This window comes from Achroia grisella, unplaced genomic scaffold, assembly GCF_030625045.1.
Source record: "Achroia grisella isolate CSIRO2021 unplaced genomic scaffold, CSIRO_AGI_Agris_v1 utg770, whole genome shotgun sequence".
Taxonomy (NCBI): domain Eukaryota; kingdom Metazoa; phylum Arthropoda; class Insecta; order Lepidoptera; family Pyralidae; genus Achroia; species Achroia grisella.
The window spans coordinates 3,982,292-4,101,283 of record NW_026713016.1 but is presented as its reverse complement, the minus strand read 5'-3'; the positions used below and the strand labels follow the sequence as shown (position 1 = coordinate 4,101,283).

At 31.4% G+C, this 118,992-nt stretch overlaps 9 protein-coding genes across 11 annotated transcripts; 5 read left to right on the top strand and 4 right to left on the bottom strand.

The window, feature by feature from the left end:
- Nucleotides 1-8,743: 8,743 nt before the first annotated feature.
- Nucleotides 8,744-10,795, bottom strand: LOC131850532 (tRNA-specific adenosine deaminase 1). The gene is made up of 2 exons (XM_059200780.1): nt 9,735-10,795; nt 8,744-9,321 (listed from the first exon to the last, which is right to left on the bottom strand). The coding sequence occupies exons 1-2, from the start codon at nt 10,676-10,678 to the stop codon at nt 9,024-9,026; spliced, it is 1,242 nt and encodes a 413-aa protein (XP_059056763.1). The 5' UTR covers nt 10,679-10,795; the 3' UTR covers nt 8,744-9,023.
- Nucleotides 10,796-16,541: 5,746 nt separating this feature from the next.
- Nucleotides 16,542-22,493, top strand: LOC131850446 (complex III assembly factor LYRM7). 2 transcript variants are annotated; one of them, XM_059200664.1, is made up of 4 exons: nt 16,542-16,628; nt 20,367-20,510; nt 21,889-21,970; nt 22,353-22,493. In XM_059200664.1, exons 1-4 carry the CDS (start codon nt 16,578-16,580, stop codon nt 22,484-22,486), a joined length of 411 nt encoding a protein of 136 aa, XP_059056647.1. In that variant the 5' UTR covers nt 16,542-16,577; the 3' UTR covers nt 22,487-22,493. The 2 variants fall into 2 exon arrangements, with proteins under 2 accessions (XP_059056647.1, XP_059056648.1); XM_059200665.1 differs by lacking the exon at nt 16,542-16,628 and adding an exon at nt 20,159-20,284.
- Nucleotides 22,494-22,975: 482 nt separating this feature from the next.
- Nucleotides 22,976-25,265, bottom strand: LOC131850447 (NADH dehydrogenase [ubiquinone] 1 beta subcomplex subunit 2, mitochondrial-like). Its single transcript, XM_059200666.1, has 3 exons — nt 25,054-25,265; nt 24,007-24,133; nt 22,976-23,161 (listed from the first exon to the last, which is right to left on the bottom strand). Exons 1-3 carry the CDS (start codon nt 25,149-25,151, stop codon nt 23,075-23,077), a joined length of 312 nt encoding a protein of 103 aa, XP_059056649.1. The 5' UTR covers nt 25,152-25,265; the 3' UTR covers nt 22,976-23,074.
- A 987-nt stretch (nt 25,266-26,252) lies between these two features.
- Nucleotides 26,253-29,034, top strand: LOC131850476 (major facilitator superfamily domain-containing protein 9-like). 2 transcript variants are annotated; one of them, XM_059200705.1, is made up of 5 exons: nt 26,253-26,412; nt 27,021-27,152; nt 27,293-27,422; nt 27,717-27,935; nt 28,312-29,034. In XM_059200705.1, the coding sequence occupies exons 2-5, from the start codon at nt 27,075-27,077 to the stop codon at nt 29,013-29,015; spliced, it is 1,131 nt and encodes a 376-aa protein (XP_059056688.1). In that variant the 5' UTR covers nt 26,253-26,412; nt 27,021-27,074; the 3' UTR covers nt 29,016-29,034. The 2 variants fall into 2 exon arrangements, with proteins under 2 accessions (XP_059056688.1, XP_059056687.1); XM_059200704.1 differs by lacking the exon at nt 26,253-26,412 and adding an exon at nt 26,421-26,941.
- LOC131850477 (protein PET100 homolog, mitochondrial) lies at nt 29,008-29,732 on the bottom strand. The gene has a single exon (XM_059200706.1). It carries the CDS (start codon nt 29,621-29,623, stop codon nt 29,405-29,407), a length of 219 nt encoding a protein of 72 aa, XP_059056689.1. The 5' UTR covers nt 29,624-29,732; the 3' UTR covers nt 29,008-29,404.
- Nucleotides 29,733-30,212: 480 nt separating this feature from the next.
- LOC131850475 (CD2-associated protein-like) lies at nt 30,213-58,076 on the top strand. Its single transcript, XM_059200703.1, has 15 exons — nt 30,213-30,433; nt 31,899-32,082; nt 40,552-40,657; nt 41,287-41,416; nt 42,066-42,248; nt 47,310-47,442; nt 51,308-51,434; nt 52,069-52,163; nt 53,536-53,691; nt 54,211-54,296; nt 54,573-54,747; nt 55,301-55,412; nt 55,646-55,751; nt 56,007-56,374; nt 56,872-58,076. The coding sequence occupies exons 1-15, from the start codon at nt 30,409-30,411 to the stop codon at nt 57,022-57,024; spliced, it is 2,139 nt and encodes a 712-aa protein (XP_059056686.1). The 5' UTR covers nt 30,213-30,408; the 3' UTR covers nt 57,025-58,076.
- Nucleotides 58,077-62,268: 4,192 nt separating this feature from the next.
- Nucleotides 62,269-70,291, top strand: LOC131850432 (aldehyde dehydrogenase 1A1-like). The gene is made up of 11 exons (XM_059200646.1): nt 62,269-62,326; nt 62,427-62,531; nt 63,285-63,552; nt 63,960-64,076; nt 65,065-65,252; nt 65,925-66,027; nt 67,066-67,250; nt 68,044-68,208; nt 69,476-69,633; nt 69,743-69,817; nt 70,141-70,291. The coding sequence occupies exons 1-11, from the start codon at nt 62,300-62,302 to the stop codon at nt 70,208-70,210; spliced, it is 1,461 nt and encodes a 486-aa protein (XP_059056629.1). The 5' UTR covers nt 62,269-62,299; the 3' UTR covers nt 70,211-70,291.
- A 2,229-nt stretch (nt 70,292-72,520) lies between these two features.
- LOC131850465 (leucine-rich melanocyte differentiation-associated protein-like) lies at nt 72,521-96,624 on the bottom strand. Its single transcript, XM_059200687.1, has 6 exons — nt 96,485-96,624; nt 89,234-89,319; nt 80,064-80,205; nt 76,777-76,916; nt 74,120-74,331; nt 72,521-72,761 (listed from the first exon to the last, which is right to left on the bottom strand). The coding sequence occupies exons 1-6, from the start codon at nt 96,533-96,535 to the stop codon at nt 72,682-72,684; spliced, it is 711 nt and encodes a 236-aa protein (XP_059056670.1). The 5' UTR covers nt 96,536-96,624; the 3' UTR covers nt 72,521-72,681.
- Nucleotides 96,625-98,350: 1,726 nt separating this feature from the next.
- On the top strand, nt 98,351-105,309 carry LOC131850431 (aldehyde dehydrogenase 1A1-like). Its single transcript, XM_059200645.1, has 11 exons — nt 98,351-98,426; nt 99,396-99,500; nt 99,975-100,242; nt 100,879-100,995; nt 101,348-101,535; nt 101,944-102,046; nt 102,685-102,869; nt 103,161-103,325; nt 103,734-103,891; nt 104,528-104,602; nt 105,046-105,309. Exons 1-11 carry the CDS (start codon nt 98,400-98,402, stop codon nt 105,113-105,115), a joined length of 1,461 nt encoding a protein of 486 aa, XP_059056628.1. The 5' UTR covers nt 98,351-98,399; the 3' UTR covers nt 105,116-105,309.
- Nucleotides 105,310-118,992: the final 13,683 nt, after the last annotated feature.

Sequence of the window (118,992 nt, the reverse complement as noted above, 5' to 3'; positions counted from 1 at the left end):
GCCTGATTAGGTACGTTTTCTTAGTATTCGTACAATAAAAAATATAATTATGTCCAGTTTATAGAACCAACTGATTGCCTGAATCCAGTGTCAGCGTTTATTCAAGTTTTACCCAGGGTTGACAACCTTGCCTTGCACGAAGAAATAAGAAATGTGATCGTACATTAGCTCAATTTGGCTCTGTAACCTCGTATATTATAATATTTCAAAATATTTTCGTAGTTTGAAATTTCGTACTTGTACAAGGATAAAAATGTCCTCGTACCGAAGGTTATAATCTCATATTCGTATGAGGATCTTCGTACGGTTGGCATCCCTGGTTTTACTAAGTCTGGTATACGCAATACTAGCACGATACGCCATTGCGAATGTCAATGTTAGTTGCTGGCGCCAATTCAATCAATGTCATCGAATGTCACTGGGAAGCAATCTGTCCATATAAGTGCCACTCAGCATTAAACCATATTTGAAACTGTGCCATATTAATATTGAGCAGATTAAAGATTATCACATGGAAACAATGACGAAATAAATGCGAATTACTTAATATTTCGAAATTTTAATCCTATATATTACGTATATAGGTATACCTCCTTATATTTAATACAGATACCTAAGTATTCGTAAGGGTTAATATGGAATGGTGCACCCGGCTAAGCTAACGGTATACGCTGACGGACTACCAGTAAGCATGATAGGATAAGCTTAAGTTAGATCAGGTACCTACCGATCAGGAATTAACCACAATTGTTTCCAGGAAAGACGTCATGAAAGTCATTTTTGTTGACAATACTCTACCCTGTAGCCTAGTTATAAACAAGCCCATTTAGAAATAAAAACTTTGTTCACGAGTATCCATATTTCCAGTCATACCTAGGTCCTATAATAATCATACCTACGTATAATTTGTGTTTCGTGTAAATTTATATTAATTCATTATTTTTATTATACTAGAAGGTAATTGTTGTGGTTTGTTAGTTTATTTCAGTTATATAAAAATCTATTTCAAAGATGGAAATCTGCAATTATTTTACCCACACATAAACATAGTTAATATATAAATATGTATAAATAGATAGTCATTGCCTGATGAAATCTTGCTGTGTGGTAAGCATAATGTATATTGTGCAAAGAAAGCTCAAAAGACCACGAAACTCAATACAATAATGTCAATAATTCATAAAAACTGCGTCATTATTTTGAAACACCAGCAATAAAATAAACGAAGCATGCGCTTCAATGCCAGTTTTCTCCGCTTCACCTACAGACAACAGCCATGCCATCCATAAGGATAACGTATTGAAATGCGATTAACTGTTAACGCAACACCTTTTGAAGACATTAAAATGTACGAGGATTTTCAATAACGAAACTTTATTTACAACTTAATAAATCCAAAGATACTCAAAACATAGTGAACAAATGAAACGGTCTTCACATTAACTTGAAATTATATCCCATACGGGTGGGACATAATTGCGAAACATAAAAAAGTACGTCAGCTCTTTGTTAGCGAAATACTTTTGACCCAGAACCGGCAAGCTTGGTACAGTACGGTCCTACAAATAGCCAGGCATAATGTTCCCTCCAAATACCTAACTGAGCAATTTAACTAGTAAACGAACCGTTGAAATACTCCTAGTAGACCTCACAGTAAAATAACTGTACCTCTCTTTACCTGAGTAAACTTACGACTCCATATTTTTTTATTTATAGTACATATTAAACTAGGCGCTAGTTACATGTGCTATAAATTAATATTACGTGTAATGTGATATCACAATAAGTAATATCCGTAAAAATTATGGATTTCAACTAACTATTGGTCGTCCAGTGGTCGAAATTAGACCAGAATTAAATTTATCAGAAGTTAAGACAACAAGTCATTAAGACTATAGAAAAATAATATTAAAGACAATATTAATATACTCTCAATTTGACTACAAACTTTAACAATAAACAAAAGAAAATATATACGTGAGTGTTTCAAATACATGGTGGTAGTATGTGTAATATTTGCTTTATTAAGTTAATAAAAATGTATATTAATAAACAAATGTAAAAAATATTGGTATTCTTGACACCATCTCTATATGTATATAAACTATACCTAAATGTACGAAATTTCATACTCATCCGTCCGCGTAATTATCGTAAAAAGGGTTTCAAAGTTTTTGCTTCAGAGATCGAATAGTTTTTCAAATAATTATACCTATATATTTTTTATTTTTATCCATGACAAGTATAACTACGCTTAAAAAAAACTATAATAAATATATAGGTATTACGTAGGTTAATGTTTATTACAATTATTTATTTTATATTGGTTAGATATTATTTATTTTATATAGGTATTAACTGTTTCAGTAAAGCGAGTCTAACTTTTCATGTTCAAAGTAAGTTGAAACGGTATCCCAACTATCAAATGCACTTACGAGTACTTGTCTACTTTTATTTATCGGTAGGTGGTGTCAGCTTTCCGCGGAATTTGACCGTAGCATTTTGTTATGGATAAACAATGAGTCGTGCACAAGCCCACCCCCCGTCCGATAGCGGGATTCTCGAAGAGCATCCAATTTACGACCTAACTGTTATGTTTATACAACAATATTATTCATATTGCATCGCGGAACAAAACATTGAAATACTGCGTAAGCACAACATTAGTAGCCGCGCACGACGGTTCACGATTTATAGTGTATAGAGATTTAACGGACAACTATGACTGATAAAACACAAGTATCAAATTCTGACTAAAACAAACTCAAGCACCTGTAAGGCGTTCTCGACTGGACAATCTATGCACATGCTCACCTGTATAAATATGATTTATGTGTGCGAATCGCCATTGTGCTGTCATGGCGGTAAACCCGCGAAAACTTATGAACCAGGTATAAACGGAATCAAATGTCTTCTACTTACGCATTTTATGTCATTGACGTTTTGGACTATCCATTTTTATGTTATTTGTAACGATTTATACATATATATGTATAAATCTAAAAATGTAGGTAAATATAGTAAATAAAGGGACAAAGACAGAACAATAATATTAGGACTAATTTACTTAACGTAATATATAGTCTTCAACAGTTTCACGTTTGTTATATTTCAATAATAAATTAAGTACCTATTTAGTTTCGAGTGACTGGTAGAGATTAAAAACATGGGCTTCAATTTTATTTGCTAATAATAAAAGTAAAATCTGCAATTATTGCCTTGTGATCAGAATAGCAAACGTGATCTTATTTTCAATTATTATTGCAAAAATAATGCCACATGGAGAAATGTATATTAAGTGCTTGCTTATTTTTAATTACTTTCCGGTAGAAAGTGGGTGAACTTAACACGGAACGGGCCGGGCGAATCAGTTTTGATTCTTGTCGAAATAATGACAAGGCGACGATAATAACCGACGAAAGTGATATGGTCCTGTGATAAAAAAATAACATTGTCAGGAAACATGTTTTGAGGACATTTAAACCGCCGGCACACCATAAAGAGAGAAATTGCAGTATCTACCTAGGCTATCACATAATCTGGTATAAAATAGTCTTGTAGAGCGAATTTCAGAGTCGCCGTCGTCGGGAAGTGCGCCAGGTCCCTTTTCAGAGCAGATATATTAGTTATTAATCTTGGCCAAATGAATAATTATTTTGGCCGCTCTGAAAAAGGACCGTGTGTATAGTGTGATAAAAATTAAGATGTATAGTGGTCAAAATTAAGATCGCCATAATGATGGTCAACTTCCGGTATGATAGGACATCTACATAAAAGAAATCATTCGACCTTAGCAGGCTATTCACAGTAGGTACTATAAGACAAAACGTGTTTAAACTGATCTATTGGCACGGTTTCTATAAATTTTTTTATACTAGAAATAATATACCAAAATTTTAACAAAAATCGCACTTAACTAAGTCGTTAAGAAAAGAGACACAAAATAGGGTTAAAACATCGCATAACATTTTTACAACAAAGAATACATTCCAATTGTGAATGGTCACCTTATTAAAATTATTTGAAGGACCCAACACATAGAATAAAAATATGGCAATTACGTACCACACAAGGACCCGAACGGTACTATAATAATCTATAATCAATAATTAATAACCTTCCCCGTTGGGCCCGTGGGCGTGATTTGACATGCATCCATTTGTTTTACTTAACCCAATGCTCTTATCCACCGCATCCTTCTAAATCGGCTTATTGTTTAATAGTAATAAATACTTTTTGAAAAATTACCGTATTATGTTTATATAATTCCAAGCTATGTATTACCTAAAACTGAATTATTATTTTCGTATAGTCTTTTAGGGGCACATTATGCATAACATTCTCCCTGTCAATAAACAGGGAGTTAGTTGTCCAGGCAGAATATTTCTTCTGAAACATTAACATTTCTATACACGCATACGGTCTATCTGATAAGAAACGTCAAACCATGACCAACCCATGAAAGCTTGCCACATTAGAGGCAGTACCGGTTGCGTGTTGCCGAAATACCGACTCCAGTTGAAGATGTTGGGTCATAATAACCAGTTAATTCTAAACCACAAACAATATATTAAAACTAGTAAGTGCTAACTAAATTTCACCAATGTAACACCACTACTGGGCATGGATCTCATAGGAGGCACCTTTAGCCTACTTTTACCAAGTGACTTTGATAATATTTCACGTTTTTTTTCTCATACACGGATGATTGAGCTTTATTCTCGAAACCGATTCTTACAAATTCAGATATCAGAAGTGGAGTTCTTACTCTTAGAAAATTATCATCATCGCTAGTATTTACTCCAAATCAGTCAATGTTAACATTACGAATATATAGTATGTATTTTCAAAACAAAATTACAATAGACAGTACAAGTTGGCACCAATATAAGTAGGTTAGTATCCAGATTTCATCATGGTATAAATGCAAAGTGCGTGGTAATTAGTAAACGTCTACAATACAACGGAAATTAAACAGTGTAGTTAGTGCTCTGCGACGAGCGTTTTAAATAAAATATATATAAATATATTATAAAAAGTTTGTGCGTAATATAACGTACGTCATAAACGCTAGTTAAACAGTTCGAACTTCATTAATTACACTTAGACACAAACTATATTTCTAAAAACCAAAGGTTCTCTTATCAATATTTCAACAGTTCTACCTGCGTAACCTTTGTCCGTAAGTAATAAAATAACTATAAGTATGTTTCAATTTGAATCTTAAAGTAAATATTTTTTTCGTTGGGATATGTTCAAAACATAGACACACTTTATAAGGGTTTGTGAACGGATACTGTGGGACTTTTACACACTAAAACCCCTTCTAACAAACCGCGAAAAAGACTAGCCGCGTCAGGGCGCATGGCATTCATCCACACCGTTCCTATACCAATATAAAATAAGTACTTAGTTCAACGTAACTTAAAAATAATATATTTTAATATTGCAAGTATGTTATTACATCAAAAACATAAGATAACAAAAAATACAAATTCTAACATTGCAGTACTAAAACAAACGCTAAAGCTTTTGACTTACTTCATGAAACCATAAATAAAATTAGTATACCTACTTGCGAGAAAATGACGTCATAATCCTAATTGATCGATCTAATAATTTATCTGCCAAATCGCAACTTGTCTGTCTGAAAACAAGTGCATGGTGCTCTAGACAGTGTGTTATGGATCAAGTGACTAATTGGCCATTATTCACAATGTCCAAACAATATCAAACATGCTCAATACCTACGTATAGGTAATTTGAAAATAACAATTTGAAATAATGCCTGCGAGGAATTCAAAAAACAATCTCAGGACAATTTACACAGCGCCATCAAACCCAAGTAAGCAAGCTAAATCTTATGGGCCCTAGATAACTGATACAAATATATATATGTACTACCTGTCCCGGCAAACGTTGTTTTGCCTTAAAATAAAAATAAAAAATTAGGGGTGGACTACAGATATAGATGTTGGCCGATTCTCAGACCTACTCAATACGCTCACAAAATTTCATGAGAATCGGTCAATCCGTTTCGGAGGAGTATGGGAACGAAAACTGTGACACGAGAATTTTATATATACGATATATATTATATATATGTGTATATTATACATAGTATATACATATATATATATATATATATATACATATTATACATAGAAACCACCCAGACCGATACAAACAATGAAACTCATTAACACAAATTTTCGTGCCGTGCGAGGAATCGAACTCGCAACTATTGGAAAGCGGTGTACGTGTAGCACACCGCCTTCCAATAGTTGCGGCGCGCTAGACCACCGAGGCCATCAAAAAGTTATTTCTATAGTTAATTAATGAATACAAGTATATTATTGCCTGAACCAGAGAGAACTAAAATTAAGGTCGAAGTAAGAAATGTGTGGTACTCCCCAATTAATTAAATAAACACATGACAAACTTAGGGCCATGCTTTAAAACGATTTGAATTTTTTACTAAATTGAAGTATCTCTTCAATTTAGCAAAATTTTCACGCCAAATCGCCACGCCATTACATATCCTATGATGTGGCGGATACGCCACTACATATCCTATGACATAGGACTTATGCTAGGTTGTAGCCAACTCATGCATAAAGGAAATGCCTCCTTTCGAAAGTACACGTCTCCTCCTGAGGAGATTAAAACCATTGCTCCTAAGTATATCCGTCAATTTTTATCTCTGACGGGTCAGAGTAGCAATTATACTCTGAAAAAAAGCGCAAGCACAATAGATTTCCGCAAGTTGTAATGTTATAGGTCTAAAACAAATAGTGATAGCCACTGATAGCCCAAACCCCTTAATAAAAAAATACACTATGATAATAATATAAATTATGATCATAGTGTATTTTTCATTCATGACAAAAGTGCTTAAGGGGGTCTTCCTATGTGACGGCCTGTTTTTTAGGGATATTTTAGGATTTTTTTTCTACGACCAGTAAATATTTAGAGCTTCAAGTTTTTTATCATTTATTAACACATATTTGGACAGTATAAATATAAAATTTCAGCTAAAAATATTCAGTCAAACTAGAGTTACAGCGCTCTGAACACCCCCGCCTCGAAAAAAAGAGCTCCCACTTCCTCCACGATTCCGGCTGATCGGCTTATCTGAAAAAAAAAAAAAAAACGGCGTTTTAATTTGTAGGCTTAAAAGCACGGAATGACCTATAATCAAATGAATATAAAAAAAAATTGGATTTTTGATAGACATTTGAAATAAAAGTTGCAAATTAGGCGTTTTTTTTTTTTGTTTTTTGCTATAAAAAAATCGAAGTTTTGAAAATTTTCGATTGATAATAGTTCATTCCATGCGTTTACATATATTGAGTGTGCCCTGTAAATTTCAAGTAATTCGGTCCAGCCGTTTCTGAGATACAATGGAGGAAAGTTTGAAAAACACAGTTTTGAGAAAAACGCGTTTAAAGTTTCAAGTCCGTTAAAAACTATTAAAATATCAACTTACTCTCAATCGGCGATGCCTGGTCCATAGAGTATTCCTTCCTCTTCCTCGTGAAACTCTTTTAAAGCAGATTGTTCAGCTCTTGAGTCAATCCTGGCTTGTTTAACGACATCACTTACGCGCCGCTCAGAGCGTAAGATTCGCTTTTCATCCCGTTTCTCAACATACGCTTGGGCTTCACGACCAACAGGGCATCCCATAATCGACATAACTTTTAAAATACCTTGAAAACCTTCATTAAAGATAATAACTGCTAAGTAGCTAGCAATTTCAACAACTTTGGGACCAGAATGAAGATGTTTAGGAGCGAAAGTCCAAATCAAAGAATTCAAAGATTCGTTATTGTTTTGTGTCTCTGCTCCTAAACAACGAATTAATAATTCGTCTTTCGATAAATCTTCGAAAACCGGTTTGATAGCTTCTTGGACTTGCGGAATTAGAGGTGGTTTATCGTGATGAAATTGGTCCAGTTCATTATTAGCTTCAGCCTTACGCCATTTACACCAACTGTCTTCGCCTTCTGGACAAAATTGATGCTGAGGGTTTTCATCAGAAGAACATTTGTGATAGTACGTTGCCCAAACTTCCTTTCTCATATCTTCAAGCGAATCTGGATGGCGTCGAATTGCTAATCCGTAGAATTTTGTAATTTCTTGGATAACTTTATCAGTAAGTTTACCTGCTCCTTTTCCTTTATTGGTTTTATCCTTTTTAACAGCCCGAAGTCTGTAGAAACGTGTCTAAACTTGTATAAACAAATATATTAATAAAAGGGAGGCCAGGTATAAAGCCGACGGTACACAATAGGCCCGGTCTCTAACTGCCAATTCACCGCTCCGAACCGCTCTTTCTTTTACCTGCTGTATCTTTAAAACGACTTCGAATTTTCTAAAATCGCTTTACTACCGTATTCTAGACATGTTAAGGGAGCAATTTATGAAAAAAAAAAAATCGATTTTTTCAACCCATCACATAGGAAGACCCCCTTAAAAATGTTTGCCAAATATAATTATACATATATACACAAAGATCAACCGTCAATAGCCGCCGCAACTCCAGGAGGAATTCCAAGTGCGTTGTCAACCTTTTAAGAAGAAATAAGCTCTTTTTTTAAAGTTTTTTATATCAATATAATATTTACTTATGTAATATTTAGTTCTAACACCAAGGATTTTGTAAATCAGTACCATGCTTATAAATTGACTAAACACTCTATTATATTATTAATAATGATGTTTATTTTTAACAAATGTACACATATAATAACAATAATATCGGTAACATATAATTAAGTATAAATATAACATTTTCGTACATTCATTTGTCCCCATGAACATTAACTTTATTTGATTATATAAAAATTTCTAAAATAAATGTAGCTTAGGTCACTCCTTATGTTATAAGCTATCTGCAAGGGATAGTTCCGTCATTTTTGGTACATCCATTTCAATGATTAGCAAAAACAAATGGAGAAATAGATAGACTTTTGATAATAATGTACACTAATATTTCAAAGTACTTAAATTCACTAAACTAATTAAGTTGAAACACAAAAATTCCAAATATCTGGTTTAACTGTCCATGTTTTAAAAAAGTTATTTTTCACAATAACCCAATTCTTCTCATATGTTGTTGCTTTTGCCTTCATTTGATTGTATGGAATATCAACTAGGTTATTATTGAAAAGTTTTTCTTTGAGGATCTCATTCTTTTCTAGATGATACTGGAATCTTCGATAAAGATTACACTTGCTGATACAGAGTGACCGTGTAATTATCTTTGCTGATTTCTTTGTTACTCCCAATTTTTGTCCATTTACGGCCACTTCAGAGCTCCTTAAAAAAATTATCATGGAAATCATAAGAGAACAACAAATAGTCTTGCAAATAATTCCCTATTTAAAGTATGTTTTAAAACTGTGTCCCTAAATGAGTAAAGTTAATCAGAGTAATTATTAAATTAGAGTAAACCACCCAACCAATGGAGTAAACTAATAAACAAATATGTATAATATATCAGTTCCTATTATTAATATGCACATCTTGGTTTACTGTTGTGGAACTATTTTAAACAAGAAATTGTATCTTATACTGATATATTCTCAAAGTAATAACATATTATACCAAAAAATATTTAAACAAACTCAGAATTATATTATAATTATTACAGAAAAAGAGGCTCAATTTATATTTGAACAACCCACAACAACAACATTCCTACAAATAAAAAGAAATATATAAGAACTTACTGTTTTTCACCTTTAATCCACACTATACTACCAGAAGCAGGTCTTGAATGATTTTCTGTTTTTATGTGTGGAAATATAACAGAACTTTGATAAATCTTCGGAATATTTTTTGTTATTATTACATTATCTAAATTTCTACACAGGAAAGCTCTTCTCAATGACAGTTCTGAGTATGGCACACCACCGCCAAATATAAAAGAACTAATATATATAGGTTCAACTAAACACAAATTTAATAGCCGGCCTTGTATACCCAAATGAATCCACTTGGCTATTTTATCACTGCAAGACACAGACAATGTTCTATCTCCCCGCCCAGGTTTTGTACGTACTTGCCCAACTATGTGATAATTTTGACCAGCCTCTTTAGGATCCTGATCGGAATCAGGAAGGCATTTTGCACCAGTCCTATGTATGTCGAATTCTAATCTTTGTTTTTTTATTGCTGTATCACATATACTGTCTTCAGCATCACGCTTCTTACACAAAATATCTCCAATATACGCCTCATCTGCATCCTTAGGCAGAATTGAACCATCTCCACAAGGCAACTGTGATGAATAAAAAATAAAAGTTATATTTCTTTTTAATCGAAAAAGCCCATCTTCATGTATAAATATTGAACTTTTATTTTCTATAGCACTATCAATGTTATCATACAAATAAACTAAAAATCCTCGTCTCGCAAACACCTCTGCATGACTATCATTCAATATATCCCCTGATGGAGACATTTTATTGGCTCCAATGCATTTGGAACCGGTACCTAAAGATACCACATGAAAATTGTTACTTTCAGTATCATATAGCACTATACAAGATATCACAGTCCATTCGTCTTCAATTGGTTTTCCTGTTTTCGGTAATATTCTGAACAAATTTAGGCACTGCTGAGCAATTGCATCAACTTGTGTGTTTTGAAGGTTAGACATTCCAGAATTCATATAATCAGCGGTATTAAATATTTTAAACGAACGAACACAGTAATAATTTATTTTTTATTATAAAATTTTTAATTTTCAAATAAGAACATAATAATAAAAATAAATAAACATCTCAAAAGACTGTGTTATGACGTTTGAAAATACAGATTTGACAATCCAAAGTCTTTCTGTCAATCTCATTGTCAAACAAGAAATTCATACACTGCAATTCCCTTTGTCTGTACATTTACTGGAATTTAATTAATAATTGGTAACATTATTGTGTAACAATGGTTTCACTAATAAATATACTCACTGATACAAGTATTGTATCACTGATACAAGTAGTGTATCAGTGAGTGTAGTACATAATGTAATTTGTTACAAAATTATCGTAGAAAGAACACAGTGAAGAGTACATATTCGGTACATAAAAAGTGCGGTAAAATTACCTCATTACTGTATATTTTTTTTTATGATAATGGAATGATGCACCCGTCTGCGCTTACGATTTACTCTGGCGATAAAATGAGCATAAAGTCGATTAAAAAATCTTGGCAAATGGCAATTTACCACGGCGGTTTTCAGGGGGAAGGAGGAAGGAGTTGTAGTGTTATATAGTGAATTTGCGGATTTCAATGCATTTATGTACATATTTTACAGCTTCTCCGAGTCGCTGTAGTCAAGGTTTCGACGTAGGTAATCACTATGATACGATCATAACCATGTTGCATGTAAGTAAGCCGCTAAGGAAACTAAAGAACGGCTCATTTGTTTTCTGCGGACATAAAGAACTAGAACAAAACTTTATAATGACACTTTATTTTGTTTTAACCTGCCCTACTGTAAAACCAAGCACTCATATCACGATACCAGAAAACCGGGAAAACATAAAATGAACTGTATTAGTCCAGCTTTGAGTCTGTTTTGACCTGTACTGAAATCATACGATACATATGATAAGTACAACTTAGTTACAAAGGCACTACTAAACCATCCATTACTTTACAGTCCCAAATAATGTTATTTAATACTTGTATATCAATGAGTTTACTCCTATTATTTAATAACTCCTATTATAAAACATGTTTCTAATTGCTATTCATAATTGACACCTGTAGCTTATTTAGTAGGTAATCATGTTTGGTGAAATTGCAATTAATAAATATCGGAAAGCCTTAATCAATATAAAAACTGGCACGTCAGATTTATTGCCTCTTGTGCCGATTGTGCGCTATTTGGTGAAAGTTGATGTCCCATTGCAAATAGTTGTAATTATAATAAATATCTAGTTATGACGAGCTATGGATTCAAATAGAAATGCTTAGTGAAATGCTGACAAATTATTTTTTATATTCGCTACAATGTTCAAGTGATGGTTTTCTCTTAAGATGATTGTATAGTGATCCCGCCCGCGCGTAGTGGTATAGACTGATAGAATAATAATGAAAAATGTAACGTTAAATTCATGGATCGCATCGTCGTGATCGAATCACGATGATTTCCAGATTAGTAATCAGCACGGTGGCCAATTTGAGATAGAACCTACTCATATAGGTTACGAGCTTTAGCTGCTAAATGCCTCATTACTGATAAACCTCCACCGCGTTATCTAATTTTATTTGCACTAATGCCGTTTCAAATGTGTTTCAATTTTTATTAATATTTATTTATTTTAGTAAACAACTAAATTTAAACTGTGTTAATCCGACTTCCCAATGGAAAAGGCCCCAGTAATAAGCATATAAAGTATGGCGTTTGACCAATAACTATGTATGTGTTTGAACTTGTATATTGCATGATAACATACGAGTACAGTCTGTCAAAATTTATTATATATATATTTTTAATCTGACATTCAAAGTAGACAAGTAACCGGAGCAAAGTGTGTGACATAAGTAGATACCTGCGTAAAGTTATAATAAAGAAAGTATAATATTTATCAACATATACAAAATGAACGAAAATATTTCACAGAGCATAACAGTTGATAACCATCTCCCTTCGGAAATCAGTTGATACGAGTACTATCGACAACCATAGACCTCATTGAGCACATTCATCATAACTTGCCGGACACGGATATTACAGTTCCCCATTGCAGCGTTCAGTGGGCGTTGATGAAAGAGGGTTGTTTGTCATTCCACACCTCATTACCGGCCAAGATGACAGGCACAATCTCAACAGTAATTTAAATATCAAAGCTCATGTTACCCGCCATTCTAACATTCAAATCCAAAAGAAGGTGGGCATGTACATACCTTCTCTTCGCATATTTTAAATTCAGTATCAGATAAAATCGATATTGTTTGTGGTAAAAAAAGTATTTAGCATATAAAGTATGGCGTTTGACCAAACCGAATCTTAAACTTATCTACGAGTATGTACTGTATTGAATATATTTCTATTCAACGTAATATCCAAGAAAAAAAGGTACCGACTAGTATTGTACTATCTATTAATTCCCGGAATGCAAAGACATTGATGGGGATCATTGTTTACCATACGAAAAGGCACTACATATACACATACATACATATACTTATTTAAGGTACAGTTATGTTCAGTTTATCCTTTAAAAAAGAAATAAGTGCATCTACTATCATAAGATGCACTTATTTCGCTCTGTAGAATAAATTAAATCTACTACTGTTAGGCTGAAAAAACAATACAGATCAATAATTAAATCATGACGTTTTGAGTTGGGCCACAATGACGTCATGTCGCTCAATAGCCATATCATACCTACCTCTTTCATTCTCAAACAGTGGATGACAACCAAGAACAGGAATTCTATTGTAACCCGTTAATATTACATTATTCTTGACCATCACAAAGAAACGGATCAAAATGTTCCAATAGAAAATGTTGTCTGCAGGTCTCACCTATTTCAGTCTCTAAATAAATTGTGTTGTAAGACGTGTTTAAGTTTTTGCGACAGTTACCTTTCAGTATCAAGTGAGCTGTCTGTGAGTTTGATTGCCATTATAACTGATATAAAAGATTCTTTAAACTTGATTCGTTCAAGTTTAGTTAAGAAACACGTTAGACCGAACGGTGTCAAATTGTTTCTTAAATAGATATTTACAGTTCAACAACATAATTTTGAACACTTTCATGTTTTCATAATCACCAAATTACACCAATATTATGTTTGCAGCCCAATAAAATTACGGGTCTGGCAAACAATTTGCGAGCTGTAATGACTTCAAAATTAAAAGGACCCAAGAGCATATTAACCGTCATTTGCTAGGGTCTTCAAACCCAAGCTCAGTGCTTAAATTACATGAGGTGTAAGCTTCCTGTGGAATTATTGGAAAATCGCCAAATCATTGCGTTAGTAGGTAACTACGTCGTAATAAAAGACTACAGAGAGAAGCACTCTATAAAGACCTCTTAGTACCTATATCATTTCACATTAGTAGGAAGAAACAACTGTATGTGCTGCCAGTTAATAGGATTGTACAACAACTAGGAACAAATATGTGCTTTCTGTCACAGAGGAAATATTTCATAAACATCACGACGTGACCTCATGCTCATTTTATCGTCCTCCACTGGTGTCCCGCCAACGTATACCGTCATCGCAGGCGGGTGTATCATTCCATTACCATCCATAAAGAAATAGGTATTTATTTTAATCAATAAAAAATATTAGGAACTGATATAAATCCCCAACTACTTCATACTTAATTGACCACACCGACATAGTGTTATCGTGTGACTCATTCGCAACAGTTGTTTGATTTGTGGTGAGTTCAAATTTATAGAACACAGCACAATAAAAAAGTTATAATATCTCACATTTCCTATTAACCATAAATATAGGCTGATTGTAAACAAATAGATAAACCGAGTATTTAAATAAAAATTTTGCCGAAGGCAATCGCCGCGGTGAAAGGAAAGGAAACAAAACATGAAGGTGATCATTTCCTGCTGATTTATTTATATATATACCTAACAGCTTATTTATATTTGCTCTATAACTTAATCTAGTATGTCTTCCGCATGTTTTTAAATTAACACATTTTATTAATACTATAATTTACGATTGAAAGCATAATTATAGATTGGTAAAGATTTAGTAATTTCTTAAATCATATTGATAACAATATAACATTTAATACGTTTATTAAGCAATTATATAATTAAAATAAGCAATGAATACTAAGTATGCATCTACCTATTTATATATACCCAGAAATAGAGTTATTTATTTTCTACGACTTTTACTACCTACAGATAGTGTCAAAGTATAATAAAAGCTTACCTACACTTACGTATATTATACATGTGACGTAGGAAAAAGGAAAGCAAAAATGAGAAATTGTAATTGCTAATAAGCCTTTATGCATAAAAAAATTAATGAATGAATATTGCAGCGTAGGTAGCTGCATATACCTCCTATCAAATATAAAAGTACAGTGGACCCGCGGTAATCCGGCCCCTGTCTAATCCGGCCCCCCTTGTAATCCGACATTATCTATTATTTGTTATTGAATATTACTTTGACAATATACTTCAGAGTGCATATACATACATACATATATAACATAGAATCTTATCACTGGATCTGTAATTTGTCGGATTACAAGATACTCTTTTGTAAAAAATTCCGGACTATAAGCAGAGGACCCTTAAGCAGCACTCTATAATATACATAATCCGACAAATACGATGGTCCGACACTGCCCTGCAAAACGTTTGTCGGATAACCGGGGGTCCACTGTATATGTATATAATATAAAGAATCATCATTGGATCTATAATTTGTCGGATTACAAGGTACTCTTTTGTAAAAAAATTCGGACTATAAGGGGTCTTAGGCAGTACTCTATAATCCGACAAATTCGATAGTCCGACACTGCCCTGCAAAATGATTGTCGGACTACCGGGGGTCCACTGTATATGCATAAAATATGAATCAACTCAAATGAAATTAGCCAATTTACGTTACTACAAACGAACTCCATTTAGTCGAAACTGTTTGTTGTACCTGCAGGTACATATTTAAAGTGCTGTGCACTGCAGGGGTCGAAGTCGGCCGACTATTTCAATTTGTATGATTGCATAATTTCGGAAACTTTAAATTATTCATATTGCATTATGAATGACGCACAAAAGTGCAGATGACAGATAAAGTAACAACTTCCCAAATATTGCGTAAGCGACCTTGTAGTTCAGTTTGCAATTGTGAATTGAAACACATTCTTGTTTTTATCTAATATACACCGTCAGGGACCTGACAGGAGAGTATTTTGTCATGTCTAGTTTACTTATACCTAATATATTCCTACCTAAATATTTTTATTTATCAAGTATTATATTTAACATTGCGTAATATTAACTATGCTGAAGATATATCTAATATTATGAATAGTGTATGTTATTCAGACTATACAGACTGACAATTTAAAAAACTATCTTTGCCTGAATATTTCCTTTCCTACTTGTTTTTCTGCAATACCAAAACACAAGAGTGTGTGATAGATATAAAAATAAGAAATTCTAGTAGATTGGTAAGTAGTATCACATGTAGTAATATACTCATGTACCTATTAGGCAAAAAACAGATCTTGAAATACTTAAAACATGTTAACTAATAAGAGTCAACAAACTATGTTTTCCAATGTTATATGGTACTTATTTTAATAGGAATCATAAAAATCATCTACTATTCCGGGCTTATTCTATATATTTAACGAGAAGCTCTGAATAACGTTAATGTTCAATTTAATGGTCGATGCACTTTCATTTAGTTCATAATGCACCTACTCGTGTATCTAATTGTCATACAAAAGATAAACAGCTCTATATTGACAACAAATGCCGTGACATTGGCAGTGGCCTTGATACGCATTATGACAAAGTGTATTGTGATGCAGTCATATGTAGAAGTTAACTGAGATCAAATGATCTAATGAAAGTGCAATATGTAACACATAAAGAATTTCATCCAATATTAGCTACGGTAAGTACGTCAAATGTGAATATTGCTTCATTCTATGAGAATAGTATGTTTTACTGGCTGTAACTTACGGCACTGTGTCGTAGAGTATGTACAACATGTGTTACCGTACTAGATCATAATGTTGTTATAATAATTTATCTGCTGGTGATAGATTTTTTAAAAACCGTATTTTTTCATTATTATTTATAACCAAACACAAAAAATGTAAACTCGATATTGTTTCATCTTACATTTTTCTACCACTTCAGTTTGGCAAAAAGCACAATAGATCTATGTAAGTAGGTCGCAGTGCTACAGGCGCTACAAACATCTGACAATAGCCAAAACAACCCAATAAAAAAATTAAAAACATTTTTCTTCGTAACATAGATTCGACTTCCGCCTCATTGTTTTCTATTTGAAATATTATTTTCATATTAATAATGTAATATTATAATAATTATTTGTAACAAAACTACAGAAAGTCATTTGAACTTCAATTCTATATTTCTTTTCTATAACAAAGTCTCAAAAAAATTATGTGCTTTTATGTTTTAGTTGTGTATGCTACTTCTAACTTAACAAATAGCGTGACTTCTATCACTAGCATTGGTATTTATAGAAATACCAAATTATATAAAAGCATTTTGTTGTACCTACTTCTGAGTTCCAATAGTGGTGATAACAAATCGGAATCGTGCCGGACTCGCATTAGCACGCGGCACGTTCCGCCGAGCTCAGGATCTGATAGGTAATGCCCCAACTATAATAGCTGAGGCATTATATGTCTGCTTACTACTACACTATAAATTGCAATTATGTATCATAATAATAAAGCCCTTTATTCTAAAGATTTTAAATAAAATATAGATATATTTTTATAATAGATCTCCAATATCAGTGTGCCGTTTGGTATAGCCCTTCTCTAGCGACTCCATTTGAGTCTGTCATCTGTAACTCTTCTCCATTGTGTGCCCACTGTTGACTTCAACTCGTCTTTCCATTTCATCAAATGCCTACCCCTCTTTCTCTTTCCGTTTCTAGGATACCATTCCGTTATTGTTCTACTCCGTTTTGCCTTATCATGCATCATATGGCCAGCCCATCGTCAACTTCGTCTTCAATCTAAGATCATTGCATACATAGATACATTGCAATTACAATTTTAAAATGTATTATTTAAAATGTGTAAAAGGATTCACTACAATGACGGACTAAGTAATGCTTATAGTGTTTTACTGATCCTAAAAAGATTCAAAGTCAACAATTAGGCGAGTAGGTAGTCCACAAAACATTCAATTTTTAAGGATCTTTAAAGAAAGCAATTACTTAATACCCAATATACGATGTTCTTTACACATGGTAACCATAGTTGATATCTGCAACAAAAACGCAGTGCTCGCCACGCCCTATGCTACTCGATATGGACCACTGAATCGATACTGGTAACTGCAACAGGTTGCTATAGCACGAAACGGAAGTTGTTGTTTTTTATTTTTACTATTTTTAAGATCTAGTACATAGGTAGGTACATAAATAATTACTTATACCACATTCCTTACACAACTTCGATGTTACGAAATTATTTGTAGGTATACAAGGCCATATCTTTATATTTTTAAGGCCATATCTGTATATTTAGAAATAGACTTATTACACTGTAGAAGGATTCGCTATTACAAAGCAAAATCCTAACGTAAAAGATTACATGGCCACGTATAGGTGATAATAGAAACAGCATGTCGCATGTAAATACAAAAATTTCATTATGTAATGTTCATATTCAGTTCCTTATTGCAATCTTTATATTCAATTGGGATCGCGATTTTCTATAAACCATTTGTAAGTTCTATATGGTTCTCAATTATAACTTAATAAAGTGATTCGTTGCAAATTTATAGATTTTATCTGTATTATATGAGAATATTTAGTACTTTACATAATTCACTCCCAGATTGCAGTTTTGATTTTAATACATAATGATATGAAGCTGTGGATTCAAATTAACGAAGATTGTCTTTTGTAACCGAAAGTCGAAATTCCAGCAATATAACTATTACAGAATATAATGGTAACATTATCAGTTTTGAATATTGTAATGCATAACTTGAAGTACTTTTAGCTATGTAAGTTCTTGCAATTTGCAGCAATTAGATAGTTTACAACGGAACAGTGCGCCGGTAAGAAATTGCCTTTAATAAACTTGTAATGTAATAAAGTTATAGTGCTCCGCCTAGAGTCATCCAGCCATATTACACTATGCATCTATTGAAATGAAATTGTCAGATTGTTGCTTCAACACAGCTTGTAGATAGTTTCTTTGAAAAATAAAACTCACCTAATTTTACCACTAACTGCTAGCTTTATAGGGTGTATCCGGTTTGAAATATGAAATATGGCAGTAAAATTGCTGGAGTGTGGAGATATAGCACTTCAATCTTAAACCCTTGAGGAATAGGAATGTAAGGGAGATACCAAAAACATCACAATGCATTTTGTGTCGTCCACAGTGCTGTTTAATTGTTCGTTTTTATATATATTTTTGGTGTCTCATAGGCTGTAAGCTTCTTTGAATTATTAATTGGCTATTATGTACAGATTTAAAAAAACATATATAGTGTCTGCTCGCAATTTAAAATTAAAATTTTTTATGTGTATGGAAGTATAAATAGTAGCTACAACAAAATTATTTTAATTCATTTCTATCTGTTTGTTCGTGTCGTTGGCGTGTGGTGTCGCTGTAAGAATAGCACTACCCCCTCTCTTCCCGTGGGTGTCGTAAAAGGCGACTAAGGGATTCATCGACCAGTGGACGGGCAGCAGCGTTCTACTGAGTACTGCGATTACCAACCCTCCCAAATGAATTTACACCCAAGGCCCCGGCCCCCAGTCCCCGGCGGCCCCGCTAGTCTTGACCATGGTAGCGGTCATGGAAACGGCGGGGCAGGGGGTGCGAAGAATCTCCGGGTAAGACCGGGCTACCACAAACGACGACGGAACAGAGACGTGGTCGCTAACTATGGGCCCCATCAACAAGCTCAGAGTACTTAGAGGGCAATGGAGAGGGCTATGCTCGGAGTTACTCTGCGTGATCGAATCAGAAATGAGGAGATCCGCAGAAGAACCAGAGCGACCGACATAGCCCGAAGAATTGCGACTCTGAAGTGACAATAGGCAGGGCACATAGCTCGTAGGACAGATGGCCGTTGGGGCAGTAAAGTCCTCGAATGGCGACCACGGACCGGAAGACGCAGCGTGGGGAGGCCTCCAGCAAGGTGGATCTGGTCAAGATCGCTGGAAGGCATTGGATGCGAGCAGCGCAGGACCGATCGTCGTGGAGATCTTTGGGGGAGGCCTATGTCCAGCAGTGGACGTCTTCCGGGCTGCAATGATGATCTGTTTGTTCTTGCCAATCTCAGAAATCGCTGAATTAATTTTGACAGGATTTTGGACTCAGAACACGGTAATTTTGAAACAGAGAGTTGGAAATACAGTCACTGACAGTCACTGTGACTGATAGCTAACGAATATTGAACTGACATGACATGAGTCAGTCGAGTCATCTGTAATTTGACTGAAAAATGATACAAGTGCAATGATAAATATTACTTATTACATTATTTTTGAATTATTCAAATATATCTAAATATTAAACCATGAGCAGCTTAAGAAAATTTGTAAGTAGTCTTATAAAAAAATAATTCTAAGAGTTTATTGTTATTCAAATTATTCTGTATAAAGAAATACGGTATATTACAGGTTCTTCAGAGCTTTAAAAAACTGCATCGTACTAGGATCAAAGTATTTGAGGGTGATGAAAAAGCCTTGACTGCAGCAAGAATCAAAATCAATGACGAATACCAAAAAAACAAACATGTTACTGATGAAGTTGCGATCAAAGCTGTAAGTTAAAATATATCCATTGTGGATATATTTACTAGAAATTTATTACAAATCTCTATAACCAGCCCATTAGTCTGCTATTACCGCTCGGATCATGCAGCTTGATATAATGTTTTGTCGAGTTTATCTGGGAACTTACTAGGAATACCTAAAACTAGCATTTTACAAACTTAATTGCCTGCCTGAATGTGGTCTGTAGTAGAATTGATAGTGTACATGAAACAACCATAAAAAAAACTGGTATACTATACACATCCTCATGCTTACATACCACAGGTTCCAAATAAGTACTATAAATAGATTTTTATTTCCTTTATAAGTAATTATGTATGCACAAGTAAATGTATTAACATACTCAGGTATTTCCTCTTAAATTGAAAACCCTAAATTTAGGGGTATATAACCCCTAAATTTAGGCCTGCTATTTTTGTTCTTGCAAAGATAAAAATACTAGTATGGATATTTAATTTTCATTATGATTGGACGAATGCCATAAAAAATATTTATCATTAATAGTTGCTAGAATATAGGACAGTGACTGTGACGAACAAGCTTCTAACAGAAGAATTCCATTTTCTCTTTTTAGTTTAGAACCCTTATGAAGAATTGTCTATTAACAAAGGCCATTCAAACTCTCAAGCTCAATAAAATGTAATAACACATTTGCCTTGGCAGTTCAAATTTGTCTATTTTCTAAGATTTACATAGTTAAAAAATAATGTGATTGTCAATAGTACATGACAAATTAACACATCCACAATAAACTGATATTAGTTAAGTACATAAATTTCTGGGTAATATTATTATAAGTATTTCAAATTTTAGTAATATTTGTATTTATGATATTTATTGTTTGTTCATCCCTCAGGATGTTATAAGCATTGGTTGCTATGCCCCACCATCTTTGGAAATGTGCCAATTGAATACTGTCATTGGCACCAGTGGTCTGGTCAGAATTTCATAATGTTTGCTAATTGTATGAGAATAAAATACAAATACAAAAACAATAATATAAAAACCATAGATAGAAAATAAATCTAACAATGAATATAGGAATATTACTCACTGCAATATTAATATATGGAATAGTGCACCCACCTATGCTAACATTATATGCTGGCAGAACACCAGATCAGGTCAAATAGTACATGATAGTACTACCATAAATGCACATTGTTAGCAATGGGGGTTATTATCATACACCATATACTAACAATTTCTTTCACCACCCTTCAAGAGGAATTAATACATGAATTTAGATATTACTGTTCATATTAAAGACAGTCAGAAGTTACAATTGTTAGTTACTGATACTGACTAGTTGTAAGCCAGATTTAAGTAGTAGTAGTAGTAAGCTTTGTTTAATTTTGACTCCTAGATGATAAAATTTGGTGAGGATGTTGAGAGGGAACTTAAAACACAAGTAATTCAAGCACGAGAAATCAAACCTGGTGTTTTTGGTAAGTTACTTTGTTTATATAATATATAAAATTTTCACATCAATGTTTACTAAACTGGCTTACCTAGTTTTGATGAAATTTTATATGTATACTGGGCTTGTTTGATCATAACTTCTTATGTATTTATTGTATCACTTAGTGATAAAGGTGGACTCCTAAATTTTCCACCCTTCCTCCACTAACCCCTATTTTTTATTAGTGATAATAAAACATTTGCTAGGACAGCTAGTTATTGTATTATGTGTAATTAATAGATTTTATTTTAAGATACATTGCAGTGTCAGAGAGAAAGAAAATATTATATAGTACATATAATAAAAGTTATTCAGTTGTAATTCAACTTATATATATTGTTAAAGTGTTATTATCCTGTTTATTATAGAGGCAAGAATAACTGAAGACACATTAAAATTAGAGAATATGCCATATAATCCAAATGCAGTTACAGAAGATGGAACACCAAGACCTGAAACATGTTGCCAGGACAACGCTCAAACCAAAGGAAATATAAGCTAAAATTAATTATAGTCATAGAGAATATTACATTTTTGTCTGAATATTGTAGGTCACTTGTTTTGTTTTCTTTATATTATTATATTTTAGTTATCTGTTGTTTTTATTATTTAATACACTATAGAATGTTTGTAGCAGTTTTACTATAAACATGTGAAAAATGAAAATAATCTGTATCTATAAGAATAGATGGAATATGTTTAGAATTTCTAACGATTACAACAAACGTTTCTGAAAGTTCATGATTGCCTAAAACAGATGATGTTGAATGATTTCTTAAAACTAATACTTAGTTAAAATCATGTTTTAAGTAATCAATATTTGTTCCTGATATGTAGTACTATAACAGATGGATAGATAAATTAGTACAGTTCTGAAATTTAAATAATCATTATGTAAATCTCACTATATGTATATACTATATACTTAAAATGTTCAAATCAACAATAATAGTTATTCCAGTACAGAAATCCAGTAGAAATTTATAAAGGAAGACACATTTAATAACCACTATTTTATTAAAGAATACAATGGGCTACAATAAATAACAGATTTTATGTCTAACAATAAATTCATTTGCCTTTTTAATATTTAGTTCTTAAGTGCTCCTGTAGTATCTGGTGGAATGCCTAGTTCCTCATCTGTCCAAGTACTAGGATCAATATAGGTGAATTCACCCTGTAAAAAAACATTATTAATTAGAATTAACATTGTTATTTACTAAAGTGAGTGTTGACTGTAGAAAAAGTACTCTATAGATATCCTGGCCAGTGTAACCTGTGCTTCAATCAAAAAAATCAAAGAAATATGTGTTTTAGTGTGACGAAAATGTGGAAAAGGGCAATTACCATCTGAACAAGCTTGTGAGAAATTTTAATGTAAATATTATCACAATTTAAATTATTTTATTATTATTATTATTAATGCCAATTGACATTAACAAAATGTAGATGGGTCAGTGTCTTCTCAGAGCACAAATAAGAATATTGAGAATAAATCAAAGTGTTTTCACTGTGGAAAACCATATAGAATGCAGGTTCCATGGGAGTAAATATCATCATTGTGGGAAGATTGGCGACAAAGAGGTAGCTTACTTATTGAAGTCCAACAAAGGTAAGTATCATTCAGAATGTAATAAGACATATGAGGTAGGTAATAGCATTAGGCAAGAGAAAAAATCCTCTTGTGGTTACAGTATTTTTTAATGGAATGAATTACTGATGAAATTTAAGGACAAAGAGAGCTTTGTTAATACTTACCTCCACCTACATTATACTCCAAGACAAAGATCTCAAGTAGAATGTAGTATGACCAATGAACCGCCTAATTGAAACGGACCAATCAAAGTAGTCAACATAAGTCATTCGGGAATAGTAATTATTTTAGATATCTAATAAACAGATACTCTTTACTCAAACTTTTAATACAAATTAGGAGTTGTTATATATTTTTATGGATAACACTAAAGGACCACTAGAGTATAACATCAACCCATCTACTCTTAATATTAGTAAAATACTTACAAAGACATGTTCTGGCTCAGTTGCAAGATGATAGAGTATCCAAAACCAACATAGTCCACCAAGTCCATTAGCTAGATTTGTAATTTTCTTAGAAGGCATCGGCGGAGGCACTCTATATGTCCATACTCTGCAAAAAATATATATATAGATTTTCTACAGAGCAGCTTTTTATAATTTTTACTGTTAGCCCTAAACATATGGTAAATTTAAATAGTATGCCAGACAGCGTGAATGGCTCCTCATATGAAAGTATATATATATATATAAGTATAAAGTATATTTTATTTTGTATAGATCTCAATAGAGAAAATGTATAATATTCCTTTCTCACTTAAGAGAATCTGTGAATAATTAATTACTGTTGATAAAGGCACAATACATATTTATTACATTGAACAAAAAAATATGAATTATTACCATATTTCTAACCAGCACAGTTTTGAAAAATTATCAAACTCTTTACAAATACAATTATGTGATGCAATTTCACAATCTAATTTATTCCTTATTTTCTAAACAATATTATAAATGGGACAGTTTGTGAGTATGGATGGATGGACATTTGTTATATGTTTATTCAAAAACTACTAAATGGATTTTGATGGAACTATATACAGTATATAACTTATAACTTCAGAATAACACATAATGTATAATTTAAAGAGATGCTATGTAAATTGAGCGAAAAATAATTATAAATGACAAATAAGTGTGATGCACAGTTACCTAATTTTATTTATTCACTTAACATCAACGTGGATAAATGTGGTGGTGGTAGTGGTAGCAGTGGTGTACATAATCACACTAATAATATATAGGCCAATATTCACATTACATTAACAACTGTTGTGCTACATGTATCCGACATGTGATGGTTAAGATATTGCCAAGATGCTGCGGCACCCATCTAAATATATATAGTACAGTATACCCAGAGTTTAGGAAATAGATAGAGCTCAATATCAATTTCATCGGTAATTACCACAAAATATCCACACAAATAATAAAATACCCATCACATCACGTATGACATAACAAATTATTTACCCGTGTCCTGCGTTTCTTTTTGATTGTTTCATGTTTTCGGCTACATTTTTTAAATTCTGTAATAAAATAGCTCTTGAAGTAAGAGTTCTTGTCAGCATTCTAAGAAACAAAATATTCGCCGAGAATTCAAGCAAGAATAAAAATACAAATAGGACAATTTAGTCAAATCTAGACATGTAGATGTTCATCGATGTATAAGAAACATCGATATTTAGGCGAAAAACATCGATAAGATTGAGTAAAAAACAAGAACGGAAACGAATAACTCAAAAACCTCTAAGGATAAATAAATGGAAATACCATTAAAACAAATAGGATATTCAGTTGCATCCTATGTTAACTACTACTGAAATGTCTATGTTTTCTGAATACAAATAAATCAATCGAAATAAGTCAAAACTCGATATATGTGCAATATCAAAAATAGTGCAACCAATGTAATATTAATTATGGTTTTAGTCGATTATCGAAAGCCATAAGTTTATTTATAAATAAAAACAATTCTATAATACAATAATAAAATAAAGGGCATTGGTATGTGAATTACAGAAAAAGCCACAGTTTTAGCTTTTGACCACAGTACAGAGAAAACAATGTAAAACGAAATATTGGTTTTGTTATGTATTCTTCACTACTTCAAAAATGGTTATATGAAACTCTTGTGCCTACACTTGAGATCCTTCCATTAGAGTACGTTACGTACACGTACTTCACTAACATAGATATAAATTAAGTGTAAAATCAGCCTACGTCGTGACTCCGCGTCGATTGTACGCCTTATTAATAAATCCTGTAGCACACTACCAATAAACTTAATAATGTCTAATATATAGTACTTTTATTTACCGGTATATTCACTACCTACATACTACAATAAATAATATATTATATAGCGCCACGTCATCACAACATATATAACCTTACAGTGATGAGCTGATGAGGAACCACCGCGTTACATTTTAATCACTAAAATCGTGATATTATTTGCTAAATCCGGTCATCCTATAATAAATAGATAATTCATAATCACTGAACAACGAAGTAGCTGAGTTCTGTATTTATAATAATGAACTTGCTACAACATTGTGGTTATATTGTACAAAAAAGTAAAAAAAAAAAAACTTAAAAGGCATTAAAACATCATAAAAAATAAATATTGCTAAAATCAACTCATCACGCAGTAGAATTATGGCTGGTAAAATTTATCCAAATCCGTAAATCTTTTTATTAAAAAAATAAGACACTTGTCAGGTGTCAGTGCAGTCAGCTGTCAATATAAAATTGTATATTATTTTTTATTTAGTCCATATTTTTAAAGCACTATTTTTAATTTATTAATTAACATTATAATTTTATTTGGTAGGATGATGTTATTTCATATTATACGACAAATTTATTAGACATCTTATATTATTATCTTCAATAGAAAAATTGTTCAACAGCAATAATAACAAAGTATTAATATTCAACAAAACCATTGTTTTATAATTTAATAAACAAGTGAATAGCGTATATCTGTTGAATAATGTTGCATAATAAATTGTCAAATGCATTAATACAATGAATTCCAGTTGGAAACTAAGTAAATAATAACATAACATTAATTTTGAATTTTACTGGAATGAAAAATTAGGCTGGCTTTGGATTTTAATAAACTTGGTATCATGACTAGAATATTTCTTCAATCAATCATTGTTGTAAAATCCAATAAATTTGTATCTTATCCAATGATCTTATCTTAAGTAATATAGCGAGATAAAAACACTTTTCTGCTTTACCCATTACAAAGCATATTTATTCAATTATTTACATTGTACATATTAATATATTTAGTCAGGCTGTTAATATGTCGCTTTCTGTATATGTTCTACAAACAATTGCTTTTTTGGTTAGTATTATTTCTACATTAACAGTAACCATTATAATCATATCCTATTATTTGTGTTCTTATTACTCTTTGATTTTAGGATCTCTTTGCGGTTGGCCTAATCATACCACTAATACCAGGCCATGTTCGGAAAATGGGTGCCAGTTATATCTTTGTGGGTTCTCTTGGATCCATTTATGCCAGTTTCCAGCTGGGATCTGGACCACTTATAGTATGTTAATAGTTATTATTTTATATAGCCTTTTAACAATTTTTTTTAAGGTGCCTGATAACTTTTTAATTATTGTTAAATGGATGTGAAACTATAGTAGTCATCCAAGCTCCTCACAAGTATTTTATTAAATGTTACAGGGAAGCTTGAGTGACCTTAAAGGCCGTAAAACAATACTAATCATGACTCTATTAGTATGTGCTTTGGCATACACAGTTATAGGCTTAACACAGTCTATTACTATTATTCTCATCACACGAGCAGTTCTGGGTAAATATGAAATAATGATGTATTTTTTTAATTATAATCATCTATAACTTTTGACATTTTGTTTACCTAGTTTATAAATAATGTAATTCCAATAAATATTGTAATTTTGATGATGGAAATAATTGTTTTGAAAGAATTTCTATTTTTAAACTATAATCTCATTGTATCAACTACATACACTTTTTTCTTCATTTTAAATAATGGACAATTAGGAAACTATTGGTAAAAAAAGAATATGCAGTTTTATATGCTTTCTAATGCTACTTCTGAATTTTATTCTTTTTTGGTTGCTAGGTTTATTCAAGCAAACTCAGATGTTGACTAAAGCTATGGTACCTGATTATGAGAAAAATGAACAGAAGCAATTAGACATATATGGAAAAATGGCTGCCATTTCCGGTGCAGGTATCACATTGGGTCCGGTGATTGGTGGACATATAGCAGAGGATGACCCAGAAAATGGATTCACTTTCCTAGCTATCTTGGTTGGAATTTGTTTCATTGTTAATGCAGGTAAGTCCATTCTAAATCCATGTTTATGTTATATATATACAGATTATATCATTATAGCACTAAAGTTGTAGCTATAAGGTATAAGTTGCTAGAACTTATACCTTGAGCTACAACTTTAGTGCTTAAACACTAGTCTTAGCATTTATAGTTGAATATTATATCTGAATATGTCAAATTTACTTATAAAAATTAATTCTGCCAGGTATTTAAAAACAAATATTTTGATTCATATGAATGTAATCCAAACAATTTAAATATTTTCTTATATGGCAATAAGTACTGTGCTACTGATGTCTATACCCGATTTGGGTGTAAAGTAATAAAACAACATTGATTTATTTTATGAAATTGCTAAATTGTTTTTTATTTGTTTCAGGGTTAGCATATTCATTACCTAAAACAATAAATAAAAAGAGAAAATCAAAGAAGAATATAGAACCAACAAAAAATATAATACAATCCTTCATTTCTAATATCAAACAATCTGTTAAAGAATTATATAGTGTAAATTGGTCTGACTATTGGGATATATTTTTGTTTAAAGCTTTAATCGGATTTGCAATGGGTGTATATTATTCTAATTATGCAGTGTATTTAAAGACACAATATCTACTTACTCCGAAATATATGGGTTATATTATTTCATTTCAAGGTGTAATTGGTTCTATTGCCAGTTTTTTTATTGGTTACATTAATACATTTTATATCAGTGACATTGATTACAGTTTAAGAAATTTGCATGTGTTTGCACTTTTGAGTGTATCTCTAGCCGGTTTAATTATTTCTTTTAATGTTTATACTTATGTGATATGGTTAGTACCTTTAGCTGTAGGTAATGCTATAGGAAGGCTTGTAACACTAGAAATGATACTGAAACGCAGTCATGGTGACCACAGAGGAACATTGATTGGCGCATCAAATAGTATTAGATCTCTTTCTGGTGTAGTCGCCCCTATGGTGGCTGGATTTATTGGTGAATATTTTGGTGTGACATATGTGATATATGCATCTTTTACTGCTACAGTAGTGGGTCTTACAATGAGTTATCGATATAGAAATAAACGACTTAAAGTTGATTAAATATAGATTGTATATTTAAAATAGAGATATTATTGTTATTAAAAAATGCGTAATAAATATATTTGAAATATCAATCAGAGTTTTCTCTTGTAATACAGAAGAATTACAAAAAAATATATACAATAGAAAATAAATGGCTTGACCATGTTTGACACAATTCAGATTCTACCTGATAAGAAAGCTGTAAGTTATTTTAGTTACAATATTTTATTATATACGTTAAAAATTCTGTATTGTATCTTATTTTGAAATAGGAGTTTCTATAAAGAAAAAATCCCTTATATAACAAACTTAAACATTTATTTACATTTATTCTAAAGTTTATTGCTATCAAGCAGGTTATTTATAAAGATACCATCATACCGAATACATTGATGGCTGAAAAAATATTATTCACCCTCCAAACTTTGCATTTGTTTCTGTTTCATAGATTTAATAAGATGTTCGATATCTTCTCTGTCCTTAGCATTTTCCGGTGGAAAAATATTGCGCTTAGTATTTGTCACCCACTCTTCGAAATAAGCAGGTTGGTTAAAGTAATGGAAAAGTATAACCGGAAATGACATGTACATTGCCATTCTTCCTACTTCCAATTTCCAGTTTCCCATGTTAATTTAGTTAACTATTTGTTTTTATTTTAGTCCTATAGTAAGCGAAGTATAAATTGATATAAATTTTTATTTCTGAATACAGATTGTAAATTAAATTATTCACAGATAATGTCGATTCGATTGTAGTGTTACCTTTGGGTATAGTATAATCGATCAATACATCGATTGAAAAAATTTAATATCAATATTTCCTGACAACTATATCTTACCCGCGAATCTGAGAAGTAAGGTTTATTACCTATATTTATTTAGTTTTTATTTCAAAGCTGTTTCTATTATACATAATGGTAATAATGTTGTGCTCTAGTTTAAAATACGGTATTTTAAGATAAATATACGGCATCCTTTTTTTATAACTTCACTGTATATAAAATTTGAAACATGTATTTATAATAGAAACTCTAATATAATTGTAAAAACCCTTTGATGAAGTAAACTGAAAGGAACTTTATGTCTGAAAAAACAATTCCATTACTAAGTGTATCTTCCAATTACGTAAAATATTCGACGGTAGTGAGTACTGTCAGTGGTTACTTAGGTTTTGGCGCACCTGAATTAGGTAATGATGATCTGTGCACGGCGTGACGTGAGTTTGAGCTTGAGTATCGACGTCATAGTCTCTATCATCTGTGATTGTCTCGATAACATTAAACTTTTATCTGAAGCGTTTCTTTTCTATTTTGTAATTATTATTTATTTTTTGTGATTTAACTTGAAATGTGCACGTGGAATATTAATTTTGTATATGCTATGTGATAATGTGATGTGATTTAACTTTGGAAATGGAGACCAATGCAAATCCAAAGGGTGAGTGAAAACCGTCCCTGTTCTGGCTTATGGTGTTTGTGTATGAATAACTGTATTCTACTACGAAATCAGATGACGTATTACGTGCTTTACAATAAATTTATCCAATTTCTTCGAATGTATTAAATACGTACGATTTTGGTTTTATTGCAATTATTTAGTATATATAATAATATATGATAAAGATTTGCCGCATCTTCCTGTTTTACGAAATGCCTAATTTTTAGTGAAAATCTATAATTAACCTTGTATACAATGTCTAAAATAAGTTAAAAATATATATATTATTATTATTGTTTACCTGTGAGTCGTCTTTCAGAGTATGACTCATTATTTTAGCATTGTGAGGTCATGCATGTTGAATATTAATAAACAATCGCACGCCTCCTTTGGCTACTTATACAGTGCAACTTCTAATTTAATAGTTACTTTAACCAACAAAATTTTGGGAGTTCTGTCATTGAGATATGATTATTAATATTCACAATAATTTTATTTGTCTTGTATAGACCATACTTTCCAACTGTTATTTTTAATATCACCAACTAATGCCAGTAAAATAGCACATTTTACTACACTACAAACTGTATTAATTTTATCCCTCTTTGTAATACTGTCCGGTTATTAACAATATATTTATTTTAATTTGTAAAATAAGTCATTAATGATGTGTGTCATTAATGAATAATAGTTTTGTATAGGGATCATTCCAAAACCACTGCAATAGTCAAAATAGCAAATGAGAACAAATGCATTAAGTTTGCTTGAGCATTTGGTAAAGAATGAATGACATCATCTATATAGAATAGAATAGATAAAAATAAACTATTATTCAAAAACAAATATTTTACATACACTGAAAATTCATTATGATATTTCTGCTAAAATTAGAAGGAGAGTTGTTTATGATACGAACAACCATCAACACTAAGCTGTTAAATAATAATATTTATTTAATTATAATATTATATATCAATAGACTAATATGTCATCAATGCTCATCATGCCATCAACCACTAGTGCCCCTCTAGCATATACCATTAGTGCAGGCACTATTTTAAGAATAATTAAGTATTTGTTCGACATATTATAAAAAATTGCCCAACCTTAACTAAACTTTTTTGTAAAGCATTTATTTTGTTGTATCCAATGGATTACTGTATGGTCCTTTAGTTAATATTCCAATTAATTATTTGTTACAAAAAATTATATTACACATGTATATATCACAACTTTATGAAACATTGCAAACATGATTGATTGAAATAATAATAGTGATATTTTTGCTTGCTATATACATAAAGAACAGGAGGGAGACATTATTAGATGGTCTGTGTTTAATAATATATTATTTCTTCAAGTGTAATTAACTATTTTTAATTAATTTTGTATCCCACATAGCATATTAAGTAGGTTTAATTTATAATTATCTTGCACAAATATTTAAATGCATATTCTTTTGCAGTGTCATGTATTGTAAACTACACATATGATGCATCGGAACCTGATGAACTAACTATCAGACCAGGTGATGTGTTACGGGAAGTAGAAAGACTATCGGGTGGCTGGTGGAAAGGAGAACTACGTGGCCGTCGGGGCATGTTCCCTGATAATTTTGTTACTGTACTAGCTGAACAAGCCAATGTCAGGTTAGTTTATTAAATAAATTACTCATAAGAGAAATTTTTGAGACCCATCTGGTCTTCTGAAGATAATTGAAAATAAAACATGAATGTGTATATCATGCATGGATAATCTATATATAGATGTATAATATATAGGTATATTATATAATTTATACATTTAGGTCCCAAATGAAGTAAACTGATAATATTAATTATATATATATGCATGTGCAATTGTGAATTAATAAATAAAATATATTACTAGCTGACCTGGCAGGCTAAGCAGCACCATATACTTGATCAGTTTGTGTTTCCAAACCATCCAGGTGCTCATTAAAATATATACACAAAAATTCATCCAAATTGGTCAATCCATTAGACATGTAATTAGGATTTTGTAATCTTAGTAGTAGTAGTAGTTTAGCAATGACCAGGTACATTGATATTAAAATCAGTATAATTGTTTATATATTGTATATACTATTGTTTAAAGAATGATTAAATCTGTAGTATTCCATAGCATATAAGTATATATTGATAGCAAACTTTACTATAAAGATTTTACAGTAAAGTAGTTTTTTGTAATATCAAATGTGAAATCATGGTGAAATGGTGATAATCCTGTGTGAAATCGTTATCAAGTCAATAACCGAAAACACCGTAGGTTTTTAGTTGCTGCGTTAGTAAGCTAAATTTCGGTTGTAGGGTATGATTCTGTAGTGAAATACCAGATTTCACATTTTAGTCTTCTACAATGGCAACCACAAATGATCACAGGTATCACGTGATACCTTGATGTTCGTGGTGCTATTCATGTAAATAGTATAGGTGACCGTTACCGCTCAGGTGACCATTCCAATCACATAAAAAAATTACTTGCTTTGTCGACGGTTGATCCTAGTACTAAGTTTTATTAAGGTGCGTTCTACAATTGATATAGAGTGTATTCATAATATCAATAATGAAGACAATGACTAATTGTTACTGTACATTCGTCATCTCGAATTCACATTAAAGTGAGCAATATGAAAGTATTTCTAAATACTGTACCTACGTGTGCATAAAACTATTTTCTGATGGGTGATTACTGCTGGCTGACGTGTCTAGGAAATAGAGATAAACAGATATTTATCTTTTCTCATTTAAAGAGAAGCGTAGTATACATCTATGGTGTTTTATCAATTCGTATTGCCCTTATTCCGTGTAGTTCATTCTCAGGTTTTGATAGTATTCGCTGTCTGTAGCTTATTAAATGCGAAAAGGGAATGAGTATTAGTATCGGGGCCTATTGCCCCATTGCTAGGAATATACTCTATGGTCGACATCCACGCCTGGAAACCATTGCGGTTAATTCAGAGTAAATTCTCTATAATGGGCTGACTGACTAGACCTCATCCTCCTTTTATTATCAACCACTAGTCCCCCGCCAGTGCATACTATACCGTTAGCGCAGGGTGCATACTATCCTTATCCCTTTACACATCAGTAATAAGACCAATGCTGGCATATGGGGCCTTGGTTTGGTGGACAAGGTCGAAACTTACGACCACAGTCAACAAACTAAGATCTTTCCAAAGGCTTGCATGCTCTTCAGTTACTGGATGTATGAAAACAACCCCAACAATGGCAATGGAAATAGCCCTTAACATTACACCCCTTGACCTATACATACAGCAAGAAGCAGCTATAGCTGCCACAAGATTATACCATCTAGGTCTATGGGGCAAAAGCCATTACAGTTCTCACACAACCATCCTGAACCAAGCAATCGAATATGAACCTTTGATTGCCGCTCCGTGTGACAGAACTCAAGCATACCACTCGTTTAACAGGAAATACCAAATACAATTGAAGGAGGAGGAAAGGGACCAATCTGCAGTAAATGAACTACGCATATACACAGATGGCTCCAAAACACAGAACGGTTCAGGAGCTGGGGCACATTCCCTTGACCTCAACATGAACATATCTATACCGCTCGGCAAACACAGTTCGATCTTTCAGTGCGAATGTGTTGCCCTGACCGAGGCAGCAAAAGCCGTATACAGGTTAGGGGTCAACAATTTCAACATTAAATTCATATCGGACAGTGCAGCCGTGCTTAAAGCACTACAGAACAGAAAATCCAACAACAAACTAATAATCGAGTGCCACATCGCCCTGGAAAAAATTGCATCGCACAACGGAGTAATTATCCAGTGGATAAAGGGGCACAGCGGATCATATGGCAATGACGCCGCGGACGAACTAGCGAGAGTAGGATCCGGTATGGTGGTTGCAGGCCCCCTCCCGCTCATGCCAATACCATTCTCGCAATTTCGCACCTGGATTCGCCAGAGATCCACCGAAATACAAAACCAAAGATGGAACCTAACCACTCATTGCAAACAATCTAAAGTGGCAATTCCAAAAACGAACCATCGGTTAACAACATGTCTACTTAATCTAGATAGACAAAACCTCAAAATAATGATAGGGACAATAACGGGCCATTGTTCCTTAAACAAACACTTATACAAAATTGATGCTACAGACAGCCCCCTTTGTCGGGGCTGCTTTGAAGCTGAAGAAACGGCGGCTCACGTAATCCTGGAGTGCACGGCAGTGGCCCAACAACGAAAACAAATCCTCGGAACGGTGAGGTCGCTCCGTGAAGCCTGCGAAGACACCAGGAGTCTTCTGCGCTTTTGGGAGGAGCTTGGCTGGCTACGTTAGTAGTCTGGCTCTACACGCACAACGGCCCGAATGTGAGGCTAATTGCGGAGAATGGAGTCTAACATACCATACCATACCATACCATACCATCCCTTTAAAACCAACGGAAACCTGAATCTTATCATCGCAATACTTATCACAAATTAAGATTCCATCCCTAAGCCACTGTGCGTTTTTCCAGAAGCATATTGCCACGCTCAACCTCACAGTGGAATCAAGTAGTATTTTTGAACGAAAATATGTTGTAACTTTAAAATAATGGCATATTCTTAAATGGTCGGAAACACGCCTGCAATTCTGTCGATTATGAAGGTGCTTATGGCTGGTAATCAGTTATAGGGAATTAAGGAGCATGAGTTTCTTTTGAGGGTCAAAAGAAACTCGTGCTCCTTAATTCCCTATGCTATAATCAACCAAAAATTTAAAGACAAACGCCCAACTGACGATATTTCAATATAGGTACAGTAAGGCAAGTCTCTTTGTATGTATTTTATATGTTGCAATTAGATATTATATATTTTTAATTCTTTTATGCATATTAGGTGCAATTAGTACCTACAGTCACATGCATAAAGTTAATAACGACTCCTCTCCCCCTCTTCTTCCGTAGGTTCAGACTGGAAATTCACCGCTGAACACTGCAATAAATGGTGATTTATTAAATAATTATTATGATCTAATAATAAAAAAATAATATTTATTATTAAAAAAAATAAGGGATTACTACTAAAACTGCAATAATGTAACCCAATGCGTAATGTAATTGGTATAAATTGCCTTTCGCGTCGCATTCATTGTGGAAATGTCCACCCGTTCAGAACCGGGACGGGCTATACGGACGGGATAAAAGATATAGGAGATATAAGTACATAATATAACAACCATTGATTGACATTGGAATTTTTTCTATTCCGTAAAACTTCGAGTGAAAACGGTTAGATATTTATATTAGTAGATTTACAACGGCTTTGCATTTTTTTTTTATTAATAAAACTGTATACTGTTCGAGATTCTATAATTTTATTTTTTATGACATCTTTTACTAATAAAAGATTATTACAAAAGGATGTAATACCGTTTTCTGGTGATACTATATGTCAGAGGTCAGTGTATAATAATATACTAATTTACATAATGTTACCTTAATTTTGGTTCTGCTGATTGCTTGTTTACAGTTATAATCGTGTATTAGCAACACAGCTTTTCGCTCTAGGCAACTGTACCTTAGGAACTGGTTTAGGTATATCTTAATCTATCTTTACGCGTATTTAGTGATTATAACACTTATAATTATAATCACAAAGTGAACATTTTTCTTCAGACACAATGGTTTTAATATTTTTTTTTGTTTATGTATTAAATACTATTTCTAACAATACCTATCAAGAACTCGTATGTTTCACTTTATTTTCCGACTTATTTTCAATCAACTTCAAGAAGGTAAGTATTGCCCATACTGTGTAATATCGTAGTAAGAATCCTTCAATTGCCCTAAAAAGATTAAAATGGACATGTTACTCTATAATTAATAAGACTTAACGTAGGTATATCGTCGTAACATTGACCTATAATTATATTAATTTGTAATGCCTTTTGAACCGCAATCAATACTAAATCCAAATCCATTATAAAATGTCAGTTAATTCATCCAATCACCAAATAATTGAATTATATTGCTAGTGTATAATTTCATATATAACTTCACGATCATTATCCCAGATGAAATAACAGGTATACACATATTTAGATCCAATTTATGGGTGTATATCGCGGTGTTTCTGTCACCAGAGAGTGCATATTTTATGTGTAAGAAGTATAAGAATTTTTTGGTTTCGCCCACATTTAAACGCAAGCTCTTAGGGATGTAAACCGTAAACCGCAGTAAACGTAAATCAAAAGATACGAAACGGTACATTTCAATGCCGATAGATGGGAATTGGTTTCAGGACAGGATCTTTTTTTAATTCTTTGTGTTATGTGTAGGTATTAAATATCGAATCGATTGTAATGAATGTTTGAACAAACTGAATAGGTAAGTTAATTTACTTTAATACATTCATAACGATATGACAATATGAATGATGTCATATTTCTAGTCAAGGACTAAATCCTCAACAGAGTATGTACACAGTTTTGTACCGTATTTATGATAAACTGACCGTCATATTCACTTACTAAATAGACGATGATCTATGACCGTATTTATTTCCTTTATCTAAGTTTTGACCTTTTCAGTACAAGAACGAGCGTTACTGTTAGGATGTTCTACATTTGTATGAATAGGTGTATTAATTATTAAAATTTTGGGACATACACTTTTATATTATTTAAAGTTATGATTCTGACCTTCTTCCACAAGGAAACACTTAATTTATAATATAGGTAATACTATTTAGGATTACAATCTTGATTAAGTATCTATTGACGTAGATGTTTTTTTAAAATATTGAACGTTTATTCAGAATAGTAAATATCTTACTTAACCTACAAATATTTCAATTATGTGATCACCTCCTCCTTTTTGATATCGGTTAAAAATAAATTGGAAGTGTTTATTTCCGTTACATACATGTTACATATCAAATAGTTTGATAAAACTGGGGAAAAGTAACATTTAGGTATGTACTATATATACACGAAATCGCTAAGAGCATAGCATAACGTACGCAACGTTATGTTATTAGTGAATGTCTGATATTTGTTATTTTAAGTAAATCAGAGGGTCGTGATCTAATGGTTTATTACCCCGATTTACTCCGACATCTAGTGAGTTTAAATCTGAACGACACCAACAAAAATTTGCATATGAATTTATAAATACTAGTAGTCGTCCAGTTGTTGACGATAATTAATTAATTTAACATTCAGTGAGACTAGACAAATAATATTAAAGACAAACATTCTCAATTTAACCACAGACTTTAACAATAAACAAAGGAGTACATGTATGTCAAAATGGTAGTGTGTGTAATTTTTTTTATTGCCTTAATGTATTTTTTATTCTAAATTAAAAAAATATATTGGCATTCTACACTCTTTCTCTATATAAACTAGAAGTGTACGAAATTTCATATCCCTGCTTCCGCACATATTGTTTAGAAAGGGGTACAAAGTTTTTTCTTCACGTATTAATATTTAGATATCTGGATGGCTCACCGGTGATGAAATCAAAATCAATTCGAGACACAACATCAGGTATTGTGCTTTCCACAATGGAATCAAATATACTGCTCAAATATATAGGTATTTGAGCAGTATATTTGATTCCATTGTGGAAAGCACAGTACCTGATGTTGTGTCTCTTGTCAAGTATTGTCACCAAGAACTTGACTTTTGACAATGCCTCTGGCTACCCCTTCTAGGAAAACAGTCGTGACGGTACATTGTTTTATTTATTAAAATATTAATATCTAATAGTTGAAAATGTTTTATTTAATATTTCTTCAATTAATATCTTTGGAACAATTGTGCAGTGTATATCTTATCAGTACGGATAAGCGTCTGATAACACTTGGTTAGCTTTGCTAGTCAGTGTTTGTGCGTCCGTCAGCGAGATATCTTTAATTCGTCTCAATTTCGATATTAATATTGTTGTGAATTGTATTAGTTAGTGAAATAATTTTTATAGTGTCATTTAAAGTATAGAAGTTGACCTAAGGGGAAACTCTCTCCTTACATTTGAATCGACAGATGATGAAACCGTAAGTGATATATATATATATATTATAAAAAAAGTGTAGACGTATATGTCCACGTTGATTATTAATCATAATGACCAATAAGTCAGCTATGTCTTATTAATGGATAGTTTAGAACTGTTTAGTGTGGAGTCTAGGTTCAATCTGTCATCATTTTTCTATTTTTAAACATAACGTCGTTGTGGTAAGGGCATGATTAATAAAAGCGATAAAGTTGTATTAAGAATTGTTATAAATGTCGTTTGGTATCGGTTAGTATTTTAATGTACCTACCTACTTCAAACACAGTAGTATTATGATACAAGGAATTTTGAGTTATTATTATACAAAAAAAATCAAATCAATCTTGAAATGATAGTATGATACCTTTTGGATGAATAAAGGAATAATAAAAATCGATACAAAATTGGCGAACTTGCTGTCTTGAACTGTCTTGTTATATATTTTTGTTTAAATCTATTGTAGGAAATAGTTTTGATATTTGAATAAATATAAAGAGAGAGTGAATAGAGAAAGGAGGACACACTGACATATAAATATGAGGTATCCATCTTCTTGCTATCAACCAGTTGGTTGTCAGCTTTTGTATGCGATTCGTTATATATATGTAAATGAGGTTATAGAAATCCTTATTAAATATTGGAATTAATTAATATATGTTTATCCATTATAACATGTTACAAACAAATTAATGAACAAAAGAAATCCAAATCATTTCCTCTTTATAATATTAGCATAGACAAAAGTACCAATCTATATATCTTATTAGGTGGATGTCAACGTGGTCCCCCTGGAAATATTTGTGTTTAATTCCTGATAAATTCGCAATAATGAGGTAGCTAATCTGACTTCAGCGTCATCTCGTTATACTGATACTGATGCTTAGCCATACCGAAAGGCAGCTAAATATTTCAGCTCTCTATATTAATAGCTAAATTCTATATAATATAAAAAAGTAATGCACAATAAAATAATTAAAAGCAGGTGTATAGAATAAATGGGGTAAAATTTTAGGTTGGTATTATAATATTAAATACTAATAATGAAATTTAATGAAATATTTACAACATTCATATGTAATAAATTATCTTTACAATTATGGAGTTTGAAGCATTTGACAATTTGTGTAAATGCTGTAATACTGTAGGTACCTAAAAATTATAAAACAATAATATTTATTATCGCGAGGTCGTAGTGAAGTCGCACGATTCAAATTCACATAAATCGTTCGAATTAATTAATTAATTTAAAAATATGGTTTATTTATTTTAGAAATTGATGACTTACGACTATGACAGGTAAATTATTGTTCAGAAAATTAAGAGGAATGGACAAAATGTATAATTAATTGAATAATTATTTATATTTTAAGCAATAGGAATATAATATTTAGAAAAAATATATATTGTAAATGTTTTTTTGTTAGCTGTATATAATAGGCGCATAAAGATATATTATATATATCTTTATGCACCTATGATATACAGCTATATTTATTTTTTATCAGGTGATTGTTCATAAGACATTATTTCATAGTGTGATCAGTTAAAATTGCCAAAGTAATGTGACACACATAAATCGAAATCATTATTTTTCTCAAGTTTACTTTATTCTGAACTATGCCTGTGACTTCGTACACATTGTATACGGGATAAATATAAATTACAAATTTTTTGTTTTTGTTTGTGAACCGATTGGAATTAATCAAACATCAAAAGTCATTGCAAACTTGGTACAATACAGTAGTGAGAACGGCATTTGAATTGGTTAATTTTTGAGATTGCCTGATAATTTCTCAAACATATCGAAAAGGATATTACAAATATATTTTTAGTATTTAAAGTAACGACTTATATTTACATATATAATTTTAGAATAAAAGTTGTCGATGCGAATACGAATAATAATCGTATTAATGTATAATAAATATTAATAAGCACATTGTAGCACTAGTCATTTACAAATAGCACCAAGTACTAACTGAACAGGAAAGATGAACAAATTTTAGTCGGGAGACATTGTCTTTTGTGTGCTCTTCGAAAATGTATTGTTTTAAACAATGTTTTATGTTTTGGATCAGGTCTGGTGGCGTCCAGGGTCGCTGCCGGGCGGTGTTCAGCTATCAACCAGCTAACCCGGATGAGTTGTCATTGGGTGTGGGAGATGTGCTCGACGTACTTGGAGAGGTATTGTTTTAAATATTTATTTATTATATTTTTTTATGACAAATAGTCATAATCCAGGATGCAGCATTATTAAATACTAGGTATTAAAAGTTGACCAGTAGTTTGTTTTTGTGACCTCCTAACCTTCCATTATTTCAGGGTGATTTGTTTTCTACATAATAATTTATTGATTATGAATTGCTAATACAGTTATGAAAATATGTTTACTGATGTTAGAATTTGGATGTCAATATCATTGTAATTACCTTGGATTAAATTTAATGCCGTTTCAAAATCGGACCATAAAATATTTGCTTTTTAATGATTTCGGCCTATAATTAAGTACCAGGCTCCAAGTTCAGGTCTTCCTGCATAGAAAATAAAAACTATGCTTTCAAATTTTATTGATTTCACTATCAGTGTGTAAATTTATTCTTATGATTTTAATTTTTAAATATGTAGATGTTAACGGACGGGTGGATATAGTCACAGTATAATGCTGATCACTGTTTATTTTTTTTTATTTAATTATGCTAATTCCTTAATGAAGTATAGTTTTCTTTCATTTTCATTCATTCATTATAGTTTTCGTATCAAATTAGTTTCTAGTTATTTCATATAAAAGTTTAGCTATGCTAATTTTGTTTTAGGTAGAGGAGGGGTGGTGGCAGGGCAGGCGGCAAGGCCGTGTTGGCGTGTTCCCCTCGAACTTCGTAGTGATGTTGGACCCCCAGCCGGTCCCGCCTGTTGAACCCGCGCCGGCACTCCCACCTAAACCTGGTTAGTATTTTCCTATCGATAAATATGTTATTTCTTTTATTAATTTACGGCTTCGGTGGTCTAGCACACTGTTATACTTTCGATGGTCACGGGTTTGATCCCTCGCACGGTCACTTTTGTATTCATGAGTATGGTTTTTTGTCAGTCAGGGTGTTTATGTATATTATATGTAAAATATCTCAGTATTTATCGTAGTATAGTATTTTGTTGTGATTTGATAGCATTTGTATACATATTTTCCTGTTAATATTAAAACTGAATTAGTTCCAGTATTAACCTTTTTTTACCCCAGATTTTTTTTTACCATCTTTTCATGTTATGTCTATATGGAATACTAATAAATATAATAATACTAGTAATAATAATAATCTCAGGACAATTCACACAGTGCCATCTAGACCCAAGTTAAGCTAGCTAAAGCTTGTGTTATGGGTACTAGACTGATACAAATACATAGATATATTTTTTTTCGTAAATACATAGAAATATATTATACATAGAAAACACACAGGCTAACACAAACAATCATACTCATGAATATGAACCTATGACCATGGGATGTAAAGCAGTGTGCTAAACCGCTAGATCACCGAGGTCGTCAAATAATTGTAATACCAACGTCCTCTGTCACGTTTTTGCTTGTCAACAGTGAAGGAGTTATGCCGCGTGTTATTTCCATACACGGCTGTCAACGAAGATGAGCTCTCGCTGGCCGAGGGCGACATAGTGACCGTGGTGTCGAAGGAGGCGCCCGACCGTGGGTGGTGGCGCGGCGAACTCCATGGACGCGTTGGCTTATTCCCAGATAATTTCGTAGAACTGATATCCTCAGGTATTTAGCAGCTTGTATTATTAATCTTACTCATATAATAAACGAGAAATCGATGTAGAGTATGGATTGATGTTTGTTACTCTTTCACGAAAAAAATGCTGAACGGATTTTAATGAAACTTTACAGTAATATAGGTTATGTATCAGAATAACATATAGGCTATTCTGATAAATAATATATATATAACTGTACATTTTTATATATTTAAAAAGATATTATGTAAATTGTGAATTATAATGACAAATGTCAAGTATGATGCAGGCGAAGTTGCGCGGGTCAGCTACAGCAGCTCTATATATATACAAAAACATATATATATATATATATATATATATATTATTTTCATATCTCGATTATAGGTTTGTTATACTTTGGGTATTATATTTACTCTCTATATTTGTAATTAATTGGATGGAGATTTAGAGAGATACAAAAAATATTGGACTGATTCTAATTAAATATGGTACACAAATAGATTATATACTAGATTCAAGTGTACTTTTTATATACGAAAATATTTATTTGTGTCTTAATAAGTTATATAAGGAAAACCCTTTATAAAATTAACTTTATATAATTAATAACGACCGCTTGTATACTTAATTTAAATTAATATGATTGAGATGTCAATATAAACAATAACTGGGGACTCCCATATTTAAGGTTATTAATACGTAAGTGTAGACTGTAGTGTCATAGTCGTCGTTTATGGCGGCTAAAATAGTTATTAATTTGTGGTACAAAATCAAATTAAAAAAATATGAACTCTACAGTCTATGTCCATTCTTGTGTTTTTATATTACTTGTCTGCACATTTGATATCTAATCTAATCCAGTTCTGTTCAAATCAGATTAGTAATCATAACAAACAACTAATATTCTTAAAGATATGTGTACAATTATCACAAAAATGTACATATAATAATATAAGCCACGTACAGTGACTCACAATGGAAGCTGAGAATAATTTTAACTCTTCCATTCATAATTAAAGAGCCGCACTCTTGTCGGTAGAGCTCTAGCCATTTTCCACATTGTTCCATCAATATCTTTAGTTGCTAATACGACACAACTCTTAAGTTTTTCCTTCATCCTATCTTTATCTCCCCCCCTCCCCTTCCATCGATAATAATATTCATAAGTTCGTCGTGTGTTATCAAGTGACCCAACATTTTTTTCCCGCCTATTCTCAATAATATTTATGATCTGTATCGTTCCTTTAATGCTTTGCAGTACTTCATTTCTTATTACAACTCTTCCAAATGAACTAAATCTCAATACGCATAAAATTGGACCACTTTCACTCAGAACCAAAGTGGAAATTTGAAAATAAACGTTGACGCTTTTATATCCAGTTGATCACGTGATCGCTTAGGTTATAATATAATAATAATAAGAAAAAAATTTCATTTTGCACTTTATTTATACACTTTACGACTAATCCCTTTCAAGCATGTGCAATGGATTTTATGACTTTCTGTAATATAAAGTGAATAAGTATCAAAAGAGACGTTAATAAAATTACACTTTCAAAGTAACTTCTTTTTATAGTTAAATTCCATTTTAATTTGACAATGTGATTAAAATAGAATGTGGATTTAGATGATACGAAAGTATGTTTTATCTTTTAGGAGCATTCGTTACCGCAGTATAGCAGGGTCTGTGTTATCCGTTATATTTCAAAAACATACAGAATTTTTGTTTCTGAATATTTACAATAAACGATTGTTTAAAATTCTAAAATGTCTGATATAGAACTAAAACGTGTAATAGAACACCTTACATGCATAGAATCTGTAAATTAATGATTAATAATTATTTAATTCTACGTTGTAAAGAATCAATAACCACTTAATAATTCATGCTTCTACACTTTTACTTTGAAAGTTTGCAAATAGGTACTCATTTACTATCAGAATTTATTTTTCAAAAAAAATTATAGCTAGCTATTTTAATTATAAAATAGCTAGCTTATTTTGATTAGCTAGCTATTTTATAATTAAAATATTTAATAGCTTTTTTTGATTGTTTGTGTTCGCTAACAGAGCACTTTTAAAGTATTATTCATAAATATTGAATTTATCGTTACTTGATACTTCTGTTACGAATATTGTTAAACAAAGAGAGGCCCTTATTGTAAAAGGTTTTTTATTGTTACATTTTCCCATCGCAACTTACAACAAAGAAATGTAACTGATTAGTGCTATCTAATAAGATCGACTATTTAACGCACAACTAGAATAGCTGTATACTAATCAGTTGAGGAACAAGAAATTTTTCCAGGTTAAGAGTACACCGCTAGTCTTTGTGACTCTACCTTATTGTATGTAAACATAATGATGTAATCTTGTTACTATAGAGGTAATATTGTCATTGACATTGAAACCATAACATTTATTTAATAATACAAAGTCTATATGTTTGCGATTAATTAAAATCATTTATAATTTAATTAATGGTACTAATATGCCAGTATTTATTTTTAATTTCCGAATGAATACCTTGTGATTTATCATGGAAAAGCCATTCATTTCAATATTATTAAAGATGACTATATGTTACAAGGTTATTGCATTCACAACATCTGATGAAATAAATGCATAATTTATTTAAAAAGGAAATGCATATTGATTAGACTGTCTCGATGTCGTATTTACCGCATGAAACGGTTTGTTTCACATGATTAGTGTCATTCCCCTTCGGACGAGGACGGTATGACAAAGTAGGGATTGCAGACACAAATTTAACCATGTAAATAGAATTATCTCGATTAAAATGTTTAAATTTAATATTAACGATGTTACTGACGTGTACTTTCTTATAAATATTCAAGAAAACATTGTTATACTTTTGTTGTAGTATAAGTAAATTTATAATCAGATTACGTAACGATCGAACACACTCTGTGTTTGGTTTATTTAGTGACGGAAAGAATGCTGTTATCTAAATAATTGTAATTATATTGAATTCTCAGTAAACTTGTGAATTAACAATTGACTGAATGCGATACTAGTTAATGTTAAATGATAAGGATACGATAATAAACGATGAAAGACATCAGGGTAATATTTAAATGAAAATTAAAGTTCGTATTTATAATATTAATAAAAATTATAGCCTTAAATTGTGTTTCAAAGAAAGCTTGTTTTTTTACTACAATTTGTCTTATGTTAAGCATTGTAGTATGTACAAAAAGTGCTAATTAATAATTATTATGATATTAACCGGATCAAATTTCTATTAAATATTGTTCAATACATATTGTCATCATCTATTTTAATAGATTTTATTGTCATCCTACTACTGGACGTAGGCCTCTCCCAAGGCACGCCACTGTGCACGATCTTCAGCCTTTCTCTTCCAGTTATTACCCACAACCCTATATCTATATGTCGTTTGCTCCACCGAGCTACAGGGTGTCCTATACGTTTGCTAATACATTTGGTTGCCAAAAATACATATTAATATAATACAAAATAACTAAACATATCTACTATATTACTTTTCTGTATAGATAAGTGTTAACTACTAATATTATAGATACAGATGCAATGTTATGAATATTAAGATTCCAATACAATTTACATGTTGATGATTTAGCGTCCACGCGTGCAGTACAAGTTATGTTAGTAAACAGTCCGCCTACACCGGCTCAGTATTCGATGCTTTGCTATTGACATTTCACATGAAGGTTGCGCAGAGTCGTGATTTTGCGTAACTTAGATCAGCATGCCGTGCCTTAGTATCTTTTTATAACCAGTTGCCTCATAGACGCCTTCGTCTATGTTCTTGAGTATATTTTCTTAAGATTTAAATGTTTTATATTTAAAATGGGAGCAGAATGTGAGTTTATTATATATATAGGTATTTACCTAGGGCATGTGAATAATTATGTATGGATAAAGTGTTATTTTAAGCGGTAAAAGTCTAATGAGGTAAAGCAAGACACGAATATAGTTCTTTCGACGTGTGATAAATGCAAAAATATATTTTTATTATAACATTTAAATCGACATACTCATGAGTGCTCATGTTGTACTCGTAATCATAGCGGTCATGAGTTTGCATATAGTTCACTCTTTTGGACCTGACCCACTACGTCTTATTTCGCGTACGCTTAGTTGTTTACTACTAAATAAAAAAAAATACTTTACCCATCAATATGTTGTAAATAAAACTTTTATAAATGTCTATAAATGTGTTGTAATAATATTTTTTTATCTCATATATATGTAAGTAGCTCTATCTGTATCTTGATCAGTCAGTACACATAAACAGTATTCATAATTCGGTACTTATTGATATTAACTTACGAGTTATATAAAGGCATCATTGTCCTAAATAGTAAAACTGATCTAGTGAGAAAAAAAATTAAGGTATTTCACATTGCAAGTGTTTTGACGACCCTTAAAAACGTATACATATCTGCTATTACAAAACAAACATTTTGATTATCCTACCATTCCTTTAGCATCCGTGCCTCATTTAGAAGCACGAATTTCGTGATCGACAAATTTTAAAATATGGCAAATATAATTGGCCATAAACATTGACATATACGTATCTTTTCTGATCGTAATGATTCTCGTACACGACGTGTATTTTTATTATATCAATTATGTGATGTAGTATTAGATTTAAATAAATATTTTAGTACTATCATTTGGTATCATTGTTATTAAGGATCACACTTGATTATGTATATTAGTAAACTGTTAGATAATGCAATTTGTTGCTATTCGTATAATTATTTATTGTATATCGCGAGATTTTTTCGATGTATACACAGCTTATATTCCATACAAAATAAATAGATCCAAAATTATTTGTATGTATGCAGACAACATAGCAGTGCTGAAATTTTTTTATTTTTGTTGTAAAGCAATAATATTTATATTTAGATTTGATTATCGATTGTAAGATGAATTTTAGTGCTTTAGTGGACCTTGATCCATTTTAATTAGGTGTATCTATCTATACCCATACGCGTCAATTTGGAAATAAAATTTAATAAATTATGTATATTGTGTTTTAACAATAATTTACTGTTTTATGTTCCAGTAGGGTTAGAACCCGAAGAAAAGAAACCAGACCGGCCACCTTCAAAGACCCCCACCAATTCAATATACCCCATTCTCAACAAGTACTCTGAAAAAACATCCTCCGTCAAAGAAATAACTACATCTAGAATAAGGTATTAAGTTTCAATATCGTAAAATATTCATAATATTATTATTACATTTGTATATCTAATGACCAAACGATATCTATAAAAAATAATTTATGCGATCCATCTCTTATATATATAAGAATAATAAATAAGATTGCAGGTTGTATATTCCGTTTCAATAGAATTTACGGAAAATGTAAACAAAGATTATTTAAACACCCAATAAATGTAAATAGTAACACATCTGATTCTTGATAGTTAGTTACTGTAGGTATATATCACCAATTTTTTTTAAGTATTTATTTATATCTACATACTAAATTTGTATTTGAAATATTTAAGCGAAAATTGCGAGCAAAATGAATGAAAGAATGTCGATGGTCGCCTAGCGATGTACGAAATAAGATCATTCATCTATTGAATACAAATCTTAATAATGGAAATCTTATATATTCAATATAAAAAATAATAATAATAACAATAATTAACGATATCAAGTAATACAGATACTTTAGAATAATGTTGTATTTATTATTCGATTAACATCTTTATTGTTACTAAATAAGTTGTTTTATAAGTTTTTATTCTATTATATTTAATTTCTTTTAGACATCATCTGTCAACCTTGGAAACCTTCGATTTTCGTTAGTCATACCAGTGGCAATCCGTGAGGAAGTAGCCATTATTATTGCTAAAAGTTGCATATAGATGGCGTGATTGGTATCGATGGAATTCTTCATAGTTTTGCAAACGTTTTAAAAAACAAAACTGTGTTTACAAAAATGTTTAATCCATTTTTAAAAAGTTATATATACATGTTAAAATGAAATAATGCGTTTAGAAAAGTAATTTTCATATATTTACTCATTTTGTTATTTTCCAGTACTTAATTAATTTAATCAGTGCTAATACGGGGCTCAATGTTTTCAAAATGCTTTCATAGATGGCATTGTTGTCATTTGTATCGACCTAATTAAATGTCTTTTTTATATTTTCCAATAATAAGCACTTAATATATCATTATTGTAAATTAAACATATAAAAAAATTTTAAGTAAATTAAAAATAGCCGAACAAGCAAGTAATACTATTTCCAATAATACTTATGTATGAAGTGTTGTCATATTAAAAATAAATACATGTATTATCGATTTTTTTGAATAATCGATAACAGGATTTTATTACAGCGCATTATTCGATGATGCTTTTAATGAGTCGTTGTGAACAGTAAATTTTCATTATTTTGAATTATAGCAGTGTTCCGTTTCAAAGAACGGAATATAGTAGTACATTATTAGTGTCGTTGGTTATTTACATTTGTACGGAAAAATCGATTACATAATAATTTAAAATATCGAGTACGAATCGTAGCTGTCTTTGAATACTGGCAAGATTAAAATAGTATTAAAAAAAAAAGAGAGAAATCGACCCTAACTCGAATACCATAAAGTTGATTTTCCTTTCTCATTAATATCATAGCAGTTTGTTTTTAACTTGCGTATGACTCTGTGGTATGATGTTTAACGTGTATTGTTATTGTACGGTGCATACATTTCAAAAATTATATTTTAATGTAGGTACATACATTTCTTTCATACATTTCATACATGTCAAAAATTATCTTTTAATGTAGGTACATACATTTCTTTCATACATTTCATACATTTAAAAAATGAACTTTTTATGTAGGTACATACATTTCTTTCATACATCTCATACATTTCAAAAATTATATTTTAATGTAGGTACATACATTTCATACATGTCAAAAATTATCTTTTAATGTAGGTACATTCATTTCTTTCATACATGTCAAAAATTATCTTTTAATGTAGGTACATTCATTTCTTTCATACATTTCAAAAATGAACTTTTTTTTTTATGTAGGTAGATACATTTCTTTCATACATCTCATACATTTCAAAAATTATATTTTAATGTAGGTACTTACATTTCATACATGTCAAAAATTATCTTTTAATGTAGGTACATACATTTCTTTCATACATCAAAGATATTATTATTGTAGATATCGAAAGTTATGTATACAAGTAATTCTGAATATTATCAAGTTCAAAATAAGCACACATTACTGGCTTAGATAATAGAGTAATATTACTTGTAATAAAAACATTTGTGACACCCATATGTATACATATTACATAGTAAGTACTTACGCCCGTGCCGTGAGACTCATCTAAGCGTACAGCGCATGCGCGTCGTGCGGTAACCGCACCGACGGACCAATAGGAGCGCGCCTCTCGCGCATCCAGAAAGTTCGCGACTAATGGACGGTATAGTAGTAAAGCAATGAGTGTTCCAGTGACATCATTATAATATTTTCTCGTTAAGTTTTATTGTAATATACATAATTTCGTACTAAGTAACGTGTTCCCCCGTTACACATTTCTAACGTGTAATGGGCGTGAAAGCGAGACAAACAGACAGAGTTACTTTAGCATTTATAATATTTGTAAGAATATCGCTATTAAAAATAGGGGTTGGTGAAAGACGGGCCAAAATTTAGGCGTGTATGTAACATTATAAATAAATAAAAAATTGTCCATAATACAAAAAAAAAAAAAATTTTGGGTAGGCCACCCCTATGACTTAGGGGTATAAAAAATAGATAACAACCCTACCTCAGACCTAGCAAGTATACGTATCAAATTTCATCAAAATGTGGGAGAAATATGGCAACTAACACTGTGATACGAAGTTTATATATAAGATATAGCGGAATTCTCATTAGGGAAAAGAGGGGTACATCGTAGAATACATGAGGTATATACCAGTAAATTCATTGTAGCTAAAACCAGTCTCTTACACATAACGATTGAAATAAAAAATCATATAGCCCGATGTTGATACGTACGAGTATAAACGTATCAAAATCGGGCTATACGTATAGCGCAGACGCGTTACAACATATCTTCGTCGAGAGAAAAAAATAGGCATGGAATGTAGAATAAACTATAACATAATATATACATTGGCACATAAGCCATATCTGCAGGGTATCGGCTAACGATATTATACCTACACATTTACATTGAATCTTGAATCGTCCCTAATGAGGTACACGATACAGTTACCTACATATCTTGTATATACCTATCTTTGCAAAACAGATGTCATGTAGACTGAATTGACTGCCATCTATTTTCGTGCTTTGTTACTAAGCACCCACTAGTAATCCGAACTGCTTCAGATCTAGAGACATCTAGCGGCTACGGCGGCGAAATAAAATAGCCCGAAGAATAGCCCGAGTTAGGAAGGAACCATTTTCTTGTATGGGATGGGGTATCTGTATGTAATATTATGTTATCTGTGGTCATACTGACATATCGTATGTGTGATGTATAATTAATTTAGTGAAAGAAATCGAATTATTTATCTTTCTAGTTCTACTGGAACGGGGTATATATACTAGGTAGATTAAAAGTTTATACAAAACATATCAATCCTCTTTTTTCAAAGTATTTTTCGCAGCTTTCTTTAGCCTGTATGTAGACCGATATTACTTGAAACCTTAACACATAACAGACAGTTTTTGCCTCGTCCCTATTTTTCATTTTTTTATTATATAAAAATATTAAATTTATATGTTTATAAGTCGACGCCAATGGTGTCGTGTGTAAAATATTATATTTAAAATAATAGCTAATATTGATAATATAAGTAAAAAAAATATTACACTTATAAAAAGCATAAACATATTATAAGTGTAATATTTTTTTTGCCTTTACTGTTTTTGTGGACTAATGGTGATGGTGTATTGGTATTTGAGTATCCTGGTCATACTGTTGGTATACGGTATTTGTAGCTACAAATGTAATAATACCATAAGGATGTTAAGGATGGTATATGCTGTATTTATCATATTCCAGTACGCACAAGGAGAACACATCTAATAAAGAAAGCAGCATACAGAGTACAACTACACACGCAAATAAAAATGAGTCAGAAAAAATGATTCACAGCGAGACTACCAACGACGGATCGCTTGAAGTACAAGTAAGTAGTTTATTTTTGGTTATACATATTAATAAGTATATGATCATTATATCCCATTAGCACCCTACTTCTAGGTTAAGGATAAATAATTTAATGACGGTTTTGTACAAGAAACTCAAATTGATAAATAGTGGCGTATTAACAATACATTGTATAGCCTATACATCTATTATCACATACAGTTATGTCTCTTATGGGCAGAAAGAATAGAGTGCCAAAGGATATACTCCCGCATTTTATTATGTTATTTAGCTGTTTCTTGCATAGGCACTAGGTCCAGAAATTTCTATTTGAGATTACTCCTTTATACAGCGTCAAATATGTTGTAATATGCCCAATAATTAGTCTTATAAATGTTATAAATGCGAAAGTTTGTAAGTGAGTAATGAGTAATGGAATAATAAGTAATGGATGTTTGCTACTCTTTAACGCAAAAACTACTGAACTGATTTTAATGAAATTTAAAGTAATATAGACTATGCAGCAGAATAACACAAGTGCTCTATTTTTTTATTAAAATTTAACGCAGGTGAAACCACGGGCACAGTAAGTAAATAATAAATATTGACCTTGGATTATGCAGTAATTGTTTTGATAAGGAAACCTTGAAAATTTTATTTATTATTTATTACAGATTAGAAAACCTCCAGTACCGACAAAGAAAAGTCCGACAATGTCGAGCGGTGTTGGTGGGTGGCTCAAAAGTAAAATGTTATCGTCGACTGAAAAGTAAGACCTGATTTAGCAATTTGTACTACAATAAAAAAAATGTATCAAATTTTAATTAAAAACATTGTTATTTTGCCTTATTTATAATACGTGTTAAATGGTTAGATAATCTGTGAATTGTATAAAAACATTAATAACTATGCTTATCGCTAAAATCCATATCAAATCCGTTAAGAATTGCCTAAGATATAGCGTTTTATATGCGTGGGCCTTACAGTTGTACTAAAATAGTAGTAATATGTTAATATAAATCTTATATGTATATCATACCGTCAAGAATGGTCAATATATTATTTTTGGGGACATAGATTCCATATTAGCCGTACCATATTAATGTTACCATTCACAGTTTTTTTCTTCATATTCCGTTTTGCACAAACATCTTCATACAACTTATTTAAATTTTAAATGCGGTGCTAGAAGACCGTTTATTTTTAGCTGGTGGCTTTCAAAGCCGAGAAGTATATGGCTGTTTATAATGATTTGATAACTTTAAATGTTAAAAAGCTTGAAACTTAGCTGCCAAAATAATGCTGACCACTCTGTGTCACGGTATTTATGCAGTCGAATGTAATAGAAAAGAGGCATGACCACTAAAACCTACCTACCTAGTAAATATAAGAAAATAGAGTTTGTAACAGGAGGAAATAATATTCTGTGGATCTTCAGCCATAGCTATATATAATATAAGTGATTGCTATTTGTACATGACAGATATATGAGAAAAAATACTAATGGGCCGTTTTATCGACGTAGTAAAACCCAAAACAATACATATTAGAATTTTTGCCTCTTAGTCCGAGCGTTTATGCGTGCTAATCTTGAAAACGGCCTAACCGAATTTGGGTGCGGTTTTCCCTTATATGTATTACTAGCTACTCGCCCCGGCTTTGCACGGATGTACATGTACTATATATATAAACCCTCTTCTTAAATCACTTTATCTATTATTTAAAAAACCGCTTGAAAATCTGTTGCGTAGTTTTAAAGATTTAAGCATACATAGGGACAGACACATCTGTCTGTCCCTATGTATGCTTAAATCTTCGTATATTGAAAATATGTATAAAATGTCGATGGTAAGTTACACTTAAAATTTAGTGTTTACATTTTTCCAATCTTTTCAAAACAAAAAAGGCATACGGGAACTAAGTCGCGGATTCAGCTAATCAAGAATCTGATTATGTAAGCAAGTTTTTACTTTAGAGTTTACGCCTATACTAATTGTGGGCGATAAAGGAAACCAGGGAATTGTAAGATATATATTATCAATGAAACATCACAAACACAGGAAGGGTAACCGAAAAATATATATAAAGCTTTATAAATACAATAGACTAAGTGGCCTGTATTATACACTAATGATAAACAGAGAGAAGTCATCATCGACAACTGTGAGCAGCGGCAGCAGTAGCGGCGGCGAGTGGGACCGTCCCGACGGCGGTGGCGCCAGCAAGCCGCCCAACAACGCCGCCACGTTCGACCATGTCGAGCGGAACTCGTTACTCAACGACCCACGCGCCAGCAGGTAACACATATATTAATAACTTGGTCTGCAGTTTCATCATATACATTGATTACTAAATAAGATTTTCGTTCATATAATATGTATGTGTCTAGGAAGTTGATTCCAAAAAATGATGAAACAGTATATTTATTTTACTGTGGAGGAAGGAAAACTTAATGGAGATTAAATAGCATAAATATAAATAGGCTCTTCTTGCTTCGCATCATTTTGTTTCTCATATCGCATAATTGACTGAACGGCCTTTGACTAACGACATTTGGTTGATATAAATCTATCTAGTTCTTACCAACTTGCAATATGTTACTACCTCCTATCCTACTCGGTTTTACGGAGATTTGTTGTCAGTTTTCCTTTTCTACCCAACAATATTTTTGTATTATATCAAACATTGCCAAAGCTATTCCTTTGATTATTATCTTTGATCCAATCCGAGCGTTTGCCAGTGGTAAGTACAACAGAAAAATGTTAGGTATTATATATTTATTTGGTTTCTTGCTAAAATTTCGGACTCTTTTCCAGAGCGAAAGCGCCGAGACGCAGACCACCCAGTCAAGGAGTAAGAGATGAATCGCCTCAGCAAATAGGCCTCAGTAATGGACATGAAGGTAATTTAAGAAAATATTACATACAACTTCTAATGACGGATACAATTTGTTTCTTTTTAATACCTGGTAGGTATTGAATAGACAAAGTAATTATAAACGAACTAATCTTAAACGATAAGCAATGATAGCTTGATTTTTTTTGTTCTTGTTGTTGTTCTTTCTTATTGTTTCTCCAGAAATTATTATTCTCCAGTAATTTCTTTAATATATATATAATATATTGGAGCTACAACTGTTTTATTAAGAATATCAACTTCATTATAATTCTATCGTTAGCCGCCCCAGCGGAAAAACCTCCCCTCGAGAAAGTGGAAGAGATAAGGCCTCGCACGCGAGAGTGGGAGAAGCATAGAGCGCCATGGATGGAGGAGTTGAAGCTAAACCAAGCAAAGAAGACCAGCATCGGAACTGACGGCAAGCCGCGCCCCGCCGGGGCCGGCAGCACCGACAGGTACTAACTGCATTATACTTGTGAGCGAAGGGACTATATTATTACTATGCTGGTAAATTTAATTATGGAAAGACAGTGTTTCTATAAAGAAAAATAGTATGTTTAATATGTAACGAAAGTAGAGCAGATAAAAGAAGAAACAACGCAGTACTTTATAATAAAAAATGTAAACAATATGTAAAAACGTGCATATTTAAATTTTTTAATCGTACTGATTTTTACTTTTGTTGTTAACTGTTTGTTAAGTCTAAGTAGGTATGTTAATATTGAACTGAGCTAAATATATTATAAAAGTCAAATTTAATTATAGAAGCCATAATGCCTTATTTATAACACGCTTTCTATAAATATAAGTTAGATGTCACTTAAATGTTATAGTATATTAGTGTGAGATATCTTCATCTAGTCTTCTATTTAATGGCACTGTGAACTGCTATACTACATTTGCAATAGATAATAATATTGTTCAAAGTCTATAGTTAGTTACGATGCTTTTGTATTACTGGTAGTTATAAGCAATTAGTAAAATTGCATAATATTCGTGTAATTACAGAATTTTGGATGTTGGTCTCGACGAGAAAAGGCCAACAAGTCATTCTATGGAAATGTCGAAGAGCACCTCGTCCATTAGCAGCCGAATGTCAGTCTTGGAGAGTTTCGAGGAGGTGGGTATACATATATTAAAATCCATGTGTGATGATGGACTTTTACATCCACTCCATCCTAACCTAACCTAACAATGCAAACATGTTATCATTTTGTATTAATTGTTTAAAGGGTTTCAAATAAAATAATTATTTAAATATAGACAGAATCTCTATATTGTATGTTTGAGTGAAACACATAAATTCTTAAATAAATAAAAAGGTAAATATTTAGTGTTTTATGAATGTTTCAGACGAAAGTGCGTCATTCGTTGGACTCTAAGAAGGACACCGCCCCAGTAGCTCGTGAACGCGAAGAACCCGCCAGCAAACCTGCAGTACAATCGCCAACCGCCGCAGGTACCTTTATAATTGGATCTTAAAACCTTTATTGCCTATGTACGTCCAAACATAATATATTATTCATATATATACTAAGATAGATTTTGCACCATATATATATTATATATATTGCCTTTATATTGTGGGATTGTTTTCTTTTTACTTATTTATACATCATACTCTCATGTATACATTATTTGTGAATGATAAATAAACCATTTTCATTTATAAATATTGTAGTATAGAATTTTTGTATTGTTGATTCTATTACAGGCCGAACATTAGCAAGTATGTTAGACGAGGTTAAGAAGCCTACAACGCCTCACCCACCTTCAGCGACCACTCGTACAACCGAATCTACCCCACCCTCTGATAAATCTTCAAACGCCAAACCAGAAAAGACTGCAAGTAGTACAGAGAAGCATAACGAAGTTAACACGATCACAAAATCGTCAGAAATGTTCGAGAAAATATCGAATACTACAGAAATCATAGAGAAATTGGAAGAGAAAGCACCAGAGAAGCCGTCTAACTTATTCACTAGCGATAGGAGTGTATCGACGACTTTAGAGAGACTCAAACAGCTCAAAATAGATAAACCAGAAGCCACGGACGCGTTGGTAGCGCAGCTCAATACTAGAGTGAGTAGATTATTTCATTTATTTAATAATACGCAGATGGAAGGAGTGCAAAGATGACGTGTTAAGTATGGTTAAATTATGTACCCTACCAGTTTTGGAAATAATTATTTAATTATCATATTATGTGTAACTGTTCATTTGTAATAATCGGCCTTAATAAATTATATTGTTTGTTACTAATCTAGTTGTAACAAATTGCTTGAATAAAAGGAAATGCGAATTTTTCACATGCAACGCGACATTAAATGTGTGCGAAGAATGCATTCGGCTTTGCATTATCAACTTAATTAAAGATAATAATTTCTTGTAAGGTACCTTTCTGTGTTGAATAAATATTGAATTATAGTACTAATATTTCTCGTCTGAAACTATGCATAAATTTGAACGCTGCAGGCCAAAATTCCTTATCATTGAAAATTCTAAGAAATATATGACCTACTATATATATAAGCACACAATGTGTGTTATGGTTATTTCATCTTATTTACATTTTACAGATATTAAAGTTGGAGAAAATCATAGAAGATCAGAATACTACATTTAAAGCTGCCATCGACGATCTCAATAGAAAGCTAATGATAGAAACAGAGAAGCGACAGGCTCTGCAAGCTGAGATCGAAAAGCTAGCGCAGTGTGTTACACAAGTGTAGCCTTTATTACATGTGCCACTTAAGTCAATTCACCGTGGCCGTACAACTTCGAGAGAATTTTCGTGTTACGTTTCATTGTTAGTTAGGGAAAATGATGACGATTAGAATCACTCGGGAAATTTTCGAGTTTCTTGACCGTTTTATTGATATATATACCTAATTATACACTGCTTATGTACTAAAAGCTTTATCGGATATATTTTATTTTGTAATACAATTTTTTTATAAATTTTTGTGATGCATTGTTAATGTTAGCATATAATTTATGCTGTATATACTTATAATTTCGTTAAGGAGATAGTCCGAGAGTGGATTACCAGAATATATTGTACTTAGCGGTCATCGTCATGTATTTAAAATAATTGACGCAAAATGCAATTTCAATTAATGTTTTATCTAATAGCATTTTTTAGCTCAATATTTAACTGAGCGCCATATTAGTGTAAAATAAAATTTCACTTGGCGAAGGACGTTGGCGCGTTGTTTTTAGCCTCTGGTTAGGAAACAATGTAGTGTATGCATGGGTAATTGCGTGATATTAGTTCGTCACAACATAAATGATATGCGTACATGAGATTAAATTAATTTAAGGTAGGAAAAGTTAATTAGGCGTATAAACAAGATGTAGGGCGTCAACAATAATGCAGCTAAATCCCGCCTAAATCAGTGCATAATGACTACATAATCAATTCCTAATAAAGTTCGCATTAAAACAAAGTTTAAATCAGTATAGATAGTGATATTTTTATATTCAGTAATAATTGTAATGTAATCTATTTTCTATTAGTTACTAGTACATTGCTTAAACTTGTAACTAATAAAGATTAAAAGTAGGAACACACAATATAACCAAACATACCTTTACATTGGTGTTATCCAAATCTGATCGCTATGGGCTGGATTAGTGTTTTTTATAACTAGAAGAGGATGTTACTTTATTTTAGTTGCATAAATTAGTAAAGCTCTACAGTTTTTCCTATAGTCAAGTTCAATCTGAGATAATATTAGAAATTTTATATCCTATTTTTGTTCTATATAATTAATAATATATATATATATATATTCATATAATGATATAAGCATTGAAGGTTGTGCAACATAACGACATATATAACAAAAGTTTATTGCCCTGGAATATTATGTTCTATTTACTGCATAATACTAATTAATTCGAAAGTGCTGCTAATTCGAATTGTATCTCAAATATAACATTGTAACTTTTAATAACGCCTAATCGGATAAGTTATGTAGGTAAGACTTGCGTTATGTAAGCGTTGTGTACGATAACAAAATTTGTGCCATTTTAATTTCGTTGCACATTTGTATATTGACATCAGATTGTACTATAAGTAAATATGAATGAATGAATATAATGTCTAAATTAGATTACAATATAGTATTGTGATTAATACATTCCATATACATAAAATTTTAACAATGTAATCCAATATTTATATTACATATATAATTATTTATTGGAAGGGAATATTTAACCAAAGCTTCATTTAGTGGGGTATGTGGTGATTACAGTACCTCCTTTGTATATTTATTGAGCAGAAGCCATATTTTAACTACAATTAATATATTTTTATATTTGTACAGACATTATTCAAATTGTTATTTAGATGACGCTGTACCTTTTTAAATACATATCTCTTGTATTTGTTTTTATTGTACCACCTTTGTAATATAAGAATGTTTCCGAAATATAATCGATGTATGAATTAATAAAATATTTTGTAACCAGAAATCCGGTTGTGTTTTGCCATCCAATGTGTTTTACAGTCAAGTATTATTGCTTTATGGGTGAACTGATTAATGTAATTAGTGGTGATATAAAAATAATAATTTTATGTTTCATGTTTTGTAGATTTAGGTTACGATGTGATAGACGTTGCCTAACTTATATATTTTGAATTTTATTCGTCAATAATTTGTATGGCTTTAATATGCACAAATAAGGTCACACAATGTTATTATAACATGCCACCTGTATATGTAGGTTAAAATATAATCGGTTTTATAATGTATAAAATTGGCACTAAATTAGATGTATGTAATTGTCTGACATTCAAATTTATAATATGAATTGTATCACGAGTGTTTTCATATATCAAACTTTGTTATAGATTTAGTAATTTACAATGTAATTTTTGTTGCAATAAAGCATAATAATTTAATTTTTTACATAATAATTATGGTATAAATGTTATTTGATCTATTTATTTCATATTTGTAGTAACCAAGCTTAAGAAAACAAACTTTTTGTCTGTGTATATGTGGGGTCATAGGAGTTGGCCGCATTTTCATGCTAACATTGGCTGATCATGTTTGGTTGTTTTATTACGCCACATGGACTAAGGCTCTAGAGATTCTTAAATTATACTCAATATTGTCTATTATACTGATATTAGATAGGTACAAAGCGTACAAAGATATAGAAAGTTATATGGATGTTTTCTTAGGCGTATTGTTTCGTGCTCTTTACAAACGGAAAGACTGAATGTCTGGTTGCATAACATATACATAAAGGTTATTGATATTTATATGCATAATTTCTCATTCATCAATCTTTGTATAATTATCTATTTACAGTGACTGTAACTTTACTATTAGGAAGTGGGCTCACGTTATCTAATTTTGACCAAACGGCCTATGTAGACAACGTCTTTCGATTGACGCCCTAAAAGGACGAACGACGGCCCTAAAGGGCGAATTGTCGGGCTAAATTGATAATATAAGCCCGCTCTAACACACCTCATGTAGTATGTTTTGAGAAGAGCTAAATTTAAATACATTTCTCTTCACGAAACAATTAACAACGATATTAGCTTACTTTAACTTATTGTCGTAAATATATAAAAGTTTTCGACTTGACTTTTTTCCGTTTATCGATAATTGCTGTTTTGTTCTTTTTTTAATGTGAAGAATTATGTTTAAAAAAAGAGACGAAATAATACGCCAAAAACTATTGTTGGCCTACTGACTGACCATATGAAAATGAACTACTGTAATTTCACCCTTTTAGATCACAATTAAGTCAGTAATAATATTAATTTGTGTAATTTGTAATACCTTTTTTTAATTATTATTGAGCAAAACAGGACAGGTGCAATTGCTATACCAATATTTTTATTACTATAAAATTCTTTAATATATGAATTTCATGTACCTATGCTTTTTGTCTGATTTACATTTAATTTATTAATCTTTGTTTAATGGTTTCATTAAGACACACGCCTAGTTTGAATGAATAATAATAATAATACTTGTATGTCTCATAATATAATATATTAACAGTTGTTGAAATAAACTCAGTATTTTAATATAAAAAACATGACATTACCGACTACAATTTATTTATTTATTACTAGTTGTACCCGCGACTTTGTTCGCGTGGCATTTAACAAAAAAGTAAGTTTTTTTTAAAATGAAAGTAGCCTAAGTTACTCCTTAGTACATCAGCTACCTGCCAAAAAATATGCCGTCAAAATAGGTCCTGCCATGTCAGAGATTAGCCGGAACAAACAGACAGACAAAAATTATAAAAAATGTTATTTCGGTGTGTTTCGGTGAACCGTATTTATATTCATATGCATGTGGTAAAAAACGGTTATTTTAATATTACAAATAGGCATTCCAATTTTATTTATATGTATAGATTTATATCGCGTTAGGGGGCTCCATTGACAGAACTTTAAGAATGAATCCCTAAAATTGCTTTACCTTTCGTTCTGGTTCTACATAAAAAATACATTAGAGCCGTATTCCTCAAATATTATCCAAATCAGTAGTCACTTCATGAATTTTCTACCGACTTTAAAAAGGACGTAGATTTCGGTTTTATGTGTTATTGCACTTGTTATTCGTTATCAACATGCATTCTGAACCGTTTTTAATGAGTCTCTTTTAATGCTTTTTAGTCACAAACTAATGTTATTAAAATTAAAGTTTTTTTTTGTCTAAGAAAATAACTTATAGTATCCAATAATGTGTTTTTCATTTTGGTCCGATATTAAGTTTGACCTTTACTGTGTGCGTGTGTGTGTGTATGAATTTATCATAACAACATTGCTTAAACGGTGGACTTTACTGCTGCTATCACGTTTCTATAAAAATATAGATTCATGCTAAGTATTGCCACGAATTCAAAAACTCGTATGTGAAAATGTCATAATACATATTTCTACTAAACTAACATACGGCAAAACGAATTGTTGCGAATTTGCAATCATTATTTGTTCTAAAGTTTGTTTTTTTTTCCTATTATAATCATCGTGTCTAATATCCTATAGCAGATCTTTCCCCACAAGTAGACACTTTTCTACACTACCATGCTGGCCGACTTGGTAGTTTTTTATTTCTTAAATCTAATTGGTTATTTTTCGTCAAACTCTAGTATTTTGGGCCTATGTAGCTAGAACAAAAAGTGATGATATTATATTGTATTCGTCAGTTTACAATTTTTTTATATATTATCATCATTACCAAATCTAATTATGTATTTATCTAGAAAAAATATTAACTGTAAAACCACAAAAATTATCAAGAAATAGAGACATTACGATTCGCAAGATCGACCTTAAACTTCATGAAGCCAATTTTGCTTTTATTGTTAGTTAGCAACATACTATAAAATAATGTACATACAAAACTTGTTTCAAAGTACATAGTAATGAAATAAAAGGTTTATGTGATAAACCATAGAGAAAAGTGTATGATATAGAATAATTATTCGATATTTGTTTTTAATAGTACTTAAATTATTTTATATGTGCTGTAATGTACCTTCCCATTTCATGCATTCCTAAGGTTTCATGGTTTAGATTAATCAACATATAGAATAATAAATTAAAATTATTATATACCAGCTTTGTTTTATTACTTACCATCCAAAATTAGGTTATTATTTTATAGGTATTCATTCAGAGTAAATATTGAATTTACCTCAATATTTTTGTGGTAACTTAGGTACTTATATAAACAATGAATTCTGCTTAAAAGAACCTATAGAAGACTTACGAAATTTTGAAATGTTTCACATGTGTATGTATGTATATGATATTTTGTGAATAATACAATGTAATTTACAGTAGGTCCTAATATGAAAAAAGCATTTGTTTTTTTTTTAATTTCTTCACAATTACAGCATGTTGGTATGAAAATATATAAGCCGGTTAATATGTTAATTGCAGTGATTAGACAGTTATGCATAGTCGAATCATTACCACATCAGTTGTGTAAGTGCAGTTGACTAGACGTACTTGATCTATAAATGGCTCCTCAAATTAAATATACAAAAGTATGTATTATTAATTGTAATATTTTATATTTGTTATTATGTATTAACTAAACTTCTTAGTATTTTTTTTTATTGAGTTAATTTCGTGAATTTTTGCAAGATTTTTGTAGACAACGAATGGGTGGATTCCAAAAGTGGGAAGACATTCGAGACTTATAATCCTCATGATGGATCTGTGATTGCAAAAGTAGCAGAAGGAGATAAGGTAATAAAAAAAAAGATTAAAGAAATTGTTGTTTAAAATGCATATACTTTCTTTAAAGTTGTTTAAAACTTTCAATACGAGTAAAATAACCATAGTTATATTCCTAACGATGGCAACGAAATATTATTTATAGTCATTTTATATTACATGTATATGGTTTAATGCCTTGATTGAAGCCAAAAAGATTAAATTTGGTCGATTGCAAAGAAACTGTCAGTTTACATTTGTGATTAATTTTCTGGTGATGGAAGAACCGGCAATAAACCAATTTATAACGTGAATAGGCGGTAAACTCGTCTTTTGCTATGTATTATTCAAATATGCGCAAAAAAAATGTTTATCAAGATATATCATACACTTCTGGTGTTTCAGACGTCCATAGGCTGACGGTACCTAATCGTTTCTCATGAAATGGGCCGTATACTTGTTTGCCGATATATTATATAAAAAAAAACTTACCATACTATCAGATAAGTCAACATTGGGCTATCAAAATGATATATTTGTATATTATAATATATTGCTAGAATATACTTCATTGCTAGAAGTCCAGCATTTAGTATTTGCAACCGGGATACATAAAACGATGAGATAATATATAAAAGAGGTAAGAATAAAGATTGGTACTCTGTTTTCTCTGTCAACCGTACGTAAAAGTCCTGGCGAGAGGACAGAAAGATTAGTTATGTACAGCTACATAAATAAGATTGTACTGTATAATATATAATTAATAATAAAGGTCAATTTGGGTAGGTTGATATAGATGTGGCGGTGAGGGCCGCACATCGAGCGTTTCATCGCAATTCGGAATGGCGCCTGATGGATGCATCGGAACGTGGTCGGATTCTTCAGAAGTTTGCGGATCTGGTAGAGCGAGATGCTAAATATCTTGCAGAACTCGAAAGTTTTAACAATGGGACGGTGCTAAGTTTCTCTCATAGTATGATAGCAATGGTTTTACCAGTCATTCGATACATCGGAAGTTTAAGTGATAAAATTCAGGGAGACACCGTGCCAGCAGGTATAGATTTTATAGTGTTTTTTGGCATGTAGCTACTAGTGGGCGTGCTTTGTCATACGAAGTGATTAAAAATATAACCGTTATTAAATTGACGACTTGATGATTACATTTATTTTTTTAAATAGATATATAGATACTTACCTAGACTCTCCATCTATTGTAGTAAAAAAATAAATATTATTATACAATACAATGCCAGAAATATTAATTATTAGGTACGCTGTTACATGATCGTGACTTTAATATGTGATAATAACATTAATGGTTAGTTCATTGTTGTCAATTTAATGTCTTAATTTAAAAATGATTTAATTTATCAAAATCTGTATTTTACCTGCGTATTTGTTAAAGGTCAATCATCAATAAGATATCTGACAGTTATTAAAAATAAGTTTATAAATGTATAGATGGCGAAGTCTTCAGCTACACTTTGAAGCAACCCGTCGGAGTTTGTGGACTAATTTTGCCATGGAATGCTCCAATTGCTATGTTCATTAATAAAGTCACTTCAGCCCTTGCCGCTGGTAATACCTAATTAATTTTCTAATTTCCTACCCATATTTTACACAACATACCATGGTACCGTGATATTAATATACTGTCCACAGTGGCTCATATTGGCAATTTTACCTCTGAAAGGACCAGAAAACTATAGATTTAGTGAGATTTTATTAGATTAGAGTCAGAACCTAGAACTAATCACACTTGATATTTTTAGGACACAGAGAACGGTTGTAAATTACATTTTAGTAACTTTTTTGCCCGATATCTGACTAATCAAAATTAACAAATTTCACTGACTTATCTAGAAAACGTTACAAGTGTAATGTAAGTATTAAGTGTCTGTAATACATCAATTTCACTTGATGTTGTAGACCTAATTAATAGATATTTATTATTTTGATAATGTAATAAGCGCTAGATTTCTTCATTAAGGGATACCTATATGCTCTAAGATATGTACAATTATAAGATTTATTGTTTTGCTCTAGATTGGTACTTACATGAACTATCTAATAAGATATGATTATGTTTTATGTAAGTAGGTACTACCACAGATAAGATAATATTACATAGTACTATTAATAAAGTAGTCAACATCTCTTTAGTTTGTAAGAGAAACACAGAAACTGACCTAGTCATTGCAATGCATTATGACTATCTATCAGATAAGTATTCAGCAGCTCAGATTATATGTAGGCAATAGTATTATATATCTATACTTTTTATTAAACTTGTTATTGTTATATGAAAATGTTTTTGTTATATACATTATTGGGGGCGGTCTTATATCGGAAAGAAATCTCTTTCAACCACTTAACTATGTGACAGTGATGCTAATTATCGGGCAATCGTAATGCAAAAAACGAGTATTCTAAAGACATAAAAAGATTCAATTATATATCTATTAAAAACATAACAACAGATATACCTATACATCGTACAAATAATATATCTAACTTATATTTACTACTGTAATTCTATTCAATTAAATATAAGATTATTTGTAAGGTTGCACAGTGGTCGTGAAACCAGCAGAACAGACACCGCTGACGGCTTTAGCTTTGGCAGCACTGCTTGCGGAAGCTGGCGTTCCCAAGGGCGTCGTCAACGTGGTGCCCGGTTTTGGAAAAACGGCCGGTGCTGCTCTCACACACCATCCGGATGTTGCTAAAATTTCATTCACAGGCTCTGTTGTGGTACGGACTACTGTTTGTTAATGACTTTAGTTTGCTAGTTTCCATCCGTGAATTTGTGCACGTTTGTTTACTTGGGATGTATTTATGGAACTGAAAAAAAAATAGCACGTGTTCTTATTCATTCCATATAAAATATAAATGATAAATTTCGTCATGATAGAGAGACAGATAATAGACCTTTTTAAGTGCTACTGGAAAGTCAAAAGCGCCTCATGGTTAGGTGGTAATCGTCGTCTATATACATGAATAGTATTACAGACATTACTATATCATGCGACGTTCGTGGTACCATTAATGCGTTGTCATGCTGTCCACTCCCGAGGACTAAGATATCCCTTAAATTCACTGCTTTATCTAAGCCGAACACAGTTTACTAAACAAACTGACTGGCAGCTGCAATAGGTAAGACAATTAGTTACCCACGCATACGATTTTTTGCTAAGCCTCGATAAAACTTACTTCCTAATCAGATGTTTTGAGCTATCAATGACTCATTACTTGAACTAGAATATAAATGTAGAACAGATTTACTTATAAAACTTAGGCAACAGCGTCGTGATCAGATTTAAGAATGTAATACGGTCTTAAAGTTAGCCAGTCAATAGGTGCTATGACTTAATTTATGTGAGTACGTGTTTGGATTACTTTTATTGTGTTTTCTGTTGTTGTTAGGTTGGCAAGGAAATACAACAAGCTGCAGGAGTCAACAATCTTAAAAGGATCACTTTGGAGCTGGGTGGCAAAAGCCCACTTATTATAATGAACGATGCCGATTGTAAGTTTCGTCTCTAGCATCTCTATCTCCTAATTATTTACTAGATGGTTTGCTGTACTATTTATTCTTATATAAAAATTCTATTTTGCAAGAAAAATTATTGTTGAGATTGTGGACAATGAAGGACACCAGCAGGGAATTGTCGTAATATGTATAATATATTATTATACAAAGAACTACTAACTAGGGTTAGAAAGGGAAACCGAAAGCAACAATAGGAAGAAGTGACAATTGAAAAAAGAATATGGTATTTGAAATATAAAGCTTATAACATAGAACTATGCATCTATATATATAAATAAAATTGGAGTGTCTGTTTGAAATATTGAAATGACTGTTTTTTACTACATGCATGTTAATATAAATACGATACATACACCAAAAAACATTTTTTTAAATTTTTGTTTGTCTGTCTGTTTGCTCCGGCTAATCTCTGAAATGGCTGCGATTTTGACGCGACTTCTATTGGCTGGGTAGCTGATGTAATAAGAAGTAACTTAGGCTACTTTTATTTTAGAAAAATAAAGTTAAATTCCACGCGGACGCAGTCGCAGGTACAGCTAGTATTAAATAAGTGGTCTGTATTCCGCAGAGATACTACTAATACCTATACAAAAATCTGTTTTCTTTAAATGATCTGTATTTTTTAAATGATAATTTTTTTATAGATCTTTGCCATTGAAGAAGTGTATCCATTTTCCGATAATATTATGACGAAAATAATGTTTAATACAAATATTCACTGTCTGTTATTTTTGTTTGCCTGTTATCCTGGTTGGGACGCACATTGTGAACGCTAAATTTGGCATACTTATTTTGAATCCAACGCGGCACTGTAGTGCCTATCGATAACATTCAGAATAGTTGGTTTGTTTTTTTATTAGGTACCTACTGGAGAGTTAGTAAGAAATATGCGACTATATCAAACATTGTCAATTTTATCTTTTTGATCATTTATTGAAAGACTATTTGGTATCTATACCTATTATTTGGCTATTGGTAAATGCCTCGGTATAATAAATATATTTTAATTATCAGTAACAGTGGCTGTACCGTATGCTGCTTTGGGTGTATTTACAATGCAAGGACAAGTTTGTATCGCCGCGTCGCGGTTGTACGTCCAATCAGATATTTATGACAAGTTTGTGGAGGCAGCAGTCAAACACGCCAGATCAATTAAAATTGGAAATCCAGCCGATCCCACTACGCAACACGGGCCACAGGTATTTTCATCCCTATTTCAAATACCTCATGGAGGTAATAATTGATTTGATTCATTCTTTCATTCACGTATGATCACACACTAACAAAGATAATTATTTGCACACCATTTATACAGAATATCTTTGTTTACTGTACTGAAAAAAATATGGAGTACCTAATAGGTATTTATCTGAAAGCATTTCAATTGAACGTTCGTGAACGTGAAGGGTGATACATTCTACTTCATTTTCAGAGAAAATTCAAATCGCTTTTTACAATTTATTGTGTCCATTGTTATTGTTGTCTACGTATGATACTTTTACTACATAAAATGTACACTACATGTAATGCCTTCAGTTTCACGTGCTGTGGGGTTTTTACAGTGTAGGAGTCTCACAGTACCCATTCTTTCAACCACTTCCCTTGTGGGAAGAGGAATTTAATAACCCCATTGCTGGCAATGTATCATATCAGGTTGACCTCCACACCTTCAAACCTTCTTCGTAAATTGCCATTTGCATGAAGTCAGATGGGCTGACTGACTTCATGCTCATTTTATTAGCCTACGCTGGTGCCCCGCCAGTGTAAACACTTTGTGTAGGCAGGTGCATTATGCCATTATTATCTCTAAAAAAAACCACTGAGACGGTCTGGCCTCTATTAAGTATTTTCCCTAGGTAAAAAAGTTATAATAATATACCTAGGCGTGATGCAAGTAATAATAAACTTCTATAATTTGATACAAAAGATGGTTTTCTAATTTAACTCTATAAAATGATAGTATATCGTTATGAACTACAAATTTCATTACAGGTGGACGAGACTATGATGAAAAAAGTTTTAGGATATATTGAAAAAGGCAAACTAGAAGGTGCTAAATTAATGACCGGGGGCAAGCGTGTCGGACACGAGGGTTACTATATCGAACCTACAGTATTTGCTGATGTGAAGGACGACATGACCATAGCCAAGGAAGAGGTAAGTTAACAGTTAGATACACTCATACAACTTATTTAATGAATTTTAAAATCAAAGTTTCTATTATTATTCTTTGTTTAGTATGGTTTTTCCCACTCGTTTATGCCAGTGTATGACCGATCTATTGGTAAAAATTCTAGTCGAATTCTGTATTACATATTCTGTTATTAGTAAGTGGTAACCGTCGCCGATATAGGTACATATGTATATATATATATATATATATATATATATATATATATATATATATATATATATATATATATATATATATATATATATATAATACAATTGCCCTTTCAGAGAATTACGATAGTTACCATGATTCGGCCTTTAAGTAATACACGCATTCCAGTGTATTACGATGTCATCCCTTCGTACATTGTAATTTCACTACCTTATCTCATCCTTCAACTCAAATTTATGTTGTAAAAAGCAAGCTTCTGCAATGCTACAGCTGAAATAGTCAAGACCTAAGCGAGCAGATCACTTTGTACAAAATTTACCTCGGTAAAATATTAGGGCAACTGTACTGATCTCTAGTTATCTCAATCGGTACTCATACACATTTGTCCAAGATTAATTATGGCATAATATATCAGAATTAGCGCAGACCTGTAGGTCTTGGATAAAGCTATATTGCTAATATTTAGGAATTAATCAAAATTAATAAAAAAATATGAAGTAGGTAGGTAATAAACTTGCTTTCAATCAAACACTCGTAAGTTTGTTTTATACAGAAACATTAGGTAGGTACATTAGCCTTAGTATATAAGTTCAAATATCAAAAGTTATCATATCAAAAGTTCTGGTGTTTAAACGCATATTAATAAATTGTTAAATTAATTTGAATTTGGTCTAAATATTCGTCATTATAAAACTAGTTGTTATATTAAAAAAAATTGCAGTGATTAAATCTAGCTCTACGTTGGTAAAATGATCTCTACCAATAACCTTTATTTTTGTTATGCGTGGAATTTTATTTTATTTTTCTAAAATAAAAGTAGCCTAAGTTACTCCTTATTACATCAGCTACCGTCAAAATCGGTCCAGCCATTTCAGATATTAGCCGGAACAAACAGACAGACAGACAGAAATTGTAAAAAATGTAATTTCGGTATATGTACGGTACATATATAAAATCTAGATTCATATGCATGTCGTAAAAAACGGAGTGTCTGTTTGTTAATTTCAATATTACAAACAGACACTCAAATTTTATTTATATGCGACTAGAGTTATGGTAACGATATATTATTTGCAATAGATTTTTGGACCAGTTCAGAGTATTCTAAAATTCGATACTCTAGAGGAGGTATTGGAGCGAGCTAACAGCACCAGCTATGGTCTTTCTGCTGGTATTTTCACCACGAACCTCAACACGGCTTTACAGTTCACTAAACACGTTGAGGCTGGCACAGTTTGGTAAGACTTGCTCATGTATTTTCGTCATTTCCTTATAATTGAGTAAATAGGAAACTTAAATATTTGTGTAATATCGTTTACTTATGAATAATTTATATATTTTGAACAGGGTGAACAATTATTTAAAAATAGATCCACATGTTCCATTTGGTGGTTTTAAGGACTCTGGACTTGGCCGAGAATAGTGAGTGTTTTATATTTTTCCTTTCATATTAGAATCATTCATGATATACGAATGTACTTAATATTTTTTCCAAAATAAGCTGCAAAGTTTGATCAACTTCGTTCATCAGAGTGAACTGAGTCTGAGACTTGTCTAAATAATAAAAATATTTTACATATCTTATGTGATTCGAAATAAAACTATATATTTTTCTAATTGATTGTCATTATAGATATATTTATTTAGTTCTCATTTAAAGTCTAGAATGTAATTGCACTCTATTAATTTTTTGATGTTCATTTTCTTTATTCTGACCTATTTATAATTTTACTTCTTATTTGCAGTGGCCTTTATTGTTTGGATCCGTATTTAGAAGTGAAGACTGTGATTGTAGCGCTGTCCAAGAAACTTTAAAATTAACTAAAACATCATTTAATTACACACACACACACACATGCACAGATATCTATTGCCTCCAGTATCGTAAAGTGGAAGGGTCTGACAATTCCATTTATTAAACTATCAAAATAAGAATGTCTTTTTATTAAATAGTATACTACTAAAAGAATATCCTTGACCGACGATTCCTTGGCGATTTCATTTATGACATTATGAGTCGGTTCACATAAGATCGGATCAACTGATCCATCGGGACGATAAATGTGTTTTATATGTATTGATGTTATAGCACTATCCACATTACTGGGATCCAATTCGATAAAACTGTAGACGATATAATTTATCGAATATTGTGCCACGATTTGTTGTAGTTGTTTTGAGTAGATAGCCAGTTGTAGTCGTCTAGCGGAAAATGAATGTTTTAAGTGAAGACCGGCTCCAATTTCATCTACGTTCAACAATATTACATTATAGCTTATATCTATTTGGGTTAATATATATTTCAAATAGAATAAGAATTTTTCAAGTAAGTGCAGAAGTTTCGTGGATTTATCTTTAATATTGCAAGTAAAAAATTACTTTTTTATTGTAGCTAGTAAGTACAATACGTGTACCCATTTTGGACACATACACATAGGTACACTTATTATAAATACCGAGCTTAACTATTAATAGGTAATCTTGTTGTAGGTATTTATAATAAGTGTATCTATGTGTATGTGTCCAAAATGGGTACACGTATTGTATTTATAAGAATTATACCTATAATATAATTTTATTAAATGTGATTATAAATGAATTTTTGTTAATACTAACAAAAAATTATGAAAATATTTTGTTAATACTATTTCAATTAGTTGCAGCTAATTGAAATAGTATTAACAAAAACCATGAAAATTGCGAATAAAAAAGATATCGAGAATGGTAAAAAGTAGTCTTTGTTTATTGTTGCTTTAATAAAAAGTAGACAGATCATACTATTGTATAATTGTCGTATAAGTACGTAATATACAGATTCATTATCAGGCTATTCGGGCCTAATAAGTATAAAAGCAAGATATTATTGACAGTTTCAATTTACTGTTTATCTTTTTTTCATAGATCTCTCGACTAAAAATTACAACAATATTCGATCTCATCATTTGCATTGCTACAGTATTATTAGCTCATCATCTGAGTAATTAATAAAATATTTAACACTCGCTTCAAAATATTACAGACGAATTTTATTGTACATTTAAAATTACCTATTTCCACTTTAGGAATTTAATGAAGATTTTAGGTAAATTATAAAAGCTAAGTATACAAATTGGATTATTTGAACTAAGTCTCTGTAATAAATTCCAATTTCTGAGGAGAATTTTTCGTAATAATTTATAATAGGTATAATAGGCAGGTAATTAAGACTTTTTAGGAGTCGTGGGCTTATTTCGTGACTGTAAAAAAACAATTGTTCATAACTTTATTTAGGTTTAAATATAAAGAAATAACAATCACTATGTAACAATAAATATATTTAACAAATATACAAACAAAATCTATTTAAGATTAAAGAGATAGAGAATAAAATTATACATGAAAATAAAACTTCAATATAAAAAATTATTATAAATATATAGTGTTGATTAAACTTAATTCATAAGATCTAATATTTATTACATATTTTTTATAACATAAAATTATAATAAAATTGTTAGAAGATAAAGCCGACCACCACCATCAGATATATTCATTTATAGCCTCACAGGTCAGCCTACATTTTTCCTGGCACCTGTTTCCTTCCACAAAGTTTCATAAGAATTAAGACGGCAATAAATCTTTGCATTATTAAATGTAATATTTCGCGATATAAGAGAATTCACAATGGTTAATATAAAATTATACATCTAGTATATATTTTTATATTACGTAAGTTATTATTAGGTACGTAATGTACATACCAGGCAGCTATAGTCTGAAATTTTATTTCGATAGTTCCCAAAAACGAACAATAAACATTGGAATACGAAAAAAATATTCGAAATTACTAATACTGCTTCGGCAAGCGAGGAAGTTTTTATCTGCGTTTGATCGTTGACGACAAAATTTCCTTTTGTGTTAGATATTTCCAATATTATATGCAAATCCAGCCAATGTGGTGTTTTTGAGGAGGAGGAAAATACGCTGAGGATTCTCTCTCAACTGCGGAAGTTATTATCTTAAACAATGTTGACATGTTCAACAAAGTTGAAGGATAAACTAGAATAAATCACAACTTTTAAAAGAATATAAAACCATTATGTACTACTATTATATATATTTTAAGTCGATAATATATATATATATATATACAATATATCTAACATATTATATTAATTAATGATATTACATTACCTGAACACAGATTAATATAACATAGATAAAAATTCTAGATAGATAAGACGCCGTGTCTTTTATTTTATTCAGCCTTTTATGTAATTATTCCATATAATAATAAATTTTTTTATTCACAAATCGCTGTTCACTATAAACCTATTGCCCTCAGAATGCTTGCCGGTGTATTTGTAATGAATTTTACCGTAGGCACCTGAAACAACAACGATGTATGGTATATGTAAATAAAAGGTATAGTGTACAGAACATAAAAATAGTAGAACTGGATTTTTCTATACAACTGGAATGAAAAAACAAGTAACGGTCTACATGATGGATTGTGGTAACCGTCACAAATATACACGAGCTTAAAAATACTAGGTTACATACATACATACATACTAGGTTAGGTCATCGCATTACAAATATAATTATAATACATATATCGGACTTGTTAAATGATAAAATTGGACGAAATTTACTATTTGTAGTTTTATTTTATATACACGGATGTTGTTACTTTTATATTATTACGGCATCGTTCTTTTTTATTATTATATATTTTATAATTATGTTTAACATTTAAATTTAACAATGTTTATAGAATTGAATTATTTGACGGCTTCGGTGGTCTAGCGGATTATTTTCAATTTTCCACTTCTTGGACAAATCCGTGAATACTATCACTGGCGTTCAACTTTCTATACATCCAGTATCTACGACTACTTTTAGGACCCACCCCAATATCAGTATCTATATCGAAAATCTTTATAAAGCAGAACAAGATAAAAAATTGAAATACGCTGATGTTGCTTTGATATCTCCGCCATGTGGCACAGTGAATATTTCATACTTCGATAATCATATCTATAAACGGGTTCGTTGGAAAAATTCTACCCCGCACTTGTGTTCACTCTCGCTTCCCTTATTCGTTGAAGGTTAAGATCGGAAGGTAGGTCTTCTTGATACGGCCTGCGTAGTATTTCTAAATATCGAAACGAATAGTTTTTTTTTCTATCACGTATGTGGCAAATAAGCATACGGCACATCTGGTGGTAAACGGTTACCGTAGCCTATGGACGCCTGAAACATCAAGGGTGTCACGTGCCGACCCTTAAGAAACCTTAATATAACCCCATGCTGTAGTCTCTCTAGGGATAAGACCGCTTTTTGTTATTTCTTTTCGAATTACTGTTTTTTTCTTATTGTGTCTTCTGTGCATACACTAAAGAGTTTATTATTATCATCATTACATAGTATAAAATAAAGTATGAAAAATGCACTTCAAATTAATCCCCATTAAGAAAAACCATTAAATATTTTTTTAATAATTAAAAAAAAATTACATGCCACCTACAGTTTCATTAATATTTCATTCATTAAATAAACATTTGAATTTTGTTATCGTTCGATCATCCTCAATGGATCACCTACAAACAAACCTGCATACGAAGTCACAGGCTCCACTAGTATATTATAAAAACATTCATAACAGCAATTACATATTTTATAATATTTCTATAACAATTATGTGTAATTAATTATTGTCAAGTTTATAATAAATATTAATACCTTTGTGTTTGCCCAACGCTGCAAAGTCGACCGGCAGCGGTCTGAGTGTTTGTGTCTGAGCTAACTGTCTCTCGGGAGTATCTATTACATCGTCTGGAGGACGCCTCACTCGCATAAACTCCCCTCGTGTCGCAGCTTCCCTCCATTCACTTGACGACACACGACGGGAATCCAAAAATCGTAGTTGAGGCAATTTGTGTATTACAAAATACCTGCATGAACAATTCAATATATATTTATTCATGTAGGTCTATTACAGACCCTTATGATATGTCAAGTCTACTGTCAGATCGGAATGATTTCGAGATGAGAATAACTGACAAAAAACTCATCTTGTTTCTTTTCAAATAAATATTGTACACGTTTACAATAATACAGATTCATTATAAATTTAAATTTGGGAGATCAGAGCTATCACCAGCATATGCTATTGCAAAAGCAAAAACTAAAAAAAACAGTATTTATAACCTGAACAGACCAGTCCCCACAAGCAGCATCCGTTCACTAGTATGACAAATGAGCTAGCCATCATTGCCACCATATTAGAGGGCACATTTGAGCACATTGACCCAGGCCACCATGTCACCACAAATTAATTTTGTTATTATAAATGTTACATAACAGTGTATGCATATTTCTTCCAATTTATTGTATCAGGAAAAGATATATATTTATATCATTATATGTATAAGGAAAATAATATATATTTGAGTTCGTATATTGTTAATATTACATGCTTTCTTTGTAGCATATTATATGCAATGCGTATAAGACGAAATCAGCGATATATCGAAATCATAATAAATATAAAAGGCTCCTTGCGATATATTTTCTTCATATTAATCCTGTATGCAAATAGCGAAGTGTTATTAAAATTTTTATCGCAATACAATAGCTATCGTGATATAGGCATACAAAAGCATATAATTAAACAGCTAGATGAGGTATATACCTCATATATACATATGTATACCTCAAAATATTTTTGTACTATATAATATTATATAGTACAAAAATATACAAACATATTTTTTATACTATATTAAGAATCTCGATGTCTGAATAACTAACATAAAGATTTCTCACGGATAGGACAATGATAAGTATATTGAAATATGATCTACAAGAAAATAAATTTTAATTAAAAACATAAAACATGCATCATTGGATCCACGGCAGTAAACTTTTTGATTAATTATCGTTTAATTAATATTAAATTTTTGCGGATGTCAAAAAAATATTTATTATATAAAAATAAAGTCACGGATAAAATACATTAATATTGATAAATATGACTTCACACGAGACCTGAGAGAATGGTACAATACCTAGCAGTGTAGCAGTAGATACCCTATACGTTAAAAAGTAGATAATCAAGTATATTATATATAAAGAGAGCATTCAAAATTATTAAACCCTAAAGATTTACGTTCGATAAATTGTAATGAACACCGTCAGCAAAATCAGTTTGGAGAAACTAAACAATAATACTAATTCAAAGAAGCAACGGATTAAATAATTCAACTCACAGCAATAGAAATGACAAACGTTGCTTTAATTAGTCAGTTGTTTGCATCAACCCGTATTCTTGTCGATTCACTGTTTACATAAATCGCAACCCCACATGTTCTATATCACCCCGGCTCTCCACCATTGCGTGTGTTTTGAGGGTTCGAAGCGTTGTGAGACTAATTTTACAGTTTACAAATACATATTACTTAAACTTTACGTACACTGAACGTTTCTAATTCCTTTTGATTTGGATCAGTAATTTTAGGAATTTAAATGTTTGGGCTTTGTTAAATTAAGTAATCATAAATCTTGATAAAATACTATTATCGTTACATTGTAGTATTAGGATTATTTTTGGTTAAGAATTTTAATTTATATGCTAGTTTTTTAACCTTTTGTATGTATCTCATCAGAATGTTAAACTACAATAGATTCATGGACAACCTGAAGGTAACTGGTAACCATTGTCTATACATATAAATGAATTACTCGTTCGTTGACATTTCGTAGGAGTAAGATGTTATGCCTCCGCAGCCTATAATTTCACTGTTTTATCCCAAAACAAAACATACAAAGCAATGTACTGAAACAACCACATAGAGCGCTGTCCAAAACCTACATTAGTAACCTGAGTAAAGCTTACAATTAGATATATATTTAAATAAAGCTGAAATTATTTTACTTCTGTGTAAGATTAGATTTTTTTATTTTATTTTTTTATACTCTTTATTGCACCAATTACAGAACCAATTAGATTGTGATAGTTCTAGATTCAATACTTTCGGTTCACTGTCCTACTAATATTAAACGCAAAAATTTGTGAGTATGGATGGAGGGATGGATGGATGTCTCTTACTCTTTCACGCAATGTAAAAAAATATTATGTAAATTGGGCCAAATATAATGACAAATCTCAAGTAAGTGCGCATATAAAGTTGAGCGGGTTGGTAGAACCTAATATTTTATATCATACGATGTTTATTTTAAGCAATACTATATGTGGGTGATAAATGAGTTATATTATAGATACAGTATTTTGAGACATTTACACATAACAAAATAAAACTCCGGACGGGACTATATTACGTTAAACTTTATTACCTAACAAGGTTGCTAAGCAATACCTAGTTTATCAGAAAACTTACCTATATCGCTGATAATCGGAATCGTCTTTGTCCAAGTCTGAAAGTTGATTCGGACAGGCTTTGTTACTAAGTAGACTTAGGTAGTTCAGGGATGGAAAATGTTCATTTACTTTATTAATCAACATATCTAGATCGGTAATCTGAAAAATGTAATACATTAATAATATCGAATTTAAAATTAAATTTACAAAGGTAGAGCGTGAGAGACTGTTTTGGTGCCACGCGAACTAAGCGATATACGATGGATAAGATAATTTGGTAAGATTTACCAAATTACAAAATGAAGCGCCATTATTCTGTAAATATGTGAGAGGAAGTGTTGATTATTTAAATGGGTTAAATAAACGAAAATAAATTGGGACTCCAAAGCGTCTCAATTTATTTCAAAATAATAGGGTGTAGTATGTCACCTTCGCAGTATTTTCTATTAATAAGGTTTACTTTTTATCCGCGACATCGATTCCAAGAATGACACTCAAATTGCTTTGAGGTTAATGTTGTGGATTTTGTTGAAAAATTATAAATTGATCTCGCGCACAAGTATCTATATATATAACTTTATAATTTTAACTAGGCCTCACCCGCGACTATATCTGTCTTTTTAGATAAAATATACCTTGTCCTTGTGATACAATGTATCATAACAAATTACATTAAGACCCGTTCAGCCCTGAAAAGGTACCAACCAAACAGACAGACAATTTATAATATTAATATAGATAACATAGGAGGGAACGACCTTTACTATCTTCCACATGAATTCAAATTAGGTAATATGTACAATTACAATGCCCGCACTAATGGCACACATTAAGGAAGTCTCTTGCACTGTTTAATATATTATTTATGTGTAATATTAATTAGAGTGTATCTCTCTAATTATGTTTGTTCTAATGTTCGTATGAGTATATAATAAAGCAACTTTAATGTGTTCTCCTTAGGAGAATGTACGCCCTGGAAGGCAACGACCTCTTTATCTCTTTTCTTTGTTCTGAAATTGAGACGAAATGAAATTTATTTTCATAAAAAAATAAATGTAGCATACATGGTGTTCCGACTAATAAATATAGTGTAAATAGGCAACAGATTGCTAGAGTCTACAATTTGGAGGTTTATTGTGTAACGTAGGTGCCACCAGTTTTCATTTGAAAAGACGGAGCAGAGAGAAACAGCTGCAAATTAATAGCTTTGCGAATATTTGTGCATTATTTCACAGTTCTAATTACTTGAACAACTTAGAAATTATAACTTTCAAGTGGTTCATACAAAATCACAATCCTATTGATTTATTTTATTTGAAACTGTTATTATTGATAATTGTTAGCATGTGTGTTGCAGCATCATCATCAGTTGGAATCCTAAAAAGGCGAATTAATAATATAATGAATAATAACAATGATAAACTATACTTTAGACTATAAATAATTCTAAATGTGATAGTCGGGGTCATATATTTGAATGTAACGTGGCAAGATGACGTCTCTTAGATTAACCTAATCTAATATAATATTGACTTCGGTTTTATTTCACGATGTTAGTGCCTATCTACTACTATTGAAGTTTGTTCGATAATTCATAAACGTAAAATCTTTTAATAAAAATTTGATATAAATTAAAATTTTTCCAATAATAACTGAATTCAATCTTGGCGAAATTGGTATGAAATATTTTTATCCTCTTTATATTAAAAAAGGATAATCAAAATTTGTGGAAAATTTTCAGATACCATGTACTTATATTATTATAAAATAAGGATTCAAAATATCTATTTATAGAATATCACTTGTTACTGGGAATCTCGTTTGATTGTTTTTGACATAACTGCCCCACAACGCTTTCTGCATACGTAAAGGTTAGCTGGTGGAGAATGCCATACGGCAATAAGCTCGCCTTTGTACAAGTTATATTGTGCATTAAAGAATAAATAAAATAAGATATGCTCACACGTCTCAATTTTTGATACAAATTATCGACAAATTTGCTATTTAGTATGTGCATATGTTCAGCTTCTTTAGTCATGATAGTTGTGATACGGATGTAAATGATTGTGTAGAAATTATTATCATAAATATATGAGATCCATAGAGCAAATCATTATAAATGCCAAAATCACATTTTAAGCCACCTAATTGATTAGATTTTGAGTTCATCATTTTTACGAGCTTTTATTCAATTTGCCCGTATTGGTACACCCCTATTTCCTCAAACTTTCTGTCGTGTTTGCCGTGAATTAGTATCAATACGAGTGATTCGAAGTAATGTTGAGTGGGCAGAAAATTAGTAATCTAGAGAAAAAATCAAGAGGGAACCTCGTAAAGTAGCAGAATCGTTTTCAAAATAAATTAAATACATTTGTTTCAGATTCATGCTCATTTTAGCAAGCAATTATCTATACTTCATCATTAACATCATTAGTGTCTTCCTTGGAACATAGCGTTTAAAAATGTGAAATACTGAATGAAGCTCAGGCACCCACATTACAGTTCACGTACATTACTCATATATGGGAGAAGATATCATTGAATATTGAATTTTCTTTTTTTGCATTAATATACTGGTGCTTTATTCAAAGTCATGGGAACGAATAGGAGAATTGTAAACTTTTTCAAGACATAGCAATATTAGAATACCTTAACATTATTTATAAACAACGTGGTATGCACGTATATGTATTTTTGTCTAATCTTCCAATTAGTTGCCAATTACAGCTTATTTATGTGGATGCCTGTTAAAAAGTTTAGCACAATTTTATACTTTTGTGTGTAAATTATTTATCCTCCGGTGAGTGAAGAATCTTTAGGCCCTCCCGCCCTTCGTGCGGCAAGGAAGGATACAGCATTAAAGATACGACCGTAATTTAGGCGAAAAATTATTTCTCTCATTAAGGATTGTTGCGGTCACTTTTTGTTAAGCAAACAAACTGTATTTTATTACCTGCGTAATAATTTTTACTCAAATCATTTTTTACATAAAATTTTCATATTCTGAATTTAAACTGTACCCATGTACTTACTTATAATTAACCACAGGTAAAGGTCTTGGAAGGAAAGAAAATTACTAGTCCATAAATTAACGTAACATTTTAGCTGACTAATTTTACTAATTAATTAAGTCTTACGTATTGCTACAAGGAATACATAAGCCTTAAATAATTACACATATACAATTTTCTCGTGCTTCTAACAGCCTAGGCAGGCTATTAGAAGCCCGCAGAAGCAGACTAAGCAATCTGTCGGTCTAGTTAACATGTAACATTAACTAAAGAGTAAATAAATGTACCCAATTACCTGATTGTTATTGAGCGATAGTGTCCTCAAATACGGCAGGTGAGGGAAAGTAATGTTGTCCCCTAATTTATTGTTGTCCAGTATCAGTTCCTCTAATCTGTTGAACTGCTCCAAGCCCTTTAGAGTTTCGATACTGTTGTAGCTGCAAGATAAATCAGTACTGTTTGTTATTAATGGCACGTAATCTTGAGGAAAATTAACGCCGGTGCTTGAAATAGATTTTATTAGGTTCCAGCGGTAGGAACGAACATTTTACCGATACCATCGTATCACGTCCCTATCTCTAGTTACTTAAATTTTGTACGAATGTTTACCTGAGAATTGAATACTGGGAATGTTTAATTAAGGATTAATTGATGTCGATACAGATTGTATTTTATCAAAGGGCGGTAATATGTATTTAATTCGCTTGGATAAATCAACAAGATAGATTATATCTACTATAGTGAAATATATTTATTTATGTAAACTTTAATGCACATAAATTCAAAGTATATATGGCGAATTTAACACCATGCGGCATAAGCACCACCAGTCTACCATGGGAGGTCCAGAGAATAATTGTATATCGTTTCTCTTTGCCTCAGAAAAAAAACATGTGTAAACGTATATATGTAACGCGTTTAACCACAAATTTATATAAATTGCGATACCTGTACGAGTAGGTATAAAATATCGACAGATTTCATGAGTATTTATTAAATAATTTTGTATAATGACATAAACTTAAGAGCATTTGGTGGGAGTCACTGATTTCATACTCAAGTAATTAAATGTAATACTCCAATTAAAAACCATAATTCGAATTACGTTAGATTTGACTTATCATAGATATATATGAATAATGACATTTAGATGATTTTGCTTTGACACAATTGGATTACGTAAGACACAGGCTCGACCAAATCTATGGCTGACAATACGGGCAATTTTTTTATCCCACTACATAAGGTCTTTCATTTACGCAGCCTATAAATCGTACAATATCCTTATCCTTCGACTTTGACTGTGAAAAATAGGTCGTTTGGAACCTCGTTATATGTATTTTTTTTTAGTCTGTTAAATGATGGCCTTGTCTGTACTAATGATATATGTACTTGTATGCCGGTACTGCAGGATTGAAAGGGCGAAATTATAGATACATTACCGGCTAGCAGCAATAGTAATAAATAGTATCTACTTGTTACTAAGAGCTTTTCGCCACAAACACTAGAAACATTTTGTATATTTGTATTATGTATTCTAAAATAAACATATTCATTTCACTGTTGCATCCAATTATAAATTGCAAGAAGAGCAAAATGAATATTAAGACAACTACATGAATAAGATAATAAGCAGCTACTAAGTACTCTCCTGCGAGCAACGGAGAACTAATTAAAATGATCATAATACTCAACTGAAAATAATTTCCAAAGACTTTATGGTAGTATTTGCTACGATATATCACTACCATCGCACTGTAGAATTAACACTGCATCTCGTAGTTATATAGATAACTGTTAGTATGTAGCTATACCTACATGTAAGGTTCGACTTACAAAATTATCGATACACTTTAAACAGTAGCAAATGAAAACTAGTGGTAGTCTAAATGTTCCAATAAAAATGGATGGGTTCTCAACTGAAGCACTATTAGAATACCCTCACAATCTTTCAAGTTAATTAGACTATTATCTTAGAATACTTTAGACAACTTTCGAATATCAAAGTTATATAAGAAGCAATTTTCTTATATAACTATGTGTAATTTTAGAATGATTAAACCAAACAAATGTGATAAAATTAATTAATATATTAAATATTTAGGATTTCTTTCTTTTCGGGAAAATTCTATCTATAAATTAGGTATCATGGCCAATGTGGAATTCGTTGTAAGTAATAGATTTAGAGTGCATGAAAAAGTGCCGATTACCCAAGTTAATACCATCAAATACTAAAGAAATCGAAAAAATTATCAATTCCTTATTCGAATTCCCAAAATAACTTACTAAAGCTAACGTCTAGTGGGTAAGTAGAATTTTAAGGTAAAAGATACGATGTAGAAATAAAACTTATCTACAGACGTGTTTCGACTTTAAAACCAACTAGGAGGTTCTGGTGCTCATTATGATTTCGGAATGATTTGGGAATCTTAACGTCCTATTTAGGAAAAGTATTAATGCTACAGCTTCACCGAATGAAATGGGGGCGAGGGAATCAAACCCGCGGAAGGACTTATGGAGTGGCTGAGGGCTAACTCTTTACTGACAGATACTAGCTTTCCGACGACAAACTAAAATTGCCTATGAACATGTGGGAACGTGCTATCATTGAGATAATTATTGAAATAATAAATCCGACACCAGTAACTTAATTATACAAATTGATCTTAAACTTTTGACGCTGACAATCGGGGCTGTTATTTTAGACCTTCCCCGGCCTATTAATTCTTTAGGCAGCATTGTAATTTTAACGTCCCAAAGGAAGCTTTTGTAGATTGCGTGCTAGACAATCAGAAGTTAAATTATAATACATATATTATTCATATTTTGGAAATGTGACTAAATTTATTTCTAGAAATTTATATGTAGTGTTGAACGGATAAAAATAAATTAAAGCAATTATAGTTCGATGATAAAAACGAACGAATGATTCAAAGTTCTTAGAATTTAGAGATTATGAAGTCAGTTTCTCATCTTTTTAGGTTTTACTATTGAAATTTGTACAGCGTATAGTAGAGTGAAAATCCTCCAAGGACCAATTTTGATATTGTCATGATTTATATGATCGGCAAAGTGGTTTTGCCAAACTGTTGCAGAAGGAGGGTAGGAAGGTGCAAATCTTAATTCTAGACTAAGCCTCAAAATATACATTGCGTAAATTAATTCATTCACAATGGTACAAATTAACTTGATTCAAATAACAAATAATCAAATCCATTACTTAAAGACTACTTGGAGGGTCTGCTATGAATACGAAGATGTATTTATACAACTGTATATACCCATTTTAAATTGTATAACTAGATAACGTTTTACAGAAATAGTTAACAATGATTAAAAAAGGATTATGTTTTATTAACCAGTTGCTGCTAATTGAGTTTTAGATTCCTCAAGCGAATAATTATTTGATTTATTCTCTTTCATTTTCGTACTGAGTGAATTATGTTTATTTTAATACGTTTCATGTAAGTCAATATACATTGTTAATGCAAATTAACTGACAAGTGCTATTGACTACTAAGCTTTCTAGATACAATTCCTTATTCAAATTCAAAATATCTTTATTCATGTATTACAGACTCTTGTGATATGTCAAATCTACCGTCAAAGCTACTAAAGCTGTTTTCCTTAAATAATTGTAATAAATAAAATTAAGACAAATCACAGAAACACAAAAAATATTCAATATTAATTCCTAATTTAATTTAAATATAAATGTGTATTTTTAATAATGTACAATCTGATAAAAAGGACAAGAACTAAATTTCTTGTCAGTTTTTCTTGCTTCGAAAGTAAATTCCGAACTAACGGGTGTAACCGATGTCAAATCGACTTATCATAAATATCTACTTTTGATAAGTAGAATGACATCGGTTACACCAGTTAGTTCGAAATAAAATATCTTTATTCAAATAAATAAATATATATAAAGTAATAAAGATACGTATATATATATAAAGAAATAGAGTTATTTTATAATATAAAAACTTGATTTTTAAGACAAATGAAATAAAAGAAAAAATGAAAGCGATGTTATGGAATCTGGTGTCAGTTGTCTATACAAGCCCTATATACTTACATAAGTAGCGAGAAGTAATTTCAAAACAATATATTTAGGTAAAGCAATGACAAGGACAGTTTTTGAATAAATTGATCTTTCTGTGTACCCAAAGCTTGTTAATTTGGTGTCCCGATAAATTGGCTGTTTCGTGTGGGGAAAGTGTGAATGAACAATTTACATATTAGGTATGGTCCCTCATAATTTGTAAACTGGTTACGTTGACATGACGTAATCTCGAGAAATCTTCAATTATTAATAGCTTATGTGAATATTTTATGGGGTGCTTGTCTATATGCTGGATGGGTTATGTACCTAGGTGTAGTAATAAGATTTAGATGAAACGTTGTATTTTCTGAAAAATGCATAGAAATTTCGCCCTTCTGAAGGTTTGTTGACATCGTGCCATTAGAGATTATAGGTTATAACAGTTTTTCCTAAAGATGATAACTCAAATATTTTGTAAAAAAAAATCTGTTTATTACATATTATTATATCATAAAAAAGATTAATAGTGTTAGTTATTCACGTTTTAAATATTATACCTTTTATACAGAGATGGCTAAGGATTAAGTTTATATTTGAAGATGTTAGGATAAGTAATTGTACCCTTTCATTGTACATTCATCTATGAAATTAATAAGTGCGATTTACGTAATATAAGTAATTAGATATATATAATTCGAATTTGATTTTCCCTTATGTTTGGACTAAACTTTCTCCTGTTTTCATAGGTGTGCGGGACTATAACAGCTGGGATCGGTGCACCCAACGATGATAGACATGATAGTAACAGAAAGACGTAACAGAAATATAATATAAAATATACTAGTCAAATTTAATAGATGTGGAAACAAAAGTATTAAAATGGACTTTAATACGAATTTAAGAACAGAAACTTTTAAAAATGTGTCAAATCATGTATTTTGTTTGTAAAATAAATTTGGCTATAATGAATATTATAAAGAATCGTAAGCCTATCTGGTTAAGGCTTTATCCCCGAAACGTACAGAGGAATAGAAAGTATAAAACACCGCGGAACGACCCAAAGAAAATGGAAAACTAATAAATATATGTACCAAACCTGGGAGCGTGTGATTCGATGTTGAAAAAGTAATCGGAAAGTGGGAAAGTTATGGAGCAAAAGACGAAAAAAATGAAAATTGTTTGTTTGAATTATGATTCGTTTATCTGAGTGGTACTGGAAGATTAGAACCAAATAATGCTACATTAAAGTGTTAATAAAATATAAGTGCTAACTATACATTTTACCTCTAGAAACGTATGTTGCCAATTCTTCTTGACTAAACATCAAAAAGAGATGAGCAAGAATTGCGAATTAAAAAAATTACTATTCTAATGAGCTTAAACTTCGTTTTATATGAATAAAGATTACACATATTCTAAACAATGTTTATTGTCTAATTCTTACATAGATATAAATAAATATGATAAGACAAATTTTTAAAATACAGTAAAGTAAATTATTTTGATATTCCAAAGATTTCTATAAGTCTCTATAAGAAGTAAAGTACATATTGTAGTAAGTTAATACTTAAAATGTTTTTTCAATAGAAAAAAAAATATTACCGGTATAATGATTATAATAGTTAAAAATCTATTATTGACAAAAATAATCTTACTTTTGCATAAACATTGAAGTAAATTTTGTTCTTAAATACATATTGTATAAAAACGCAGAATCTGGGGCTATAGCGTTAGTTTTGAATGTCGATAAAAATCAATATACAGGATGTAGTAAATAAAGCAATCTGTAGTTGACAGAAGGACAGAGAAAACGGAAATGTTCACATTAAGAGTGATGTAATGCCAGTGATTGGTGTTTCATGTAACATGGCGAATAACTGTATTTTTTTTACTAAAAATACTTGGCGAAGCGATATTAGTTCGGTGTTTTATTCTTGAACAACCATATGTTTTCAGAAAAGAAAAAAGAAGTGAACATCACCTACTCACTTCTTTTTTTCTTTTCTGATAATAAATTCAATTCTATAAAAAGTATCTATTGTCGATAACCATTATAATTATGAGATAAGGTTACAAATTAACAAATAAATATATGGGAATATTTTTGTGTAAATTGAGTTTTTACACAACTATAATTTAAATAAAAATTTGTATACTTAGTTTAAATTTTAATGTCCTAAAAAACATTTACCAGAGTACAAAATTTCATAAAGAAAAATAGGCTATATAAGTATAGGTTTGACGCCCTCCCACACAGACTTAAAAGAAGCCGCCTTTAAAGGAAGGCAGTTAGTTACCTGAACGTGTTGAATTTATTATATTAAGGTAGCTAAGTTAGGTTATTACAAGGTACTATAATTCTTAACGGTATTTCATCGTAACAAGCTAAATGTTTTTTAGGACATTAAAATTTAAACTAAGTATACAAATTTTTATTTAAATTATAGTACACTATCTAGTTAATGAGTAACGAGTTTAAAATAATATTCTTTTTTAATAGATAGGCATTAATAGAAGCTTGCAGCAGATCTTTTAAGTAGTTTATGTCGTTGTGGGCTATTATGATTTTGTCTATTTGATTCATTAACGTTTTCCACTTCCGTTCAAACTTAACTTGCTTTTTTACGCATTGAGTATGTCATGTATATGTACATTTGCTTGTTCATGCAAAATATATTAGTCTTCTAATATTATAGTCAAAATATATTAGTTCAGACGCATTTGTATGAATATTTAGCATATTCATACAAATGCGTCTGATCACAGTGTTTAAAACCAAATCAACAAATATTTTAGAAATACCTATTACGACAAATGAATGTATTGCTTTAACCTGGTACTATAGTTGATTGGTTAAACAATGAGTAACATTTGATTTTCTAAAGATTACTGGGAATGATTGTTTTGGGTGATTTAATCGCCTAATAAATTCAGTCCTATCTAAAAGTTGTTTCGTTTCTTTAAATTGAACGGATTAAACCACCAAAATAGGGGTGAGTGAGATAAGCAACTGTTAATTTGCATTAAATTTGTGGCCTTTGCTTTGTTACCTTTGTACAAACGTGACCCAATTTAATAACGCTTAATTATCTATAACTAGGTTCAGCCCATCTTTTCGAATTGCGTTCTGTTATAGTGTAAAATGATTGTTTAATTTGCGTTAAATTTTAAATATTCTGTTGTTGCCGAGTACGTAATTGTTAACTAAATTACAAATGTATTGGATGACTGGGTTCTGCAAGAACGAAACTAAAGAGATAAAGTTATAGTACCTACATTGTACGTATAACTTTTTCTTTCTTATTCCGTTCTGCTCATTTTTCTTTAATCCATACCGTTATTTGTTACTGCTATCAATCGTTTTATCGGTATACCTTTTCTTCTATCCTTAATTAATTATGTAATTAGTAACACGTGGATAGAAAACATTTCCCTTTTCTACTATAGCTGCAGAGCGGCGGAAATGAACTAGTTTATACATATATCTTATATAAACTAAATGACTAAAAGCTGACTACCTGATAGTAAGTGGCAACTATAAACGAATGGCATCAATACGATATATATAATCAAGCGTACATATGATGCCAAAGGCACCTCTCATGCGTGTATAGTATATGTATGTCATACGCCGTAATTTTGAATACCATATCTCAACCTTCAAGCGGAACTCCGCAAGTTGCTTGGCGGCAGAAAAGGTATCCACGGTTTAGCATTACTTTTGATTGAATTCAATCATTTGTATTCATGAGTAAGTTTGTTTGTATTTATTAAAAAAATGTACCTATATCAATTGTGTAGTATCCATGTACTAGTTACGCTTAGCTTGAGAGTAGATGGCGCTGTTGAATTGTCCTGGGTTGTTATTGTTATTCTGAATTTTTATCATTCATCGATAACATTGAGTGATAATTACATCAGCTGTATGTCGTAATGAAATGAAAGATAGAAGTTCTGTAAGATAGTAAATTATCAATAATATACCATGTGACTTTTGGGTAAACAAATTATTATATTGATTATAGCTTCCCTACACTTCCACGAATAATAGTCACTATGTTATAACTATTGATTTTCCCAGTCGCTATATTTACTATTAATAGTCTTTGGACATAATGACATAAATAACTGATATAGTGACCACATTATCCTATAACATTTTCTACGTTTACAGGAAACCTTTTTAAAGGTAAGCTCGCCTTTTGTACATTACATTTACCTTATTACTGTTATTTTATCCTATGTGTGTGTACAATAAAGAATAAAGAAACTATGATTAAATATTAAAGAAACCAGAGATGGACTATAAAAAGTCTCACTTATTTCAGCCGCTAAGCAGCTTGCTTTGTAGAGCTGTGTTTCGATTAAGCAGTAAAATTAAAGGATAAGCCATGACATTTTACTTCTCTGTAGTGACAATGCACAAGTGATATCGGGTGTCACATGACAACGTGATACACGTAGTGTTGTTTATGAATACAAGCTACAACTACTGCTTACCATCAGGTTTGCTATTTCCATTATATAAAAAAGTCAAAACTGGTAGGCCTCAAATATTGAAAGTAAAGACGTAAGTAGATTTTTTCATGTAACCGCCATCGTATATTTTATCAAACTTCTTTGAATGCTGTTAGGTTACGTTATATTGTATTGAGAGAACTCTGGGGACGTACGAGGAAAATAATATTTCAATAGAAAAAGATATTCATGCACAATATAAGTGTCAATAGAGAAAACGTGAATTGATAGTATATTGTTTATCGAGGGAAGAAGTGACCAACGGATAAGGTGTGTTAGTTATTGCCAATCTGAAAGGGAGGATTTCAAATCAAGCGTTTCGAATCATATTTTCTCTTCAGTGATATTTCTCCTGTACCGAAAATGTTGACTGTTAGTGATTTCTTTACATATGTGTAACTGCCTTTTGTATCTTATTTCTCTGATACTACGTATGATAATATAACACTATTATGATAATATATACCCATATACATAAATATATATAAATTTTTGACAAATCGAAACCCGAAAACATCTGGCTAAATAAAAAAATATGGGAAATAAGGTTGTTGTCGAGAAATCTGTTAGAAGAAATTAGATAGATTTAAAATTTATTAAAGGGTCGCAAACGAAAAGGAAGCAGAGCGTTCGTGGGCGTAAATACCACGGTCACAACCGTGCGAGGATGATGTGGATAAGCAGTCCTTAAGTTAATAAATATTGAAATCTTACTTAAAAAAATACGGTATTTAAAAGAAGTGAATAAACAACAATGAAGTTGCGTCAGAATATTTAATTTAATTACGTTAAGTTTATTATTTATCAACGTCGGAATTCTTGATGAGGTGACAATAAAGAATACAAACTTGGGATAGGCTGTTTCTGTGTACGAAATAAATTATCAATATTTTCTAACATACCTTAAATCCAAGTATTTTACTTTAGATCCATACATTTTCTGTAGTGCAGTGGGTATCTTGTTGCAATCTTGACCACAGTAGCTCAACTGTAACAATAACAATCAAATTATTTACAAACTATCCACCCATCTCGGCTTTGAACGGGTGTACCGTACATATACGGTAGAAGGTCATATAACTATATTCATGTAATATAAACTATAATGAAATTCAAGAAACGATGGTTAATAGAATATCAGTTGTGTGGTTTACTAAAAGTAAGAGGAGAAATAGACAATACGAAAACAGGTTTGTTTTGTATTATTATTTTATTCTATTTATATACATATATAATTTCAAATTCTATTATTAACCACAATAATACCTAGATGAATTTAATATAGGCACACATTTATAATAATAATATTATTTATTTATTTTAAGTGACATATTTTAAAGCAACACGAAATGATTCCCTGTAAAATACAAGAAAATATGTACAAAAATAAAATTGTAATTAAGACCAATCAACAATACTGTATACAAAAAAAAACAATTACAGAAACTAAGTTCTCTTCACCCACGAAGCGAGATTTGCCCATATTTTCATCGTAGAGCTGGCTTCTAAACCAATTAGGATTATTCAAAATAAAAAAAGTTAACAAAATTAAATATAGGATGTATCCTCCGAGTCCCCTTGTCTTTGCCACCCGGTATAGGTATAACTATATGTATATGCAGGCATCAAAGAATTCAATTTGAGTGTACATACTCCTATGAAATTCAACGGACCGTATTCTACAATTTTTCCCCTTTAGGGTATCACGATATTGCCGCGGTTTTGTATTTTATTTATTTACTTACATACTACAGTGACTTCAAAGGATGGCATTCCAAAATTGAAATATATTAAAATGTATTTTGAAAATAAAAAAAATATATATGTATAAAAAGTTACAGCTAACGCAAAAAATAAAGAATTGTTACGAAAAAGAAAATTAGAGAACTTTATTGAGTATGTAGGATCAGTCATTCTGCCAGAAATGTCAATGTTGCCAGGTCTAATTTGAAACTGTGCTCACAAAGTGTCATTACTCTAATTGTGTTGAGAACTTACTATGTACCTATGTCATATAATATATTTTTCAATAAATCTATTACATTTAAAGGCGGGAATTAAAAAGACATGTAAATATGTAATAGTAGCAATAAAAAGTATTTTCTTATTTTTTCGTCATAACTAACATTTCTAGATTTTGGTATATGAACATATTCTTATGTAAATTTCTAAAATATAAAAGAGGCAATTTTCTCAAAAGGAATTACTAGCTTCAACTCTACTTTTCAAAAATTTTCATCATTAATCTCACATATAGATAGTCCTTCGCCGTAAAGAATTCGGGTTTTATTTTATAGTGCTGTATAAATTTGGACATATTATGGAAGAATGACAAAAACTATTAGGGTTCGATGAATTATCGTTTCAGAAACACTCCTCTGCACTGAAATTCACTAAGATCTCTCGTAAAATTTTAAACACTATATCCTAAAATTCGTGATAGGAATCGTTGCTCACGAAAATGTTGTTCATCATTTCAACTCATGTTATTTTTATGGCAATATTTTTAAGGTAATAAATTTATTTAATTTCACGCCGCTACGGCGGAAGCGTAAACGGATTTATAAATGAAAACGTTTGTTATAATAATTTATGTACACACATACGCTGGAGTGCCCCTGAATTTTGTTTCTTCGTATATATTTCAGTAAAGAAAATATTGCAGATTTAGTTAGTGACTGAGAAATATAACAAGTACATGTTTCATATTTTTTTTTAAATATGCGGTCATTATTAGTATGGTTTTTTTTGTAACTAGAATTGGACATAAGCTTTTAAGTGTAAGTGTTAACCGTCGCCACAGAATTGAGAAGTCTGCTCTGTAATCGTTGCCTATAATACCTACGGACATCACGTCATCATTTGACGACCGTGGTACATCTTCAGCGTTCTCGTTCCGAAGGACCCTTAATACGAAGAAAGGGTTCAATACCCTTCAACTAAAACACCTCTTTTAAAGCAAACTACTTGGCTGTTGAAAGAGGTAAGACGGGTCGCCAATGGCTTTGTATAAAGACTACTTCAAACCTAATATTAATCATAAGGAATGTATCTGCCCACAATCTGTCTCTACCACCGACCACCCACGTACATCATTATACTTATTTTACTGTACAAATTTCTACTTTTCTTACCGTATATAAGTAGACATATTGTTATATGTCTTGTTGGGAGTTTTTATTTCGAGTCATATCGTTCTTATTACGGTGTTATTTTCCTTTATTGCGGTCATTTTATTAGTTGTAATATTTCTTTTATTGTCTCGATGATACCAGATACGGGGTTTTTAATATGACCGTTAAGTGTCTTCTTACTTCTTATGAACAATAAAATGCAGACATATGACATTACATTAAAAATATAAGATTTTTAATTCAGTACAGTAATTACAATTAAATTATCTACATTTTTAATACGTATATGTATTTACGTTATACATAGCAACATAAATACTTTATGTTGCTATGTATAATGAAAAGTATATTTAAGATATCGCATATATCTCAGGTTGTAGGATAATGTGGGGATACACATTGAAGGAAATAGAGCATGGGAAAGGAAGAATATTGTAGTTATGAAGCAATTTAATTTGAGTTATGACTTGCCCATAGTTGCATAAATGAAAATATTAATGTATTTGAGATTAGGTTTATCCGTAGTCTTCATATAGCACATAGAAGTAAGAATTTCGTACCCAAAAGCAAAAAGGTCTTCCTAATTCTATAAGAATGATGAGGCAATAAAAAAAGTAGAAAGTCACAGGCTTAGCTAGGAGGTAACTAATAAAAAAAATAACGGGCAAACTTCGGGTCAACAACTTCTTCTCGTGTTTTTGTTTTCAAATATTAGCAGTTTGTATTAAAATACCGAAAACAAAACTCTGTTATTAACATACTATAAGATCTCACCTGTAATCGCTTATCGTCGCTTGGGGTATCACTAACGTTTTCTATAACAACACTTAGGTGGGAAACGTTTTCGCTAGAATTCTTCTCGGATAAACTTTTCGATGTGATAAGCTGCAAATTGTATTTGTAGAGAGACCGAAGGGGTTTCCGCTGTGTAAGGTTACCTTTTATAATAGGCAATAATCCTCCCCATTTTGTTACAATGACCATCCACTTTATAATAGCAAATGGGAATATGTAGGATTCGATAAAAGTCAAGATTACAATGCCAATATTTATTACCAATGTGATATTTACAGATAATATTTTAGTTAACCTTAGAATTAGTTGTGGCATTGTGAAATGTCATTAGGTAGAGAATTATTATTGGTCTGGAAAGATCTAGCCACTTGATTCGGGTAATGCAAGTTTGTCTACGTTGTGATACAGAAGTTTGTAACTTCCAAGAATATTTGGTTAACTTAGATATTTTAGATTGTTTGTGCTTTCGTATTAGTTAGGTTCACATATTGGGTGAACTAAACTACAGTCGACTGATTAGATTTGTTAGAAATTGCTTCACATATTTTGAATGTAAAATATAACCAAGAGTTGAGACTGCAAGTGACATTTGTACATTTAAGGAATTTGAATTATTTTTTGTCTAGCATCTTAAAGACCAAAATAATTTATAGGATCATGAAAATAAGATTGCTTTTATATAACACACACAGAAAATATAAAATCTGTACTAAATGTACAACAGGATGTCAGCGTAACAAACGACTAAACAACAGACTGAATGTAACTTTTTACGACGGTGCAGTATAATTTAATAACGCAAAACGACTTACTCGTTCTAGTTCTGTAAAGGGAATTAGGTCGTTAGGTAATATATATACATGATAATATGAATATTATATATCTAAAGATTCGTATCTAAAGAGTCGATCCGAAGAATATAATAGAATAGATTTACATCCTATATCATCTAAATACATGAGCGACTAGACTAGACCGGTAGACTTACTTATTTATATAGCTGCCAAGTAACTTGCAAAATGTGTTTCGGTAGTGACATCATTGTCGTCAGGAATGACAACGCATGATAACGTGATGCTATTCATATAAACGTATGTATATATATATGTACTGGCGACAATTGCCACTTATCGTCATGTGAAAAAAAAAATATACTTTGCTAATAGTAGTAAAATGCAATTCATGCACCAGATTGGTAAACTTCTATAGGTTGTGCATGAATTTAAACGAAATTGTTGTTGTATAAAATTACGGGTTTTATAATTGTAAGAAACATAACAGAAGAGATGTTATATTACTACTTACTAGTTACTTACATACTTCGATTTTTATGCAAGTCGCCTGACGTGAAGATAGACATCAGTAGATTAGAAACATTGCAGGTCAGTATCTTTGAACATGTCAATATTTCATAATATTATTGTATATGTAGTAAAACAGTATAAAATGCTTTGTCATTATGAAAATATAATTACATAAAATCAGTGATCGTCATTATTTATATCGAGATCGTATTTATATTACAATTATGATTTCGCTGATGTAGTAAAGGGCGCATAATTATAGTCATAGTAGTTAAATAATTTAATATTTGTACTTAGGGCTTATTATTTCATATATTATGTCAGTATGTATCAATACATTGGATGTCCTTCTCCGATGCTTTCCACCGTTTGTGATTTTACGTTTTCGCACTCAAAAATGGCTGGGTACATATTAATGGCTTTGTCCATCGCGCAAATTTCTGTCCATATTTATTAATTGGAATGGCAAACGGCCAGTGAAATCTTTACGGACATCACATTATCATGTGACGCTTGCGATAATACTTTTGCGTTGTTTTTCCGGAGGAATAAGATATTAAACCTCTTATTCAGTCATTTTTACCTTATCCCACACTTCAACCAAAACACATCTTACAAAGCAAGCTGCTAGGCGTCTTTAAGACAGTACCTACCCACACAGTCAACTTTTTACAAACTCTGGCTTAGTAAATACTGGCGCAGATAATCCATGATTATGGAGCTTTCCAGAGGAGTATATGAATAACTTTATTGGAAAAGTTTTGAAGAATATAAGAGTTATGAAAATATTTATCATTATTTGAAACATTGTTGAATACAAAAGCGGAAGTTCTGGTCATTGGGACCCACCCAGGCCTATTCATAAACATAATATGTTACACGAAAAATATGCACATATTATGACTGTATATTTTATAATCAACAAGCTATTAGCCGCGACTTCGTCTGAAATTTATTTTTTATGAAAATAGAATATCTAAAATAAAATAAAAATACGGTGTAGCCGTTTCAGAGATGCAAGAACAAACAGACAGACAAAACAAATTAAACTATTTTTTTAAGTAAATCACACATACTTTAATATGCATTTAGTGAAAGCTGTTAATTTGATATTAGAAAATAATTTTATTTATTTATATTATTTAAAAAAATGTATCACTATAGTATACATATAAAAATAGATGAAAATTTATAATTGGCTACTCATTCTGATATGCTCTACATACCATTCCTCATATGTTTTGTTTGAAGATTCTTATGACTTGCTATGCTTATTATTTTTACTGCAAACAGTTGACACATTAGTATGTCGAAGATACACTAACAAAAAACATAAAGCGAAAAAACCTACATACTTACTTTTTAAGTTTTTTGTTAGTAGCCTGATGATCTGGCTTAGTCAGGACACATCTGAGCAAGCTGTGATCACTAAAATGTTGACACAGTGGACAACAAGGTAGGCCAGATCATCAGGCATCCTAATTTAGGGTCAAACACAATGATGGCTTCCTTATCCATCTCAATCATGAATGGATGCTGCTTAGGCACTGATCCATTTTTATCACTACAACCTACTTTGTAACACAAATGAGATTATTACCATGATTTCTTGCTAGTTAGTACATTATATTATATAAGATTTCCATTTTAAACATCTAACACATAGGTATGAGCACAAGCCAAGTTTCTTGTCCATTTTTCTTGGTTGAATCTGCATTTTGAACTACTCAAAAGTGAATGGTTTAGAGATAATGAATGTCTCATATAAATATTCATAATAGATAAATTAAAATAAGTTTGGTACTTAAATTAAATTAATTAATTAATGTGAATCAATGTAAAGGAGGCGATGACCAATAAAATATGGATTGTGTGAAAGATGATATGCATAAAAGAAGTTTATTATTGATTAAAAGAAGTATCAAGTTCTGCTTTTATGTATGTCATCTTTCACACAATACATATTTTTTTGGTATATTATAGTACCACAAGATGCATGACATAGGCAAAATGGAGTAGAAGAATGACAGAATGATATCCTAGAGGCAGTAAGATGAAATGGCTAGAAATGGGAAGATGAGTTGAAGTCAACTGTGGGCACAAAATGGAGAAGAGTTTGCAACTCATGTGCACATGATAGAAACATATGGAAGTCGCTGGAGGAGGCCTATACCAGAAGGCACACTGAAATTAGAGATCTATTGTAAAAATATATATTTTAGTTAGAGATAATTGTAAATATCAGAATAAAAGACTTTATTATTATTATTATAATTATTAATAGAAGGTATGGCGCTGACACCAAATAATAGGGTGAAGGCAATGCAATGATGATGTTGTTTAGTAATTTGAAATAAAATTAAAACTGTTAAACATATGCTGGTAATATGAAATCACATCAAGAATTATGCGGTGTAAAGGATTAGCAAGTAAATATAGCAATGGGATGCACACATAATATTATGAGTAAACAACTACCACCCCATTGATTTTAGAACAGAAGCTTTAGAATGAAATGTATATAAATATGAAAATAGTATAGGTAGACTTCTAAAGCTATGTTCAGCACTTTGCAGGTAATGAAGGAGAATTTGAGATGATGGTGAATTTACACACAAAATATAGAGGGCAGTAACAAAATTTGTACTTAATATGTAAGAGATTCACAAATTGTAAGTGGGGATATCACATTTAATCTCTAACCTTAAAAAATAAGTAATCACTTATACATTGTAAACAAAAATAAATAGGTTTGCTCTTCTTAGTTGCATCAGCTGTTCAGATATTTGCAAATTTTACATACTCATAATTACTGAAAAATAATCAATCAATCAATATATGGATTGCATAAAGTGTAAACAAGTGCAAGTGTAAACTAAGCAAATTAGGTAGTCGTATGGTTATAATTAATCTTACTTACGTGATTATTTTCATAGCACAACGCGAAATTATTAACATGGCTCTCTTCCATGTTTACTTTTTATCAACAAGTCAAAGATATTAATTTTATTTTTATTTAATTGTTATTAAAAAAACAAAAAAAATAAGTATGTAAATAAACATAGGTAAGTGCACTGATGACAGTGGCAGTTTAATTTTATTTTGACAAATATTTCGTTTAATTGTCAACGTGTCACTCAATGTCAGTCAAGTTAATTGAGGCGAAATACTCTTTAGTCCGTACTATCATACTTATAAACCACCCTTATTTGAATTAAATATTCCATTACTAAGAATATACACATAATTGTATTCATGTAACTCACAATCAGTGACAGGTATAATACTCGTACTAGTCTTGTATATGGATACATCGACACGTAGAATGAAGAAGAAATTAATTATCTCTGTATGTAGCTACAAAACAGGTTGACCCATTTTGACAATGAAACGACTCATTTGCGACCTTGGTATGACTATGCAAGTAATCACTACGATTTTGATGTTGTTTACTAATCGGTCTCATTTTTCGATGGTTGTTAGTTCGATCCCGATCGATATTCTACCTATTGAATTGTATTGTCCTTGTTTCAAGTAATTATCTTAACTGAAATTAAAATTGCAGAACATTAATAGTTAAAATACACAGGCGACCGGCTATAATAGGCTTAGGTGGTGTGCTATAATAGTGGATTAAGGATGATCGTGTTCTTATTGAACTACGTATAGACACACAGACATTACATGATTTCAAAAATATATACTTTTAGTGCCTAATTATCTGCACGTTATTTTTTTCATAATACTACCTATATTTTTACAATATGGAATACTTAGCGTATACTCTGGCGAGGTACAGCTAGAGAATAATATGATGAGAACAATCATAGGCGGTACGTGAAAACATATTTTACATTATTAAAAGATATTTTCAAAAATGCATTTAATTCCATATGAATAATGAAGCTACGCTTCTGAAGTATGTTAGAATGAGATGGATCAATCGATCCAATTCATTGTGATTAGATACATTACGTATCATAAGGCCAACAGTCTATAACTTGCGGGTAGGTATTATTAGTAACGGGGACTTCAGACCTCGTGGCGAATATTCTGGAACTACCATTTAATACATTTAAAACTTTATCAGGGTTTATAAGTGATGAAAATAGTATGAACTATAGTATATTCATCATATAGTATATAGTAGGTCATCATTATTTATTGTCCAGGATCCTAACCGCGTGTTCCGGGGTGGTGTATTGTGAATTATGAATAAAATCCGGTAATCTATTGACTTGTTTATTATATTACTCAATTAATAATGACATACGTATTAATTTTACATATTGAGAGACTAAGTGGCAGACGTTTTCCTGCCACTCAGACTCTCAATTAATTAGTGCACTATTTAACGCTACGCATTATGATTGTTTATTTGTACTGCATCAATATACCTGCACTTTCATGAAATCTTCGTTACTTAGCTGAGTAACCAGATAAAAACCTACCTGTATACTCAATAAATTATTTGCATGGTGTTGTTTCTTGCTAGGTTTGTCATCTGATACTGTCGTACGAATTGGACGTTACGTTGACAAAAAATATATAAAAAGTTGATGTTCCTTGCTAAAATCTCGTATATGAATTTGAGTATATGTGAGGGTGTATACGAAATTCTTAGATTCATTGTGCAAAATCAGTTTTTATTAATTACATTACTAAAAACGCAAGTCATGGTGTTTTATCTTTTGCTGTGTCATAATTTTAGTATATATACTGTTTTGTCATGATGTATGCTTCAGTTCGAATTTTACTTATGGTGTATTTGTTCACTACGTACAACAACATTTTAAACACATTTGTGTCTATCGAATAGTGCTATAAACACTGAAATGGCTCCTTTAATTAAATATACAAAGGTAAGTAATTAGTATAGAAACAGTCAACTGATATATGTAGGTATAGATAGGTAGTCGTAGGTATAATATTTTCAAGGTCATATAATCACAACAAGTTATCAAAATATACAAAGATGTTTCTTTGTTTATTTTAAATGTTGTTATTATCTACTATATTAAATAATGGTTATATTTTTTCGACAATTGTGGCGATGGTTTACCATGCTACCTGGTAATGGGATTGAGTTTCACACAGTATACAAGCATTTATATATTTTATTTTATTACAACAAATGTAAGCCTCCACATGGAAGTATGTAAACATTATATAAAAAGTGTAACAACATGTGTAACTAGCAAAAGTTTGCGAGAAATTAATAATATGTCTGAAATTTTGTTATGCAGTCATATTTATTCTAAATCAAGATCTCGCGTCTGTTTATTATAACTATAGGAACATTGTTTCTATACGAATTACCTCGTAAACATGATAGTTATATAATTTAGATAGACGTAATCATTCATCTTAGTAACAAATTATCATTATAAATAAAAACTTGTTAACTTTATGTGTCGGAAAGGAATACATATTTTACAAAGGAGAGGATGTTTGTTAGACTGTTAGTAATGGGATTGAGGCATTTTTTGTATACTACGATGGTGGCAAACAGCCATATAGCTCATCTGATGGTAAACGGTTACCATAGCCAATGGTCTAATTGGCCTGAGTTCATACTCTGACCTTCACATTATTATAAATTAATTCTATCATCTTCCACTTGTGTCCCTTTCCAGCGTAAGCCATTCCGTATTAATCCATTAAATAAATATTAGGTAGCTTTATGTACACTTACGTTACTTCATAGTTGTTAGCGATATAATAATATTGATTTAGGAATGTGATATTTATAAACATGTAATTACAAGTAGGTAAATTATAATTATACTGTAAGAGATGTATGGATATATAAAGTAATATATTGTTTACAGCATTTTATCGACAACGAATGGGTGGATTCCAAGAGTGGAAAGACCTTTGAAACTCGAAATCCTGTGGATGGATCTGTTAATGCTAAAGTGTCTGAGGGTGATAAGGTGAGGGTTTAATCTAATATTTAATTTTTGTTGTATCATGGTCAGATGACAAATTGCAACATTTCATTATATAAGGTGCTACTAAATAAAGCTACTTATACACATAACGTTTATTGTTGTAAAAAAGAAATTTCTTGTCTTGGTAGTATTAAGCTATTTAAAAATATATATTATGTATACTATAACTTCTTCACTGTGCATACATCGGTCCTTATTTAGCTATTGAGTTACGAGTAGTTCACTGATCCTTTGTAGTAGACACTTATCCAAATATACTGCTACCAAAGCGGCAACATGTGTTTTAAGGGAAAATTTACACAAAACGGAATATTATGTTTATTGTATGAAAAAAGGACGTTAAGCATACGAAATTATTATGAGTAAGGTTTAGTTTTCTAATACTTTTTTAAAGCAGTGTATTACTTAATTTATAAATCAGATTATGAATGTTTAATATTATTTTTTTGGTGTTAGCTTGATATTGACGAGGCTGTAAAGGCAGCTCGCCGAGCATTCCACCGCAACTCGGAGTGGCGTCAACTGGATGCGTCACAGCGCGGTCAGATTCTTCAGAATTTTGCAACACTAGTGGAACGAGATGCAGATTATCTTAACCAATTAGAGACGCATGACAATGGCATGATCAAGCTCATGGCAAATATGATGTCAGATTTTGCTGTTAAGAGTATTAGATATATAGCCAGTCTTGCTGACAAAGTCCAGGGATATACAGTGCCGGCTGGTAATTTAATTTCATCTTTTATTATTTCAGAAAAAAAAAGTCTAACTATCATTATTAGAGACCGTAAAAAGTCCGTGGATACGTCAATCTTGCCTATTTCAGGAACCAAACAGCTTGCTTTATTAACTACGTTTCGGTTGTATAGGATGTTATTAGGCAGTGAAGTTACAGGAAATCTTAGTTTTCTGGAATGCCAACGTAAGAGTGGTATCACGGTTGTGACAGATACTGTGTGTCCGTAGTTCTGTTCATGTAGATATATAGGCAACGGTTACCGCTTTACATTAGATGGGATGGGATGATGGCTTATATGTCATTACAATAAAATATCATAGCGGTAGTAGAGGTATTGTTACCTGTCATTGTTGTAATGACTGCGCCACTAAACATTAACCAAATTTCGCTCGGTGCATTTAGAATCCAATGTGGAAGATGGTGAGTCAGACAGAAATATAACTTGACACACAAAGATGTTTTAGATGTCGACTAAAACTGAACTCATGTAAAATAGAATAGTAAAGTACTAGACTATGTATACACTCACTACATTGTTTATTTAGTATTTCTATTAGTAGTAATTCTTTTGCATTGCAAGAATTTAGTTAATTTGATATCTTATTTGTGTTTATTTTAAAGATGGCGATAATTTTTCTTATACACTAAAGCAACCAGTTGGAGTTTGTGGTCTTATCTTACCTTGGAATGGACCAATACTCATGTTTATCGGTAAAGTTGTAACTGCTCTAGCAGCTGGTAAGTAGTAATTGCTTTGTGCTTCGATTTTCTGAATATTTTTTTTTATAATAAGAGCAGGTATTCTGTAAAAATAACATTGAATTACTTACTGATTAATAAAAGGAGTATCAGAGTATAAAACTACTATCGTATTTTGAGCAGTGTTAAATATTAAAACAGCATTTCCTCAAGATTTTTTTTCATCTGCATGTCAGTTTTGTTTTATTTCCTGAGTATTTAACTGTTGAATTAGTTTTTTACATTTCTTATGTTAGTCACCATTTCTTATGTCACGCTGTGTTGGGACATCTAAAAGAAATTTGTTTATATTTAAGACCATCTTTGTTATTATATTATTTACGTTTAATAGGTTGCACCGTTGTCGTGAAGCCTGCTGAGCAGACACCTCTCACTGCCCTTGCTCTGGCTGCTCTTCTAAAAGAGGCTGGTGTACCAAAAGGAGTAGTTAACGTTGTCAATGGCTATGGAGAAACTGCTGGAGTTGCCCTTACACATCATCCTGACGTCGCTAAGATTTCTTTCACTGGATCTGTTGAGGTTCATCATCATTCTTATATATTTTCATTAGACCTTTACGACTATCCTGTTGTATGCTTTCTTGTTTAAGTGAATGTATATGGTTTTTAGTAAATGAATAATTGGATGAGCATTGCCACTTCATTTGTCTTTATTATAATTATTAAGAAGGTTCGTTGCCTAGTGATTTTCTACTGTGACTTACATTCAACACATTATGAACTCACACTTAGTCCGCATCAAAAAAAAACATTTTATATTTCTGACTTTCAGTACTCTGTCAATGTCTCTGGCTATTCCATCTCGAACAACAGTTTTTTTTTGTTATACTGTATATAATTTTATTGCAATCTTTATAATCAGAAAGCTTTGATGACGCTTGTTGAAAAACTTTTGGAACTGTTATTCATTATTACTTGATGTTTATAGGTAGGCAAGCTGATTCAACAGGCAGCTGGGGCCACTAATCTGAAACGAGTAACTCTTGAATTGGGCGGCAAGAGTCCTTTAGTTGTTATGGATGACGCGGACTGTAAGTATACCCACCTAGTTATGACTAATGTGTCTTACATAAACTAATTTTACAGCAAGGGTTCAACCATTAGTTACGTCACATGAATGTCATAATTGTGTCTCATAACTTAGTCCTTGTCACAGCTGGTCATATTTATGAGAATGTCACGTTTCTAGTGTAATGTCACAAATAATGCAATATTACATAGAAATTATTCAATTAAAACAGTTGTTACAAAATTAGTTTACTTAAATTTAAAATGTCTTTTTATATACATGACCAGCAATTCTGAACTGACGTCACGACACGAAATATATGACTCCTCCCACACTTTCAACCGCTTCCTACCCCTTAACGTATAACGTCATTTGTGAACGTCTTAAAAACAACTTACATACGACATAAAATTAGGGATAATATTAAAGCGGTTTTGGTGGGAGTACACCCGGGTGGTATCGGGCGCACTGAGAAATTTGCCCTGATTTCGCTATACACGAGGCAATTTGAAAAACGGTCCAGGCCACTGTCACACTGTTCATGTATTACCCCGGCTTTTAGTGTCGTGTGTAGGCTAATTAATAATACACAATGAGTTAGGTACCTATATATAGAATTTACTACATAGTATAGACAGTACGGTATACTTGTTATTTTAGTGAGTTTGGCAGTGCCAATCGCAGCAAGGGGAGTATTTGCTAATCAGGGTCAAGTGTGCGTAGCTGCATCGCGTCTGTATGTGCAGTCGAGTATCTATGATAAATTTGTCGAAGCAGCTGTCCAATATGCACAGCAGATTAAAGTAGGAGATCCTGCATTAGAGACCACACATCAAGGACCACAGGTAAGTTATATCTTTAAATTACAGCATAAGAAACATGGCACTTTAAGCATATGGAATGGCAACGCATAAGTGATTTTTCATGAAAGAATTTTAAACATGCATCCATCCTCTCGAACTTGATTATATCTGATATGTAAAGTACAATAAATACTAGATGTTAACAGCGACTCTGTCTGCTTCTTTTAGAGGTGAAATGCTTACAAATCCCAAATTAGTCTTGACAAACAGACAGATGGATACACCTTTATATTCGTTTCATAATTATTATTAACCACAGCAATATTTTCATAGATTGACGAATTGATGTTGAATAAAATTTTGGGATATATTGAGAAAGGCAAGAAGGAGGGAGCAAAACTTCTGACCGGTGGTAAGCGTATTGGGACCACAGGATACTTCATTGAGCCAACTGTGTTCGCTGATGTCAATGATGAGATGACAATTGCTAAAGAAGAAGTAAGTATATGTAATATGTAAAGCGTTTATAATTTTTTGCTTGGTGATACTTTCTCCGAACATTTTTTTTCAAGACGACTTTTTACAAAGTTCATGTGACTTTGTAAAAAAAGCTGACTGGCAGCTGAAATAGGTGGTAATCTCACCTATTTCAGCTGCCAGTCAGCTTGCTTCGTAAGCTGTGATTCGGTTGAACGGTCAAATAAAGCAATGAAATTACAGCATAAGAGGCATGATATCTTAGTCTTCTAACGTAATGTCCATAGTGCTATTCTGTTTATAAGGGACAGTTGGCACTTAATATCAGGAATATCGTCTTTTTTTGAATTTGTATGTTAATCTAGTTTCATAATAAAGTATACTACATGTGTAGAATATTATAAAACATATTTGATTCTCTCTACATAGATTTTCGGTCCAGTGCAGAGCATCATTAAATTTGATACGTTAGACGAGGTTATCGATCGTGCCAACAATACGACTTATGGACTCGCCGCTGGTATAATCACTACGAACCTAAATAACGCACTGCACTTCAGCAAACACGTCGAATCTGGTGTCGTTTGGTAATTATATTTGAATTGTGCTTACACTTGTAATATTTCTGTCAACATTCGGCAGTCTTTACTTTTGCTACATGGTTCAATCCGTTTTGGGTGTTCGCGTTTATAACGCGAACACCCAAAACGGATTCAAAATGCGGACCGATTTTACTCTGAACTTAAATCTACATTATATGGAACTCCATATAATTTTACTCTGAACTTAAATCTACATTATATGGAACTCATCTACTATAAATCTTTCTAATGTAGTACAGTCATTTCACCTGAACTTTCACTAACTAAATACTAGATACAGGAAGCAATAAATTAAGTACCAACATCTCATCAATACGAGTATTGGAATCAATATATTTTATTTAACATGTTATATAAATGTCTAAATTTACGTGAACTGATTTTGATATTTCTTTGACAAACTAAAGCTTCTCGCATGGTCGCATGTAATTTTAGGATCTGCCCAGTAGTCAGTTTTTTGGTGGTCTGTACACGGTATTATTATTGTGATTCGTTTCTACTTTGCTAAAAAGTATTTACGAATTACAATATTTTCTCACAAAGATTCAGATATCTGTACAAATTTAGATTAAATCAAGAATGAATGGAATATATGTATTCTAATGTGTTATTTTTTTCCAGGATAAATACTTACCTAATGGGCGGTATCCAAACTCCATTCGGTGGTTTTAAGGATTCCGGGCTTGGTCGCGAAAAGTAAGTAACTATATTACATGTCCATGCTTAAAATTATTTGTGACAATTAGAATATTTAATATTTCCTATAATAATAGCAAGGAAATAGTCTCATAACTCTCATATATTTTTATAAAGAGGAATTGTATTTTTTTTGGGGTATATGTATATTATTCCCAAGTGCTATGAAAAATGTGGAAAAAATATTCATTTTGAGTGCCTCCGCAGCGTGCACTGTGTAAACAGTTAAAGTTACGAATAAAAATATGTATTACTAATCATTGTCCTTCTAAAAAATGTCCATAGCAACTGCTTAGCATGGAATTAGAAAATTAGATATTAGGTATACATATTATAGCCTTGAGATATTATTATACAATAATGCTGTGGTCTATACTACAATAATAAGAGAGAGATAGAGAAAGATTGTAATTATAAATAAATAATTCACGGTTGTTTTTCAGTGGTATTCACGCTTTGGATCCATACTTAGAAGTAAAGACCGTGACCATATCTCTTCCCAAGAAACTGTAGCACTACAGGTGCATAGTATATTACTTTGAAGAATTAATAATGGTAATCGCGAATTCATCTATACATCATACGAAACATATATTTGAAATCACAGTTTAGTCGAGTATATGCAGTTCTTTTTCGAGCAGGATGTGCATTGAGTCATGACTCATGATTAGTTTTGATTTAACATTTAATGGAGTAAATTGACAAAAAAATGGTTTGAGATATATTATAATAAATATATAATTAAATGTAAAGCTTCATATTTAAATCAGTTTAAAAGAATATATAATTGCAACTAGGTTTATATACTCCAGTTAAATAGTCCAAGACTTAGGTCCTAATAGGTAATTTGTTTAGCTAGTATGTTTAGTTACGCTACTAATAAATAATGCGCGAAGTGTTAATTTGCGTGTTGTGATTCTATGTCTATGTTTTCAATCATTTGTAACAAAAAACTGAAAACTGTCAAATGTATTATTTTCATTAAATATTTTATAATTAACTATATTGTGTACCTACATATACAACTTTAATAATTTAACCTACATATAAAATTACAATTTTTAATAAAAATGATAAAAATATATTTGTGCATTATTATTATTTAGTTTTAGTCAAGTCATGCTGACTCATCAATGCTGGATCGAGTGAACAAATTTTAAAATATTAAATAGACGTCAAAGGACGGTTCAAAAGGTAAGAATATATAAAGAAATTGCGAGGGAAATAGTGAAAAAACACTATATTGTGCCATACAAACTGTTCCTAACCCTCAGAATGTGTACAGAAATAAATTTTCCGACTAGACATATTATATAACACTGAGGCGATAAAAAGTACGCCGGGTCAGTGGGCATATTTATAAAACATGATAACTTATTTATTTTTGGAAATAAAAGAGCAAGGGTAAATATAGTTAAGTTAAATGGGATGTTACGAAGTCCTAACATAAAACTTGTGTGTCATCGGTCGAGCTTCGTTAATCATGTTTAATCTGAATTATACACAATAGATCACTATTACTAGAGACCCTATTGTTGTATTGTTGACTATGTTTTGCACTAAAGATGTTGCCTACTGAAGTTTATTACTTTACCTAAACTTCGACTTAAAAATGTATTAGGATATGATTGTATAGTCAATTGTAGATATAAAGATACAGATTCACAGAAAGAGACAGTAAATATATAAACATAATATAATGAGTTAATACTAATATAGTAAGAGTACAGTGGGTATAGACCCACATATTTAATTTGGTTCTTGGTTTAAAAATATATGTATACAGTATTAAATTACTTTAATACATGAACCATAAAGATATAATCTATTTTAATAATACCATGACAGTTTAGAAATAGTTTATGGAAGGGTTCATATAGCCCTTTGTTCACAAGTTGATTTGGTAACGTCATACTTTAACCCAATATGGTCATAAAATGAACTAAACGGTTTTACGTATTTACAATTTCTCCATAAATCTTGGGCGATATTACAAAAAAAAATATATAATACCTATTTATAGAAGCTCAAGTTTTTACTTACTGAATTGATTGAGGTCTTACGTGGTCACTGGTCTTGTTGCATGAAGGCCGTCTCTGATGTCACTATTGTATGTTTTACTGAAGTCTATACCTATAGAAAATTATTTACGGTTCCTACGGTTAGCTTTCTGCTTAACGTCACCAGAGTTTTTGAAGCGTTTCGTTATTGAAATCGAACATTAATCACATGATCACCTGACATTGATTGATAATGGTTAGGTACGTGCCAATATACCCTCACCGAGATGTATACTGTGGCATATATTACCTTAAAGGCATGCAAATAATGCTTGTTATCAAGTTAATTGCAACAATATTATACAAAATCTTGAAAAGTTTCTAAAGCGAATTTAAATTTCAATAACACGTTTTATTTAATATCAGTATTATTTTCTTGTTCTCTTCTGTCTTATTGTTATTTTAGCGCTTAAACTGGTAAGTATATTGTACTTATATAGTTCCATATTTTTCGCGCCATTTATAAACATATCAAGTGGTATGGTATTATTCCCCATATCCTAATCCCTTTCTCGCGCACAGTATATCAACTGAGGTCGCCCGACTACCTCGTCTACTAACGTGAATGATGACATCTCGTCCCAACCGCTCCGCTTTAAATTAATTAATATAATATTTTGACATTAAAAATAAGTAACTTTGTGTGCGTGCCTTGTTAAACTTAGTTTTCAATGAGTGCAGCAGCTGTGCAAGAATACACCCGCTCTACAGTCGCAGGTACGTACTGTGTACCCCTTTATTTCATTCCATACAGTCCATTTACCTTACCCGCTACCCCCCTTTTCTCCACATATATCAAAAGCGAGTTTTAGTCACTGCCTAACGCCATAATATTTATTATTTATTTCGAATAACAAATTGTAATGTTTATTTAAAATATTTAAAAATTACGAGTGAATATCATTTTTAATCTTTATTGTTTTTTATTGGGCAACTATTTTCAAAACATTATATCACATTAAGATAACTCGTCTGATTAGGTATGTTATAATCGGTGTGATGGACAAAAATTGCACGATAAGCGTAATAATATTTATTTTTGTAAGACACAAATGTTATTAGTATGCCTACGATTTTTATTATGTACATCGTACACACACTACTTGCCATTGAAATGCCACATACAATAACACATTATGAGTCAATAGCTCAGAGAGTTCCGTACGATGTATGCATTGGAAACCTGTTAGATGGAGAAATTGTATTCACATTTGTTAGCTTATCGAGAATTCGCGACGGAATGGCTTACAATACGCAAATACCTGAAAACTTACTACCCATTTGAGTACGTCGGTTAAGCTTATACAAGCAAAACGTTACTGTTCGTACTATGTTAGTTTAGCTCGGTCTAGTTCGGCTAAATCCAGTTACGTCGGTATTACAGTAACTTCTATTTTTTGTCAAATCCTTCAACTGAATTGTAGTAGCAACCATCAATTATTGATTTACAGTAGCTGTAACAAAGTTATTATCGAATGAAAATAATCTTATATTTAAGTATGAAGTATTTTGGGAGTAATTTTCCAAATCAACTGATTGAAACTTTCATTGTTATTTTGTGTAAATCCTCCAACACACCGCTCCAAAAGCTCATCCTTACTCAGGTCTTCATAAATTGGTTTCATTGCAGTCAAAACACCATCTGGTAATGGAGTATATTGGTGTTTGAACGATGAGAGAGTACCTGATGCTGATGCTCGCTGCCAGGTGCACCACGTGTCTGGATCTTCAGGACACGTGCTGTTTGTCATCTGGCACGTGCTGTTTGTCATCGCCTTTTAATTTTTTTGCCGACGTACTCGTGAAAGAATTATCATCTACATCAGGATTTTTTGGATTAAACGATTGTTTCCTATTCTTAGGTCTATCTTTTCTACGAACACCTTCCGTTATCTGGGTTCTAGACACTTTAAACGGCATTTTTTATTGAATAAAATTCACAACAAACACTTATAACCTCAAAATAAACTTCGTAGTTTAACGAGAAATCACCAAATGAAATATTTTCCAGTAGTTTACCTTATATAAAGAAAAAAAGGGACAAGAATTACGGCTAACAATAGATGAGCTGCAGCTGCGTTTTACCTACTGCGCCCTCAGCCTATACCTGACCTCGACCGTCCACCTTTTCAAGGCTGTATCTCCGAAATTATTAGTCGGATCAACTTGAAAATTTAGGACAATATTCTAGAGATGTTATAGAATTTAATAAGATTTTTTTAAACCGTGAAACCTATGTAACCCCTCAACGAGGAGTTCTAAAAACAAAGTTACGCAAACCTCTCCAGGTTTCTTATTTGTTAAACACGTAATGTAAAGTTCTACGTGTAAAGCTATAATAAATATGCATAGTTATGGTCTCAGATTCGAACTACGAATAATTAATAAAGAAACGGGTATATCCCATTCCTGCACACTTAATTTGCCAAACTTCACCCTACTTCAATTCTTCCTCAAATATATGATACTGCCTATCATTTTATAAATATAAGAGACCTAACTTTAAGAGATAGCTTCTCTTAAAGTTAGGAAACTGCAGAGACCTGGCTTCTAAAATTTAACTACTCACAAACAAAGATCATTATTTAGTTTGTAAACTTATGTTGTTGAGCTGTTTTCTATATAATATAATATTCAACACATACATATATAACATACTGTTTTCTTAATAGAAATAAATATTATTATCATTACATAAAAATAATCTCAATATATTTGCCACGGTCAAGCGGACGAAGTTAAAATAACGTGACGTAAAATAGGCATATGAAAATGTGGTATAATGCGTAGCTAATGAATATCCAGAACAATTTTGGATTAAACTGTAATTAAAACTACTATGATGTAATTTAGTATTTTACACTCTAGTCAGCTAAAACATTATTATAAATTGAGGTGATTTTCCCTGTGGGGTAATAAACAACATACATTAAAAATCATAGGCATATTGTGTGACCGTCACAGGGTCGTCGTTAATCCTGTTTGCAGAGTTTGATAGTAAAAAGCTGTGTACATGTAATTTTAATATACAAAAATATACTCATGATAACTGGCGTACTAGGGCTCAAAGATTTCAAATTTCATTTGAAGGCACTTAATCATGTCAGCAGGGGAAGGACATCGTTATTAATGGGGACTATTTCTATCCCATTGCTAGCTACTATTGGTATGTCAGTTTGATCTATACGCGGAAACCAGAGTGATATATTATGGTGAATTCCCTATGATGGCCTGATCTGATATTATATTCGTCCTTTTAACTTACTTTCACTGAAAGCCTATCAGTGTGTGCCACTTTAGTACAGACGGCATCACCATGCTTCCCTTTGATTTTCTGTCTGATTTCAACGGGTATCGATATTACAGCTCGAGATTTATACCCTAGGGATGTCTTGAGACTAAAATTGTATACGTCATATACTAAAAACTATATAAGTTGTTCTTCAGCAATTCCAGAAGTTCTTTCGCGTACTGCACCCGACCAAATTTTCATCCTTCATTCGACGAAACAGTAAGGGCCAGCTGCGGCCAACAACATTAGAATAAATCGAAAAAAGGGTTCACTATTCTATCATTATTATAAAAAAATCATGCCACTGATACCAGATTGATTATGTACGAAAAAAGCAAAAGTGTTTTGAAACAGTTATCGAAGGTACAGTTGAATTAACCATCTCCAATTTTGGCAATTAGTAAAAATAAATCTATATAATTGAAGAAGATAATCCTTCAGAGACTTATAAAATGTAAGAATTTAAGACTGGCAAATAAACTCCACCTTGCTCTCTCACTTAATTGAAAATGGTAACTGTTCGTCTTTTACGGATATATGAATCACAGACAGCACAAAATTTATTGCCCGATGCCCGTGTTGCATCTCATCCGTTGGCATTCCTGGTGGAGGTAAAACTTTGTACGATTGAAGTTGAATTTATGCAAAATTATTCAAAATCATCAGTGTTTTAAGTTCTTAACATACTTCCAAAACGTATTTTGTGTATTGAAAATACAAAATATGTCCTTAAAAATATTTCAATGCTAAATGCTTTTCTAAAAATGGTTATATACAAAATGACTTCTTACTACTACTAGTACTTACTACTCAATTTGAATATCATTATATAAATATACTAAATTAGTCTTTGAAACGGTGATTATAAAGAAAATCTAGAGAGAAATGGAGACAAGCCGTTTAAACTCTTAATCTAATTTACGTAGGAGTTAATATTATGTTTGTATGGTAATGGCAAATCATAAATCTTAACTTTGGGGATTGAAACTTTTCCAGATAGCACTTAAATAAATTAGAGTTATGTAGGCCACAAAGTTTAACTGTACTTATGTATTAACAAACAATGAATCTTTGTTCAATATGTTTAAGTTACCTATAGATAGATACTGATATTACATTTGAACTGTAATGGCAATGTTAATACTCTCTTTAGATAGATAGTGATTTAAAATTTTGTAATACATTATTATATTGTAACATGTTTACATTCCGTAACAAAATAAAACTTTATAAATTCCTCAGTGTTTCACACAAGATGTGTCTTTGCGTATATTAAAATTTATAGTATTAAAACTCATAAAGCCATAATGACTATTTTATTGTTTTAGAGTTCTGTTTCAATAAATATTTATGAAGCTATAGAAAAATATAGATAGTAAAAATTGTAATATTGGCATAGCTTACATAGAAATTAAAGTGATTTTTTTACCACATACATCGAATATTTAAAAACAGAAACATTGAATACCTACCCCTCGCTATGCAATGTTTACATCTAAAAATATATACTGAATGCTTAAAATCATGTCGAGTGTATGCGATAAAAGTTCTCAGTAACACTTACTGTAGATAATTAAAAAAATAGTTATATGCCTTTAATTAATGGTAGAATCTAATGTAGTATCAACAATATTATAGATTAAATTCCTTAGTTGAGAGGATATTACAAAAGGAGAAACAAAAACAAAAAAAAATATAAACCTATGATTTATTCATTTCTACCAATATTGTATCTAACATCAGATAGATTAGTATGCTCCAACCATGTAGGTTGGAGCATTACTAGTATTGGACCTATAGAGCTTCGGCTTATATCTGTTTCAGAAATGTTTACTGAAATAACCTATAACACTTTGTACAAAGTCGTTTATAACTAACACTTACTAATTTACCCCGCAAACGTTAAAAAGCTGTGTCCAATTTGAAAAGTAAGATATTCTGCTACACGGGTATGTTAGTGTAAAGTAAGAAATAGCAACGCATGAAGGACGAAGGTTTCTATGGGAGTCACAACATATTTTATAATTTCCGTGTTGCTGTTCATGTCGCTTACTTAAAGAATGTTCTGCCCAGAAACAATAATTTGTGAAGGATGACTTCAAGAAAACATACATTCGTCAGACTAGGAATTCTCTAGTACAATAACCCCATATTTCACTTGGTAGTACGCAAATAGACATTTCATTTTACTGCATGTAAATTATATGACAGTTAGGTCCTTTTATGAGTAAGTCTTATTGTTATTAGTAAGTACTTATTGATATAGAGTTAGTTGTCAAGCGATAGTAATTCGAAATCCAGTGATAGTATTCAGAAAACTGAAAACTTTTCCAAAGAAGTGAATATTTGAAAATAATTTTGGTCAAGGTTATTTAATTTCATACATATTCTGTTAGACTTTCAGCTTGAAAAGACCTTTACAGCTGACCATGTAATTACCTAAAATAATATAATATTTTGTTATTAGTATTATTAATTATGATAATCTCTCAAAATAAGGGTTTCCAACAATTATGTAATTAAATTCGTTTCCGTTCAACAGCGACCCCATTTATTTATGTTCGTATGTAAAAGAGCTCGGTCTAAGCTTAAACAGATAAACTCTTTCCTGGAATGAGAGTTACTAGGATTACACACAAAATTATAATGTATTCAGTGTAATAGCTACGCACTGAAAAGTTTTTGCTGAATGCAAAACTTATTTTCATGTTTATAATTGATGTTAAAAATTATAATTTCTTACAAAATGCAAATATTTTCTTAGACCAGCGTAAAAATGTGATTATATTATTTATAGTAATAATGTCTATTTTTATACTGGTGCACGATTAAGCGTATAGTATAATAGTATTTTCTAGACTATTATCCTATATTATAGAGATTCTAGCTGAAATTGTATGGACAAAAGATGTCTTTGCGTTATATACTGGAGTAGATAACTTTTCATTAGATATTACAAATTATAGTATATAATTAATAGATATTATATAATTAAATATTATTTAATCACGTTGTTCAAATAATATATAATAAATATAAGGGTATATAAAAAAGAGCAAATTTAGCCAGTAATATTATTTGATTACTCAGCATGGTATTTGTGTCAACTTTAAGGTAACAAAAGGATAGTTTGTGAGCTCTATCGTTATTCTATATTAGAAACCTTTTTGACAACAGACTTTCGTCCCTTAGGGACGGACGTTTTCCTACCTTTTATACGATAATACAAATATTTTGATTCTAGATCACGTCGTCGACTTGTCGATGTTTGATCAATTTTACAATTCTTTTCTTTTTCTTTTTCTACTGGCACATTTTTTATAGCAATTACATATCAATGTAAATTATTTAAAGCAAAAATTACTAAATTACGCAACATAAATCTTATTCTGAAAAAAAAAATAGCATATAGGATTGTTTCACTGATTATGCGAATCCTTGAGTTCATTTGTACGTTTTCTGGATCTATTTATCAAAACAAATTGTCTACGAACGTTTAAACAAAGAAATATAGAGACGAACTTTGATTGCAGTACCAGCAGTACCTACTGATATAAGGCAAGCTAATAACTCATCGGAAATAGAGAGGAGGGATCTTTATTTTCTTCACAAGTTATTATGAGTGTACAATACATTACAGTTATATATAGTTAGTACCTATTGCGTTTTTCGTATCTGACGTTGTCCTTTCATATAGACTGGTTACAATGTGCTTACCAAGTACCTTTAGTTGATCATTGACTCTCCGTTGTCCTAAAGTTATAGGTACTATACAAAATGTATATGTATGTGTGTTAGCTGAAGAAGCGTTGTTTGGCCATATAAATTAATTAGTTATCGACCGCAATGTAGTTTCAAATTAGTATTTAGTAGATTATAATAAAAGTACTAAAATCTATTCAAAATAGGCATTGATACCGATTTTTAATACAGAATCATAAAAATATTGGGGTGGACTAACCTTATCACATAGGGGTATACATCATGTAAAGATAGGTCCGACAGAGAGACGCAAACAAATTCATACACACACTATTCGCAAATAATATATATACATATATATATCCGCAAAATTAGTATCAAACACCACAATTTGTGAAAAGTTTACTGAATTGAATGAACAAACTGATGCAGTGAAGCCCTGTCTTCCCTTTTACAGAGGTAGTAAACGAGCTTCCTCTCCCGAATTGCTACTCGTGTCGTAAAGATTTTTCCGCACAATCCAACAAACGCTTCGTCCAATTGCCACGGCGAAAACAACGCAGTTGGCAATAAGGTGTTGTGATACAAGACTTCCTAAATCGCCCATAAAATATTTATTCCAGTTTAAGTAAGTGCAAAACAGTGTAACTTCAGTGTAGAATACAAAATACTAATGCTAGAGAATACACATTGAAAAACACCTCGATAACACTACATAGAGTGCATTGTGTTTGGGTACATCTAAGGAGTCGATAAATTTTAAATACAGTTTTCGAAGTCGACGAACTCAGTACCTATGATATCTCCAATGATTAAATTTTCTTGAATGTTTAATAAAGTTTGAAATTAAAAAGATGATAATGAGATATCAATATAGATGGCAAGAGAGATAAAAAGACTAGATTACAACGAACATTTTCCATTTAGTCAAGCAACGATTAAATATCGATTTGAAATAATGATAACGTAAAGGATGAACTGCTTTAATTTTAAGAATTATTTAAGAATAATATTTATTTTAATTGTAGGTACATAAGTTCTCCTGTTGTACAAAACCAATTATAAATAGGATTCTAATCTACAAAAACAAGAGATTTCTTAAAATATTCTTGTTCTTTAAACGCCTTAGGAATAATTGGAATGGATTCACTTAATTCAAGACAATTTAAATTCTCGCCAATGTTCAACAATCTCGACTTTCTGCATACTTGTGTTTCGGAAGTACATTAAGACAATAAACTTTAGTAAAACTTACTAATTCACATTACTAACTGGTAATTAGTTTGATCTACGTTAATGTAAAATTAGTGCGCAAGTGTCATTGACCTCCGAAGTTATCTATGATGATCAAACACTACCTTAAATTGACATTTTCACTTACAAATGTTACACATAATATATATATTTCTTTCTCAATTCAATATTTATATCAGATATTATTATTTTAGTCTTGTATGTATAAAATTATATAAAAAACTATGTATATAAAAAAATTATAACTACCATTCACACAGCTCTCAATATTACATTTTTTATTACATATAAAATATACATAGAAAACACTCAGACCAATACAATCATGAATACAAATGTTTGCACCGTACTAGGAGTTGAACCCGCGACCATTGAAAGTAAAGCCGTGTACTAAACCCCTAGTGATCGTCTAGTATAATGGTCTGAAATTCCAAAGTTGTTATAATATATGTAGACACCCCACTTGGTGGTAAACGTCACCTATAAGTATATGTATGTACATATATATCGACGCTGATCATCATATTATCATGTAAAATAGATCAATGATAGCGACGACCTCGGTCTAGCGGTTTAGCACACCGCTTTGCTTCCAATGGTCGCGGTTAGTCATGAATACAAATATTTGTTTGTATGTTACAACATGACTGTTTGCATCGGTCTGAGTGTTTTGTATATATATTATGTAGGGTAAACCCTACAGTGATTGCCCAGTGTATAGATATTGCCCACAGTAAGAAGATGATACATTTAAACCTATTTATAAAGGAGTTAATTCGAATTAAATTCGCTGGATGGCATTAAGAGATCCTCTAGTAGAACGTTTAATAATAAATTGGCAAAATTTAAAGAAAAACATAGTGTTATGGCATATTTGTTGACAACAGGTATGCCTCTTATCGGAAAAAGTAGGTTTCTTAAAGAATTTCTTAAGGATACACTTTTTGTTTTAATTTATTGTGTTAACTTAGCTCCGTTTTAAACTTATTGCTATAGAGAATAAGTTAGTAAATGCTTTATACTATAATTTCAAGAAGTCATTGTGATGTAAAATTTACCTCTTAAGGAGTTAGATGGGGTGGGCAATTACTAAATCTTATTTAGATAAATTTTAGTGATTGCCATATCAATATTTAGTTATTGCCATTGGCATTGGGTACAGCTATTGCCCGGGCAATTTCTATTAAAATAAGTTTATTTTTGTTAAATACATTTACGTAGTAGTATTATCTAGTTCTTTATAGAATCCCGAAGGTTACCAAGTTAAAATACAAACGGGAAGACCTAAAGAGGGCAATCATCGAAATCCAAAATAACAAAGACAGGTTTTCAGATCGACAAATAGCTCAAAAATATGGAATTCCTAGGACAACGCTGATATTTTAACATAATTCAGGACACAAAATCAGCTTGGGTTCAGTGCCAATTTTAACTGCTAAAGAAGAAGCTATTCTTGAAGACAAGATAACAACTTCAGCACGAAAAGGTTTTCCAAGGCATAAAGAAAATATTTTGAACAGTGTTCAAAAATTTCTAGAGGAAAATCCAAGACCTAATCCATTCGTGAATAATAGGCCTGACATTGGATAGTGGAAAGTATTTTTAAAGAGACATCCAAAATTAAATATACGGAGTTTTGAAGGTGTTCGAACAAAATCAAGCTCATGTGTATCTGAAAAAGATTTAGGTTCCATGAAATATTGCTATGTCGATGAAAAAATAATAAGCCAAGTCTTAAGTCAAGTTTTCAATATAGATGAGACAAATTTTCATATTTGCCAGTGTGCAGGACTAGTTGTAGCTGAAAATGGTTCTAGAAACGTTTATAATATTGAACATTCAAATGGAAAATAATCAATAGTCATTTTATTTACTTTCTCGGCTGCTGGTATTATTTGTAGTCCATTTGTTCCCCAAATCTTTTATTAGTGTAGTAAGTCTACAAATACAAAAAGTTAACTCATCTTTTTGGGACTATTTAGCATACCCTGTAACTCCGGTAATAAAAGGAAATGATGTAATAGCAAATGGTTATCTTTCTGTCTGTCATCAGAAGGACAACCATTTGCTATTACATCAGACGTATTCAAGTTAGCTTTACTATAAAGGCAATCATATAAGGAGAATCTGAAAGAAAAGAAAAGAAGAAACTAGAGTAAAAAGAAAAACAGGTTTTGCACGCTGGGTATGTTGTGTAGTATGCAAGCAGACAATTTTTATAAATAAAATTAATGGCAGCAGCTGCCACAAATCATTTTATTCAAAATGTATTCTTGAACATTACAAAAACCACATGCCAGATGAATTAGATATTCTTTTGTTTTTGTGTCATTTTTACTATAAAGGAGATGATTTTTATTCTGCTAAAGACACTGATTCTGATTGTTTAGAAATGTATACTAACGTACAGAAAGCTATAAAAGATCTCAAATAATAAATAAGGTCTTTAAAACTTGAGACATTGTTTTGCTTTAACGATTAATGTTAGTCAACATTCCTAAACAATAAGAATTAATGTTTACATGGTATATTTTTAACTAGATTTAGTAACTATAGCAGTTAATGCTATGTGGGCAATAACTATGTGATGCGTGAGGCAATGACTATCTGGTCCGGACAATCACTATACTTTTAGAGGTTATTTTTGTTAAAGCTTGTAATTATTAGTTTTCTTAAGATATTTAAATTGTTACTACTGGATCTCTTAGCTAAACTATTAATGTTACCAAAGAGGTGACACTCACTTACCTATTATTTTAATTAACATTTATATACATATAAAACCAGTATAATTTCCTTAAATGGGCAATCACTATACTGTTTACCCTATGTAGTTACAAAAATCTAAGTATTTATACAAGTTGTCTAGTATCCCTAACACAAGCTCTGCTTAGCTTGGGATTAGGTGACATTGTGTGAATTGTCCAAGGCAATTATTATTATTATAATGATAGATGTACCTACTTATATCTGCAAGGCTTACTTTAAACTACTATATTTAACCAGTAACTAACTTTTTAATTACTGTATAGGTTATAACTAGTAAATGTAGATTCTAAAATTTATCTCAACTCTACAGCTATATAAATATAGAGCAATAAATGGACCATATATTAGCGCCTTCCGAGCACGTAACCCAATAACAATAATTCATAGATATTAGTGTGAACGCAGTTTTATTTTCTTACGTCTGGTATTCACTGACAGCTCTGCACAGATATTTTTCCGTAGCTCTAATAACAAATCTCACAAAAATGATTTATATTACAATACTTACCAGTTCCCTCTCGCGGATATGGCCACTAAGATCTATTAATATCGCGTAGGATTTCTTAAAATTAATATTTATTAATATGTTATAGAAATAGTAATATATTATGGAAATTATTGTACTGTGTGAGTACTCTAACCATACGTAGAATTTTTCATTAGTCCATACAATTTTTCGAGCGATTCTGATTTAAATGACTTAAATTTTTACAGGACCTACCAATTATTACAATAATATCATTAATATCCCTTTATTATTTTCTAGTTATGCTGTATTGAATCGATCACGTTCCATAGACAAATATCAATTCTAATGATATTTGTCTATGGAACGTTATCTTTATGTAAAAAAATTGCTATTACTAACAATTTTATAATTAAATACTAAGGTTTATTATTATCCTGTGTATATTGGACATAACATGTAATTTAAGTGGGTAGTTATGGTGATAAACGATTCTAAGCACCTATTAAATCATGATGAAGATGTAAATTAAGAAGATCTGCGTTCATATATGTAGTAGTTACTCGCCTGGTGACATATGTAAATAGGTACAAATAATAACGAGACACACTACAAAATAAAACATAATATATTTCTAAACATATTACTTTTTAAATTGAAATCGAATTCATTTTTTATTTTTTGCTCAGCTTGTCTGAAACATACCTACGTGTATCATTAAACATCAATTTCAAGTTCAATCAAAACTGAACTCCTCATGCACGTGATTGTATGCCACTTCTGTATGTCATGCATAGCTTGATTAATGCATGCCTCGCTTCTGAAGTCCCTTGACTGACAGCACGCC

Excerpts from the sequence above, each read along its gene's own strand:
- LOC131850532 (XM_059200780.1), bottom strand. The coding sequence starts at position 10,678 with ATGAATTCTGGAATGTCTAACCTTCAAAACACACAAGTTGATGCAATT. Across the intron at positions 9,322-9,734 it reads TGGATTAAAGGTGAAAAACA|GAGCTCTGAAGTGGCCGTAA; the intron begins GTAAGTTCTTAT and ends AATTTTTTTAAG.
- LOC131850465 (XM_059200687.1), bottom strand. The coding sequence starts at position 96,535 with ATGGAAGAGAGCCATGTTAATAATTTCGCGTTGTGCTATGAAAATAAT. Across the intron at positions 76,917-80,063 it reads TATCGCTCAATAACAATCAG|ATTACCGATCTAGATATGTT; the intron begins GTAATTGGGTAC and ends TACATTTTTCAG. Across the intron at positions 74,332-76,776 it reads TCCGATTATCAGCGATATAG|GTATTTTGTAATACACAAAT; the intron begins GTAAGTTTTCTG and ends TTGTTCATGCAG.
- LOC131850446 (XM_059200664.1), top strand. The coding sequence starts at position 16,578 with ATGAAAGTGCAATATGTAACACATAAAGAATTTCATCCAATATTAGCT. Across the intron at positions 20,511-21,888 it reads ATGAAGTTGCGATCAAAGCT|ATGATAAAATTTGGTGAGGA; the intron begins GTAAGTTAAAAT and ends TTTGACTCCTAG. Across the intron at positions 21,971-22,352 it reads AATCAAACCTGGTGTTTTTG|AGGCAAGAATAACTGAAGAC; the intron begins GTAAGTTACTTT and ends TGTTTATTATAG.
- LOC131850432 (XM_059200646.1), top strand. The coding sequence starts at position 62,300 with ATGGCTCCTCAAATTAAATATACAAAA. Across the intron at positions 62,532-63,284 it reads AAGTAGCAGAAGGAGATAAG|GTTGATATAGATGTGGCGGT; the intron begins GTAATAAAAAAA and ends CAATTTGGGTAG. Across the intron at positions 69,818-70,140 it reads TCTGGACTTGGCCGAGAATA|TGGCCTTTATTGTTTGGATC; the intron begins GTGAGTGTTTTA and ends TCTTATTTGCAG.
- LOC131850475 (XM_059200703.1), top strand. The coding sequence starts at position 30,409 with ATGGAGACCAATGCAAATCCAAAGG. Across the intron at positions 52,164-53,535 it reads ATGTTATCGTCGACTGAAAA|AGAGAAGTCATCATCGACAA; the intron begins GTAAGACCTGAT and ends AATGATAAACAG. Across the intron at positions 56,375-56,871 it reads TAGCGCAGCTCAATACTAGA|ATATTAAAGTTGGAGAAAAT; the intron begins GTGAGTAGATTA and ends TACATTTTACAG.
- LOC131850477 (XM_059200706.1), bottom strand. The coding sequence starts at position 29,623 with ATGGGAAACTGGAAATTGGAAGTAGGAAGAATGGCAATGTACATGTCA.
- LOC131850431 (XM_059200645.1), top strand. The coding sequence starts at position 98,400 with ATGGCTCCTTTAATTAAATATACAAAG. Across the intron at positions 100,243-100,878 it reads GGGATATACAGTGCCGGCTG|ATGGCGATAATTTTTCTTAT; the intron begins GTAATTTAATTT and ends TTTATTTTAAAG. Across the intron at positions 101,536-101,943 it reads CTTTCACTGGATCTGTTGAG|GTAGGCAAGCTGATTCAACA; the intron begins GTTCATCATCAT and ends TGATGTTTATAG.
- LOC131850447 (XM_059200666.1), bottom strand. The coding sequence starts at position 25,151 with ATGCTGACAAGAACTCTTACTTCAAGAGCTATTTTATTACAGAATTTA. Across the intron at positions 24,134-25,053 it reads AAAAGAAACGCAGGACACGG|AGTATGGACATATAGAGTGC; the intron begins GTAAATAATTTG and ends TATTTTTTGCAG. Across the intron at positions 23,162-24,006 it reads CTGAGCCAGAACATGTCTTT|GGTGAATTCACCTATATTGA; the intron begins GTAAGTATTTTA and ends GTTTTTTTACAG.
- LOC131850476 (XM_059200704.1), top strand. The coding sequence starts at position 26,900 with ATGTCGCTTTCTGTATATGTTCTACAAACAATTGCTTTTTTG. Across the intron at positions 27,423-27,716 it reads CATCACACGAGCAGTTCTGG|GTTTATTCAAGCAAACTCAG; the intron begins GTAAATATGAAA and ends TTTGGTTGCTAG. Across the intron at positions 27,936-28,311 it reads TTGTTTCATTGTTAATGCAG|GGTTAGCATATTCATTACCT; the intron begins GTAAGTCCATTC and ends TATTTGTTTCAG.